This window comes from Natrix helvetica, assembly GCF_964273705.1.
Source record: "Natrix helvetica genome assembly, chromosome: 3".
In the NCBI taxonomy this organism is placed as follows: domain Eukaryota; kingdom Metazoa; phylum Chordata; class Lepidosauria; order Squamata; family Natricidae; genus Natrix; species Natrix helvetica.
In genome coordinates, this window is record NC_138549.1 from 163,301,214 (window position 1) to 163,445,392 (window position 144,179).

The 144,179-nt window shown below is 41.3% G+C and overlaps 1 protein-coding gene across 3 annotated transcripts; it reads left to right on the forward strand.

Moving 5' to 3' along the window:
- Positions 1–8,109: 8,109 nt before the first annotated feature.
- EDN3 (endothelin 3) lies at positions 8,110–74,169 on the forward strand. 3 transcript variants are annotated; one of them, XR_014175030.1, is made up of 6 exons: positions 8,110–8,908; positions 10,645–10,918; positions 50,447–50,617; positions 52,594–52,702; positions 56,098–56,252; positions 70,631–74,169. XR_014175030.1 is itself a non-coding variant. In XM_081948892.1 (5 exons), exons 1-4 carry the CDS (start codon positions 8,857–8,859, stop codon positions 52,667–52,669), a joined length of 573 nt encoding a protein of 190 aa, XP_081805018.1. In that variant the 5' UTR covers positions 8,110–8,856; the 3' UTR covers positions 52,670–52,702; positions 56,098–59,885. The 3 variants fall into 3 exon arrangements, 2 of the variants coding, with proteins under 2 accessions (XP_081805018.1, XP_081805017.1); XM_081948892.1 differs by lacking the exon at positions 70,631–74,169 and having other exon boundaries at positions 56,098–59,885; XM_081948891.1 differs by lacking the exons at positions 56,098–56,252; positions 70,631–74,169 and adding an exon at positions 54,488–55,749 and having other exon boundaries at positions 8,112–8,908.
- Positions 74,170–144,179: the final 70,010 nt, after the last annotated feature.

Sequence of the window (144,179 nt, forward strand, 5' to 3'; positions counted from 1 at the left end):
GGCATTTGAAGCACGCAAGTCTTAAAGCTGTCAAGTTACAAGATCCTTGCATCCCTAACCCTTTAGAAAAAAAAAACCCAGGGGTCTTCAAACCTGACAGCTTTAAGACTTGTGGAGTTCAACTCCCAGAATTCCTCCTCCAGTCATGTTGGCTCAGGAACTCTGGCACTGAAGCATGCAAGTCTTAAAGCTGTCAAGTTACAAGATCCTTGCATCCCTAACCCTTTAGAAAAAACAAAACCCAGGGTCTTCAAACCTGACAGCTTGAAAACTTGTGGACTTCAACTCCCAGAATTCCTCCTCCAGTCATGTTGGCTCAGGAACTCTGGCATTGAAGCATGCAAGTCTTAAAGCTGTCAAGTTGCAAGACCCTTGCACCCCTAACCCTTTAGAAAAAAGAAAAAACCCAGGGTCTTCAAACCTGACAGCTTGAAGACTTGTGGACTTCAACTCCCAGAATTTCTCCTCCAGTCATGTTGCGGCGATGTCATCTGCGTGGATCCATCTTCGGCTTTTTTCACAGGGGGCAGGGCTGCTGCTGAAGATGTCGACGACGAGCCCCTGCCGCCACCAGAACAACAGCTGCCTCCTCCTCCAACAGCACCACTACATTTGGAGTGAAGCCGCCAAAGCTCCCGCTGGCGCCCCCCTCCACTCGGAGCACCGCGTTACCCCTGCTGCCTTCTCCACCACTGCCATGCTTTTGAGAAGCCATGAGGCCTTTTTTCCCTGCTCCTGCCCCCCCCCCGCCGCCTTCCTACTGGCTCCCACGGCCTCATGGCTCCTCAAAAGCACAGCAGAGGAGGAGGGGGCAGGGTAACGCAGGGCCCAACTCAGGTGCTCCGAACGGAGGGGGAGGCGCCGCTGCCATAGGCGGGGGCACCGGCGGGAGCTTTGGCGGCTTCACCTCAGCCACAGCGTCGGGTGCTGTTAGAGGAGGAGGAGGCAGCAGCAGATATTCCGGTAGCAGCAGGGGTTTTATTTTAGCTGCAGCGCCGGGTGCAAGCAGCTAGGATTGGCCGCTCAAAAGGCAACCGACAAAAGCCACTTTCCCAGAGGGGGGGGCTGTTGGAAGAGGGAAGTTGCTGCCGTTCCCCGCTTGCCGCTTTCGGAGTCGTTTTGAGGCTGAAAGGGAGCAACTAACACGTGTCCTTGCCACAAAGTGACATTGAAATGCAATATCTTCTGTGTCTTCTCCCCCCCCCCATACCGAGGGCGATTTAAACAGATTAAGGCCGAAGGAGATAAAGCGAAAGTACAGTTTGTTAGCGAGTCACTTCCCCCCCATGTCTTCCTCCTTAAAACCTGTAGCGGCAGGGGCTTTACTTTAGCTGCAGCACCGGGCGCAAGCAGCTAGGATTGGCCACCCACAAAGGACCTCCTCCCCGGGCTTGCTTTCCTGGCGTCAGTCGCCCCGCGCTCACCAAAACAAGTCCGGGGAGGTCCTTTGCGGGCGGCCAGTTCTAGCAGCCGCGCACCTTAGAGGGAACTGGGAGGGAGGGGAGCGGGCGCCCGGCACACAGAAGAGCCGCATTAAAATGTGTAAAGAGCCGCATGTGGCTCGCGAGCCGCGGCTTGCCGACCACTGATTTAGTAGATTTCTTTTAGTAGCAAAACATGCAAGGAGTACTGCAAGCAGGCAAAATCCCTAGGTAATTATGTATACTGTTCTTGTATATTTATATGTAAAGATCTTTACCTAAGTGATATAGGATCTAGTTATATGCTGGTCTAATCAGAGACTTGAGAATTCAGAAGCAGATAAGGTGAAAAAAGGGCAGGAAGTTTGGTTCATCTCATAAGTAGTAGGTCCTCCAATGAATTTTGTGGATTATCTTCAAGAATATGTAGTACTAGATGATTTGAGGAGAGCAAATATTGTCCCAGTCTTTCAAAATAGAAATACAGAGGACCAGTGTAACTATAGTCATGTTAGTCTAACATCATTACTTGATAATATTCTAGAACGGGGGTGTCAAACTCGTTTTCATTGAGGGCTGCATCAGGGTTGTGTTTGACCTCCTGGGGCCGGGATAGCTGTAGCCAGCTCGACATCACTTGTGTCAGGGGCACCTTTGGTGGCCTGAGCACTCTGCCAGTGAAAATGGGTTCCTGAGCTCCGTTTTCAGCTGTAATGACCTCTTAAAACCCTCTGCCAGGGCCGCACGCAGCCCTCCCAAGCTCCATTTTTGGCTGGCAGAGGCACTGTGAACCGGGCCTTCACTGTTTCCAGGGCAGCCCCACAGGTCAGATCTTAGCACCCTCTGGGCCGGATCAGGCCCCCAGCCCTTCAGTTTGATACCTGTGTTCTAGAACAAACAAAATGATTGATTTGTAAGTATCAATGGAACAATTTAGTGATTATAAGATTTCAGCACCGATTTATCAAGAACAAATCTTGTCATAACTATCACAAGTATTTCATTTTTTGATACTTTATTAAATTATTTCATTTTATTTTCCTAGTAAATAGTATATATACATTTATATTTTGACTTTAAGAAAATATTTAATAAAATACCTCCTGAACACTATTTAAGAAGCTATTAAATCAGTTGGATAGCATGTCACATACATGTTTGGTGGAACCATCATTAATTTGAAAACTATCCTCAAATAAGAGTTCCTTATTAAATTGGAATGGGTATGAATTGAATTTGATCATGAATCTAGTATTATTACCATGCCATGATTTGCAAATGGCACAAAACTAGGTAGGGTGGTAGAAGAAAAAGCTCTCAGTAAGATAAAAATAGATTGAAATAAAATAATTAACTTTAGGAGAGGAAAATGTAAAATTATTCCCTTACAGAGGAAAAATATCAAGTCCATGAGGATAGGATGGAGGGTACTTGGATTGGTAATAGTACATATTAAAAAAATCTTGAAACTGGAACTATTCATAAGTTGAGTTTGAATCAGCCATTTTAGCAACACTATTGTCAAAAATACAAAGGGAGCTTGTGGTTGTGCTGTTTAAAAAACCCCAAACCAATGTGGGGCAAGAAGCAAGAACAGTCACCTCAAAAATGAAACCCATGTTTCAGGAATTATGCAAGCAAATAATATTTTTCATTAATAAGATTTTGTTCTATTTCTAATGAAAATGTTTCATTTGATAAAGCTGTAAGATTCTATCATTATTTAATTCTATAGATTAAAAGATTTATTAAAAGTGAAAAAAATACAAAGGGAGATTTTGGTTGTATCAACAGGAATATTGTTTCCATATCCCTAGAATTAATTGTTCTCCATCATCCCAGATGTAGAAATGGAGTGATTATCTTAAGTTACAGAAAGATTTGGAATGGTGGGAAAACATTGCTCACCATAAGAACAGTTCAATGGTATACCTAGGGAATTGACTCTTGTTCCCTGCAAATTTCAGGTTATGTCTGAATGGCTTGTTGGAAATGATTTAGTTTGGATTCTGAATTGAAGTAGGATTGAAGTAAATGACAACAACTTTCTCATTTTTTAAAAAAAAAATGCAGACTTGTGTAATGATGCCTTATCCAAATGCATCAAATCATTTTGACTGAATTTAAAATGTCATAGTCTTAGGTAAAATGTATATATTTAGGAAGAGATACACACTTGCATATTTAATTCAGATCTCTTTACAGATGCCTGTTCTGTTTGCTGATATTGTTTGTATAACTAGCAAAATCTGGAAGTCTTTGCAATCATAACACAGTGCTTGAAAAATGGGAGATGTTGCTGTCAACCGATATAGGATCCTATAGTTTTCTCACTCAAGGATTAAGTGATATTGTTTAAAACACTGTATTTTTATTCTGCTCTTTGATCCAAATGGATCAACAAAAAGGTTTATAAAAATGGAAAATTTACACGGAGGATATGGAAAAAGCAGAGTATGCTGTTGTCATAACAGAAAAAAGGACCTGTTCTGTTGTTATCTTCCCTGGTATAAATAAAGAAACATCTAATCCATGAACACATGGGGTTTGAGGCTGATCATTCCTGAGGATTATTATTGTACCACTTCAGTTATTGGCAACAACTGTAACAATAAAATTAAACAAATCTTCCACTTGCATATGAGAAACACTTACCTCGTAATTAACACGATAGAAAACTGGCTGGTTTTATGAAATATATTTTCTTTAGAAATGTCTGCTAGGAGACAAAACTAATTGAATCCAGGTGCAGCAGCCCACTGACTTTTTATGTGTGTGAGCCTTTAAAAATATATATATTAGAAAGTACCAGACTTGTGCATTAATTAGGATGGATGAGGATGAGATTTAATAATAAAATGCCAGATTTTTTCCAAGCTATTACTCTTCAGAGATTTTTGGATGTCAACTTTCATAATCCTTAAACCTTCTGAAAGGTATAGTCCAAAATCTTTTGAAAAGATGAAACCAAAAAAGACTGATATTTACTCTCTGATTTCTCTTAGCTAAATTAATGAAAAAAACTGTTTGCGACCATCAAAATTCCCAGGCAGCTATATTTTGTTCAGTAGTTGTATGACAAAGAGTTTTTCAAGCAGGATTCTACATTGCCTATATGGATATCTATGCTTCAGTTGTGTTATCAGAGTGACATTCTGAAGGTACAGGGCATGTCACTAGTGCTTGCTGTTTTTTTTACTTTTGGGAATACCTCAATTCGGCTAGCGTAACATTGCTTTTACGAGAGATGTGAGTTGAATTCCTAAGTAAACACTAGTGACCCCAGGGTCTCACTGCTTTCATCAGAATAATGAAAGCAGTATCTCTGTTTCAATGGAGAAGACTACTAATGCCTTTTAATTCCTAAATAAGGACCATTGGTAATTCTTGACTTCATTGCAGCTTCAAAATGCTTATCTGGGCTAATGTATGCCTACTTATTTATATTAAATTTATATACTATTCATTTTACTATCAAATGACACTGGGCAGCTTACATCATGATAAAATAAGAAAACAATTAGAACATTAAAACAAAGTCCTTAAATTTTCTTCAGGTTTGTTATTTACTCAATTTAAAGAAGAGCACCATGTCATCTTTCATGTGATTTTTACTTGGTACCAAGGTAACCCAGAGATTGACATCTTTTTTGGCTTGTGTCCCCTGGTTTGTGCCCCCTCAACCTCATTTGTCTCTGTGACTCACAATCTTTTTGGATATATATATATAAATAATAGGAAAGTAGAAAATTCAACGCTTGATGTACTAGTATTCCATGTTTGCCCAGTGGCAAAGTTCTGCCACTACCCAGCATTTCATCATTACCTGATCATTTTTTGGCTTGCGTCCCCTTTGTCAACCTCATTTGTCTCTGTGAATCACTTCCATGGCCACTCTTAAGATATACATCATAAACTATAGCAGTTTTCAATATTTATGCTGCTGAAATTAGCACAGAGAATGAGATGTGAGGATAATGACAAAATGATTATATGCTTGGATGGCCCCTCAGAAACTTACTATGACTCCCCACAAATATGGCATGTTCCCTGGGGGGGGGCTCATGGCCCATGTTTGGGAATCACTTATATAATTCCACTAAATTTGCTGATTTTCAGGGCCTGGTCATACATAAAGATTAAAGCCATTCTTGTTTTAGGAAGCAAATGTAAACACGGGCATTTTGTTCTTCTCAGGTTGCAGGTAATATCTTTCCCTTCCATCAAAATAATCACACTGAAAGGAACATTTGATTGGAAGCATTTTAGACTTTGAGAATTTAAGATAACTTTATTTACTTATTTTGACTTATTTTTCTGCAATGAAGTTTCAGTCAAATCCTTTGCATTATATTCTAAAGAATGTAATTGGATCCAAGCCCAGAATTGGGGTGTTTTATTTCTGAACTTTTATTGCACTTAAAGAAAGTGTTTGGTTACTTCTAAAGCTGACTTTGCTCTTGGGGCAAAGACCAAAGCACTCCTTCTTTTCTAAGGGTCTGATGAAATATAAAGGGAACATACTGTACCATATTTATGTTTTCTTCTTTAAGAAAACCCTTCCCTGCCTGTATAGAATCCAGACCATTGTACAAAATTGCTCATTACATTTCTTTAATACATAACAATTAGATAGAAAATTCTGTAAATGTTCACACCATGATTAAAACAATCATAAAAATCAGACAAGCTTTTTCGATATATACAGAATAGGAAAGTAGAAAATTCAACATGATATGTTAGTATTCCATGTTAGCAATAATTTTAGTTGCAAAATTCTGACACTCCCAGCATTTCATCATTATCTGATCATTTCAATAAGTGCTGTTTTTAAAGCTGTCAGAAAAAAACTTTATATTACTATTGAGCACTTCCAGTAAATTTGGAGCACCACTTGAATACATTGACAAAATCACCATCAGTCAATTACAAAAGGCATCTTTACTTGGAACAGCTTATTTAGAACTTATTTAGAACAATTATTTAGAACAATTTAGGACTTTGCCATCTTCGATCGGAACTAAGCGTAGTACATAAAATTATCTGCTACAATGTCCTACCTGTCAATAAATACTTCAGCTTCAACCACAACAAAACAGCTCCAAACTTGATTGCAGTAAATGCACTACCTGATACTGTGGTTTCTTCCCCAAACCTCCAAAACTTTAACCTTAGACTGTCTACTGTCGACCTCACCTCATTCCTAAGAGGTCTTTAAGGAGAGGGCATAAGCACACTGATGTGCCTACCGTCCCTATCCTAATATTTCTTTGTATTTGTATCCATTTCATGTATTCATAATCATGTCTATACTTATATCTATTATCCAATTCATACTTGATGAAACAAACAACAAACAAATAAATATCCTGCAATGATACTTTTAACTCCACCAAACAATATTTGCCAGGTCCTTGGGAAGGATTTGATAGAGGGATAAAAACACCAAATCCAGTCTAAACATCTGACTCACTTTGCAAGCAACTATTAAATATATTTCTCAAATGGTGCTTTTTATATGTGCTGTGCTTACATGTTCCTGACCTTCAATTTTATTGTACTTTTGAACCAAATGGTTCCTTAACAAACATTGAGAAGTTGGGCTCTTGTGCTTCAGCACAAGATCTAGGCAGTGTAAATTATTTACCAGTGACAGAGAGTTGTGTGGTGTATTATGGCAGTGGCTCTTCTGTAAATGAGGCATAGTTGCTTTTGGCAGGGGCATTTAGCCACACTTAGGAACTGCAGATTTTTAGAAGGAACTTTTCAAGAGCTTTGTATATTGCATTATTCCTGCTAAATGTGATCTGGCATTAGCTTAGATTTATTTATTTATTGTATATATGATGTACAGTGACAATAAAGGCTATACTGCTTCCTCTGTACTTACATGATATATAGATATATAAAGGCCATGACATTAATAAATCAATGGACTCTTTCCCGTGAGCACCTGGCTAGCCAGTTTTGAAAGCAAATCCTACTGGAAGTTCAATAAACATCACTTGATACCCCCTTTTCAGCCTTACTGATAAGGAAGAGGAAGACTAAATTCACACAAGTGTACCATCCTATGGTTGGTCGCTTTGGCTTAGCATTTTGTGTGAATTGAGATAATTGTGTTGATTTGAGTTTATGCAGATCCTTGTTTAACATGTGTGTGAACCAAACCATGGAGAAAGTGAGTTTTTTCAGCAGGATGGGGGTGGGAAAACACAGAGATATCCTGGATGCATATCCTTAATTAAGCCTACCTATATCAGAGATGCTGCATTGAAACAAAGCTTTATTTGGCTTATTTTAGCTATAGCTTAAATAATAATAGCTTGATTGAGCCATAATAACTAAATTCATGCAATGCACATCTGGTTTAATTTTGGTTTATGTGGTTTGTGAGCTATCCTTTAAGAAAGGAGTGGGCAATCTTTTGCATGGGTTAGGTGGCAGAGGACTACATATTTCTATGTAGTTTACAATTTTGCTAGTTTTGTGAACTCAGCCATTCGTTCTTGAGTTCACAAAACCATGGCTTGGCTTGGCCCTGCAATAATCAAACCAAACGATGGCCCTGTTCGATGTTGTAAACGCACCTATATTTGCTTATAGTTGAGCCGGGCAGCTCCGATGTTTTCACGGAAGTCTTTGGACAAATCCTTTTACAGAAACTCATTCTAGTCTTTTGCATGGGTACCCCTTGAGTCCTCGCCAAGGGATTCTCTCAGCGTCGACGGACCTCAGCACGTAAAGTCGGCATAAGGCATAACCAACCAGCTCCAGGACCTCTGGGGGAGCCGCGCCCCATCTTCTCCCGGGGTTCCCCGCCCCGCCCACAGCAAAGTGAAGCGCTCCCTTGAAGTGTGGCATTGCGCTCGCCGCGCAGACTCTTGCTTTCGACTGCAGTTGGCTGGTCCGGCGGTCTCGGCGTGGGAGCAACGCGTGCCGGCTGGTCTTGCCTCGGCGTCTCGCCGGAGGAAGCACAATGCAACAGCCTGGACAGACGAAGCGATAACAGGCAGGCGATCGCTCTTGGAAACGGCTCTTTGCTCGACGGCGTCTAATGTGCTCTTTATTTTATTTGCCTGGAAAAACAAGAGTCCAGTTTAGGATCGGATTGAACGCTGCCGAGGAAGAGGGAAAGGAGCGAGAAAAGAGCAGGCAAGCTATGGAGCGCGAGTTGGCTTTGTCCCGTTTGCCTCTTTGGGACTAGCTTACAAAACGGGGAAGGTGGAAAGGAAGGATCCCCCGGCGTTTCGAGACTCCAGGCACTGAGAAGACCTGGGCGCGCGTGGCAACGGCCAGCCAGCCAGGAGAAATTTGACGCGTTGCAAATATTAACTGGATTTGGATTTGTGATTTATTTATTTAATTTTTTTTGACAGCGTTTCTCTCGCTCCCGGAATTTGCTGCAAGTTGAGAAGCTTGCAATCTGGATTTCATGGAGCGGGGATTCTTGATACTGGTTGGACTTACATTTCTCTCGAGCGCAGGTAAAATACAAGGAAAAATAACTAACGAAATAAATAAAAGGTTGCAAGAGATTTCGCCTGATCATTCTTGACAGCGGTTTTCAGTTAGCCGCGTGAAAGAAAGGTTGCTTTTCCACCGCGGGCCTAGGCAAGTTGGCTTGGAATTTGGTTGCCCGAAATACGGGCTCGCTGTTACTGCCTGGAAAATGGGCATCACGAATTCCTTCGTAAATAAAGTTGTTTCGGGCCTCGGAGAAATCGAGGCATCCCGAATAAATTAAGAAAGCAGTACACTTCTTTAAAAAACAATTACATAATTATAACAATTTTAATGTTTTTGAAGCATATAAAAAAGCAAGATGCTGCATCGGACAGAGAGCTCCTAACTTCCGAAATCACACTTCTAAAGCCATCGTTTAAATTTTTGAAAGCTTTTTAGTCGCCAACTTTTTTAAGGTTATCTTTTATCCCCAATCGTTAAAGCTAGTCCATAGGAAATATGCAGAAATATTTTTTTTCGTTCTGCACGTCAAGGGAAAATATATTTTGCTCTTGATGTATAGAATGAAACAAAACGTTTTCTGCCCTGAGCAAGGGAGTTGGACTAGAAGACCTCCAAGATCCCTTCCAGCCCTATAATTCTATAATACTTTTTTCTATCAGGGGAAAGAGAGATCCTTTCTTTGTAAGGTGTTATGTTGCTGATAATATATGTGGTGGCCAAATCGTGTGTGTTCGGTTCTGAAGAAAAGAGAATCCAATTTCTTTTGCTAGGAATTGTGATGGTGGAGAGGCAGACTGTGAAACTGGCACCTGAGAATCCTAAAATAAGAACTAGCCAACAGCCCAGAGATGATAAAAACAGTCTTGGGTGGAATTTGGAGGTGAGAGCCCTGGCAGGCCTTGCAGGCTTGTTGTGACAGTATCTATCTAGAGTGCTTTGAAGATGGAAAAACATAATACTAACATTTCTAGCTGGGTTTGTTTGAATGAAACAATTGCTTCCAGGATTCTGGGTTGGAGTTCTGAAGAGCCTGTTGAATTGTGTCCAGAAACCTCTTGGATGCTTTTTGAAACATAGGATTATGCTGTTGTGGAACCAGGCTGGATTTGATCTCATTTGAATTCCACCTTTTTAAAAGATGCTTAAAATGGGGGGGTTTCAAGATGTTTTCTCATCAGTTAACTCTTTGAGCTTCATTACTATAGTTGAAGCAGCCTTTACATAAATCTTTGCAAATTGCAAATGGCTCTTCAAATTACAGACCACCTGTCTGACAGTAACAAACATATTTGATGCCGTCCTTCTCTAGTGTGTTAATTGTACAAACTAGGATTTCTGTCCTCTTACTAAATCTGAATTTTCTTATATATGCTAACAGTTTTGGGAAAAACAAGTTTTGTTAAATTTGTCCCAATAGTACTGTTGTATTAGCCATGCTAATATTTTTTTTATTGCTGCATTATAATTAATTTTCTGTTTTGCATTTCTCTTTCTTGATCTCTTCCCCAGCTTTCATTCATTACTGTGAACTCGAGGTGGGGGGGCATCTGAGTGGTTTCTGTTTAAATGTTGCCTGGTGATTTGTCACAGTTGTAATTCTAGAAGTTGAGAATCCAAACCTGACACCACTTACTTTCAAGATGTGACACTAGGAGTTTTGTTGCAGGACTCAACTGCTTTGCTAGGAACAGCTTCTATCTAATTTGGCCTCTTTTCCCCCACCCACACTTCCCCCCTCCTCCACAATTTGCAGGTTTCTCACTACCCACCTCTCATCCCCTGTTGCTTCCCAGTGTGGGCAGGAGTAACAGCACAGAGCTGAGATTTCTGGGGCTCTCAGAGAAAGTCAGCAAAGAAACCAGCACAGAACCCGGAAGGCTGAATTCAGCTACCAGCTACAAACTGGACAACGTTGCTGACCTGGGGGAGGTCCACCACAGAGCCAAACGATGTACTTGCTACACCTACAAAGATAAAGAGTGTGTTTACTACTGCCACCTGGATATCATCTGGATCAACACCCCAGAGTGAGTGGGGGTATAGTTCCTCTGTAGGGAGCTGGGGCAAAGGGATAGGTTGGCATTTCAAGTGGGAAAAGGATCTGGGGTGCTTTCTTTTCCTCAGATAGAAGTTAATTCTATCTTATTTCAACATGTGAAGTGTTGTGTCTAAGAGGATGAGACCACTTATGTAAGTTTCTGTTTCAGCAGAAGTATACTCTTAAATTCCATTTGCTGGAAGAGAAATACTTTCTGGAGAAGTGGAATTGGTTAATATTGTATGAAAAAGAGTGGCTTAATAGAAGCTTATTGCTATTTATTGGGTTTATGCTCTATAGAAGTTCAGGGAGGCATTTATATAAATATGACCCAAAAATATTGATGAAATGTGGTAATCAAATGAGTCCAGTGATCCAAGTCCAGTGATGGTGGACCTTTGGGGCTTGGTATATCTAACTTGGCTTTGCTAACTTGATGGCACCCCCATACCCCAAATGAAAAGGAAACAACCCCATTTGATAGATGCCTAGAATATTCTTTACAATATCCCTACAGAACTCCCCTGCTCTATTTAGGGCTGTTGGCTGGCTATTGGAGGAGATGATAGAATAGTAAAATACATGTTGCTGCCTTTATCCCCATGTGGAAAATATCAATAAAAATTTTGACCCATGTTCATGGGTCTATAGTCTTTGTTCTCCAGTAGCATTTCTGATGTTTCCTCTCTGAGTTCCTCGGAGAACCAAAGAGGCTCCCTAGGATCCAGACCCAGAGAGCAGTACATAGAAGCTCCACAGAGTGGTACACCATCATTGGACTCTCATTTCAGGCAGCAGAAAATAATCATTTGTTCTGTGACTGTTCAAAGTTAGAATGGTGCTAAAAAAGTGGACATATGACCGGTCCTCTCACTTACCACTATTGCATTATCTCCAGGGTCACATGATCAAAAATTGTGTGCTTAGCAATCTGGACATTTATGACAAAGTATCTTAATGATCTCCCTCTCTCATCTTTGTTGTTTTGGCCATCCTGCACAGAAGGTGGTGGTGAAGAGGCCTCTGACCTTAATAGATCTTCCTTGTACTTCTTTGTCCTCATCATCCTGGGGGGAAAGGTGGCACCAGGAGCTCTGTTGTTGCTGGACTTGTCCCAGATTCTTACCTCAACTATGAGAGGACAAATAAAGTAGGAGGAAGGTCTGCTGTATTATTTACTAGATTATTTAGGATGGTCTGTGTAGTTGATTTAATGTTTTTAGCTATTTTATGTTCTTTCCAGTTCTCTGTGCCCAGATTCCACTAGAACTGGGCAGCCAATACATTTAAGTAAATAAGTAATAAATAAAATATATTAATACAGTCTGCTTTCTCTTTAAATGACTAGTCTATTTGTAAGACATTTTAACAAACTGCATTTTAGCATCTACTAAAAAATGTAACAATGCCAGCAATTTGCAAATGTGAGTCTTGTGTAAGTCTTATGTAAGGCAGGACTGACTGCAGCATCACCCACGGCTACTTTGCATAACATGTGGTACTGAATTCCCAATGGCAATACATTCTTTACTCATTGGTTAGGAATATACAACATGCTTAATGAAAGCAGTTAGCCAAATAGCAGTAATATTTGCCTGAAGTGCTAAATTCATTAGTGTTAATTCTTAGGTGTGGAGTTTTTTTGTAAAAAAGATATAGCTTAGGGTGTTCTGCAAATTCAGTCATTTGCTTAGTTTGTTTCAAAGGTGTAGGCAGCGATGGCGAACCTTTTTTGGCTCGCGTGCCACAAGTGGGGGGAGCGCAGGGTGGGCGTGTGCGGGCGTGCCACACATATAATGCAATGTGCAATCCCCCCAGTGCACATGCACGCACAACAGGTGTGACCCCCCCCCATTTTTACATGCTTTTTTCACCCTACCCTGGCTCCAGAGGCTTTATAGGAGCCTGGGGAGGGCGAAAAGAGCCTCCCCCCCCGGAGGCCGTCCGGAGGATTCAGTGAGCGAACGCTTAAAATGACCCTCCGAGCAAACCGGAAGTTCCGGTTTGCTCGGAGGGTCGTTTTAAGCATTCCCAAGGCTTCAGGGACCATCCGGAGGCTTCTCTGACGCCTTCGGAGCGTTTAAAACGACCCTCCGAGCAAACTGGAAGTGACTTCCGGTTTGCTCGGAGGGTCGTTTTAAGCACTCCGAAGGCTTCAGGGACTGTCCGGAGACTTCCCTGACACCTTCGGAGTGCTCAAAATGACCCTACGAGGTCCGAAGGCTTCAGGGACCGTCCACTCTTTTCGCCCTCCCCAGGCTCCTATAAAGCCTCTGGAGCCTGGGGAGGGCGAAAAAATGGCTTTTAAAAACAGTGAACTCAGCTCGCGTGCCCTGACAAATGGCTCCGCGTGCCACCTGTGGCACGCGTGCCATAGGTTCGCCATCACTGGTGTAGGCAAACTGAGATAATGGGTTTACTTTATTAACCAGGTTAACCACTCATGAATCCAGCTGTTGAAGGTGCATTCTAAGATGCATTAGGGAATAAGAGCCAGGGTATAATTTCTGCACTACAGTTATGTTATGCACATATTCTTCAGAGTTTGATGGCATTTGATGAACATGCCTCAAAATCCCGAGAAGCTGTGCAGTTTAACCCATAATTTAGGAGAGCTATTTGGCCCCAGCTTAAATTTACTTTACTTATTTATATCCTGCCTTTATTATTTTTATAAATAGCTCAAGGCAGTGAATATATCTAATACTCCTTCCTCTTCCTATTTCCCCCACAACAACCTTGTAAAGTGAGAGAGTGTGATTGGCCCAAGGACACCTAGGTGATTTTATACCTAAGGCTCAAGGTCTTATGGTTTCTAGCCCGATGCCTTAACCATCAGATTAAACTGGCACCCCATCAATACAGATTAGATAAATTGAATCATGCCAGTGAGGATTGAGAAATCAGGCTGAAATCAATCAGAAGCTGTTCCAATGTGTCCTTTGAGGCTCAGTTACCTGCTGTAGTAGCCACCCTACAATTCTGCATGTTTATATATGGGGCAGTTGGGAAAATGAGGTAATTCCCCAGTTCAGATTTCTCCTCTGCTAGAGTCTCTTAGTACACCTTGCCATTTACTTCGCAGAGTGGTAAGGGCAGGGGTAGGGAATGTGTACAAAGCATTTTAAAGTGTTTAAAATGCAGAATAACAGGGAAATTGACTTCTGCTGTCTTTGAGGTGAGTTGAACTTCAGTTCCCATAATTTCCAGGCACTGCATCCTGTTCGTATATACTTTATAATCCAAGGAATGCTAGGGACAAGAGATTGGGGGTGGTTCTGTAAAGTGATGTTGCTGATATTATTCCTAGTAGGACCAGCTGCAGCTGATAGCTTCAAGGCAGTTATTATTCACTGTAGACAGTGAGGCTGCAGGTAATTGTATTACTGCTGAAAGCCACATGAAAATAATAATAAAGGATGCCTATAAGGCTAACAAGCTAATATTCCCATTGTAGGCTAGATTCTTCAAAGGGTTTTTTAAGACCTCAAAAGTATTCTTTCTGCCTTCTTTTACAAAACTTTCCAGAAGTTTTTTGAGATCTCATAGCTTTTGTGATTTATGAGACATAACCTGTCTTTTGTTCAGAAACACAAAGAAACATACAAAAGCCTTCTGCAACAAACCTGTGAAGTAGGTTGACTTAGAAGAAGTAACTTCCCCAAAGTCACCCAAGAATCTTATAGGATTGAGAAGAGAGTAGATGTTGGACTCCCCCCATACCTTCACCCCTATAATAGAGAGAGAGGGAGGGAGGGAGAGAGGGAGGGAGAGATATGGTGGCCACTGAGCACCCCTTTCTTTTATTCCCCACCACCACTATCAGAAAAACAGCCCTATGAGCCAAGTTGGGTAGAAAAAGAGTGGCTGACTTAAAAGTCTTCATCCATGGCTGAGGTGGGGTTTGAACCTGTGTTTCGTTACCCAGATATCATATAACATTGGCCACTTGACTTTGCCTGGAGCTGTGCAACAGCTTGCCAAGGATTGGGACTGAGGTGCACCACAATTTAGGACTCAAAGCCTGCTACAGGATTTGCACCCTCTTATGTTCATGTTAGCTTCCACCTATTCTTTTTGCCCTGGTTCAGTATTTCCCTAAATATCTCCTATTATTCCTAGTTGAATATCATCTATTCATCATGCATTCTTTGATAATGTGACAAAATTAGTGGACCAGAAGAATGCCGTTGATATAGTTTACTTGGACTTCAGTAAGGCTTTTGATAAGGTAGACCATAACTTACTACTAGATAAAGTAGAAGAATGTGGGTTAGACAGCATCACCACCAGATGGATTTGTAACTGGCTGACCAACCGCACTCAATGTGTAGTCCTCAATGGAACTGCATCTACATGGAGGGAAGTATGCAGTGGAGTACCCCAAGGCTCTATTTTAGGCCCAGTACTCTTCAACATCTTCATTAATGATTTGGATGAGGGAATAAATGGGGAACTCATCAAATTTGCAGATGACACCAAGCTGGCAGGAATAGCCAACACTCCAGAAGACAGATACAGAAGGATCTTGACAAACTTGAACATTGGGCACTATCTAATAAAATGAAATTCAATGGTGAAAAGAGTAAGGTTCTACATTTAGGCAACAAAAATGGAATGCACAGGTACAGTATAGGTGATACCTTGCTCAGTAGTAGTAACTCTGAAAGGGATCTTGGAGTCCTAGTGGACAACCATTTAAATATGAGCCAGCAGTGTGCAGCAGCTGCCCAAAAAGCCAACACAGTTCTAGGCTGCATCAACAGAGGGATAGAATCAAGATCACGTGAAGTGTTAATACCACTTTATAATGCCTTGGTAAGGCCACACTTGGAATACTGCATTCAGTTCTGGTCGCCACAATGTAAAAAAGATGTGGAGACTCTAGAAAGAGTGCAGAGAAGAGCAACAAAGATGATTAGGGGACTGGAGACTAAAACATATGAAGAACGGTTGCAGGAACTAGGTATGTCTAGCTTAAGAGAAAGAAGGACTAGGGGAGACATGATAGCAGTGTTCCAATATCTCAGGGGTTGCCACAAAGAAGAGGGAGTCAAGCTATTCTCCAAGGCACCTGAGGACAGAACAAGAAGCAATGGGTGGAAACTAATCAAGGAGAGAAGCAACTTAGAACTGAAGAGAAATTTCCTGACAGTTAGAACAATTAATCAGTGGAACAGCTTGCCTCCAGAAGTTGTGAATGCCCCAACACTGGAAGTCTTTCAGAAGATGTTGGATAGCCATTTGTCTGGAACGGTATAGGGTTTCCTGCCTAGGCAGGGGGTTGGACTAGAAGACCTCCAAGGTCCCTTCCAACTCTACTATTGTATTGTATTATTGTATCTATCTCCATTTTCCCTGAAAATACTGAAGATATGTAGCCAAAAATACTGTATTTAGGAGGTACCAGGCTCATAAATAGGAATGTTTCACAGCATTTAATACAAAGTGTTCTTTACTATGCTAGACCTTGTTAGATCTCATTTGTTGTTTACAGGGCTAGATGCTCTGCTTTGGGAAAGGTAGAATGCAAGTCTTTCGGTTGCAAAGTTACAAACCATAAGGACAAAGTCTTGTTTAGCAGTTGTCACTCGGGTCAACAGTTTGATTAACATTGTGTACAATGTCTCTTTCCAATAATTTGGAGTAGGTCTGCACTTCTCTTGTTAGGTTCTAACAGATACTGGAAGTAATTGCTTAATTTTCTCATTTCTTTATTTTCCTAAGAGATCTATTAATATTTGAGTGACTTAATGAATTATATTGTTTAAAATATGTAACCTCCTCTGAAGAATGCAGTAAATAACTGAAACCTGCTGATCAATTTAAATCACTAAATTCAAATTGAAAATTGGGATTTTATTTTCCAAAATCTGGTGACAATTTTAGGATTTCCTAGGGTCTTTGGAGGCCTTCTAATCTAACCCCCTGCTCAACCAGGAAATCCTATAACATTTCAGACAAATGGTTATCAAAACTCCTAAAAATCTCCAGTGTTCAAGTACCCTCAATTTCTAGAGGCGAATTGTTCTACTGATTAATTGTTCTATCAGGAAATGTTTCCTTAGTTCTCAGTTGCTTCTCTCCTTGATTAGTTTTCATCCATTGCTTCTTGTTCTGACTTCGGGTGCTTTGGTTTTCCCCTCCTCTTCTTTGTGGCAGCCCCTCAGATATTGGAACACTGCTACTCAGATATTGGAACGCTGCTATCGTGTCTCCCCTAGTCCTTCTTTTCATTAAACTAGACATACAGAATTCCTATAACCATTCTTCAGATGTTTTAGTGTCCATCTCCCTAATCATCTCTGTTGCTTTTTCTGCACTCTTTCTAGAGCAGAGGTCTTCAAACTTGGCAACTTTAAGAATTGGTGACTTTAACTCCCAGAATTCTCCAGCCAGCTAAAGAATTCTGGGAGTTGAAGCCCACAAGTCTTAAAGTTGCCAAGTTTGGGGACCCCTGTTCTAGAGTCTCAAAATCTTTTTAAAGTTGTGTTGACCATAACTGGATGCAATATTCCACATTTTCCTATCTTATCAAGTAGTAGATTGTGGTCTACTTTATCAAATGCCTTACTGAAGTCCAAGTAAATTATATCTACAGCATTTCTCTCATCTAGTAATTTTGTCATAGTGTCAAAAAATGCAGTAAGATTCATCTGGCATGATCTGTTTTTGACAAACAGATGTTGGCTTCTGATTACAACTTCATTTGCCTTCATGTATTGATGTCAGGCTGATAGGTCTGTAGTTTCCTGGATCCATTTTTCCTCCTTTTTTGAAGATGGGAACCATATCAGCCCCCTTCCAGTCCTCTGGTAGCTCCCCAGTACTCCAGGATTTTTGAAAGATATAGTTCAGTAGTTCTGAGATCATGTATGTATGTCTCCCAGTTCCTTCAGAACCTTGGGGTATAATCCATCTGGTCCTGGTGATTTGAATTCATCTAGAGTGGATAAGGTATTTTCTTACTATTTTCCTGCTTATTTTGACTTGCTTTCCTAGTCTTTATTTTATAGTATTTTTTGATAGATTGGACTGTTTTTTCCTTTTGTGTAAAGACAAATGCAAAAAATGAGTTAAGCATTCTTCCTGCTGCAGTGATCATCTCCTTCTTGCCATTTTCTTCTATTTGTGGGCCAATTGTTTTCTTGACTTTTTTCTTGGTTTTTTACATATTGGAAGAAGCTTCTCTTTTTTGTTATTTTTCACTTTTATCACAAGCCCTAGTTCATTATTTTGAATTAAGTGCAAAATGGTTGTGCCATTTAAGGTATGCTGTTCTTGCCTGCATTTTACGCCCTGACATTATGTGTTGGTCAGTTTCTGAGGCTTCTCTGCATAGGGTCCACTGTGGGTCCTACCTAATAGCACATAACTTCATAAGATAAATCCAGATATTTGTCTTTTTTTGGAAGCAATCTTATTCTTTGCACCTGATATGCAAACCATATGTCTCTAGGAATAACCTCTTAGGAGTAACATCAAACCTCAACAGTTGTGGCTTGAATTCTATTTTTGCCAGAAGGTGAAATATTTTTCTGGGTCAGAGACCAGGAATCTTTTTAGGTCTCAGTTGTAGCCAAAGTTTTGTGTAGCCAAAGTTGTAGCCAAAGTTTTGTGAAATTTGTGAGATAACCAAGCCCTTGTGAGATTTTGATTATATATAGACATATGGAGATAAATTACATTTACACACTATAAAAAGAGACAAAAAAACTAAGTAGGAAAAAATATACTAGAGCACCTCTTCTCCTAATAAGTAGAAATTAATACCAGACAATCAGTCAAGCAGAAAACAATATCCTAACCAAGGAACTACCAAGGAGAAAGCTACACCTCACCAAAATTATCAGGACTAGCTATTGTATATAATCAGGCTGCAAACACTGAACTTACTAGCACTGATGATGTTACTTAGTTGAGTAATGAAAGACCTGCAAGTAACCAATGAAGCTCAGATAACACTCCCTTTATATATAACTCACAGTTTTTCCCTTCAGAGCATGATAATTTACTGTGATTTGAGGGGGGTTTTAAAGGGAAAAATACTGATTTTGGCAATGCATGGCTTTCATGCCCTATAAGATAAGTATATATTTTATGTTTGGGAAATTATTTCTGATAATTGGGCTTTTCCTCATTAAGAAGATATTCACCAGTCCTTGAGCTGCTAAAAACTATGCTATCATAAAATTTGCTCCCAACTAGTGATCTCTATCAGGCTGTAGGTATGTTGCTATCAAACTATGTTATTTATGGTATATATGACCAGTATCATAGATTCTTTCCTTCCAGCTAAATGTGGTCCGCCATCAAGAAAAAACTGCACCTTGCATTCTCTTCATGTGGGCTGGAAGAGGTGATCTTTGACAGGGGAAGTGACTGATGGGTTTCTCTTATAGATCAAAATTTGCTCTAGTTTAGCACAAGTGTGTTTGATCAGTTGTATTTGAAGGGAGCCTGAGTATCAATTGATATCTTTAACAGCCCTAAATCTATCATCCCCAAAAGCAGTATTATTCCAGAATAATATTAAGCCCACATGACAAAACAGCCTAAACAATAGCTGAAATCTGAGCTGATGTCCAGGGAGAATTGGACTATAAGGCAGCAATATTTCAACATGCAAATCCCTTCCCCCAAATAGCTTCCCCTGGATAGTTGTGGACAGGTTTATCCAGGTCTTCAAACTGGAGAATGGCTCAGAGTCCTGGTGATACAGGTAGAGACGGTGGTTTGAAAGAATGGACTTGGAAAGTAATGTTTGATAGTTGGAGAAAAGAGGACATGGCATTGCTAGCATAATCTCAAACGATTTAAGTGCTAGAGCTCACTGTAACAGCATTGCCAAAAAGGCATTAAGTGTTGTTAAACTAATATTATGAAGGTTTCCCTCCGGTAATATCATATTGCTAACTAGGGCATGCAAAACCTTTGGCAGACCAATTCTCGAATACAGCTCATCTGTCTGAAATCCACCCTGTATATGACACATTAATACAATTGAGCGAGTCCAGAAGTATTTCATGAGAAGAGTACTATACTCCTCTGCTTGCAACAAAATATCCTATACCACTAGGCTTGAAAATTTGGGCTTGGACAACCTAGAACTATGCTGCCTATGGTTGGATTTAAGCATAGTACACAAAAGTATCCGCTACAATGTCTTACCGGTCAATGACTACTTCAGCTTCAATCACAATAATACATGAGCAAACAATAGATGCAAACTCAATGTAAACTGCTCCAAACTTGATTGCAGAAAATACGACTTCAGCAGCAGAGTGGTCAATGCCTGGAATGCACTACCTGACTCTGTTGTTACATCTTCAAATCTTTAACCTTAAACTGTCTACTATTGACCTCATCCCATTCCTAAGAGGTCTGTAAGGAGCGTTGTTAGGTAAGTTCCCCATTAGGAGAGTGAGTGTGCAGAGAAGTGTAATGAGAGTGGTGTGGAAGAACACGCACAAGCCAGCATACAGGGACACCGAATAGTAAAAGTAGTAGTATTTTACTTATGTAGAAAATAGAGGTATTCAGAGTTCAATTTACACACGGTTCAGTCGGTCAGTTATCCATCGAACACAGTCCAGTATCATATAATCAATTCAGCACACAGTCACTAACAGTAGCAAAACTCACAGTAACTTACGATACATCTACAAGCAGTATCCACCGATCAGCATCTAAAAAACAGAGAGCTAACAGTCATTCTGGCTCCATCTTATGGCTGCTTGAGGTAACAGCAACCAATCCCATTACAGCAGTACTTAAAGAAACAGTACTACTCTCATGGCTTATATATTGCTGACCCAACCGTTAGCTTACATTCCTAACATTCTCCCCTTTGGGTAAGCAATATATATACCCTTACAGTCTGAGTCCGTATTCATCACAACAATGTTTGCATTTTACAGTACTTTGGACTTTGGTAAAATGATCTGCAATATTATCTTCCGACATACAATACTCTAGTGTAATCATGTTACTACTAACACTTTGCCGTACATTTAGATATCTTAGGTCAGTATGCCTTGTCCTTGTCTTTACAGCAAGATTGGATGCCATCTCAATCACTGCTTGGTTGTCTTCATAAACAACAATAGGTTCCCGTATAACAATCCCCATATCCAGTAGGAGTTGCTTGTAACAAACCAAATTCGTACATAACAAAGACAAACATGAGAATTCAGCGCCATTGTTGATAAACTTAAATGTTTTTGACGAATAGACTGCCATCCAATTACTGCTTTTCCTAAGAATATTGTGATACCTGATGTGGATTTACGTGTAGACACATCTGTAGCAAAATTTGCATCAGCGTATGCAGTTAATCTCAGTTCATCCTTAGGCTCTAAATATAAGGCATAGTGTATTGTCTGTTTGAGATATCTCAATACACGTTTAACAGCTTGCCAGTGCCTTTCAGTAGGTTCAGCATTAAACCTGGCTAATCAGTTAACACTATATACTATATCTGGTCTTGATCAATTGCTAAGATAAGATAAGCTACCAATTAGGGATTGATAAATACCTTTATCAAATACAGGGCTTTTTACATCATCATGTCTAAATTCTAGACCCATTGGAGTTTTAGCCGGTTTACACAGTTCCATCCAAGTCCTGAGTAACTGGTTAATCTTCTCAGTTTGTGATATTTTATATCCTCCCCTAGTTTTATCTATCTTTAAACCAAGATATTGCTTAATTTCACCAAGGTATTTTATTTTAAACCGTGTTTGTAATAGTATAATAATCTCAATAGCCTTTTGCTCGGTTTTAGTAATTAATGCTATGTCATCAGTGAACAATAGCAACAATGAAATCATACCATTGTTTTCTTTCTTAAATAAACAAGGATCAGCCATTCCAGCTTTGGAACCTATCTTTGCTAATTCCTTCACTATGCATTGATTCCATTCATAGCCTGATTGCTTTAAACCATAAAGACTCTTTTTTAACTTCCAGCAATCAGTGCTATTATCAGTGTTTAACCCTAAAGGTTTCTTTAAATATATAGTATGTTGCAACGGTGTGCTCAAATGAGCAGTCTCGACATCTAAATGATTCACTACATATCCATGCTTAGCTGCCCAAACTAATGATGAACGTAAAGTTGTAGCCCTTAAACTAGGTGCAAATACCTCATCATAGTCATTGGCTGACTGATCAAAACCTTGTGCTACTAATCTGGCTTTATGGGTAACAGTCCCATTTACACTTGTTTTAATCTTGTAAATCCATTTACATCCTATGGCATGTTTATCTGGGGGTAACTTTACATTTTCATATACCTCCAACTCTTGTAAGGATTTCAGTTCCCTGTTCATTGCTGTTTTCCAAACTATCTGCTCCTCTTTAGGATATGTGGATAGTTCATGATACATAGCAGGAACTTTATCTACTTGACACGCCATACTAGCTTGATATCTGTCAGGTGGTCCTGTTACACGGGTTGAACATCTAGGCAACTCAGGGCTGAGCAGTGGACTCTCCTGTTGCTTCTGCTCCCATTCTTCTAACTCCTCCTGACTCTGCACTTCCTCTTTAATTGCTATAGCTGGTTTTTCTATTTCATCATTAGGGAATACCTGGGTGTCAATAACTACATCATTATTATATTCCAATTTATCCCACCCAATGGATTCAATAAATCGAGCATTAGCGCTACAGTATACTTTAGTCGTGCCTTTTCCCCAAAACCTAAACAAACTATGGTTGGCCTCATAACCTACAAAAAATAACTGTCGAGCTCTATGTTGTCCCTTCAGTATTACTTGTGAGGGAATATGCACCCGTGCCAGAGCTCCAAATGTGTGAAGATAGCTTAAATCAGGTTTTTTGCCATGCCAACGAGTGAATGGCAATTCACCACTTGTTGTATTTACCACATTATTTAAAACATGGTTACTACACATCATAGCTTCACCCCACAGTGTTTCAGGCAATCCTGAATCAACTAGCATAGTTCGAGCCATGGCTTGTAATGTTTGCCCCCTTCGCTTTATAAACGAGTTATGTTGTGGCCTATAAGGAGCAGAACATTTATGCTCAGTACCAGCTGATCTCAACATTGTTTGAAATTTACAGTTTGTAAACTCAGTTCCGTAATCGGTTACAACAGTAATCACCTTAGATTTAATTTTTCTTTCAGCAAATCTTAGCCAATTAAAGAAATGTTGAAACATTTCTGTTTTGTTTTTCAGTAAATAGCAGAAACCGTATCTTGAATAATCCATGATACTCAAAACATAACAGGCACCTCCCAAACTGGGTTTCATAGGTCCAATTAGATCAGCAAAAACAACTTCCAGAGGTTCCTTTGTTTTAAAACCATTCCGTCTGTTTGCTGGAGTAACCTTGCTTTTCTCCTGACTACACACATTACAATTTAAGTATTTACTGCAAGGTTTTAATTTTACTCCTTCTGACAATTTAACAGTTTGTTGCAGCATCTTGAAATTAATGTGCCCCATACGCCTATGTAGTAAATGTATGCATTCATCATGTCGTTTCACATTATCATACACTGAGTTAGCTGTCTGGGCATCAGATATAACATATAAACCATTTGTTAATTTGGCAGTAACCCTATTACCTTCCTTTTCAATGATACAGTTATCTCCCCTTAAGGTTACTATATAGCCAATATTAACTAGAGCCCTTACTGATAATAAATTAAATTTCAGTTTAGGTACATACAGCATGGATAAATGCTCATTTACAAATGAACAATATGCCATACCTTCACCAGATGCTTTCACCTTCTATCCATTTGCCAAAGATACATGTTGCTTGCTGGCGAACAGTTTTACAAAACAGTTTCTATTTCTAGTAATGCACTGTGATGCTCCACTATCAACAACCCATGAATCATGGTTTATGGGTGCATTGCTAGAGATAGTCAAAGTAGACATAGCTAAGTAGACATTAGCATTTTTCTTAGCCTTTCTAGTATTCTGTTGTTTTGCATTTTTACAGAATCTAGCTATATGCCCCTTAGCCCCACAAGAAAAACATTTTCTAACAGTATAGGCAGTCGAAGGTGACTCCTCATGTTGTGGTGGTTTCTGTCTCAGTTGTTCTCTTTCCAATCTTCTTCTTGACTCTTCCAACAGGCATGCAGTTATGTCAGTCAATGTTAGTTCATTTCAGGTTAGAACCTCAAGGGAAGATACGAAATCATCATAACTCTCATCCACTGAGGACAGAATGATGTAGACTTGATGTAACTCTGAGAAAAAAAGTTCTTTTTCATGTAGCTCCTGGATGTGCACCATCCTGCCTACCGTCCCTGTCCAACTGTCCCCAGTTATTTGTACCCATTTCATTCATACTCATGTTTATTCTTATACCTTGTATCTTGTAAACAATTGACAAATCAAATAAATAAGTTAGCTTTGGCCTGTGCCCTGGCAGACTCCCCCCAAGCCTGTCTGAGCCATCCGAATCAATCCCCCCCTGCCCCCCTTAAAATTTGATTTAAAAACCCATGTAAAAAACCCCTAAGAAATCTCTTCTTTGCATGCCACCTCTCGGGATCCCAAGATCCGTCATTAAGGAAGCGTCTTGATAGGCAAGAAGGCCATCCCCGGGAAAGGGGGAGTTCCTGGAGGGAGTAAAGTTCGGTCGCAGTATAACATAGAGGAGAGTGTGGCATCAACCAAAGGGGATGACATCATGGGGAGATGGAACGAGGAGATGACATGTCCATGGTGGGGGGGCAGCCAACAGTATTCAAGGGTGTAGCGGGAAGCTTGTGTCCATCATAGAAATGGCCGGTGTTAAGGACAGTATGTAAGAGTAATGGCCAGCTGTCAAAATCACAGCAGATGATAAATTGCAAGGTGGTGAAGTGGCCAGTGATGGCGGCAATGAGGACAGCGGCAGCAGTGGTGGCTGCTCCAACTTCAACGGCTCCAACAGCCAAGCTCCGCCCACTCCAGCCGCGCTCATATCCGTCGCCAGGGCCGCACTCCTTTGACTCAGTCCATAGTGTCACAGGAGGAGGGGCCAAATGGCCAAATGGCACAGTATGGTGGCCCAGGCAACGTCGGTGATACCGGAGGGGGCCACAATGAAGGACCCCCCCACTCCAACTGCGCCCACGCCAACTACCAAAGCCATCTTCCGCTGGCATCAATATCCATGCCAGCTGCCTCAGCCACTCCCCGCTGATCCAATCTATCATGTCCATAAGCAAGGTGGAGGGGGTGGAGCAACCAGAATAACACCACAGCGTGGGTATGATCAAAGCAAGAAAATACTGGGTCAGTGGAATATGTTCCCACAAAATGTATGGTGGCTAACAAATCGGAAACATCAAAAGAAGATTATACAGATTTTGGGATGTTGTGTGCATTAGTGGTCAGTAGTCCTGATCGCTAAATGCTAGTTCCAACTACAGAAGCATCGTGCTTGAGAAGATGCTATTGTGCTTCTGTCACGCGATTGATCCTTCTGATGAATCTTATGTTCTGCTTTCCCCAAACTAGTAGTCTCCAGTTGTGTTGGACAATAAGTCTTGTTTTCAAAGCCAGCGAGACATATTGGCTAAGGGTAATATAAATTGCGGCCAAAGTCCAACATATCTGGAGAATTTCAGATTGGGGAAGTGTTAGATACTTATCCCAACTACAGTGGTTTCCACCAAGGTCCTCTGTTCCAGCAGGAACAGAAGTTTAATCCTATTGGTCGAAGGGTCTGACAGCTCCCTATAAAAGGGCTGCTGTCAGACTCAACCTTTGCTGGATTGTTCTCACTTGTTGTGTTATAATAAAGAGCTGCTGTTACCGTTAAGCCTGTGTGTTGCCTATCCATTACCCAATCTAACACTGGCGACGAAGGTGGTATTGGAAGGCAATTAGGCGAACCAAAAAGAGCATAGCGATCCAGCAAGTACATTCAGCCCGGAGCTCAGTGTGGCTTCGAGGAGCCATTTTTGAGTGGCAAACTCAAAACGCCCTCAGAACACAAAATGGCCATGCACACCCCACCATATGACTCAGCCACCGAGCACTGGGACTCATACATGCTATGATTTGACTGCTTCCTTGAGGCAAATGACCTCATGGGCCTTTCTGAAGGCCGCAAGAAGAACATGTTCCTCGGGTACTGTGGCTGGGAAGTGTTTGAGATGGCAAAAGACCTCTCCGAGCCGACACCCCTCCTATCAGTTGCCTGGTCTTTGCTCCAGCAGATGCTTAGGACTCATTACGCGCCTAAGCCGTCCAAGCACGTTCGCCGGCATGAATTCAATATCAGGAATCAGAAGGAGGGCGAGTTGATTAACAAGTAGGTTGCTGCGTGCCGTAAGGCTGCAGCGTACTGCGAATTCAGAGACTTAGACAAGCTGATTCTGGACCGCGTAATATGCGGCATACGGGACATTAATTTACAGAGGAGGTTGCTCGTAAAATCAAACTTCATTCTGCAGATTGCCTTGGATGAAGCCAGGGTGTCAGAATCAGCCATCAAATTGACTGAAACTCTGCAGCGCCAAAGTGCGCCCCAAGAAACATGGAAAAGCACACACGTTCATCGCGAGGCCACAGAGCCCGAGAGTTCTGAAGGAGAAGATGACAGCTGCCGCATGTGCAGTAGCCACGCCCAGGCGGCACGCACATTCAAACAGCGTCTCCCACCTTGCGCTAGCTGTGGAGGAGACCATGTCACATCGGTTTGCCGTTTCCGCGATGCAACCTGCCAGCGCTGCGAGCAAAAGAGGCACTTCGCAAAGGTGTGCTGGAGCGAATTTCCTGCCATTGCCTGGCAGCCGAGAGGCGCACCAAGCCGCCAACCGAGGCCCAGCCAAGGGGCCTGGAAGAAGCCACCACGGTGCTCAGAGGGCAACGACAGAGTCACCCACCACACATCAATCGGACAAGTCAGCACCAGGTGGCCCAAAAAGCTGAAGGTCACAGTTCTCATTGAGGACTCTCCATGTGAGATGGAGATTGACACCGGGTCATCACTGACCATCATACCATGGTGTACCCTGAAACAGGCTATCCCTAGCCTCAAGAAGCAACACCTTCGCACCCCTGACATCTGCCTACGTGATTACCAGGGAAACCGGGTCTCCATCGTGGGCCAAGGCACCTTCCAGATGAACTTCAAACAGTTCAGCGGGAAACTCCCAGTGACAGTGGTCAGCGGCAACTTGCAGAGCCACCTAGGGCAGTGATGGTGAACCTTTTTTGGCTCGCGTGCCATAAGTGGGGGAGAGCAGGGGGGTTGTGTGCAGGCGTGCTGCACCCATAATGCAATGCGCGACCCCCCAGTGCGCATGCGCACACTACAGGTGTGACCTCCCATTTTTTGCATGCTTCTTTCACCCTTCCCAGGCTCCAGAGGCTGAAGCCATCTTTAAGTAGTTCGAGGACATCTTCGGCACTGGTCTGGGTAAGTATGTGGAGACCCCAATTTCATTTAATTTGCACCCTAACATAGCCCCATAAGGTTAAAACCCAGGAGAGTGCCTTTTGCTCTCCGCCCCAAAATTGACAGGGAACTTGACAAGCTCGTAGGCCAGGGAATTTTAAAGCCGGTCGATCATGCACACTATAGTGACACCGGGTCAGTCTGCATCTGCACAGACTACAAATGCACAATTAATAAAGCGCTACAATAAAGCGCATACTCTGTACCAATTGTACAGCACCTCCTCCATTCATTAGGTCCTGGAAAAAAATTCACTAAATTGGATATGGCGCAGGCATACCAACAATACCCTGTAGATGGTGCTATGGCGGAGGCCCAAACCATTGTGACACACGGGTGAATTCAAATGTCACCACCTGCAATTCAGTGTTAGTATTGCCCCTGGACTGTTCCAAAGCGTCATGGAACAGCTTTTGCAGGGGATTCCAGAGTCGTCCCCTATTTCGACGACATCTTGGTATTGGCTGCAAATGAAGCACAACTTTTAAAACGAGTACAAGCAGTTTTGGCTAGAATTAGAGACAAGGGTCTCTGTCTCAAAAAAGAGAAATGCCAAATTAACATGCCAAGGGTTGAATTCTTAGGGTACCTGATCGATGGCTCTGGAATTCACCCGACCACACAAAAAATCAAAGCAATTCAGGACGCCCCCACACCTCGCAATCAAACCAAGCTGCAGGCGTTTCTCCGGCTCCTTAATTTCTACAGTGTCTTTCTTAAACAGAAAGCACCGTTGCTGAGCCCCTACATCGTCTCCTGGCCAAAAAAGCGAAGTGGTCCTGGGGAAAAGCCGAGGCTGCCACATTTGTCGCAGTAAATGGACTCCTGTCAGCGGATTCTTTTCTCATCCAGTACAGCCAGACCCTGCCGTTGGTGCTGACCTGCAACGCTTCACCGTTCGGCGTCTGCGCCATCCTCAGCCACCATATGCCCAACGGAATGAAAGCTTCTATTGCATTTTACTCCCGGACTCTATCCGCCGCAGAGTGGAACTACAGCCAGATGGACCGTGAGGCTTTGGCTGCTGTGGCAGGAGTAAAAAGGTTCCACGAGTACCTTTATAGATGGGACTTCGAACTGATTACAGACCACAAGCTGTTGTTGGGTCTACTGGCTGGGGACCGTTCTACCCCAGTGTCTTTATCACTCGGCATGACCAGATGGACTATTTTCCTGGCTGCCTACTCCTACCGCCTTAGCCACCGACCTGGTTCCACTTTGGGGCATGCTGATGCTCTCAGCTGCTGCCCACTGCCTGAACTTCTTGTTGACCCTACCCCTGAGACGCCAGTCCTCCTCATTGACTGCCTGGAGACTGGGCCTGTCTCGTCCACTGACGTTGCCCGTCGGTCTGCGAAGGACTCTACCATCAAGCAAATTTTGAACTGGGTGTGGAGGTGATGGCCCAAGGGGCCTGTTGGGGCTGGTTTTAAAATGTACTTTTTCTAAATGCGATGATAAACGGCTGTCTACTGTGGGGGGACCGGGTTGTTATTCCACCCAAACTGTGCATTGCAGTATCAGAGGCTTTACATGTAGGACATCCTGGAATAGTCAGGAAGAAGTCTTTGGCTAGGAGTTACGTATGGTGGCCTAACATGGACAGGGAGATCAAAGAATGGGTGGCTAACTGCACACCGTGCCAGGAGTCCAGACCAGTTCCCCAGAGGTGCCTGCTAAGGAGTGGGAGCGACCTCAAGCACCGTGGTGTAGGGTGCACATTGATTTTGCTGGCCCAGTTCATGGCCAGACATTCTTAGTAGTTTTGGACGCCTACTCGAAGTGGTTAGAGGTAGCCCTGATGACCTCCACAATGGCAGAAGCGGTCATCAAGGTGCTACAGAGACTTCTCCACACGTGGCCTGCCTGACGTCTTGGTCTCTGACAACAGGCCCCAATTCATGGCCATGCAATTTGAGATCTTCCTAGCAGCTCAGGGAATCAGGCATTCCCTGGTCACGCCATTCCATCCGACCTCCAATGGTCATGTGGAGAGAATGGTGAGATCTGCAAAAGAGGCCCTCTCTAGGATGGGCCCGGGAGATTGGCAAACACGGGTTGACCATTACTTACTAATTCAGCACATCACGCCCAGTGCCACTACTGGGAGAAGCCCCTTCGAGCTTCTCATGGGTCGCCAGCTAAGGTCCCACTTAGACCGGCTACACCCCAATTATTCTGCCTTATCGCCCCAGACTCCACAAGCAAGATTTGGACTTTTAGCATAGGGGATTCGGTATACGCCCACAACTACGCCGGGGGAACTCTGTGGATTCCTGCCACAGTAATAGGCATCACCAGCCCTCGCTCTTGCCTCTTGCCTCTTAGAGCTCGAGGATGGTAGGAATTGGAGAAGGCACATTGACCAACTCCGTGGCCGCCTCTCCAACTCCACAACCAGAGGTAACTCCTGCATGAGTTAGCCAAAGCCCTACCCAAACGCAGCAAACGCTCACTCCTTCCACAGTCAGCTCAAGCCCGAGGGTACCGGGAAACTTATCTGGTTTTGTTGCAGGTCCGCAGTGAGCTTCGAGCGAACCGGCTCCAGAAGTTCCAGCCGCGGCCTGTGAAAGGTTCCACTAAGTGGAGCTGTGGAGCAAACAGGTCTGTCCGACCTGTCCAAGGAAACCCCTCCTACTGAACTGCGCAGGTCAGGCAGAGCTACCCAAAAGCCCGCCTACCTGCATGACTACGTTACCAGTAGGATTATTCCATCTAAGAGGGGAGGGGTGTTAGATACTTATACCAATTACAGTGGTTTCCACCAAGGTCCTCTGTTCCGGCGGGAACAGAGTTTTAATCCTATTGGTGGAAGGGTCTGACAGCTCCCTATAAAAGGGCTGCCGTCAGACTCAACCTTTGCTGGATTGTTCTTACTTATTGTGTTATAATAAAGAGCTGTTACCGTTAAGCCTGTGTGTGCCTATCCATTATCCAATCTAACAGGAAGAATCTTCCAAATACGTGCAACAGCAGTGGAATGTTCCAGGTGCAGACTAATGTGTTAGGTGGACGATACCATGGTGAAAACATAATATTGTGACAGATGGATGGATGGATGGGGAGAGAGAAAAAGAGGGAGTGAGGGTGTGTGTGTGTGTGTGTGTGTGTGTGTGAGAGAGAGAGAGAGAGAGAGAGTGAATTGACAACTATGGTAACTATACCGATCCATGCATTTTTGATCAACATTTAATTCAATTTCCAAAGAACTTCGCAAATCTGGTTAATAGAAACACTTATGAGAAATATAAGTGTATTTTTCTATTGGAAAATGTATTTCCCTGACTGATGATTTTTTTTATTTTCAACTTTCTATAATGAACACTTTGTTTGTTGACAGCTTTGATAGGGAACAATATTGTAAAATCTGGAGAATTGCATTCTTGGAAATATAGTACTGCTGATTTTCAAACAGTCTCTGTTTCTGAAATACAGTTATTAGCACAATTTATTATAAAATATGGACCCAAAATTGTTTCCTGTCCTTAGTGGAACTATGGTATATGATATTTTCATCCTGTTGACAACTAACCCTCCCAACCCCAACAGATACTATTTAATGGAAGATTATTTTAAAATTAGGATCTAGGATCTCTTGGTTAAGCTGTGTTTATTCTTAAGGAAGCAAAAGAGCTCTGTACTGTCTCACATTCCTCTTCTCAATATTTATATTTACAGCCCCCACAACTTCTCTTTGTTATTTGTAGAGGCTCTCTAAATTTGCTTTATGAAACTCACTGAGGCAGAAATTAATTTCTTATGCCTTGTATTTGATCCAGGTATTTTGGGTCCAAGATTGTAGGAGAGGAGAGAACAGAACATTTAATTACTTCTTCCCCTTGTATATTTTAAGGGGGGTGAAGAAGAAACAGTAACTTGGAATGGAGATGTTTTGTACTATTTCTGTAGGAGTTCAACTGTCTTGGAAAGTGTTCAGTTATTCCAGTTTACACATAGTCAAATATCAATGGAAACATTACATTACAATCTTTCCAACATAAATTGCACTTCACTTTCTTTGTGAACTTGTAGTCTGTTTTTTCCATATATTTAAAAAAACAATAAAGAGAAAGTCAATACATTAGAAGCAAGAGAACCCCCACCTAATGTTTTAAGCATTAGCTTTTGCAAATTATAATGCATTGAAGCAAAGGTTTACCTTTTTTCCCCTCATAGAATAAAAATAGAATATAATTCAGTCAGTTTTGTCCATATTACTTACTTACTTTATTCATATTTCTAGACCGCCCCCTCTCCCCAAAGGGACTCGGGGCGGTGTACAGTCAATGGAATACATAAAAAAGAATACATAAATACACAAATACTTAAATATTTAAATACTTAAATACTTAAATGCTTAGATGAAGGAGGTTATAAAAACTGTACATTCAAGTAAAGCATTTAAAATACAATATTTAAAAAACGACCCCTAAAAAATTACCCCAGAAATTCCCAATTAAAAATATCTGCCAGGAGGTAAAATAAAACTATGAGTGGGCCAAGCCGGCTAATCGAAACAGATGAGTCTTTAGTTTTTGTCGGAAGGAGCGGAAGTCGGTGGTAGTTCTGATGTCGGAGGGGAGGTCATTCCAGAGGATTGGGCCCATCACAGAGAAGGCTCTACTCCTAGGCGCCGCCCGTTGGCATTGCTTGGTGGACGGCACCAGGAGAAGTCCCTCCCTGTGAGAGCGAATTGGTCGCAGGGATGTGTGCGGCAGGATGCGATCCCGCAGGTAGCTAGGTCCTATGCTTCCTATCCTACTTAGTTATTTCAACAGTTATGTTATGTGTAACTCACAGATGAAGCCATATTGCTTTTCAGGCTATAACTAATTTTTATGTGTTTGACAGTTAGAAATCCTTGGAGAAGAAACTAGATTTTTTTTCATAACATGACAATTTCAAAAATTATCCCTGAAGAAAGATTCTTTGAAAATGTGTAATATTTTTTATTTTTCAAGTGAATTTCTGGATAAACTACCACATATCATCTTATCATATATATGCACATAAAAACCCATCTGCAAAGACCCATCTGAGATTAAAATTTTTAACAAAAATATCTTTAAAAATGCAACTGACCCTCAAAAGTTTTGTATCTTTTAATTTTCATAATTGACTTATCCATGGGTGGCATTTTATTCATGGTATTTGGGCTAAAAATCTGAAGGTCTCCTTATCCATGTATGGGCTTATGTTCAAATATATAGGGCATCCAAGTAGTTTTTAAAAAGTGAATACTTTTAAAAGTATAAGCCCATCCACAGATAAACAGAACCCAATTTTTGGAGCCTCTTTTGACATCTAAAATTCAACAAGAATATATGATATCTTTCTTTGCTATATTTATTTCCTGCTTTTAATTCAGAAGCTCAAAATGGCCTACATAGAATTCCTTTCTCCCTTTTGTTTCCCACACCAATCATTTGGTAAGACAGGTTGAACCTTGGTCTCTGGCAACTTTCCAGTGCCACTTCAACCAAATTCAACCACTAGACCAGTGATTCTCATTCTTTCCAATGCCGCGACCCTTTAATACAGTTCCTCATGTTGTGGTGACCCCCAACCATAAAATTGGTGTCTCGGTTCCTAAGACCATCGAAAATATGTGTTTTCCGATGTTCTTAGGCGACCCCTGTGAAAGGGTCGTTTGACCCCCAAAGGGGTCCCGACCCACAGATTGAGAACCACTGCGCTAGACAATGCTGTCTTTTAGTCTGAGAAAGCTATCTGGCCCAGAGTCACTCAAGGAGTTTCTGTGCCTGTGAGTCAACTTGAATCTCAGTCTTTCAGGTGCCATTTTAACACCTTAATCACAACACCCACTTTGTCTGGAGCTCTACAGCAGTTTGCCTGGAGTCTCTTGGGTTTTGTAGAGCTGAGGTACAATCATCAGCCAGGAATTAAGGGCTGGCTACAGAATTTGCCCTTCCCTTCTTTAACCCCCCCGCGCAAATTTGCGTTTCCTTCTGTTCTTTTTGCCATGATTCTGTACTACTGCAGGCTTCACAATTCCTACCAAATGCAGTCTATTCTATATTTACTTGCCAATGAGAGCAGAGGCCACGCAGCCTCAATATCCTGGACCTATAGCCCAACACTTATCGAGGGCAACAGGCTTATAATGGAATGCCTCATCACTTATATTGAACAAAATGTTCTCTGGATCCTGTCTTGTGAAGGGTAGATTTAATCCTGGGTTTTCCCCGTATAGTACCATTTCAACACTGTAACAACCACTACATTGTATTTGCTCTGTATAATTTCTGTGCTTGTAAGTGTTGTTATATTCAAGGCAGTCCAAAAGAGGTAACTTCCTTCCTCTTCTACATAGAAACTACTAATCTGTTGAGAATGTGAACTTTCTCTGATTGGAAAGACAGAACATGGAAGGATCTTGGAGATTGTATTGGATCATGGATGACAATAATATTTGAATAGATGCGAGTTCTACATTTCACAGAGAAAAATAAAATACGTTATTTGGAAAAAGCAAATGACTTGCAGATACATGTAGATTTTGTTGCTAAATAGCATAGATACTTTGAAGATTAGGCATTGTTTGGAGTGGACTGCTTCCCTGGTGTATTTTACATTTCGTAACATGTAGTCAGCTACTCTCTCTATCTCCTCCCTCTCCCTCCCCCTGCCTCCCTCACCATATCTCCATCCAGGTTTGTTCTCTTTTCTCTTCTTATGTAGCTACCCTTTTACTTATCTTTCTTACCCACCACCATCCATTTTTAAACCTCTCTTTTACCATTTGGCAAGGAGAAGACAATGTGTGTACATGCTTGGGTATTTCTGTGATTTATTCTTATGAATGAAGCGAATATACATGTCCCAGGATAATGTTGCAGAATGCAATCTGGGTTGGTCAGCGGGGCCAGAGGTTTTATCTTCCGAGCTTTCAGCCTCGTGCTGAAGCCCATCTTCAGGGAACTTCTCTCTAGGCATCTTCTCTCTGGCTAGAAAGAAGAAGATTGGATCCAGCACGAATCCAAAAGCTCAGAAGACCTCTGGTCCTGGTGACTGATCCAGATTGGATCCTTGGTTTATTCTTACTTGAGAGAATGTTAGTACATGCATGTAGAGGATCAGCTGGCTTTATAAACAGGGCACCTTATTTTTCATGAAATTTTAATTAATTACTTTAGCTAATATTAATTCATATTTTTGTCTTGGACACCACAGAAATATGAATTAACATTAGCTAAAGTAATTAATTAAAATTAATTAAAATTGTCTGTAGCTTCTGGCAGATATACAGTAAATATATATGCACACAAATATACAAACATATAAATATGTGTATACCTTTAATGAGGAAAATTGGCACTTCTGAGTTGGGTTGACAAAATTGGGAAAATAGGGATTGCCCAAAATGTTTATAATACTTTTTGGTTTAGTCTTCCATTCTGGGAGGGGGAATTATCTTATATTTAGGTCTTTCTTTCCTTTGCCTAAATTCAGTAACTCTCAGCATTTTAGCACTGCCAGAAAGGTACTGCCTTTTGTCAATTGTAGCTATAGGTTTCTGCCCTTTAGCAACTTTGCTGCATTGCTTTTAGGAAAGAACACAGGGAGCATCATTTGTTGCCATTGCAGGAATAATCAAGTTAATTAGTCTTTTAAAATTTGTTCATAGGTTTCCGTTCTGTGATTATTTTTGTGATCTTCACCTTTGGGGTGAAGTAACATAGATATCATGTTTCTCCAATTAGTTGCAATGATATAAAATATAGTACATTTCAGAGTGTCTATACAGTAAAAAACCAAGCAGAGACTCATATTATTATTGCCACCATCTTGACTTTTTAATTGTACTGTACTGTACTGTACTGTACTGTACTGTACTCTACTCTACTCTACTCTACTCTACTCTACTCTACTAAGAGCAACACTGCTTTTGTGTGTGTCTATGAGTGCATGCACGCACACACATACACACTCTTTCATACTGTAAAGACACTTAGCAACAGGGATTAGGCAAAATATTTCCTTGGAAAAATATCAGGTGAATCTTCACAATAGAATATAATGCCTGCATAATTGCAAGTCAATTTTGTGGTGAATTAAGGGTAAGATTAAAAGAAAACAGTGTTAAGTTTATATTGTGCATTTAGCTCAGGAATTTATTGCAACAACATGATTAATAGTTGTTAGTTTCTTTTTTTAAAAAAAAGTCAAGAAGTCAAAATGTGAATTAAAAATATTGGTAGCCAAAACAAAAGGAACATCTGTTGTGGAAAAAAAAAGAAATTTCTATTGTCTAATTGGGAAATTTAACTTTCCTAATAATATCCAGGAAGTTCTTGACCTCTGTAGGATGTTATTATAACAAATTATTCCTAGATCCTCTTGTGTTTCTGTTGAGGGTTTTTCTTCTTCAGGCAAGCCATATCATGCTGAGGTGTCCATTAGAAGCCATGCGATACTTATGATGCTATTAGACAGATAACATAATTCATATCAGCCTTTAATGACATTACAAAGGTCTTGACATTATAACCCACCTCATTTCTATTGTTGCCTGTGTTGTAAAGGGTAACTGTAAGTGTAGTACATTGGCAACCAAATATCAGAAAGGGAATCTAAATAACAGCTGCCCAGCTGGCTTCTGGCCAGATTCACAGAAGCTGTAATACTCATTTTAAGTCATTGGGAAGAAATATGGCTCACCCGCTTTCCTCTGAGTGTCTTTAACGAGCTGAATCATAGACTGCAAATATTTTTAATGCCAAGATCCCACTGAGACAGGTGAAAAGTGAAAAATGCCTGGTCTATTTCCTTAGCCTAGTGCCTAAAAAGTCTTTGGCAGAAGAATTTGTGAGTTGAAAGAGTTTCACCTTACTCCCATTTGCATGATTTCAAACTGCATTCCTTTATGGGTGTGGGCACATGCGTGCGTGCTGTTGCACACACATGCGTGCTTTTGGCACGCGTGTCAGCGTTCCAAATATCATGCAGAATTAAATCAGAGTCCAAGGCAGAGCTATCCTTAAAGTTCCAATTTAATAAGACAGACATGTTGACACAAACTGTGGAATCCTGAATCTAAAAGCTTCCTGGGATTCCACTCAGTTGAAAGTTCATGATCTTATCCCCACACCTATAAATCCATCACATGGTCCCCTCTTCTTCGGCCACGCTGGCATCTCCACCCAGCTGGTTCCGGTCAAGTGCAGAGGTGTGGAGACAAAAGATGATCTTGGGCTTCTAAAAAGGAATGACAACAACACATTCCTCAATTCTACTCCTTTCTATTCCCCCTCCCAATTACTACACTAATGAAATAGCATAATGAAATAATAGAGAGTGTGGCAGGCCAAAGATCCTAAAAAGGAATATGCCTGCAGGCCTGAGAGCTAGGTGGGCAGGAGCTGGGGCAGATAAATTTCCATTTTTTAAATTATATTATAATTTGCTGTTTTATAATATATAATTTGTTATTATATAATTGCTTTGGCTGTGACCATAAAAAAACATGGCTACTAATTGTAAAATGGGTTGGAAAAGCCTAAATACCTATCTTCAAAAGCATTATTCTATCCATCCAGAAACCTGATTTTTTTTCTAGAATAATTAGTAGCTTGATGGACTAATTGTTAGTGATATGTTTCAGAATTGGCCAACTCCTGGATTCTAAGGTAGAGGGGATTAATTCAGAATCAAGTTTCGTGTACCTGAAATGAAAGAAGTGGGGTTAAATCTATTGTATTCCAGTTCTGGTTTTCCATAAAGCTCTAGCTCCAGCTTTGTTCCATTTCTCTGGCATCCTAGCGGTGTTTGTCAACTTTGTCAACTTTAAGATGTATGGAATTCAACTCCCAAAATTCCCTAGTCATGTCTTTGTATACCAAAGACTAAATCCTTTTTTGAAAATGAGCTCTAGGGGTTAATAATTGTACAAGAATTTTAAATATTTATTAAGGTAAAAGGTAAAGGTTTCCCCTGTCCAGTAGTGTTAGAATTTAAGCAGCAGTACTCACTTCTGTTTCTTAGCCAAGGGAGTCCAGATTGTCCGAAGATATTTCTGTGGACATGTGGCCAATATGACTATCCGCTTAGGCTCACAGAATGCTCTTACCTTCCCACTGGTACCTATTTATCTAGTACTAGTACTAGCACTTAGACTTATATGCTGCTTTACAGTGCTTTACAGCCCTCTCTAAGCAGTTTACGGAGTCTGCATTTTGCCTCCATATTCAATCTGCATATTGAAGGCTGAGTCAACCTTGAGCCTGGTGAGATTTGAACTGCCAAATTGCAGTCAGCTGGCAGACAGCAGAAGTAGCCTTCAGTACTGCACTCTAACCACTGCGCCACCTTACTCCCATTTGCATGATTTTGAACTGCTAGGTGGGCAGGAGCTGGGGAACATAATGGGAGCTCACCTTGTTGGGCGGTGCTTAGGTCTCGAACACAGACTGTCAGCTTTCCAGCTGACAAGTTCAGCATTTTTAATCACTGAACCATTGCGCCCCCAAATATTTATTACCTACAGCAATACACTGCCCCGAGTCCCCCCGGGGAGAGGGGGCGGTCTAGAAATTTAATAAATTATTATTATTATTAATAAAAGAGAAAGTTAGAAGAAAAAAGTGGTGGGGGATGGAACAATTAATTTCTGAAGAATTGTGAATATCAGCTGCTACTTCCAGCCCAAAATCTCATACCTGAATTTATTCTCACAGCCCAAATCCCATTCCATAAAGTAAAGCTCCAGTACATGGGGGCACTGGCCTTACTGACCCTAGGTTGCTGTTCAAATTACTAGCTCCAGTTCTTTTATTGAAGGTTGTGATTCTGTGAGCCTAGGCAGATAGTCATATTTGCTATATGTCCTTTGGAAGGCTTTGTTCTTACTTGGTTTCCAATCACCTCTGCAGAAGAAGACTGCCCACCCATCTCCTGACTGACTAGCTTCTGAGATTCTGATTCACTCTGACCGTTACCTGGACAGATAGCTCAGCTGCTTTTATTTCAATCATGGAAATATTTGGGTTTCTTAATCTGGAATTTCCATAAATTCTGTACAGCAGCACTTTTCAACTTGGTCCCCACCAGATCTCTTGAGTCAACTTCCATATAATTTCGAGCCATCATAGGTCCATATATTTAGAAATAAATTCAGAAATAACACTTGGATGGGAAACCCAAGGAAGTCTGCAGGCTAACCTGGAATGTTTCCATCCCCTTTCACCCCAATCTTCCCTCACATCCCCCCCCCCAATCAGAAGAAGGCAATGTCAAATCATACCCATATTCTTGCCAAGAGAGTAATCAACAGGAGTCAAGCTCAACTTCAGGGAGATTTTTAAAAATAAGAAAACTCTTCCATGTATGGACAATTATACATTTTATGGACAGATTGTATCTTTATTGATAATGTGGGTATTTATTAGTTTATAGAAACTGATAGTTAAAGTATAACTTTTCTTTGGGTTATAGTATACCTGATGTCTGTGGAGATTCTCAGTCATCCAGATCATATTATCTCAAAGGTGCTTTTTAAAAAGGCAACTAGACTGTTTTTTTCCTTGAAGAAGAAAAAAAGAGCAATTCAGTTGCCTTTGAAAAAAACACCTTTGAGATATCTGAAGGCATTTTTATGCTGAACACTGTATATTATCTCCCCATAGTGTTGTGTATTTCTAAATTTCTCATTGTTTTAGATTAGTCTCAAACAATATGTGGCCCCAGGTCATATGTAGCCTACCAAGCAGCCTTAGAGGGCCCACCAGCTATTTATTTCTTTAAACAACCAATTTGCTGCTGCCAAAAGATGACACTGCTAAGAAGGCTCTGCCTTTCACAGACTTTTCTGTCTTGAAGGATCCTGCCAAGTGTCTTCAATGTCTCCAGGTCTCACTGGCATCATCATCATCGATAACGCACCACTAACTGCCAAATAGCCAATAGGCGCACAAGCTGTTCCTTTGTGACCACCAAGTATTTTTAAGGTGTTAATTAGTCCCTTTCCCCTCTGTGAATTGTGCAGGCCTGTTCTAGATTTCCATTCTGATGGAAAGAAAGCAAGACCAAGGTTGACTTACTTTACTTTATTTCAAACTTTTATACCGCCCCCTCTCCCAAAAGGGACTCGGGGCGGTGTACAGTCAGATTAAAACACATAAATACATGGGAATAAATACAAACATAAATAAATACTAAATACTTAAAAGAGGAGGCTGTAAAAAAAACTGTACCTAAAGCAAAGCAATTAAAACAATGTTTAAAATAACCCCTAAAAATACCCAATTAAAAATATCTGCCAGGAGGTAAGATAAGACTATAAATGGGCCAAGCCGGCTAAACGAAACAGGTGAGTCTTCAGTTTTTGTCGGAAGGAGCGGAAGTCGGTGGTGGTTCTGATATCGGGGGGGAGGTCATTCCAGAGGGTTGGGCCCATCACAGAGAAGGCTCTACTCCTAGGCGCCGCCCGTTGGCATTGCTTAGTGGACGGCACCAGGAGGAGTCCCTCCCTGTGAGAGCGAATTGGTCGCAGGGAAGTATGCGGTAGGATGCGATCCCGCAAGTAGCTAGGTCCTGTGCCATGGAGCGCTTTAAAGATGGTAATTAACACCTTGAAACGCACCCGAAAGACCACAGGCAGCCAGTGCAGCTCACGCAGGAAAGGTGTTACGTGGGAGTACCTGGTACTCCCCATGATAGCCCGCGCGGCTGCGTTCTGGACTAGCTGCAGTCTTCGGGCGCATCCCAAGGGAAGCCCCATGTAGAGGGCGTTGCAGTAGTCCAGCCGAGACGTCACCAGTGCATGAGTGACCGTGCGTAGGGCATCCCGGTCCAGTAGGGGGCACAGTTGGCGCACCAGGCGAACCTGGTGGAACGCCCCCCTTGCCACGGCTGCCACATGGTCGTCCATTGACAGCCGGGCATCTAGGAGGACGCCCAAATTGCGCGCCCGTTCCACAGGAGGCAATTGCTCGCCCCCTATGGCCAGTGATGGTGTCAACTGGCTGAACCGAGGTTCCGGTAGCCATAGCCACTCAGTCTTGGAGGGGTTGAGCTTGAGTCTGTTGTCCCCCATCCAGACCCCGACGGCTTCCAAACACTGGGTCATCACCTCGACAGCCTCGTTGGGGTGGTTTGGGGTGGAAATGTACAGCTGAGTATCATCAGCGTACAGATGATACTCCACCCCAAAACCACGGATGATCTCCCCCAGCGGCTTCACATAGGCGTTGAACAGAAGGGGCGAGAGGACCGACCCCTGCGGCACCCCACAAGTGAGTGGCCTCAGGGTCAACCTCTGCCCCCCTGCCAACACACATTGCGTCCGGTCGGAGAGGTAGGAGCCGAACCACCGCAGGACGGTGCCTCCAACTCCTATCCCCTCCAGCCGGCGCAATAGGATACCATGGTTGATGGTATCAAAAGCCGCTGACAGATCTAATAGGACCAGGATAGAGGAACAACCCCTATCTCTGGCCCTCCAGAGATCATCTACCAACGCGACCAAGGCCGTCTCCGTGCTGTGTCCGGGTCGGAAGGCGTGGGTCTAGATATTCGGATTCCTCAAGGTGTCATGGGAATTGCTGTGCCACCACATTCTCTACAACCTTCGCTAAAAAGGGAAGGTTGGAGACTGGACGGTAATTAGCTAGCTCCATCAGGTCAAGGGAAGGCCTCTTGAGTAGGGGTCTCACCACCGCCTCTTTCAAGGCGGTAGGTAAGGACCCCTCGCCCAATGAGGCGTTCACCAAGCCCAGTAGCCAGCCTCGTGTCACTTCCCAGGATGCCAGTACCAGCCAGGAGGGACATGGGTCCATTAAACATGTGGTGGGTCGCAGCCGTGCGACACTTCAACTTCATCCATAAAATAGTTTATAAGAACATTTAGTCCTTTTCTTACAACATACTTCACAATTCTTTTCTGGTACATTAATGGTCTTCCCTTGTGCACAATTTGTGGATGAAATTATGAGTTTACATACTCCAATTCACTTGAAATGTTTTCAGTATCGCCAAAAACTGAAATTGCACTTAGCACATTTGGAACATTTCAAGAAAATTAAATAAAGGAATGTTTACATCTTCGGGTAGCAATATTTAGTTGCAGGGCTTGTGCTGATACTGCATGATGATATGGAAGCGCTCTACAATCTGAATGTTTGTGGCTCTCATCAGTCAAGGAAAGAAAAGCTTATGCGACAAATGTATAAATGAATAATTGTTTCTTTGTAAGCATTTCAAATGTCAAAAGGTTTTCATAATGTTTCTTCATAATCTTTGTCATTTTGACTGCCAATGATGTGAATGCAACAGCACAGGTCCAAGCCTTTTTAAGGTTTCTTGATATTTGACATTTATTCCTTTCAGTCCTTATCACATTTTATGTAAATTATCTCAGTAATTCTGACAGCATTCCTGAACCGACTACAGCACTGTCCAACATTGAAGTATCTTGGCATGATACTCAACAGGATGCTCACTTTTAAACATTGCCTGAACACTAAGACTAAAGTCAGCTTGAGGAACAATATCATCAGGAGATCAATATCATCGGGAGCTCAACCATCTACATTACGCAGATCAGCTTTGGTCTTGAGCATCTCTGCAGCAAAGTATGCTGCTCTATTGTGGGACGCATCTGCACATGCAAAAAAAGTTGCTATCTCCGTCAGTGAAGCAGTACTCAATTCACCAATTGAGAAAATATATCCTCTAGCTGACATTGCCCCATCTAAGATCAGGAGATAAGTAGCAGCAGATGCCAAGAGAACTAAGCAAGAGAATGATCCTCAACAACCTCTGAGTGGACATATACCTCAAGCCCGCCACTCAGATCTAGGAATAGCTTTATGGCAATAATAAATATTATTGAGCATACACAAGAACAAAATTGAATTAAAAGATGGAGAAAGGACACCATTATGCAAGTAATAACATATGCTGATTCTGTAAACGGCTTAGAGAGGGCTATAAAGCACTGTAAAGCGGTATATAAGTCTTAGGTGCTATTGTTATTAAAGGAAAATATAGCTGAAGGATCTGACCTTACTTATACTACTTGGAGAACTCTGAATAGGTTAAGAGTTGGAATGCCTAAATGTAAAACTGAAAACAAACTGACAAACTGAAAGACAAAAAAGGTAAGTATAAAAAGTGGAAGGAGGGGGACAGAAGGCAGAATATCAGCAAATAGCCCGTGCTTGTAAAGATGAAGTGAGGAAAGCTAAGGCTCACAATGAAGAAAGGCTTGCCACAAAAGTAAAAATTAACAAAAAAAGCTTCTTCCAACATGTTAAAAACAAGACAAAAATTAAGGAAACAATTGGTCCATTGCTAGGAGAAAGTGGCAAGAAGGTGACAAGCAACAGGGAGAAAGCAGAACTATTTAACTCATGTTTTGCATCTGTCTTTACACAAAGGGATAAAACAGTCCAACCTATCAAAAGCAGCACCACAAAAACCAGATTAGGAACACAAATTGAAATAGGGAAGAAAATGGTAAGTGAGTACCTGTCTACTCTAGACGAGTTCAAATCACCAGGACCGGATGGATTACACCCCAGGGTTCTGAAGGAACTAGCAGATGAGATCTCAGAACCACTGAATTATATCTTTCAGAGATCCTGGAACACCGGGGAACTACCAGAGGACTGGAAAAGAGGTGATGTGGTTCCCATCTTCAAAAAAGGGAAAAAATTAGATCCAGGAAACTACAGACCTATCAGCCTGACCTCAATACCAGGAAAGATTCTGGAAAAAATAATCAAACAACGAATTTGCGAACACCTAGAAGCAAACAAAGTAATAGCCAAAAGCCAACATGGATTTGTCAAAAACAGATCATGGCAGACTAATCTTATTGCATTATTTGATAATGTGACAGAAATTAGTGGACCAGAGGAATGCCGTCGATATAGTTTACTTGGACTTCAGTAAGGCTTTTGATAAGGTAGACCATAACCTACTACTAGATAAAGTAGAAGAATGTGGGTTAGACAGCATCACCACCAGATGGATTCATAACTGGCTGACCAACCGCACTCAACGTGTAGTCCTCAATGGAACTACATCTACATGGAGGGAAGTATGCAGTGGAGTACCCCAAGGCTCTGTTTTAAGCCCAGTACTCTTCAACATCTTCATCAATGATTTGGATGAGGGAATAAATGGGGAACTCATCAAATTTGCAGATGACACCAAGCTGGCAGGAATAGCCAACACTCCAGAAGATAGGCTAAAGATGCAGGAGGATCTTGACAAACTTGAACATTGGGCACTATCTAATAAAATGAAATTCAATGGTGAAAAGAGTAAGGTTCTACATTTAGGCAACAAAAATGGAATGCACAGGTACAGTATAGGTGGTACCTTGCTCAGTAGTAGTAACTGTGAAAGGGATCTTGGAATCCTAGTGGACAACCATTTAAATATGAGCCAGCAGTGTGCAGCAGCTGCCAAAAAAGCCAACACAGTTCTAGGCTGCATCAACAGAGGGATAGAATCAATATCATGTGAAGTGTTAATACCACTTTATAATGCCTTGGTAAGGCCACACTTGGAATACTGCATTCAGTTCTGGTCGCCACGATGTAAAATAGATGTGGAGACTCTAGAAAGAGTGCAGAGAAGAGCAACAAAGATGATTAGGGGACTGGAGACTAAAACATATGAAGAACGGTTGCAGGAACTGGGTATGTCTAGTTTAATAGAAAGAAGGACTAGGGGAGACACGATAGCAGTCTTCCAATATCTCAGGGGTTGCCACAAAGAAGAGGGAGTCAAACTATTCTCCAAGGCACCTGAGGGTAGAACAAGAAGCAATGGGTGGAAACTAATCAAGGAGAGAAGCAACTTAGAACTGAGGAGAAATTTCCTGACAGTTAGAACAATTAATCAGTGGAACAGCTTGCCTCCAGAAGTTGTGAATGCCCCAACACTGGAAGTCTTTAAGAAGATGTTGGATAGCTATTTGTCTGAAATGGTATAAGGTTTCCTGCCTAGGCAGGGGGTTGGACTAGAAGACCTCCAAGGTCCCTTCCAACTCTACTATTGTATTGTATTGTATTGTAAAACCAATATGCTTAAGTGGAGTCGCTTACCAGATATCAACCCCCTATGTGAAGAGCGCAGCTCATCTGCTGGTATGTTGGCTACTACCAGAGACATGTACTGATAATGACTTACTTTTGGCTAATGACAAAGCCAAGAAGGTGGATTAATTCTGGCAGTTTAAAATTTGATCTAGACACAGTAGTAGTAGAAGAAGAAACATTAGTATTACTAATCTCAGAATGCAGAAACAAGGGCTGAATCTTGGAAATTTACTGAAGTCAGATGGAACTGGAATAGTTTGGTAAAAAGGTATTAAAAAAAATTAGCAAAACAGATTTACAAATACATGAATCAGCCTAAGAGGCAATAGTGCAAGACTGTTTTGGGAGAATGTTTTTATCATTCTAGTTGAACCAAATAATTATTATTCAATTCTCCAGAGAAACCAAAACATCAAAAGTCATAATAGATTTCTTGGTGATGTCTACTGAAAATGTCACAGACTATTACAAGAGCAGTTCATGTATTGGATGGTTTTCTTGAATACAAACACTTTCATATTATGTTAATCTCATAGGAGTACTCTGGTTGCAAAAGGTGTTCCAAACTTAAAGTATTTAATTCCAGTTAAAATGGAAACTCTTTTATGTATTCTTCCTTTCCTGAAACCTAAAAGGGTTTGATCTCCTCAAAAGTATTATTGACATTGTTTTGGTTTGATTCCTTTCCAAAATATTGGCAGAATTACATTTAATTAAATCTCTTTGTAACTAAATGGGGAGGGATATGCATATTTGCTTGCCTTTTTAAACCACTAATTAATGTAACATTTTATTTTTTCATATAATTTCCATACAGACATGGAGATTGAATTCAGACAATGTCTTGCTAATTATTACTAAGAGAAGAAGAAGCATAACTTTGGCTAAACAAAATATGAGCAGCATGTTATTTACCAGACAGGACTTGTGTGTATGGTCCTGATTCTAATTTATCATTGAGCTTTGGAATTTAATATTCTTTTTAGGTGTTACAAAATAAATGATAGATCTGTTCAATTTACATTGCTGGTTGAAATCATAGTTTGTAACCAATATTGCAGAATTTTTTTTACCAGATGGTGGTCTGATACCCAACCATGATGCCCCCAAAATGGGTATCTGATGCCCAAAAATGTTTTACGGTAATTTAAAGATTAATGAATTTGTTGCAGCCTAAACATTGTGGATTGTAATTGCTTGTGTAAAATATATTAAATTTTTATCTTAATTAGGGAATAATACTTCCCATTGAAATGGAAATAGGGATATAAGCAGTGTGGTCCCACAAAAAAGAAACATAGGAGGTGCAGACAATCATTTTTTAATATTGATTATTTATGGAGTTGGGTTTGACTCAGGCATTCTTATAAGGATGAGATGATTAAAGCTTGTAGTAAGAGCCTTTGTTTAACTCACACTAATAGAAATGAACTGTTTGATAAATTCCTCCTTATGTTTACACTATAAAATGGACCTTTGTGTTTGTTTTATTCAGAAACTAAGCACCCCTTTCTATCACATCATGTCACAGGGAGTGCAACATTCCTTCACTTTGTTTTGGTATTACCATTTCTAATGTCAATTTTATTCTTTTCTTATTTTATGTTGTTATTATTTTATTTCAAACATGGCCACATTGTTTGGTGTATAGTACTGATAATTCAATGCATCATGTCCTGCTTATTCCTAAAGTGGCAGGCATCCTTTTTTTTAAAACCTGAAGCCCTGAAAGTGAGTTGTGCCAGCTGCTATAATTTCCAATGGTGATAGTCACTATGGTTGGGGCATTAAAGGACACCAGATTCAAGAAGGTGACCACATAGCATTGTGTTCTGAAGTTCTTAAATTCAGCCTCCCTATTCTCTTGTTAAATATATAGCATAATTGATACAAATTAAAATTTGATTTTATCAGGAAAGATTAGATGGGGCTAGATACGCTTTGGCATAAGGCAGTGTTTGCTAAATTAAATGTTAAATAGGCCAATGACTGCACAATTTAAGATTTTGTATAATTTCCACATGTTACTTCGTTAGCTGTTTTTAATGGTTGTGTTTGCTGTTCATTTGATAAGCTCTTGAGATTAATAGCTGGCAAATATATCTCGATTACAAAACAAAAGCCAAAATCCCAAACTCTCAAAGTTATATCTTGGGTAGTTCAGTTTTTCCTGAAATGAATATGTCTCATATTGTTGTAATTATATGTCAAACATATCCCCTTACACTCATATTCATATGTAGTTTGTTGCATAATATGTTTTAATTTTTTTGCCATGCTTATTCTTTTCTCCTTTAATAAAAACATATTTTAATAAATCATAGAGAGAAAAGAGTTGAATACGTGTAGACCAGTGTTTCTCAAACTTTTTTTAACCATCGCCCCCTTAAGACACAATTTGATTTGCCACCGCCCCCTAAAGATTATTTAATTGTATAATATACAAAATGTATTAAATTGCAAAATGTATTACATGTAAATAAATTTTTCACCGGTAGATCTATGAACATGATGTCATAGAAGTATTAGGAAATTCCATTGATAACTCTATGGCTTTTTCTTCATTCTCATCGATGAATCATAGAAAGGTGACTTTGCAAGCGCCTCCAGCTGCATGCAAATTTGCGAACGGCTTTGCAAGCGGATTGGAGGTTTATGTTACATTGCCAAAAGCAAGTGGTTGCATTTTTTACGTTTGCGTGTGGCTATGCAAGCAGTTGCAAGAAAAGACGTTTTATGTTACAGGAATGTTTGCAAGTGCTTGCTATATCCTAGTTTGCAAGCAGCTTAGCTTTTATGTTACGAGCCCCAGAAACAATAGGCCAGCTTGATGACTGAACTCTATTAATTTATAACAAGATATTGAAGCACGGATGTTGTAATCTTGTACATTGACTTATACGAAATATTTATTTAAATTCTATATCAATAACAATAGTTCTAATGGTTAGAACGACCATAGAGGTGGTCAAACACTCACCTTATCTTAGGATGGCTGATAGTACAATTAATTTGAAAATCCGTCGATTAACAACATCATCATCCCGGTGGAAAAAGCCATAGAGTTATCAATAGAATTTTACAATATTTCTATGGAAATCTATTCATAACTCTATGACTTTTTTCCACCGGGTATATGACTCAAATTTCTGAAAAATCCCAGTAAAAAAATATTCATAGAAATATCAATAGAATACCACAGAAATTTGATGAAATTCTATTCATAACTCTATGGTAGTAATTACTGGGCATCTCCGACGTCTGACACACAAATGACAATCTGTAACGTGATTGGCTGTTCAGACAGAAGGGAAGGACGTATCTGAAACTGGCATTTTCGCTCGTCAGATGTGCCAAGGACGCCTAAACTCTAAGGAAGAAGACCCAGCAACCCCAACAGCACAGCCATAGAAATTTAAATAGAATACCATAGAAATTTGATCACCTTTCTATGAGATTCTATTGAAATTTCTATTCCTTGTGCTACTGGGGAAGCCTCCATTCCTGGCGCAGTGAAAGGAGGCTGACTCACACTGCGCGCGGCAAACACTAGACCCCCAGTAGCACAGCCATAGAAATTTGAATAGGATATCATAGAAATTTGATCAGCATTCTATGGGATTTTATTGAATTTTCTATTCCTTGCGCTACTGGGGACGCAATGTTAGACCCAAGACTGACTAAGGAAGTGCACATTTGCTCGTATGAAAGCCATGTTTCCAACAGCAACGATCGGTGTTGCAGGTTTGCCCACGTGCCGCGCGCAATGACTGCTGTGTGAGTCCGGCAGAACAAGTAATAAATAGAATTTGTTCAACGCCCCCTTCTGTACGTTCAACGCCCCCATGTAAGGCGGAACTTCCTACCACCCCCTTGCACTTCTTTAACGCCCCCCAAGGGGGCGGTACGGACCACTTTGAGAAACACTGGTGTAGACTCTTAACTATACACAGCAAAATTTGATCCTAGTTTATTTGGATTTAATCCACTGCAATGCTTAATTACTTAGATAGCCTTAATTTCTCCCAATGGTGAATATTATCCCATTTCTAGAGTAATTTAATCCATGTGGTATGTAGGAAGCTGAGTACTCTGGAACTAAATCACTGCATGCATCTAAAACACAGTGATTACAAGATTTCACACAGTTTTTGAATTAATTAAGGACTAAACTGGCTTTAAAAACAAATTCTGTCCTTCTAAAGAACTATGGAATGCACATATTGATAGTTGAAGTTCTTGATAAATGCTTTCTCTTTTCCTCTGTTCCCATTGTAAATATTGGGAGTGCCTGTGGATTTTACTCCACTAGTCGTTGCTGACTATAGGGGGTGATGCTCATCTCTGTTTCAGGACCATTGAGCCAGCATTGTCTGAAGACATTTCCGTGGTCATGTGGCAAGCATGACATCATGGAGCTTTGTTACCTTCCCACCAAAGTATTACCTATTTATCGGGTTGCATTTATATGCTTTCGAACTGCTAGGTTGACAGGAGCTAGGATGAGCTAGGATAAGCAACTTAGAACTGAGCCATGCCCTTTTCATCGTCTGCCCTCTCTCTTCCATCTGAGACCAAATGCAAGCCAGTAGTTTGGACACAAGGATGGATAGGGCATTAAAGAACTGTAAATAATCAAGGAGAGAAGCAACCTAGAACTAAGGAGAAATTTCCTGACAGTTAGAACAATTAATCAGTGGAACAGCTTGCCTCCAGAAGTTGTGAATGCCCCAACACTGGAAGTCTTTAAGAAGATGTTGGATAACCATTTGTCTGGAACGGTATAGGGTTTCCTGCCTAGGCAGGGGGTTGGAGTAGAAGATCTCCAAGGTCCCTTCCAGCTCTGCTATTGTATTGTATTGTATTGTATTGTATTGTATTGTATTGTATTGTATTGTATTGTATTGAGGATGGGAGCTATTCCATCATGTGGAGCTCAGGTCAACCAACAAGCCTAGCATCTTAACCGCTGAGCCACCACAGTGCCTTTAGTCCCATAAAGGCACTACTATAATTCAATAGAAATTGGTCATGTTTTTGCTTGCTGAAAATAGTTTGATGATTTGGGAGGGGGGACCGATATGTTTCCTGAAAAACATTACCAGAAACAAGCTACTATCAATTTATTTATTCCTTCCGATTCCTGTTCACTGTATTCTAAATGTGTCAGGTAGTCAATTTTGTTCTTTGTGAGATCTAGAATAAACTAGGTTATATTCTACTGTAAAGTACTTAGTCCTTCCTCAATAATTAAAGTTTGAAGTTTTGTTGCTGTTACTTGATGCATCTGAAATTCCATGAAAATTTTAGGTGATTCAATTTCTTAAATTCTACAAGGAATAAAATAAAATCATGTTGAAAATTTTAAATTCTGTATGAGCAGAAAATAACATTGAATAAGAGAAATTTCTGCTTTTTGGAAAACAAAGAAAAGAAAGAGGTTTATCATCTTTTTCAAAATTAAACTCCACTACATTTTCAGATGGTTGGTTTGGATCACATAAATTAGAAGTGACTTGTTGCAGCTAAGTGAATGTAATGGGAGAAGGCATCTTCCAGACTTTATATGTGATCTTTCCCCCCTCCCCCTGAACGCCCCACTTGAAAACTGATAAGACTGCACATGTGCTTGAGGTCTGGAATGTCTATTGCCTAAGATGACAGGTTGGCAATTAGTAAGTAACCTATATCTCTCTGTTTTCCAGCATATCTGGCATAGAAATTCTGCCATGAGACATGCTGAACTTGGGTTCAAGTAGAAATCTTAGGGCCTCCTGGTAAAGGTTCCTTTCCCTTCTCTTTAGATGTCAAAATAAAGGTGAACATTATTAAGCTTCTTACTCATTTTCGCGATGGATTTTAATTTGGTTTGGAGAAGAATTTCCATATTTTTCTACTGCTGTTCCCAGCAGAGCTCCTATCCCTCATTCACTTACTCATAGGAGGAATTATAAGAATAATTTTGAAATGTGATGATATTTCTGCATCTCTTGTTACAGGAAAACTGTTCCATATGGGTTGGCTAATTACAGGGGAAATTTCCGGGTCAAAAGGTCCACAGAGCAGTTCCACAAGAGCTTGCATTCATCAGAAAAATCTCCACCACGCTGCTCTTGCATAGATCGACATGACAAGTTGTGCATGCAGTTTTGCACATGGAGTGTCCAATGGTAAGATACCTTGATATTTCAAAGAACTAACACATGGCTTGGGAGAATGAAAAGAGATTTCCACCTCTTGCCCCTTAATATTAGAAACCTGATTTATTAAAGGAAAGTAATTAAGAAACGAATGGATGTTTCAAAAACGACATTAGAGATTGAAGCTTTTTATTTCATCATTTTTATATTGAGAGAGATATAACAGTGATATACAGAACTAAATAATTTAAAAGAAGTTATTAAAATTCATTTTTATTTATTAAACAGATTTATATAGTCATCCAACTTGCTGACTCCACTGTGGCAAAAATGCCACCCAAACATATCTGCATCTGTTAAAAATTGGAAAACATGGAAAGGTATACCAGAGGTGGGTTTCTGCCGGTTCGCCCCGGATTGGGCGAACTGGTAGTGGCGACAGTGGGATGCTCCGCCCAGACGCTTCTGCCTGTGTGCGTGAATGAGCGAATCGGTAGTAAAATAAATTGAAACCCACTACTGGTATATACCCTTTCCCTTTAAATCACAGGTCTTTTATTCCTACAGATCCAGTTACATCAGAAATATCTTTCTGGTGCAGAAATTATTCACTGGTAATGTTCGTCTGAATACAGTACCTTTCCATCTATTTAGGATGGGAAAACACTAGTTGTGCTAGGGAACACAGATGATTGGCACAGCTTGTGTGTTCATGAAAATTCCCATACATGCTACAGCTGCATGGCACAGCATCATGGAAGGTGCTCCCACATGGATGAATGCCCACATAAGAAGGGCTTAGATTTTAAATGCTGTGACAGCTTTGTGGACACTTGTCTATTGATGTGTGTGTTTTCTTTGGAAGCTGAAGTTGGAAGACTCAGTTTAAATAATGATATTAATTTAATTTGAAAATGCAATACAACAGAAACATGTATATTCTTATGTAAAAGTCCACTTTTCAAATTGATTGGAAGATCAATTGTCTGAAAAGCTGCTTCAAGGAAATCAAAGTTTTGAATTGAAGTTTCATTCATCCCTAATGCTTATTGCCTTTGAGAGTTATTTGGAACCTTTTTTTTGTTGAGAAGAAACTGAGTAAATAGTAAAGTTGAAGGTATAGAGTGAGCTTTTCAAAGCATCTGGCTGGTACTGTTGAAAGTGGACAGAGGAAGTAGCTCACCTTGATCTGATTTAATGTAGACACTTTGATATTCTTAAAGGTTTTGTCATTAGTGAAAGTTTTGGCATTGTTGGATAGCTCTGATCAATTTAACCCATGTAGATTCTACTTTATCCTCCTGTTTGGATCTTTCTTTCTTTCTTTTTTTTTAAACTTGTGTTTAAGAGCAACATAGAGATTCTTAAAATTATTTAGGTTTGTACAGAAAATTGTTAGAACCTTGAGATTTTTGTTTCTATTACAAGTTGCCCTGAGCAGTGTATATTAAAAAGGCTGAATATCCACGTTTCAGCTAAGATCAGGCAAGCCTAGCAGATTATCATAGCTAATTTATTGAATATAGAAAAATTAAAAGAACATAGTAATATCTATGTAAAGAATATCTTGTTGGCTTCTTTGATGCAATAAGAATGAGTGATAAGCATTGTTCAATATGAAATGCATTTGGTTCATGTTTCTGGTTCAGACCATTTCCCTTTGTTCAACAATGATCAGGTGGGAAAAGGAAGAAAGGAAAGGAGAGAGCTGGAAAATGAGAAAATGGGCTGGTGGTAAGAGAGAGCTGAAGGACAAGAAGAGAGAAAGTGTTATCTATCCTTTGGTTAGACAACATTTGCTTAATCCAGCACCCTTGAAAAAAAGAACATATAAGACAGTAGCTGGGTTTCAATCTTCTGTTTGGAATTGGTCAGATTTGATTCATTTATTTTTCTGCCTCCCTTCTTATGTTTATCTCACCCTTCAAGACATTTTCTACATACGCTACAGTACCTTCCAGTGGATAAAAGCATATATTTTTTTTAAAAAAACTTCTCATCCCCAGCAATCATCTGAAGCAAATGAATCACCCAGCAGGAAGAGCTCTTCTTCAAGAAGAAAAGCGTGCTCTTACCCAGTAACTTAGAAAAATTCCCCTGGTTTGAACTGGAGAGGTATGATCTATGTTAATTATGAGAATGTGTGGTAGTATGAGGAATCAGGAGATGAAATTATGAATCATGGTTTAATGATGCTTTGCTCCCTTTTTGAAGTACCCTTCTGAGAGATTTGTTCAGCTCTGCGATAGTATTTGTTCAGATCTACATCCAGCCAGCATTGTGTACTAAAAGAGCAGTATCTCCATTTTGAGGAATAAAATGACTGCTATCTTGTGCATAGATATCTGGGAGTAAGCTATATTGTGGGATTTTTCTTCTGAACACTAAAATCTTTTGTGATACTGAAACCTTCTTGGAGAACTCTGAACTATCTTTCAAGATCTCAAATGATTTTGAGATTTTTCTTTAGAAGAGGAAAGAGGACCTAGGAGGGAACAAGAGAACAAAAAGGTTACCCTTTGTGGAAGGCTCCATAATCTCATTCTCTTGTTATGTTCTGCTTTACTTTTCAGAATCAATGTTTGAATGTTTTAAAGGAGGCAGTAGAATATCTTCTGTTGGACTTGAATGTGTATCCCTGTACTGATTTTTTAAAAACTTATCTCATACATTTGATTCTTGCAGAAACATTCCTAATATCCCTAATATTCTAAAGTTTTGTGCTTAATAATAAATAATCTCAAGCCAGTTTCCTACAGTACTACACAACATTTCTTTCAGTTATAGGGCATGACCAAAGGAAAAATGGAGATAGATTCATATCAGAAATTTCTTCTGCTACTGTCCTGTAAGACTTTGGAGAGTCCAAACAGAGAAGTTCATATTAATCCCTAGGGCAGGAATGTACAACTGTGTTCATTCTGAGAGTGTACTCAGTTATTGTCTAAGGGGTTGGATCTGCACTCCAGGACTTGGATGAGTCAGGACAAAAAATGGGTAGAACCAGGAGTAGAAACATACAGTAATTGTAACTAAGAGCAAACAAAATGAATTAAATACAGTTAAGCTGATGCTGTCCTATGCATTTCATCATTTACTGAATTATTTACATTCAGTATTTTAAATTACTGTGCAGTAATAGAAATCACTGTTCAGTTGCAGCATTTGGAAAGGGTCCAGGGGTAGCCTTTAGACCTCTAGAGGCTTTTAAGGTTTTAGGCTCTGCACCTCTTCTCTAGGAGGTATAAATTTTCTTCACACCAGACAGGACACTTTTGTAAGGCAGGGGTAGTTGGGAAAAAAAGCAATGAAAATTTAAAATGGATTTTTTGCAAGTCCTATTTTGATATTTTAGATTTGTTGGTTGATCCAATTACCCCTTTTCCCAGTCTCAAATCATGTCATTAACACACAAACAAACACAGATACACATTCCAGAATTTATAGTCTTATTGTTTACCCAAGCATCTGGAGCAGCAGTCTCAAGATGGATCCTCATGTCACAAACAATGAATTACATATTGCATCATTACCCCCAAGATATATCCAAATCACTTTCTTGGGTGCAACTACTCCCAGTTTAAGAACTTAGAGCAGTATTTCTTTGGCAACTCAAAGGTATGTTGACTTCAACTTCAGAAGCCATTCAGAAGAAGAATGCTGGGAGTTGAAGTCCATACCTCTTCAAGTTGTTAAAGTTGAGAAACAGTTGACCTAGAGTCTGCATAGTAATCACACAAGGTAGTGTGGACTCAGGATCTGTTTATTATTTTTCAAGCCACCTTTGGCCATGATAATTGTCATGCTTTTGTAATGTGGAATATGCTCAACAAATATATGTCCAAATGAGGCTGTTTTTTTTCCTTAACTATTGATAGACACATGTGTTTTCTTCCCAAGGTAAGACATTGAGAACACTACCTAAGATATGGAAGAAAAAACCCTCCTCACAAAAAGTCAACATTGTGCCCAGATATTCAGATGGATTTTCCAACAGTATATGTTTCCTTTTCTTGAATGGTGGTTTTTTTTTCAAATGACTTTGCGTGCTTGAAAAACCTTGCACTGACCATCATCTCTAACATGGTTATAGTTCCATGGGGAAAGATGACAATGATGAATGATAATGATGTTAAGATTCAGAGGACAGCTCCTGCCACTATATCAGAAATGCTGATGTATAACGAGGAAAAATACCACTTTCACTTGCTTGTTGTATATGTGTATACAAGTGCCGTATTTCCTGCAGGCTGATGCCATGAAAGAAATTGGTACAGTTTAGAAGAGTACCTATATATGATGTCATCTCTTGTATGCTAGAAAAAAAACAATTTTCCTAATCTTAAACCTGTTTTTTTGTAATTTCAGTGGCATTTAAAAAAAAATGACAATATCTATGCAGATGAAATAAGAATGGCTATTACTATTATAATATATAGCAAGCTAACAGAATTACGTATTTCTTAGATTATTGGATCCAAGAACTGATCCCTGCAATAAAATTGAATTTTAAAACAAATCTACAGGATAAATTTTGAGATAAGGATTCATATACTACAGTTATCTAACCAAGGCTACAGCGCTCCAGAGCCCTTCATTTGGTCTAAACTCTGAAAGATTAAAAATACATTTTGCTAATGACAGGGATGTAATCCTTAATTTTAATTTCTAGAAGGGTTGAGTAAACAGTTATTTGGAGTTCTGACATTACTCCTTGAAGTTGTGATATTTCAACACAGCTGAAGAAAGGGCTCAGAATAGACCCTGTGACTGGAATTGATTGCATGTTGATTTAAAGAAGATGTCAGGAGGATATTGATTTGGCATTTGTTATTCAAAGAGGAGAAACGAGTGCACTGGCAACAGTTGGAACCCTTTTGAAGGACACTTGATTAAAACTGGGATTTCCCCACATATATAGTGCTATAGTTTATTAGAAGACAACTATTACAACTCTGAGCTGAATGCATTAACTCTTGGACCTACTGCAGAACAAAAAAGTCAGGAAAATAAAGCTAACTCCCAAAGTGGCTGCATAATATTTGCAAAGTGATACTGAACGTTTTGTTTTGTTTTGCAAAAGAAGAAAATATCTTGTATTAAAAAATATATATATTATATATAAATGTGCATATGAGTATATTACATAAATAAATTATTCTAATTACAAAAGTAAGATATTTTTCTCATGTCATATTTCAATTAGTTTTCTATTTTTTGGCACACTTTTATAATTTCCAGTTGGAATTATGTATTATTTATTGTACTGAAAAATATCTCCTTGAGTATTGTGCATTTCTTTAAATAAGGTGATTCTCAACACATATTACAAACTGCTGTTAACTTTTCAAACTTGTGTAACACATTTATGTGACATGGATATATGACAAGCTGACTTTCCCATCTAAAACAAAGTTATAATCCATCTGAAATTTTACTTAAATTCTTATTTTCATTCCCCTAATTTTGAGAAACTGTTTACATTTGTCCTGTGTATGTTCTTGTTGCAGTTGATCTCAAAACCCTGGAAACCTCACAGGAATTATGGACAGTTCCCGAATTGAAAGGGTAGAACATGGTACCAGCCAGTGACTTAAGCCCCCTGCCTTCTCTGAAGAAGGGGATCTGGAAGCTAAACTCTGGGATGACGGATTGAGGGAACTAGGTATGTCTAGTCTAATAAAGAGAAGGACTAGGGGTGATATGGTGGCAGTGTTCCAATACTTGAGGGGCTGTCACAAAAAGAGGGGGGGCATCCTATTCTCCAAAGTCCAGATGCAGGACAAGAAGTAATGGAGGGGGGAGATAATTAAAAGAGAGATCCAAATCTAGAAATAAGGATAAATTTCTTGACATTGAGAATGATTAATCAGTGGAATGGCTTACCTCTGGAAATTGTGGGTGCTTCATCACTAGAGGCTTTCAAGAAGAAACTGGACAGCAATGGGTATGTCTAGTTTAATGAAAAGAAGGACTAGGGGAGACGTGATAGCAGTGTTCCAATATCTCAGGGGCTGCCACAAAGAGAGGGAGTCAAACTACTCTCCAAAGCACCTGAGGGTAGAACAAGAAGCAATGGGTGGAAACTAATCAAGAAGAGAAGCACCTTAGAACTAAGGAGAAATTTCCTGACAGTTAGAACAATTAATCAGTGGAACAACTTGCCTCCAGAAGTTGTGAATGCCCCAACACTGGAAGTCTTTAAGAAGATATTGGATAGCCATTTGTCTGAAGCGGTGTAGGGTTTCTTGCCTAAGCAGGGGGTTGGACTAGAAGATCTCCAAGGTCCCTTCCAACTCTGTTATTCTATTCTATTCTATTCTATTCTATTCTATTCTATTCTATTCTATTCTATTCTATTCTATTCTATTCTATTCTACTCTACTCTACTCTACTCTACTCTACTCTACTCTACTCTACTCTACTCTATTCATTTGTAATGGTATGGATTTCTTGCCTAAGCAGGGGGTTGGACTAAATCAACCCCTGCTCAAACCCTCCAAGAACCCTCCCAACCCTTCTGTGTTCCATGTTCTAAAAACCATCAAGGTGTGATGTATGAAAAGCCTTCACGATTCCATCCTTCTGCACAGTGTGAAAGACCAGGGCTTGAAAGCTGGTGAAATGCTGTTTCCAATCATGGGGTGAGACCCAGGAAACAGGAATTGTTGTCATGGGAAAATGAACAATCCTAAGTATAACATCAGAAGAGTAGTGATTTATGGTGTTTGGCAGCTCATTTGGGAGGAAAAAGAATCCATCTGCTAACAAAATCAGCAGAATGGAATCACAGAAGTATGGAGCAAATTAAAGAAGTGCAGAAATGCTGCCTTTGGGGTGGACTTGTTTCACTGATAAAGGTAAAAAGCAATGTGTCTCTTGGGTGAATGTCATACATATTTAAAGTTTAAATATTATCCTCTAGACATTCTTGAAAAAAAAGGCAAAACGTCTGCTGCTATAATCTAATTCTTCATGGCAGGCATCTTTTACTTTATTCAGTACTAGATCAGAAGTGAACAGGATGCTACCCTGTCCCAGGCTTCCTGTCTGATCTCACTTTTAATATTTTTAAAATATTGTTTAAATGAAAAGGAATTTGAATTCAGTTCCTGATTTTGTCTCAATCAAGCATGCATGTTTGAAGGATGCAATAAAATTTTGCTATATTACATTGCTGTATAAATAGCATGTGATCTGCATTAGTATAAATCTTCAGAAAGACTTTTAAGAATGAATTTGCCCCAGTTCTGTTATTCTTATCAAACTATTAAATAAAAGGAAACCAAAATGACTCTCCCCAGCAATACCATTTTATATTTTTTCTTGCTTGGCTAGCCATAAAACCAGGAAATTCTTTTTTACAGCGGAAAGAATTCTTAATGCAGGTGTGAATCTGTAATTTAATTTTTAATAATATAAATCCCTTTTAATATGTTAATTTTAAGGACTATTTGTCTAGATAATAGAACTGGTGGCCTTCATACAGTAAGTCAGTTTAGAACTTTTAGTTTTCATCAGTTGGACAAGATACATAATTTTATGCATCACTTATGCCATGAATGCAGAATATATAGAACGAACTCTTTTAATATAACTAAAGGACAACAAGCATTTTGAGGTATAAAGAAATCATTTTTGTGTTGTAGCACTCTTTCCTTTAAGCAGTGCTAGTTGTTCAAGAAGAGTTGCATATGGAGATGTTCTCAAAAGTTTCTCTTCCTTCAGTTTTTCATTAGCAGGCCAAGTGACATAATTAGTACAGTAGGGAGTGGAGTTTACTGCCTGTTTATATATAGCAGCTTGTCCTACCATTGTTGATTGGATCATTGTTTTTTTTCTTTGGTTGCCTTTTGGGAAGATGTTGACTGTTTCATTTTTTTAAAAACCCATCTCCTCACCATATGAGCCAAAGTGGGTATTTGCAGCCCACCCCACCTTTCAGTAAACATATGCCCCTAAACACAGATGCAACATGCAGAGCAGAAACACATAGACAGAACACATTTGTAATAGAGCCGCTTTCAGGGTGAGATGGGTAGTATATACATTAAAATAAATAAATAAATAAATAGGAATAAATTATGGAAGCCACAGAATAGCAGCATTTCCCTGCATTCGTACTTTAGGAAATGACATAAAGGGGATTTTACTATGTGTTTGTCAGCAAATATAAAACTTAATAAAGTGGGAACAAATCAACTGTTAGAAAAAAGACTGCCCCTTTGTCTGAAAAATAGGGTTGGAGCTAACTGGGTGGCATATGAAACAAAATGCTCCAATATGTCCTGGGAGACTTTTGGTTTTGGTTACAGTTCACAATGTTGCCTACATTTCCATTGTAAGCCTCCCTCCCCCTTTGCTTCAGGTTGTATGAGCAACAGCAGAAATAATGTTTAAAGGACTAAAAGAATTCCAAATTTTCCTGTTATTTAAATCAATAGTGCTCACAAGTGAACATCCAAACAGGGTCACAGTGGCTCTTGATTTTGGATCCAGGGAAGCAGGAAATATTCATTTGAAAATAGATTATATTGTCTTGAACAAATTAATCTAATTTCTAGGTTTTTAAAGAAAGGTTTCCAGGTAGGAGATCCAGGCATGACCCCAAACTGCAATCTCTTACATGAGGGATCGTTTCAGATGGGTTTGACTTGTGTATGTTTAAAATATTTGTAATGTAGCTCTGAATGTAGCCTTGAAAACATGCTGCCTAATAAACTAAGAGAAGAAAGCTGATGCACACATCATTCACATCAAAAGGAATTATTCACCACCCACAAGGATTTAAGGCTTTTGAATGCATTTGTTGGAAGCTGCTAGGACAGCAGTAGGAGCACAAGGAACAAGATGGATTTCTGAAAGAAAATAAGTGACATACTTCTAATCTCTGCATGGAAAGGTTTATAATATAGCAAAATCTTCCAGGATTAAATGGTTTACAATATATCAGGCAAGTTAAACAAAAACCATCTAAATTCTCTGTTTATGTTATCTTGGTATTTGGCTGAGCTGTATTTCGAAGAAAGCACTTCCTTTCCTAATACTTTTTAACTTGCTTGATGTATGTACTGTGCATACAAGTGGGTTTGCCAGGAGGTAGGGGTTCATATCTAAAGCTTTTTGAGTCATAGCCTTGATTCAGACCTCTGGGATGTCCCTTTGTAAAGCTTCAGACTCTTGCATGGTTTGGGTCACCAGGAAAAGAAATACTATAATTTAAAAAAAAATATTTTTTTAAGAATAGGTATCAGTAGTGGGCACTGTGGTGGTATTAAGCTCCTGTTATTTTTCCAAGACTGCCTTTTTTGATTGTAATAGTACTGATCTACGAAGGTTCTGAACAGAGCTAGCTCTAGTGTTAAGCACAGTGTAGCTATTTCCTCTCTGATGACATTATTAACTGACCCTTTGCTGCTGATTTTTTAAAGTCTCAAATAGTTGCCAAATTGGAATTAGGAAAATAAAACAAATACTTGCCAAATACACATTTGGTTCACTCTTTCCTACATTTGTTATTACCTCCGGTTGAAATTCCTCCCTCATTACTCTTTACCTTTTACTTTACCTTCAACTAAATATTAAGTTCATATACAGAAGGAAAAAGCTGTTGCAAGGTATTTCAGAACATTGCCAAACTTGAGTTCCAATAGGAAATTGATCCAATGGATTAAATTTAGTAAATCAAAGGATATTAAGAGCTATTCATCTTTGAAAACATAAAAAAATATGCTGAAACAAACAAGCCTGGAAACAATGCTTCCCCCAAGCCAGCTTGCAAATTTCTTTGCAATTCCTATTCTTTGCAAAAGATATAACAAAACTTTTCTTTGCAAAAGATGCTTTATTCTGAGGAGTTTTAGTAATTTAAAAACATATTTTGAAGAGAGAAGGACCCGATTTTTGAATTTACCTTATCACTGAGAATTTAGTGCTCTATATTAAATTGCTTCGGGGAGCCATTCTTATTCCTCTCTCCTTTTATTCTTACCCAAATACTTTGAGCAGGATTTCCATGCTTTAATTCCTGTGCAAGTAGATATTTTCCTTTAAGTGTAATGCAACATAGTTTCCACCATCTTCATTGGATTCCTTCCTTTTGAATAAAATCTTCCACCTTTTTCTGTCAATTGTAAGCATCATCTCCCCTCCAAATCAATGATACCTATTTGCCTTCCTGAATCAGGATCTATATTCTCCCTGTTTATTTTACAAACTTGATGCAATGGAGTAGAAACATGAGAAGTTTTGAATAGCACAAGCTGTTGCATCCCTCATGTAGTGTCCTGGGAAACTGCAAGTGCCACCTGGTTTCATGCTTCTATCTTTATGCCCACTTCTTGAACCCAGTCTTTGACTGCAGAGTCAGTTCTGGACTTTTGCCACCTCTTCCCCTTTTGTTCCAGTTTAACAGCTTCCTAATGAAAGTGGTGCAGCCGCCGCCAAATGTGTCCTTCCCAGTTTTTGTAGGATGTACCCAGTCCCTTTGCAGGACTCCTTTATGAAAGAAGCTGGGAGATTTGCTTCTATTGTTTATATCTCTGGCAAACCCCAATCCTGCTGATGAGAGTGTGAGATCCAGAGTAACTTCTTAAAGTGGTGCTCAGAGGAACTTCTGTGGAACTTAAGCTCAAATAAAAGCCAAAGTTTGCTGCAGTGTAAACAGCCCACTGGATAACAATAGGGTTTTAAGGAAGGGGCATTGCAACTATGGGTTGGTGGACCTTGTGCCTGGAAAAAAAAATCTGAACCCAGCAAACCCAGTTGAACTAGAAAAATGCTACCAGTCAGCTAAGAAAGCAAAATCAGGAAGACTTACACTTCTGAGTAATTACAATTGTTTGAGCTAAAAAGGAATAAAATGTTTTTTTTTCTGAATTTTTTAAAATCACATTAAGTATTTAATTAATTAAATAGCTTAGGATGCTTGTCCTTGTGTTTTGTATTTGCAAACTTGTGGATAATAAAAAGAATTGGTAAGTAGAAACTTTTACTCAACATAAAACTTTATTTGTGCACATGCACAGAGGTTGTTAATAACCATGAGATGGGGAATACTAATATGGCCTTGAAGTTTCTCTGATTGGTTTTTCTCCTTACAGTTACACGCACAAAAACATCTTCTAAAAGATGAAACTTTTTTTGGGTGGGGGGGGGGGAAGCCCCTGCAAAATGTAATCAAGGTAAAAGTCTCCAAATGCATAGAATTTAGCATTATCTCACTTTTTAAAAGTCTTATCTACTTCATGTCAAAACTGCAGTATTGATGAATTGAGTACTGGTATTCTAATAAGATGACGTTCCTGACGAATGGGATCATCTGGGCAAAAGTTACAGAGCAGTTTTGTGCAAGAAAGGGATACGGAGACTTGAGTAATGAGGTTACCTCTTGATTTGGCTGGGTGAGTAAGGTTTTCTCCCAATGGGGAAAGATCAATTTCAGACATGGGAGGGCAACATTTGAACAGTTTCTAGACTCATCTGGATTTTTAACAACATGAAATGGGGACTCCACCTGGTTTCCATGAGGGGCATTTATGTGCACAAAACACTTATTCTCTATTTTATTAAGAGAAAACTGGTGAGCTGGTATCCCTGCAACTTCTCATCTTCTTCTTTGGACTTAGTTTTTCTTTTTATTCTGCCCAGATTTCCATATTTTCAAAAACAGATTTATGCTGGATCATTTTATTTTCTAATGATTGCTCTGAACTCTAAGCTAGGTCCTGAGGCAGTTTTAGAAATATGGAAGCTGGAACAATGCTCTTTGCAGAAGGCCACCTTCCAGTTTAATTTATTCTTTTAATGAACAGAATGTAGGGGAAAAAATTAACCCAGTGAGGTATGAAGTGCCAGAAATCAAGAGATGCACTTGTTACATCACATAGCCTCTCCCTGATTCAGGGCAAAACAGAAATGCAGGCAGTAAAAAGAACAGATCAAATCTCCATTCTATCTTTTTTTTAAAAGGTTGCATTGGAGATGTGTAGAAATTGGAGTTTTAGCTTTCCTCTTCCTTCTATTTTCTTGCCATAATTGGCAACTAAACAGGATTACAGGTGAACTTGGCTTTTCTCATCCCCTCATAAATTATTAATTTAGAAGCAGAAAATAGTAAGTTCACTGTAGATGTCAGCACTGAATAAAAATATGTGAGAGATTCATATTTTAATGTTTATTTCAAGGGGACTCTGGTGGAAACCTAGGCTACCTATACATTTTTGCAGGACTATCCATGCCTTTTTAATTTGTATTTTTTGCTCCAGTTCACCCATCACTCTAAGGAAATGTGCTAACTTCAGAGGAATGAAGTTAAAATTTAACACCTTCTGGTGTCAATTTATCAAGTCATGGGTTAACTGAAGGTCAAGCTGGTTAGCGGTTGAAAGGTGAATCAAGCTAACCCATCAAGCTAATTTTTTCCCAATTGCGCAAACCTTTCCCCCAAATATTCTGATTTCTATCTAACTCGGAGCACAGATTACTAAAACCGAGATACAAATTCCCGGCCCTAAACAAGCTTATATCATGCTTTTCAAGACTGGGTCAGATTGATCTAAGATGGAAATCGTTCCACTTCAGCTTGCTGGCTTTCTTGAAATAGAAACCAAAGCCCAAAATGGTCTGAGGGCTTCCTGTAATCTGAGCTCCTGTTCAGAGCCTGAAAGAATGAAGCAAACAAGGAATGTGGTCTTGAAATCAGTTAAGAGAGAATGCCTGGATTTAAGACGATGCTGGTTCCCAGGGAGCCTTAGAACATCAACTTTTCAAAGACAGCTTTACAGTCAATGGTCTTTTCCCCAAAGATTTCTCCAGTCTGTAACTGCAAGATGAAATGATAATGCAAATGATAAGCAGCATCGATGTTCATGATTCTGGCAGTACCTTTCCCCAGGATGGGTAGGTTTATGAATTTATTGATTTGATTTAATAAGCCTGCAGGATTCTTTCACTTCGGTTTAAAACAGCAAATAATGGGGCCAGGAACCAGGAACACAATACAGGTAGTCCTTGACTTACAACCACAATTGAGACTAGAATTTATGTTACTAAGTGAGAAATTTGTTAAGTGAGTTTTGCCCTATTTAACGATTTTTCTTGCCACACTTGTTAAATGAATCACTGCAGTTGTTTAATTAGTAACACGGTTGTTAAGTAAATCTGGATTCCCCATTGACTCTATCAGAAGTTCACATGACTCGGAGACATTGGAAATGTCATAAATATGAACCAGTTGCCAAGCATCCGAATTTAAATCATGTAACCATGGGGATGGTACAACGGTCATCAGTGTGAAAAATGTTCATAAGTCACTTATTTCAGTGCCATTGTAACTTCAGATGGTGACTAAACAAACTGTTGTAAATCGAGTACTACCTGTACTAAGCAACAATAATAGTGCTGAGCTGAAAAAAGATGCACACTACATTTATGCTTAATCACCTGGTACAAACTGCTGTGACCAGAAAATGATGAAACATGAATTGTGATGGCGAGATAAGCCCTGGTCTTTTGTGTTTGCCTCCCAATATAGGAAACAAAACTGAAAGCTACATGGTTTGCATTGAGATATCAAAAATGGATTTTATTGGGTAATTTGCCTAATTTCCTTGCTTCCCAGCCATGTCCTAACATCTCTATCATTTCTTGGCAAGATTACTGACATGATTTGCCACTGCCTTCCTTCAGGATTTTGTTTTTCACCTCCTCAATCTATGGTAGCTTTCAGGTCTGGAATTTCCAAGTGATCTCCATCCCAGTGGGATAAGCCTGCTGTGCTTTGTATCTGAAATAAAATCAAAATCACATTCTGTTGCCTGCTTTGAATTACAGGCAGAGCAGCTAAAACCAACTGATGCAAAGAAGATGTCATTATGTTTTCCAGAGTCTTGTTTATAATAAATCAGTTAATGTAGCAATACAAACATAATTTATTTGCTTATGCTACACCACCATTTTGAGCCCAGAATTATGGCCGTATGTTATGCTGATCATTCAGTAGTTCACCATATGGCCCCACATGATTTTATAACCCTTTTTTTCCCCAATGGTCATTTTAGCCAATGGGTGGATTTTTTTTCAGAAACTGGCAGTTTCTGGCAAAGAACCTTGTAAATCAGGGATGTGGAACTATGGCCATTTTATGAATTGTTGACTTCCACTCCCAAGTGGAAGCTATGCTGGCCCAGGAATTCTGGGAGTTGAAGTCCACAAATCATAAAGGGGCCATAGTTCCCCCCTGTTAGATACTTGTTCTAACTACAGTGGTTTCCACCAAGGTCCTCTGTTCTAGCGGGAACAGAGGTTTAATCCTATCAGTCGAAGGGTCTGACAGCTCCCTATAAAAGGGCTGCTGTCAGACTCAACCTTCGCTGGATTGTTCTCACTTGTACTTAATAAAGAGCTGTTGTTACCGTTAGTCTGTGTGTGCCTATCCATTACCCGATCCAACACCCACCTCTTGTAAATCATGGTTAACATTGGCGACGAAGGTGGGATTGGAAGGTAACTAGGCGAACCAAAAAGAGCGTAGAAATCCAGCAAGTACATCCAGCCCAGAGCTCAGCGTGGCTTTGAGCAGCCATTTTTGAGCGGCAAACTCAAAACGCCCTCAGGATACAACCTGCAGGGCCTCCTGGGGCTTGACTGGTTCGAAGCCCTGGGCCTAGAAGTGACCGGTGTCAATGCCTTGAAAGACGACGGCGCCAAAACCATTTTTAAGGAGTTCGAGGACGTCCGGCACCGGTCTGGGTAAGTATGTGGGGACTCCAATCTCATTTAATTTGGACCCCAATATAGCCCCATAAGGCTAAAACCCAGGAGAGTACCTTTGCTCTCCGCCCAAAATTGACAGGGAAATTGACAAGCTCGTAAGCCAGGGAATTCTAGAGCCGGTTGATCACGCACGCTGGGAGACCTCTATTGTGACACCTGTCAAATCTGACGGGTCTGTCTGTATCTGTGCAGACTACAAGTGCACAATCAATAAAGCGCTACCACAAAGCGCTTACCATGTACCATTAAACAGCATCTACTACATTCGTTAGGCCCCGGAAAAATATTAGCAAAATTGGACATGACGCAGGAAACCAACAATTGCCTGTAGATGGTGCTACGGCGGAGGCCCAAACTATTGTGACACACAGGGGTGCATTCAAATGTCACCGCCTGCAATTCGGCATTAGTATCGCCTCTGGACTGTTCCAAAGCATCATGGAACGGCTTTTGCGGGGGATTCCAGGAGTCGTCCCCTATTTCAACGACATCTTGGTATTGACTGCAAATGAGGCGAACTTTTCAAATGTGTACAAACTGTTTTGGCTCGAATTAGAGACAAAGGCCTCCATTTCAAGAAGGAAAAATGCCAAATTAACGTGCCACAGGTTGAATTCTTAGGGTACCTAATCAACAGCTCTGGGATTCACCCGACCACACAAAAAATTCAAGCAATCCAGGACGCCTCCACACCTCACAATCAAACTGAGCTGCAGGCGTTCCTTGGGCTCCTTAATTTCTACAGTGTCTTTCTTAAACAGAAAGCCACTCTTGCTGAGCCCTTACACCGTCTCCTGGCTAAGAACGTGAAGTGATCCTGGGGCAGAGCCAAGACTGCCGCATTTGCTGCAGTAAAACGACTCCTGTCAGCAGACTGCTTTCTGGTACAGTACAGCCAGACCCAGCCGTTGGTGCTGCCTGCGACGCTTCTCCATTCAACGTCGGCGCCATCCTCAGCCACCGCATGCCCAATGGAACCGAGGCCCCCATTGCTTTTTACTCCAGGACCTTGTCTGCTGCAGAGCGGAATTACAGCCAGCTGGACCGCGAGGCTTTGGCTGCAGTGGCCGGAGTAAAGAGGTTCCATGAGTACCTATATGGCTGAGACTTCGAACTAATTATGGACCACAAGCCATTATTGGGCTTACTGGCTGGGGACCGACCTACCCCAGTGTCATTATCACTGCGGATGACCAGATGGACCATCTTCCTAGCCGCCTACTCCTACTGTCTCATCCACTGACCAGGCTCCACTTTGGGGGACACTGACGCTTTAAACTGCTGCCCGCTGCCTGAACTTCTCAGTGACTCTATCCCCATTGACTGCCTTGAGACTGGGCCTGTCTCGTCCAGTGACATTGCCCGTCACTCTGTGAAGGACTCCACCATCAAACAAATTTTTAACTGGGTATGGAGGGGGTGGCCCAAGGGGCCTGTTGGGGCTGATTTCAAAATGTATTTTACCAAACGCGATGAGTAAACACAGCTGTTTACTGTGAGGGGACTGGGTCATTGTTCCACCCAAACTGCGCATTGCAGTATTAGAGGCTTTACACATAGGGCATCCTGAAATTGTCAGGATGAAGTCCTTGGCTAGGAGTTATGTGTGGTGGCCTAACACGGACAGGGAGATCGAAGAATGGGTAGCTACCTGCACACCATGCCAGGAGTCCAGACCAGCTCCCCCAGAGGTGCCCACTAACGAGTGGGAGTGACCTCAAGCACCGTGGTCTAGGGTGCACATTGATTTTGCTGGTCCAGTTCATGGCCAGACATTCATCATAGTTGTGGACACTTACTCGAACTGGCTAGAGGTAGTCCTGATGACCTCCACTATGGCAGAAGCTGTCATCAAGGTGTACAGAGACTTTTCTCCACTCATGGCCTGCCCGATGTCCTGGTCTCTGACAACGGGCCCCAATTCACGGCCATGCAATTTGAGACCTTCCTAGCAGCTCAGGGAATCAGACATGCTCTGGTCGCGCCATTCCATCTGGCCTCCAATGGTCAGGCAGAGAGAATGGTGAGATCTGCAAATGAGGCCCTATCCAGGATGGGCCTGGGAGATTGGCAAACACGGGTTGACCACTATTTGCTAATTCAGCACATCACACCCAGTGCCACTACAGGGAGAAGCCCCTCAGAGCTTCTCGTGTCGCTCGCTAAGGTCCCATTTAGACCGGCTACACCCAAACTATTCTGTCTCATTGCCCCCTGACTCCACAAGCAAGATTCAGAATTTTAGCATATGGGACTCGGTATATGCCCACAACTACACTGGAGGAACTCTGTGGATTTCTGCCACAGTGATAGGCATCACCGTGCCTCGTTCTTACCTCTTAGAGCTCAAGGATGGTCGGAATTGGAGAAGGCACATTGACCAACTCCGTGGCCGCCTCTTCAACTCCACTGTTAGATAACCAGAGGTAACTCCTGCACGAGTTAGCCAAAACCCTACCCAAATGGAGCAAACACTCACTCCTTCCACAGCCAGCTCAAGCCCGAGGGTACTGGGGAACTTATCTGGTTATGTTGCAGGCCTGCAGCGAGCTCCAAGTGAACTGGATCTAGAAGCTCCAGCCGCGGCCTGTGAAAAGTTCCAGGAGCTTCCACCAAGCGGAGCTCCGGAGCAAACAGGTCCGTCTGACCTGTCCAACGAACACCCTCCTACTGAACTGAGCAGGTCTGGCAGAGCTACCCCAAAGCCCACCTACATGCGTGACTATGTAACAAGTAGGATTATTCCATCCAAGAGGGGAGGGGTGTTAAATAGTTGTTCTAACTACAGTGGTTTCCACCAATGTCCCCTGTTCCGGTGGGAACAGAGGTTTAATCCTATCAGTCAAAGGGTCTGACAGCTCCCTATAAAAGGGCTGCTGTCAGACTCAACCTTCGCTGGATTGTTCTCACTTGTTGTACTTAATAAAGAGCTGTTGTTACCGTTAACACCCACCTCTTGTAAATCATGGTTATGTAATTGCAGGATGCTGGAAATGGCTATAATTGCAGACCAGTCCCGGATCACCCCAGTTGCAATCATTTGACCACAGGGGGACAATTGTTGGAACTTTGAATCCAGGTTCTACAGAGCCCTAGGGAGGTCCATCAATTCTGAGCAGTCAGAAGTGACGGGTCATAAGTTGAACACTACCGTAAAATAAATACACTACTGTATTTGCAGTAATGATTGATACTCAAAACCAATTTTCCCACTTGGTGCCCAGAGATATCCTGGATTTAGAATCTTCAATCAATATATTTTAAAGGCAGCATTTTGAGGAAGGTCGTTCAAGAAAAGAATGGGCATGTTCAACTTGGAGCCATAGGAAAAATAAAGGAGAAATCACCTAGAGGAGACATTGTGCAAGAAGTGGGTAGGCTGTAAATTACTGGAATGACAACAGCACTTAGGATCAAAAGTGTGGCAGCTGAGACATTAGAGATCCATTCAATGGCCTTGAAATAAACTTGATTGTGCCTTCCCGAGCAACATTGCTACGGTCTGCTTAACCCTGATAGAGAAGATGTAGACAGGCAGTATTTGCCTCTGAGATTTATTTAATGTGTGTCTGCTAAGGAATTTCATGCATTGTTCATTTAACTCTTTCTGACAAAATGCAAAAACACAGAGATAGATACCATTAAATTAAATGACACATCTGTCCAACTCTCCAGGCCTATTTGCCAAAAATGTCCAGGGTCGGGCGAATAAAAAACAAATCTCTCTTCTGTTCTGTACATCTAAAGAGAGATGAAGAGTGCCATATGGACTCCAGGACCCTTTGACCACAGAGTATGGTGAACAGCTGTCCAAAATTCCCAATTGAAGGAGTTCCTCCCCCACTTTCTTCTCAGATGCCACCCAGAAGACCAACTCATGTGACAGTTACCTAAACGCATGTCTCTGACACAGGTCACCAGGAAGCTTTTCTCGGGGGAAATGTATGATTGAGGACCTGGCTCAATGTGATTTTGCCCTCCTGTCTCAGAGGTTAACAGCCCAAGTGCCCTCAAGTGTTTGCCTAAGCTGACACATTTGCTGACATAAGCCAACTTTGATGGCAGCATGTGCTCTTACGGAGAATCTTGTTCCCAGAGAGGTAGCTGATACACAATGGGATTCTTTCCCTTCTTCAAAAGGATTCATCTATGGATTAAATGTTAATTTCTCCATCATGAATCTAATCTACTGCAATTCAATCCAAACTACTTACTTATTGCTTCTCTCTCTCTCTCTCTCTCTCCCCTCCCCCCCCCACTCCTAAAAAGAGCCATGATGGTGCAGTGTTTAGAATGCAGTATTGCAGGCTAATTCTGCTCAGAAGTTTGATCCTTACCGGGCTTGAAGTTAACTCAGCCTTCCATCCTTCTGAGGTCACTAAAATGAAGACCCAGATTGTTAGGGGCAATATACTGACTTTGTAAACCGCTTAGAGAGGGCTGTAAAGCACCGTGAAGCGGTATATAAGCCTAAGTGCTATTTGCTATCTCTATGTTTATCATCTATCTACCAATCTACCTGCCTGCCTGCCTGCCTCTCCCTCCCTCCGTCCCTCCCTCTCCAGCTATCACGTTACCTAGCTACCTAGCGCTCTCTCTCTCTCTCTCCCCTCCTGCCCTCCCCACATTTATCATTTATTTGAGAAGCAAGCCAGCATATAGCATTTTTCATCTGACTACTCATTAGTGCTAAAATTAAGGCAAGTCAGAGGTTTCCTAGTCTCATGTTTGTTTATTTATATATATATATATATATATATATATATATATATATATATATATATATATATATATATATATATATATATATATATATATATATATATATATATATATATATATATATATATATATATATATATATATATATATATATATATATATATATATATATATATATATATATATAATAAATTCTCCTATTGAGAAAATGGGAGGAGGTAAGTGTGTTGGAGATGTTCACCTCCTTGAGCTATTTGTAAAAATAATAAAGATGGGATTCAAATAAATAAAAAAAATAGAGACTGAGAGACTGAGTTCATACAACGTTTAACCAGGACAGATAAATATCTTCGTGATGACACAAACATAGCACCCTGAAGCTTGGTTAGTTTTAACTTTGATTTGTTGTGGGATTTGCCCTGTTAGCTGGTGGCTGTATGGTGCATGATTTGTTTTGGCAATCACGTGACACATTCGATGCTAACTTAGCCACAATATTATCCTGGGATGTAAATTGAGTGTTTGTTTTTAATTCTACAACCGCAGACTACACTCTTTTCAGCTTTGGTAGGAGAAGTGGAGAAAGGAACAGCAAAAACAAGCAAGACATTCCTGGTCATCTTACGCAACAAACAAGTATTTAGAGAAATTCTAAAATGTTTTGAGAATGATTATTCATCAAAACACAGAGACATCTGCAGGAGACCAACACTGCGTCAAAATGATGCCAAATGTGGCAATGTTACAGTGCAAACTCCCATCTTTTCATACTCATGTGTCCCAGTGAGTATTTTAAGTCCTGGTTTTGGCCTCACGATTTCATGATTCATTTGGTAACTTGAACTCATCTTCCTTGCCTTCCTGTTTATGACACCTTGGAGGGAAATACATTTTCTTGTGCGTGAAACAGAAATTCCCTCAAGCCTATTTGTTATGTGAAAGAGGACACTCTCAATGCATAAGACAGGCCATTGGAAACGAGTTTGCACCTACAACATGAATTACAATGTGTGGAGAACTAGCCATGCAAATGAGGGTTATAGAAAAGATCTTGGAAAGTCATCTCTATATCTAGTTTCCTGGCTGGAACCTCAGCTGTGAAAGAAGACCAATCAAGTTTATGATTCTTTATGCTGCTTCTTTGCATTATTCTGTTCCTTGATTAATTACAGCATGATAAGAACAAACTAGCAAAGGACGTTCATGTAACAGTGCTTGGCAGTCATTCTTGATGGGAAAACAATTTTCTCTCTTGTCATCTCTGCAATGTTGGCAGGCAGGGATGACTTGTTTTCAGGTGGTTTAACTGAAGGGAAGGACAGCAAATGGAGAAACAGAGGAGTTGTGGGTGGTGGGAAAGGAATGAACATTCTTGGGACTTTTAATCCTTGAAACATAAACTATATACACGACCCCTTTTTCCTTTCAAACAGCTGCTTCCAGATTGCAGCGTTTGCTAACACTTGGGTGAAGAAGGCGGGGAGGGGAGAAATTGTTCCTTGTCTTCTACCATCAATCCAACTTGTGACTGCTGGTTTGAAGGAGTTTTTAGTTACTCTGTGCATCTCATGAGGTGAGCTGAAATCCACAACAGCTTATGCTTTTGAATAAAATGTGTTAGTTGGAAAAGGCGTTTACCCCAATCCTTTTGGCTACTGCAGACAAACATGATTCTCCTACAAGGTCAACAAGAAAGAGGGGGAAAGTTCTTATCCTCAAGAATTTCAAAGCAACCATGTCTCAACTTTGCAAGCGGATCCATTCTTGTGAAACAGATTTCACCATGTGTGAATGGAGGCTTGCATCTATACAAGGCCTATCTCTGCAACTTTTGAGGGAATTTATAAATGCATTGGAAGCTATTGTTTGGATAACCTTTATTCACATCAATTATTTTCCTTTGCTAAAAGTCTGATTGTTTATGATGAAGTAATGTGAGAATAGCTGGGCAGAGATCTTTCTTGCACCAAACACCCGTTGGTAGATTTGGGGTCTGGTTTTCTCTCATCTATCATACGCTTTTGTGGGTACAGCCATCAAAGCCAGCTAAAGATTGAAGGCAACTTGCAAAGGTCAAGAGTTCACTTATCTGAGTTCACTTTTCACTGAATGCTGTATTTTCCTTCACGCTGCAAGAGGCAAAACTACTGAAAAAAAGGTTCAGATTAGGTATCCTTAGTTTTGAAAAAGAGATTAACTGCTGGGACACAAATAGAAGCTTTTAAAAAATGTACAGCAAAATTTAAACCATGTGTTTCTTTTTCATGTTTGCTTCATGCTTTCCCTCCATGGAGCTCAGGTTTTCCTCCTTTTTTTCTCTTATAACTGAGAAAAAGGGATGCGGTGTCTCAGTGGCTAAGATGCTGAGCTTGTCAATCAGAAAGGCCAGCAGTTCGGTGGTTCAGATCCCTAGTGTTGCATAATGGAGTGAGCTCCCGTTACTTGTCCCAGCTTCTGCCAACTTAGCAGTTTGAAAGTATGTATAATCTTTATTGTCATTGTACATAAACACAACGGAATTGGTTGCATATAAAAGCATACAAAAATGCAAGTAGAAAAATACTTTGGTGGCAAAGTAACAGCGTTCTGTGCCCTTTCTGCATTTATTCATGACCACGGGGACGTTGGCTTCAGACAATGCTGGCTCTTAGGCTTTGAAACGCAGATGAGCACCACCCCCTAGAGTCAGCAACGACTAGCAGGTATGTGCAAGGGGAACCTTTACCTTTATCTTACAACTGAGAAGCGTAAGAGCTTTGCTGATTCATGTAAACACCTAACATGTCCTGCATTCTGCATACCCCCCTGCTCAACTAAAACACAACAGGAAGCATTCATACAGACATAAGGAAGAAGCTGAAAGAAATTTTTCACTGTGTCTCTACAGCCATCAAGTTGAGGAGCAATAGCAGGGTTACCAGCTCTATCACTCTGGGGCCCTCTTGAAATATCAAGGTACAAATAGATGTAGTGGCAATGCAGAAAACCATTCTTATTCCAAGGAGTTTAGTGGTATTTTGCTTTCTCCTTCATATAAAGAAAAGTCTAAAGGTTTAGAAGCCATTCTGCTTGTCTTTTATTCTTGTTTACTGACTAAAAGAGAAGGGGAAAATCTTCACACAGCAGAAAAGCTTTTCTTACTGTGAAAGTCTCTGATTTTTGATTCCCATCACAATTGAATCTGTCATCTACACCTCTATAACTGTCTGGTTTGGTTCTGCAACCCAACAAGACGGACACAAACTTCAGAGGATAATCAGAACTGCAGAAAAAGCAATTACTGCCAACCTGCCTTCCATTGAGGAGCTGTACACTGCAGGAGTCAAAAAGAGGTCTGTGAAAATATCTACAGACTCCTCACATCCCGGACATAAATTGTTTCAACTCCTACCCTCAAAACAACGCTATAGGGCACTGCACACCAAGACAACTGGACACAAGAACAGTTCTCCCCCCCCCAACGCTAAACAAATAATTCCCTCAACACTGTCAAACTATTTACGAAGTCTGCACTACAATTAATATTCTCTTCGTTCCTATCACCCATCTCCTCCCATTTATGACTGTATGACTGTAACTTTGCTGCTTGTATCCTTACGATTTATATTGATTGTTTCCTAATATGATTTGATTCCTTATTTGCACCCTATGGTTATAATTAAGTGTTGTACCTTATGATTCTTGACGAATGTATCTTGTCTTTTTATGTACACTGAGAGCACATGCACCAAAGACAAATTCCTTGTGTGTCCAATCACACTTGGCCAATAAAGAATTCTATTCTATTCTATGTCGTGTGCCACCTAGTCAAGGCCACAGCCTATTCCGAGTGGGCTGAAGTGCAGGGGTTGGTGACTCCCTGATCTATGGGACCAGCTGTCGGGGGCGGGGGGGGAGTTTCAAAAAAATCAGGGGAGCAGTCACAACCATAAAACTCCTAAGTAAATGTATGGATCATTCACACACATCCAAAAAGGGCGGGTTTTTTTCAAATAGGCATAATTCCCATTTTGTCTTTTTTAAATTTCCCCCCCTCTTCTGCTGACACCTCTGGATCCCAAAAAGCAAGGTTGGATCTGTACCCAAAGACTCCATTTCAACCATTTGAAGCACATACACTAGTTATTTCAGTTCATGGATTTTCCACTTCATCTATTGATCGCATAAAATTTCAAGACAGGTCATCAAAATGAAGCATTGCAAACTAAACATTATTTCAAAATTGCAGTTCAGGAAAGGATCCTGACCGTACACTTTAATAGATGCAAGTCTATATAATCCACACAATTTAAAACTGTCCTAAAGTTTCAAACAATATGCTAATTTTGGGATCATAATAAAAGTTAATGTCAAGAAAGTACATTTGCAATTAAATAATTCCATAGTTGGGATACAGCAATAGAAAAGAAAGGAAGCCCTTCCTTTTAACTGTCCTAAATATATTTGGTGACAACTTGGCTGGAAGGAAAAAAATATGGCCAGCTTTAAAAGATGGCATCTTTCTTTAATGTTATTGGAATAAAAACTCAGGACCTTTTATATACATGTTCTATTCTCTGCTACTGTAATACAACTTTTTCTAATTAACTGGACTAAAGCGGTAGAAGAACCATTTATATAGATTGGGATGTGAACATTTAAAAGATTAAAAATAATGAACATAGCCTGGAGAATCTGTAATGTGTAACGTTTTTCTGCTTTTAATATATGATCAAAGAGAAGCACTTCTCTTGCAATCACTTCCAATTTCCTTCTTTGCACCCCCTCCCCCCTATGTAACCTCCAGAATTCCTAGGTTGATCGGCTGCCACCAAGATAGCGGGAGTGGTGTTGAGTGGAGGACAGGGAACACCCAAGTTAAACAAGACAAAACACTCGCAAGGACGTGCAGTTCTCACAATTGTTCTCCAGCTGCACTTCTCACTGGGACTTCATGTGTAATATTATCAGCCAAATCAGCAATACTAAGCACCACCCTGGCTGAATGGCTCCCCCTCCAAAAGTATTTCCATCAAGGCATTAACGTTTATTTAATTAGGGTAGCATATCTCACAAATCAAGTGGCTGCAATATTTGAGGCACTTCACAAGCCATCAAGCTCCTTTAAGCACATTCCCAAAGAGTTCTACAGTTCATTTCTTCATTCTGTTACAAATAATGAACTGTAGAATGGGACCCTGCATTAGTATTCCTTTTCAAAAGTAGCAAGAAAAATAAATGCTGATAAAAAAATCACAGTTTGGAAACATTGCACATATCTGTGGTCAGGTCTTGTTCCCAGTAATATAAAAAAGAATTATTTTCAAATCTCTGTTTTGAAACTCTATTCAAACTGGCAAACAGGAGGTGAGCAGCCACAGCTTTCCAAGGCTGAGGACCAATTTTGGTATCACAACAGACCTAGCCCACCTTCGTAGATGACCAATGTCAGAAGCATCAGGGTTCTTCTGGATTTCAGTACAGTCCTTTCAAGACTCTTGTTCTATAGAAGATCTTGGAGATGCTTCTGGTTCCAGTTCTTGAAAGATTATTTCTCAGCTTTTTGGGATTTTAGGAATGTAGGTGGAGAGTCCGTTTCATTCTTCATTGCTCTCAACATTATGGAGCCACAGAAAATGATTGTTCAGAATTGTGTGGTTAATTCTCATTATGCAAGCAAAACTCATTTGAGCAATATTATGCTTGTCTGTACACAATTAACTCCCACTAAGTTCAATAGAAAGGGGGAGCTTGGTGTAGTGGTTAAAAGCATCAGGTTAAAAACTGGGATATTTTGACTTTTAGTTCTACTTAGTTATGGAAGCCAGTGGGGTGACTTTGAGCCAGTCACTCCCTCTCAGCCCTGAGAAAACAGCACTGGCAAATCACTTCTGAAAATGTCGCCAAGAAAATTGGAGGGATTTGTCCATGTAGTTGATAGGAGCCAAGACTGACTTAGAGGCATTCAAATAAAATGTCAAATAAAAAAACTCCACTAGAACTTCCTCCCAAGTAAGCATGCATTCATTTCTAGCCTAAAACAAGAAACTGATTTAAAAATGAATGCTTCACCTATGGCAGAAATTGCAGGGAAGCTCTCAAGTCAAGGCATTAAATAGACTGGACTCGGTCACGGAAGAAGCCTGATCAATCACAATTTTGCAGCACAGAGGAAAGAAGATGATTTTAACAGCTGTATGCCGATAAAGGATGATCCTTCCAGTGTTCTGCTTCCAAACTGTAGAGAGCAAAACCTAGGACTGTCTGGAGGTCTCTCAGTTCCAACTTCTACCAGCTTTGACCAACAGTACAATGGAGACGAATTGTGGAAAATTAGAATCCATTCCAAAAATTTCTGGAGGCCAGGATAGAAGCTAGGCTCATGGTCTAAAACTAAAACTAGTTCCACACCAGTGGTGGGATTCAAAATTGTTTTCTACCAGTTCTGCAAGTATGGCTTGGTGGGCATGGCAGGGGAAGGAAACTGCAAAATTCCCATTCCCTCCCCAGCCCCTAACCTGCTTTCCAGCTCCGTTCTCCCGTGTAAGGGCAACAGAAGAAGACCCAGCCGATCAGCTGGGACTCAGGAGGCAGTGAATAGATGGTGGTATTTGCCAGCTCTCTGAACCACTCAAAATTTCCACTACTGGTTCACCAGAACTGGTTAGAACTGGCTAAATGCCACCTCTGTTCCACACATGGTTCTCATCTCATCTCTACAACAAAATTTACTGATAAGAACCTTGAGTTCTAATCTTGTCTTGAAGCCAGGTGGATTATCTTAGGCTGGTCACTTTCTCTCAGCCTTAGGAAGGAGACAATGGCAAACCACTTATGAAAAATCTTGCTAAGAAAACTGCAGGGTCTTGTCCAGGCAACTTCCAAGAATCACACATAATTGAACAGAAGGAGGAAAAAAAAACCCATATGCATAACTTTGTTGTCCTTTACAGGTGACAAGAAATGGTTACAGAATAGCTACCTTTTGATTATCCAAACCTTTCATTATGCAAATAATGGTATCTAATCAAATCTGTTTAGGTAGGTACCTACCAGTGACGTGCAGTCAGGTGAGGCAAGTGAGGCACAGCCTCACCGCTCTCATCATGAAAAGAAAAAGAAATGTAAAAGGAAAAAGCTGAGCTAGTTCTGCCTCACTGTGGATGACTCTGATTGTTTAAAAAAGCCTCTAAAAAGCACCCTCTACTATGAGGCAGGAGAACTGCCTGCCTCCTCTAGTCTAACTTTAGGCGTTTTATGATCACTCAAGCAGAGTTAAGCAAGGGTTAAAAGCCTAAAAATTCCTGACGTAGGTGAGGCACACAGTTCTCCTGCCTCATAGTAGAGGGTACTTTTTTAGAGGCTTTTTTTAACAGTTAAGCAGAGTCATCCATGGAAGCGAGGCAAAGAGCCATGCTGTAGCACACATACTTTCTCCCAGCCTCTTTCTTTTGGAAGGCTCGGATCGGCTGCCCTCCGGCTTCTCTGCCTCTCCTCTCACCCCAGCCTGCCAGCAGGAGGTTAGTGGGTGGGCTTTATTGCGTTCCAGGCATTTCCTACCCAGACAGCAGGCTGCATTTGCAATGGTGGAGGTGTTTGGGGAAGGCAGCAGAGGAATGGGGGGTGGCGGTGACAGAGGAGCTGCTTTCAAGCCACTGGAAAAAATATCCAATCCAACTTTTGTGTGTGTTTGTTTGAGAGTGAGTGAGAGAGGGAAGGGGATAGGAGAGATAGTCCAATCCAACTTCTGTGTGTGTGTGTGTGTGTTTGAGAGAGGTGGAGGAAGGGAGAGAGGGACGAAGGAGGGGAAGGGAGAAGAAAAAGAAAATGAAAAAAGGAAACTTATTTCGCGAAGGAGAAAAACAAATGCTGTCTTTTTAAATCGGCACTGAGCATGCCTGGCTGTGGAATTCTGGGAGTTGAAGTCCACAAGTTTAAAAATATTTGAAACCCACCACTGTGTCAGTGCCTCACCAGCCATAAACCTCACCGCACGTCACTGGTATCTACTCTATGTACCTTTCCAAACAGTGCCAATCAGTGGCGGGATTCAGCCAGTTCACAGCTATTCGGGAGAACCAGTTGTTAACTTTCCAAGCAGTCCGGAGAACCGGTTGTTGGAAAAAATCTCATTTTGGTTTGTTTCCCACTTCACAGGGCTAATCCTGTAAGGAAGGCAGGAAGGAAACATTCTGGTGTTGTTTCTAGCCTAATCTCTATTGCCCTGCTTACAGAAACTGCCTCTCCGGTTAACCCTTATTACATTGTAACAGCTAAGGTGAAGTGCCCATTGATGTGAGTGATGTTGAGTTGGTCACACCCACCCAGTCACATGACCACTGAGCCCACTGAACTGGGTACACCTACCCAGCTGGTCATTAGGGCAGAGAACTGGTTGTTAAATTATTTGAATCCTACCACTGGTTCCAATCTAATGATTCCAGGGAAGATTCAGAGACTTAGAAGTTTGGATGGAAGATCTCCAAGGTCCCTTCCAGTCCTTTGATTCTATGTTTATGGTACTGGCTTTATCTTTGTATATTTTATATTGCATCTTGATTGCATTCACACCTTTGTTATTTCTTTGCATATTGTTGTTATTGTTGCTGCTGCTGCTGTTATTCAGTGTCAGATAAGCCAGAAGTAAAATGTTCATTCTGTTTCAGGTGATATGTTTGGTCTTTAAAAGCTTTATAACATATAGCGCGCAATAGCAACACATTTGTTCATAGAGATGAACTGGACTGGCAAAGCAAGGCCTGTTTCTGCAAATCATAGAGGTCTTGTCATTGAAAAATAAAAGTGACAACCTTTAGCTAGTGATGCTGCATGCACACAACCCCCTTAGCTACAAATCTAATGTCTGCACTCATTCAACAGGCTAACTTCTATCCTTTTAGTTTTCTTTTCTTCTATGATTTAGCTTGCTATGCAAATCCAATTTTCTGGTTAACAAAAACAGTTTGTTATTTGTCTTGCCAATTGTAATTCTTTGAAGATTGACTCCAGTTTTCATCCTAAAATTAACAACATTAATTTTAGCATTAATTAATAACATTGTTTTTTGCATTTTTATACTCTGTATTTTTGTGGCTGTAAGCAAACTTGTGTGTTGAAATAAATAGGAAGGACGTGTTATAAATTCAATAATAAATACTACTTACCATTCAAGCCCCTAAAATGGATAAATTCAGTAAATCCTATAAACATATTCCATAAAAAGTTACATTGTTATTCAAAGAAAACTGGTCTATTATTTATTTTGCAATATTTACATCATATCACAATCCAATGTGGTATGTTATAATGCACAATACCTACATAAATTATACATTCATTATTAGCTTGTCCCAAACATTGGATAGTGCTTAGAGAGAAAGAGATAATAAATAAAATAGGATTTTAAAAAAATCTTTTAGATATTTTTATTACATAAACATGAAGAATAAATTGAAATTATTCTATAATTTTTGGAGACTCAGATATTGCCTATGTATAAAACACAAAGCTGGATAATTTTCTCAAGATGTCCAAGCTGGTATTTTATGTACCTTTTTATTATTGTATTTTCTAATCAGCTTGTGTTACTACAATGCTTTTAGCATTTAACCCTAACCCTAACCCTAGCCCGGTTTAATTTTTTTTTAAAAAAAAGATGCAGATGTAAAGAACCTGTTTACTTAACCTAGTCCTAGGCTATGGAGAAAATAATATAAGCCAAGCAAATATCTGATGCACCTTTTATGAATAACTTGATTAATTCTATATTCTGAACTCCTGAGTTTAAGAAATGAAAAGTCAAATTCAATTATTTTCTGAGGGCTGTTGATCACAGCAACTGTATTTGTTTACTCAAAAATAAGCTGAATTGAACGAAAGAATAAATGAATGTGTGTTTGTGTGTGTAAAGCTTTCTTGGCAGCAACAGAGATGTGGCTTGTCATTGTTTTTTTCTGGAATGTTTTTTAATTACTTCCCAATTTATCTTATAAACCTGGATTTTCCCGCTGGTCTTTCATTCCAGTGCTTAAATAAGCTGGATTCTTTTTAGCTTTTTAAGATCAACCAAGCCTGTTAAGTGCTGGCAAAATATTAATAGAGAAGCACAAAGATGACCTCAGAGAAGTAGTTAGCAAACATGGATTACGGAAGGAAAAGGAAGAAAGCATTAGAAAAAAAGGTTAAAGTGACCACCTCACCCCCTCTCTTTGGGTATAAGAGGAAGAGAAGAGATACACAACTGGTATTCAAGGTTCAAGAAATGATTGATTGATTATGTGCCATCCGAGTGTTTTCAACTCCTATCAACCACATAGATAGATTTTCCCCATGAGGGAAATTGATATACCCTGATCAGGTATACCAATTAAAGAGAATATTTGTACCTCAAGGTTAAAATCAGGGGTCCTTGGTGCTCTCTGAGTTGGTTGTTTTCTTGCAGACATTTCATTACCCAAACTAAGTAACATCATTAGTGCTAGTTGTCTATCTCTAGCACTGATGATGTTACCTAGTTGTCTATCTCTAGCACTGATGATGTTACCTAGTTTGAATAAAACAATTACTACAACCTACCTTCCATTGAGGACCTGTATACTGCACGAGTCAAAAAGAGGGCCATGAAAATATCTACAGACCCCTCACATCCTGGACATAAATTGTTTCAACTCCTACCCTCAAAACGATGCTATAGAGCACTGCACACCAAGACAACTAGACACAAGGACAGTTTTTCCCCCCATACACCATCACTCTGCTAAACAAATAATTCCCTCAACGCTGTCAAACCATCCACTAAGGCTGCATTTCTATTACTATTATTCTTCTCATTGTTCCTATCAACCATCTCCTCCCACTTATGACTGCATGACTGCAACTTGCTGCTTGTATCCTTACAATTTATATTGATATTGATAGCTTCCTGATTTCTTATTTTTGTACCCTATGACTATCATTAAGTGTTGTACATTATGATTCTTGACGAATGTATCTTGTCTTTTTATGTACACAGAAAGGATATGCACCAAAGACAAATTCCTTGTGTGTCCAATCACACTTGGCTAATAAAGAATTCTATTCTATTCTATTCTATTCTATTCTATTCTATTCTATTCTATTCTATTCTATTCTATTCTATTCTATTCTATTCTATTCTATTCTATTCTATTCTATTCTATTCTATTCTATTCTATTGAAACATCTGCAAGAAAATAACCAAGCTCAGAAGGCACCAAGAACCCCCATAATCAGGTACCTCAGGTTTTCCACTAGTGCCCACATAGACCATTATAACTGAATCCTTCCATCCTGTTGGTTGTCTTCTTCTTTTTCCTTCCATCTTTCAAAGAGGTTGTGCCTTTTCCAGAGAGCTAGGTCTTTGCGTAAAGTGTCTAAAATTGGATAATTTGAGCCTGCTCATTTGTGCCTCAACTTAGAACTCTGGATTGATTTGATCAATGATCTCTTTGCTTTCCTGGTTGTCCATGGCATTTGCAGGACTCTTCTCCCAACAGAATCTATATACCATATAGCTGTGATGGCGAACCTATAGCATGCAGGCAACAGGTGGCACACGGAGCCATATTTGGTGGCATGCCAGCTGCCAGCTCCAGCACGCATGCCAGCTGATTTTTCACCCTTCTAGAGAGCCATTTTTGCCCTCCCCAGGTTTCAGGAAAGCCTCCGGAGGCTGGGGAGGGTGAAAACAACCTCCCATGGCCCTCTGGAGGCCCTCTGGAATCCGGAAACATCATTTCTGAACTTCTGGTTGGCCCGTTGTGGCTGTTTTTTGCCCTCCCCAGTCTCCAGAGGCTTTCCTGAAACCTGGGGAGGGCGAAAAATGCCCACAATGGGCCAACCGGAAGTTCAAAAACGATTCATTTCCTGCTTCCGGAGGGACTCCCGGGGGCCGGGGGAGAGGTCGTGCATGCATGCACATGGTGTGTATGTGTGTGTGTGTGTGTGTGCCACTCACACATGCACTGGTGGGCAAAGGAGGATTCAGTGGGTGCGCATGTGCAATTTTGGCATGCCGTAAGAAAAAGGTTTGCCATTGCTGCTATATAGAGTTACAGTATTACTTGTGAAATGTGTTTTCCTTTCCAGGCCCACCATGAAGGAGTGACAACATTGCACCCTTGATTTATTTATACTTTTATAAGTTGCAGCATAACTGAAGTTATTACATGAGAAGTGCATTAAATCAGTGGTTAAATTGTGCCGTCTCTGAATTTACACTGGAAATGCTGTGCATGAATATAGGTCAAAATGAAGTTTTCCAGTTGTATAAAGTGTTGCCACAAGAGGCACCATCCATAGAAAACAAAGAGGGATTAGCAAACGTGAAAGTATCTCAAGCTAAGTGGAAACGAACAAAAACATGAATTAAAACTTTCTAGTAGGGAGGAAGAGCTTAATATGTTCCAGGGCTTAGTGACAAAATTAAAATGAAACAGGAGTACCCTGAGAAGGAAGTCAAAGAAGCCAAGGTAGAGGCCATGGCCATTCAATCAAAGTCATACACTCTTTTATGCAACACACATAAAAAGAAGCAAGGTTTTGATTGTGCGATGGCAGCCGCCATCTTGAATTTTTGACTCCCTCCGTTACAGATGTCCCCTGCAGATGGATAAGAATCAAACGTGTTTGTTTGCTCTCCGGAATTCTGAATGGAAGGATTTCACTCTACAATATTTACGCCTCCTGATTTTTTTTTTTAAATTACATTATATTTTCTCATAACCAACTTGGGGAAAACACCAAATATTAATAACATAAAAATTGGAAAAAAATCAAGAAGACAGCCATCTTCCATGGTATGTTTTGTTGCCACTCTGAAAGATGTGGCCTTAATGAATTTGCTAATTGCATTTGTTTGAAATAGTTTAGCTTCTGGTTTCTATAGTTAGCGGCTAGGATCGCCAAGTCAAATTACCCGAAGATAAGTGTGTCAACATGGGTTAAAAAAAAAGATGGCAGGACATCTGGGGAAGAAATGGTGAATTGAAGACAGCCCGGCCAAAAGTGCAGCTGGCAACTATGGTGGACTGAAGAGACAACAAGTAGACTAGCTCTTTGTAATTCCTCTCCAACAAGGAGAGGAGTTGAGATTGCCCACAAGTTCTCCATCCAGTTATTCCTTGTTAGGAGACCCCAAGAATGTGGTCCAATCAGTTTAGAGCCCTGGGAGATAAAGGAATAATCATCTCACTCAAACTACAGTTGATACCTTTAAGGACACTGGGTTTGCATCCTTCCTTTTCTAATCACTTTGGGAAATTGCTTTTAAGCCATTGGGAGCCTTTGGAACCCCACGTTTTATAGAACTGGATGAGGTGTCTTCTTAGTCTTTATAACATGTTATAAAGACTAATTTTATGGAATAAACAGCAAAGGGTTGAATAAAACTTTGATTTTAGAAAATTACAAATGGATTAGAGGTCAAGATATATTTAAAATAAGATTTGGGAATTCATTATAAAAAACCTTCCCATGCAAATATTTTAATAAAGTTACATTTTTTTATTTAAAAAGTCAAAATGGCAACCACAACTCTGTGATTAAAACTTTATATTCTTTTGTGATTTAAATTTATGAACTAACATTTTGGGAATGTAGTATCTGGAATAACCTTCTTTTCTTAAAAAAATGAAAGCAGTAATATAGCTCCACTTTCTCTGTGAAATCTCTGCAGTTTTTGCCAATTTACTCCAATTTGCATCAATATTTATTTAAAAATGTTTTCTATTTCCAATTACAACAATCCTGTGGGAGTTCTCACATTGTTTTGCCTATAGCTACAAACTGCCCTGCCAGTAAATTAAACTTTGCTTAATGGAGTCTCCTGCCTTTTAAAACTGCTAGATAAAAACTGAGCAAATAAATGTAGGTTGCTATCATGTTATAGCTTTCAGAATCATGGTATAAAAGTGCTAGAAGAGACTTTGGAGATCAGTTAGTTGTACCCTGTTTCCCTGAAAATAAGACCTCCTGGATAATAAGCCCAATCGGGCTTTTAAGCGCATGCGTTGAAATTAGTCCTCCCCTGAAAATAAGCCCACCCTGAAAATATTGCAACAGAGCAGCAGCCATGAGGTGACCACACTCACTGCCTCCTGCACCTCAAAAATAATAAGACCTCCCTGAAAATAAGGCCAATTGCTTATTTCGGGGGTCAAATAAAATAAGACCCTGTCTTATTTTTAGCGAAACATGGTACCATCTGCCAAGTCCAGGAACCCAATAGAATAGAATAGAATAAAACAGAATAACAGAGTTGGAAGGGACCTTGGAGGTTTTCTAGTCCAACCCCCTGCTTAGGCAGGAAACCCTACACCACTTCAGACAAATGATTATCCAACATCTTCTTAAAAATTTCCATGGTTGGAGCATTTACAACATCTGGAGGCAAGTTGTTCCACTGATTAATTGTTCTCACTGTCAGGAAATTCTTCCTTAATTCTAAGTTGCTTCTCTCCTTGATTAGTTTCCACCCATTGCTTCTTGTTCTACCCTCAAGTGCTTTGGAGAATAGCTTGACTCCCTCTTCTTTATGGCAACTCATGAGATATTGGAAGACTGCTATCATGTCTCCCCTTGTCGTTCCCCCGCATTAAACTAGACATACCCAGTTACTGCAACAGTTCTTCATATGTTTTGGCCTCCAGTCCCCTAATCATCTTTATTGCTCTTCTCTGCACTCTCTCCAGAGTCTCCACATCTTTTTTACATTGCAATGACCGAAATGAGTGCAGTATTCAAGTGTGGCCTTACCAAAGCATTATAAAGTGGTATTAATATTTCACATAATCTTGATTCTATCCCTCTGCATTACACACTCATCCAACCTCCATTTAAAAACCTGAGCAAATAAAAGTTAACCACCAGCTCTTACCATTAGAACATTTTAACTGGAATCTGTTTCCTTGTAATGAAGCAATTTCTGCTATCATCTGTTTCTCTTTCAGGAGAGGATGATACACCTCATCACTGTTTTTACCTCTTAGAAGTAAGACTTTTAATGAAATTTAGATTTCATTAAAAGTTGCTGCTTTCAGTTAAAATGCAACCATGTAGTTATAATCCTCCTCAAATTCTGCAGTCCCATGAAGAAATCTTCAAAGCCTAGCATGGTTTCTTTCACCTTTCATCTGACAAACAAAGATTCAAAGGTAAAAGCAATTATTTACTGTGGATTTTTTAAAATTCAGGTTTTCCTTCCTTAAGGCTATAAATAGTTGTACAACAGGGGAACATCCTTCCAACAGCCCAGCATGAGAATAAGACCCAAGAAATATCTCTGTTTTCCTAGACCAGTTGGTTAAAATAGACCCAATATTACACTTCCTAAAGTCCTGTTTTACTCTGCAGTCCAAGTCAATCAAAGCTGTCATCATCCATCAGACAGGCCCTGGAGAAGCAGGTCTCTTAATTAAGATATCATCAAGAAAGGTTTTCAATCTTGCAGGAGAATAACGTGGGAAGACTTGAGCGAAAGATATTCAGATATTATTTGGATGAAGTAACTCATCTCATAAGCTGCGTGTAATCAATTCTGAATACCATCATCCATGGCTAAAAATAATAATACATTTTACTGTTTAGTTTGGAATGATATCTGGTGTTATTCAGCACTTTTAACCTTTTGGGGTTGCTTCTTGGCAATCTTTACCAGTGATGAATCATAATCTGAGCACATTATTTATGTTTCAGAACTACAGGAACTGATACAGAGATGAGGGGCTTCCCCTATCTATCACAATCCTCTCAATTTTTCAACCCCCCCTCCCAAAGTCTAGCTTAACCAGGAGAGTTTGTAAAATGAAGTTTAGGGTTGGTACATTTCTAGATTGGCACAATTCTCAGTGTCAAATTATTTGCATTTTTAAAAAGAATGCTGATGAGTTATGGATGTATAAATGGTGTGGTTCTCCTACTCCCATTTTGAAAAATAGTAATGAACCAGGGGTGAAATTCGGCAGGTTCGGACAGGTTCTGAAGAACTGGTAGTGGAAATTTTGAGTAGTTCAGAGAACCGGCAAATACCACCTCTGGCTGGCTCCAGAGTGGGATGGGAATGGAGATTTTGCAATTTCCTTTCCCTGCCATGCACACCAACCCATGCCACCAAGCCACAACCACATAACAGGTAGTAAAAAAAAAATTGAATTTCACCATGGTAATGAACTCGTTGTTGTCCAGTTGCTAAATTGTGTCCAACTTTTTGTGATCTTTGAGACCCCCATCCTTCAGTGTCTCCCAGAGTTTGCCCAAATTCATGTTCATTATGTCAATGACACTATGCAGCCATCTCATCCTCTGCTGTCCCTTCTCCTTTTGCCTTCCATTTTTCCCAACATCAGGGTCTTTTCCATGAGTCCTCTCTTCTCATTTGCTGGCTAAAGTATTCGAGCTTCAGCTTCAGTATCTGTCCTTCCAAAGAACAGAGTTGATTACCTTTATGATAGACTGATTGGATCTGCTTACAGCTAACAGTCTTCTTCAAAACTAGAATTCGAGAGCAAATGAACCTGTTAGCTTTGATAAAATATTTCACACACCTAGTCTTGTGTGCATTGCTTGCATCGTGTGGTAATTCAGTCCTTGAAACTACATGCTTCTCTTACTTCTTATATTCAGAAGACTGAGTATGGTTTACTTAAAAGGCCTTCCACCCAGAAGATAGATTTGGTTTGAATAGTACTGGAACGTTTGCTATTGTTTTGACCAAGGCTTCCCCCAAAAACACAAAGCAGATTCCTGGTCCCGACAAAACCCCCTTTATTAAACAAATGTGAATTCCTCTCATTCACATTCAGCAAAGGCCTGTAAAAAGCCTTTCAAAGGTGCAGCTATGACCACAGACCTTACCTATTTGGAAAGTGCCATGTAAATATTTTCCAAACACAGTGCTGTGCAAGGAAAGACTTGGCACAGAGTCTCTGAGATTTACGAACAGATCTTCACACTCCTCAAATAAACTAACAAACAAACGAATGAATGGTTTCCTGCAAAATCCCATCCCCCTTTCACTCCTCTTTTATTTCCTATGGAAATGACAGGAGGGGCCATTCACCATCCAGCTGTGGCTTTATTCCCAAGTCGAGCCTGATTTCTCAGCTGTTCTTTTCTTCTGGTAGCTTTGCCTGCGTGCACACTGGGAACAGGCTCCAACTGTTCCTCTACCTCACTACTTCTAGTTCCGAAGGCAGCTGAGAACTGCCAGATGACCTTGGCCCCACTTCTGCCTCTGACACAGAGCCCTTGCCTGAGCCTTCCCCAGCCCCCAGGACTGGGCCATGTTCCTCCCCAACCTCTATAGGTTATAACATGAAGAACGCTTGCAGGAACTGGGTATGTCTAGTTTAATGAAAAGGAGGACTAGGGGAGACATGATAGCAGTGTTCCAATAACTCTGGGGCTGCCATAAAGAAGAGGGAGTCAAGCTATTCTCCAAAGCACCTGAAGTCAGGACTAGAAGCAATGGGTGGAAACTAATCAAGGAGAGAATCAATTTAGAACTAAGGAGAAATTTATTGACAGTGAGAACATTTAATCAGTGGAACAACTTGCCTCCAGAAGTTGTGAATGCTTCAACACTGGAAGATTTTAAGAAGAGATTGGATAACCATTTGTCTGAAGTGGTGTAGGTTTCCAGTCCAAGCAGGGGGTTGGACTAAAAGACCTCCAAGGACTCTTCCAACTCTGTTTATTCTATTCTATTCTATTCTATTCTATTCTATTCTATTCTATTCTATTCTATTCTATTCTATTCTATTCTATTCTATAAGGTTCATTCATTATAGATCCCATTGAATTATTCTCTGAGAAATGGTCCTGGGATTGATTCCTTCTTCTCTTGCCTGTGAACCTTATTTCTTGCCATGCTTACCTGACAGCTTTTTTAAAACACAAGCCAGGCAGATGTAAGTGATACACAGCCTGGGGGTGAATGTCAAGTACTCTCAAATTGAAGCTTGAGGATTGTGTTTAGTGAGAAAGGATCTTGCGGTGTTTATACCGTACCTGCCCGAGTCAGTCTGCTTCCAGTTAAAGCAATGAATAAGAATCCTTTTTGTAAACCAAGACATTCCTAGAAATGCCAACTGGTGTCGTGACTTTGGACAGCCTCCGCAGCTGGAGAAGCAGAAGGCAGCAAAAAGGGAGAAAAATGGAGATCCCGACTTTAAAAAGCATAATAACAGTCCAATAGTCCATGGAAAAGAATCCACATTTTCATTATTGGATAATACTTTGATTGGGAGCAGCCAATATGTTACAAAAGTGTCCAGCATTTCTTCCTTTGTTTTCCAGAAGCCTTCATTAAATGTGGAGTTGCAAAAAAAATCAGGGGAAACTAATTAAATACTCCCTCAGATCAGGGTTGAAATCCAGCAGGTTCTGGAGTAGTGGAAATTTTGAGTACAATACAATACAATACAATAGTAGAGTTGGAAGGGACCTTGGAGGTTTTCTAGTCCAACCCCCTGCCTTGGCAGGAAACCCTATACCATTCCAGACAAATGGCTATCCAACATCTTCTTAAAGACTTCCAGTGTTGGGGCATTCACAACTTCTAGAGGCAAGCTGTTCCACTGATTAATTGTTCTAACTGTCAGGAAGTTTCTCCTCAGTTCTAAGTTGCTTCTCTCCTTGATTAGTTTCCACCCATTACTTCTTGTTCTACCCTCAGGTGCCTTGGAGAATAGATTGACTCCCTCTTCTTTGTGGCAACCCCTGAGATATTAGAACACTGCTATCATGTCTCCCCTAGTCCTTCTTTCTCTTAAGCTAGACATACTTAGTTCCTGCAACCGTTCTTCATATGTTTTAGTCTCCAGTCCCCTAATCATCTTTGTTGCTCTTCTCTGCACTCTTTCTAGAGTCTCCACATCTTTTTTACATTGTGGCGACCAGAACTGAATGCAGTATTCCAAGTGTGGCCTTACCAAGGCATTATAAAGTGGTATTAACACTTTACGTGATCTTGATTCTATCCTTCTTTTGATGCAGCCTAGAACTGTGTTGGCTTTTTTGGCAGCTGCTGCACACTGCTGGCTCATATTTAAATGGCTGTCCACTAGAACTCCAAGATCCCTTTCACACTTACTACTATTGAGCACGGTACCACCTATACTGTACCTGTGCATTCCGTTTTTGTTGCCTAAATGTAGAACCTTACTCTTTTCACCATTGAATTTCATTTTATTAGATAGTGCCCAATGTTCAAGTTTGTCAAGATCCTTCTGTATCTTAAGCCTGTCTTCTGGAGCGTTGGCTATTCCTGCCAGCTTGGTGTCATCTGCAAATTTGATGAGTTCCCCATTTATTCCCTCATCCAAATCATTGATGAAGATGTTGAAGAGTACTGGGCCTAAAACAGAGCCTTGGGGTACTCCACTGCATACCTCCCTCCATGTAGATGCAGTTCCATTGAGAACTACACGTTGAGTACGGTTGGTCAGCCAGTTACGAATCCATCTGGTGGTGATGCTGTCTAACCCACATTCTTCTACTTTATTTAGTAGTAGGTTATGTTCTACCTTATCAAAAGCCTTACTGAAGTCCAAGTAAACTATATCAACGGCATTCCTCTGGGCCACTAATTTTGTCACATTATCAAAGAATGCAATAAGATTAGTCTGACATGATCTGTTTTTGACAAATCCATGTTGACTTTTGGCTATTACTTTGTTTCCTTCTAGGTGTTCGCAAATTCGTTGCTTGATTATTTTTTCCAGAATCTTTCCTGGTATTGAGGTCAGGCTGATAGGTCTGTAGTTTCCTGGATCTATTTTTTTCCCTTTTTTGAAGATGGGAACCACATCAGCTCTTTTCCAGTCATCTGGTAGTTCCCCGGTGTTCCAGGATCTCTGAAAGATGTAATTCAGTGGTTCTGAGATCTCGTCTGCTAGTTCCTTCAGAACCCTGGGGTGTAATCCATCCGGTACTGGTGATTTGAACTCATCTAGGGTAGACAGGTGCTCACTTACCATTTTCTTCCCTATTTCATTTGTGTTCCAAATCTGATTTTTGTGGTGCCGCTTTTGATAGGTTGGACTGTTTTATCCCTTTGTGTAAAGACAGATGCAAAACATGAGTTAAATAGTTCTGCTTTCTCCCTGTTGCTTGTCACCTTCTTGCCACTTTCTCCTAGCAATGGACCAATTGTTTCCTTAACTTTTTTCTTGTTTTTAACATGTTGGAAGAAGCTTTTTTTGTTAATTTTTACTTTTGTGGCAAGCCTTTCTTCATTGTGAGCCTTAGCTTTCCTCACTTCATCTTTACAGGCTCGGGCTGTTTGCTGATATTCTGCCTTAGTTATGTCCCCCTCCTTCCACTTTTTATACTTACCTTTTTTGTCTTTCAGTTTGTCAGATAGTTCTTTATGCAGCCATGCTGGTTTCTTTTGGGAGCTGTTATTTTTCTTCTTCATTGGTATTGTGCTAGACTGGGCTTTTGTAATCTCATTTTTCAAAATTTCCCAAGCTTCTTGAGTTGTTTTCCCCTTGAGGATTCTTATCCATGGAATTTTTCCCAAGCTCTCTCTAAGTTTATTGAAATTAGCTTTCTTAAAGTCCAAGACTCTAGTTTGGCTTTGTTCTACTACTTGTGTTTGGATAATGTTGAATTCCAATATTTCATGGTCACTTGCCCCCAGGGTTCCTATGGCTTCAACACCTTCTATCATTTCCTCTCTGTTAGTGAGGATTAAGTCCAATATGGCTGATCCCCTTGTTCCCTTCTCTACTTTTTGGAAAACAAAGTTGTCTGCTAGGTTTGTTAGGAACCTGTTGGATCTTCCACTTGGTGCAGAGTTTGTTTCCCAGTTGATGTCAGGGTAGTTAAAATCTCCCATTACTATTGTGGTGTGCTTCCTGCATACCTTAGTTAGCTGACTAGCAAAAAGTTCATCTACTTCCTCTGCTTGGTTGGGTGGCCTGTAGTATAGACCTATGGCAATGTCATTTCCCACACAACCTTTAATATTGACCCAAATGCATTCAAGATAGTTCTCATCATTGTTGTGTTCTATTTCTGTAGAGATGTAGTTATTTCTTATATATAGTGCAACTCCACCTCCTCTTTTATTTGGTCTATTTCTTTTAAATAATTTAAATCCTTCTAGCTGTATGTTCCATTTGTCGGTTTCATCCCACCAAGTTTCTGTAATGGCAATAATATCATATCTGCCCTCTTTTACTTGAATTTCTAATTCGCCCTGTTTATTCCTCATACTCTGTGCATTGGTGTATAGACATTTGAGTCCATTTTGATTGACCTTGTGTTTACTGTCTACATAACCTGTGTTTTGCCTGACTGCCCCTATTTTCTTGCCACTTGTTTGATTCATGCACATGGTATGGCAATCACTATTAAGTAGTAGAGTAGTTTGGAGAACCTGCAAATGCCACCTCTGGCTAGCCCCAGAGTGGGGTGGGAATGGAGATTTTGCAGTATCCTTTCCCCTTGAGTAGGGTGGGAATGGAGATTTTGCAATACCCTTCCCCTGCCACGCCCACCAAGCCACGCCCGCCACGCCAAGCCCACCAAGCCATGCCCATCAAGCCACTCCACCCCAACCAAGCCCACCCACAGAACCAGTAGTAAAACAATTTGAATTTCACCACTGCCTCAGATTATGCTGGATTCTTGGAAACTGGATGGATAAATCCCTGCAATTTTTTTTTTGTGGTGGTGGTGGTGAAATAATTTGACATTGGCTCACTATCCTCTTCTCCAAGATGTCTAGTAGCCTAGTCTACAGTCCATGGATTTCCTAATAGTCTCCTGTCCAAATATTAACTGTTTAAGCAAACGCCAAAAAATTAAGACCTATTTCAGCCTTGGATCTGCAGTTGCAAGGCAGTCTGAAAAAGAAACTGGAAATTGAATGTTGTAATTAGCGGAAGGTGTTATCCAGGTCAGATTACTCCTGTCATGCTGGAAAGAAAGAAAACATTGCTGGGCATTCCCAGCTCCGAAGAGACAAAAGACTTTTGTTCCTACTCTGTCTCCAACCATAAGCAAATCTGTAGTTCACAGGAAGAATTAAATTTCTCGTGGACATTGGGAGCATAAGACCACAACGAGCTTTTGCTGATGCTAATCAAGATTCCTTGTACTCTTTTATTTTTTGAACTTTTTTTTTAAAAAAAGAATGAAGTCATAATTCTTTAGGAATCTCCTCATAGCTGCTTTATTTCCTAATATTTGCTTTTTATTTAAAAAAAATGTTGGGCAAGGAAGTATTTAAAGGATTGTGATCTGGGTATGTGTGTGTGTGTGTGTGTGTGTGTGTGTGTGTGTTGTATTTGTGCTGATAAATAAATAAAGCCGAAGGATAGAAAAGGGGGAGTAGTGAGCTCTCTCCCATATTTGGGCATACCAGGGGTTGTAACACAAATACACACACACACACTCACACATATATGTAAAGAGTATTGTGTTTATTGTGAAAGTAGCTGAGTTCATAGAACCAGATAAAATTGTCAGCTGAGTTAGAAATATTAAAGATTCAGGAAAAAGCACAGAAGAAAGTGGATCTTCTAGGATGTTATTGTTCATGTTATATCCAAGTTCATTTTTTTAAAATCAAGATTATGAAAAAGAAACAAAGAAGCAAACCTTGGCTCACGTTAGGAAGTTTCAAAGAAACTTAACAGAATAACAATAACAGAGTTGGAAGGGACCTTGTAGGACATTTAGTCCAACCCCCTGCTCAAGCAGGAGACTCTATACAATTTCTGACAGATGGCAGTCCAGTCTCTTCTTGAAAGTCTCCAGTGATGAAGCTCCGACAACTTCAGCAGGCAAGCTGTTTCATTGGTTGATTGTTCTCACTGTCAGAAAATTTCTTCTTATTTCTAGGTTGAATCTCTCCTTGATCACTTTCCATCCATTATTCCTTGTCTGGCCTTCAGGTGCTTTGGAAAGCAAGTTGACCCCCTTCCTCTCTGTGGTAGCCCCTCAAATATTGGAACACTGCTATCATGTCTCCCCTGGTCCTTCTCTTCACTAGACTAGCCATGCCCAGTTCCTGTAACTGCACCAGTCCCATCATCTTTTAAAAGCCCTCTGAAACTTTCAAAAATGTTTTAAAAGCCCTCTGAATTAGGAATTGTAAATTTTATTAACAGTACATTATCACAGGGAATATGTTACTTATGCTTTGAAAATCTAAAAATCGAATCAACCTTATCAGTTATGGAAACAGAAATACCAACATTTCCCAGAACGCAATGGAAACACAACTGTTGTATTTCTAAATATCCTGCAAGATTAGTTCAAAGTCAATTCTATATTGAGTTTTCACAGTGGCCATCCAGATGGTCATGCAGGCCAATCTGGACCAATCTCACAAACAAGGGACTGAATTGATCCATCTCCCAACATGTTTCCTTAACGGTAGTATTTGGAGGTCTGCTGCTCTCAACTGGAAGGCAACATTGACTCTCAAAACTAGTTACCATCTATAGGGCCCATCTCCAGGCAAACACCAAGTACCCAAACCGGAACGTGCATGCATGTGTGCATGCCAGAGCACCGGAAATCCGAAGAGCAACTTGTCGGTGTGCCCATGCCTGTCTTTTGGCTGGTTTTTGGCCTGAAAAACGCCCCAAAATCACCCTGAAAAACAGCCTGCTTTTTGGCCCGTTTTGTGGGCTGTTTTCAGGCCGTTTTGGGGCCCCTTTGCAGGCTATTTTACGGTCCATTTTCAGGCCATTTTTTGGACCAAAATGGCTCAGAAAATGGCCTGAAAACGGCCCCCAAAATGAGCTGTTTGAGGGCCTTTTTTGGCTACTTTTCAGGCCGTTTTCTGCCACCCCACCGCCTCAAAGAAACCTTTGCAATGAGGGCAGGGAAAAAATTAAAGCAAAACCAAATTGCACAATAACATCTGAAATAATTATAGATCAAGATTTTGAAAAGTACAAGGAATATAGAACGGGTTTGTTTAACCTAGGTTTAAAAACAACATTTTTTATTATTATTATAAATTTTTATTTTTGAATAAACGCAAACAGACAAAACACAACAAACACCCCAAAAATATCTTCCATTACAAATTGTAAAGAATGTGTCAATTGGTTACAAAGAGCTTTCGTGCATCCCTTCCACAGTCATCACCTACAATTCATATCAAGTTATATATTATAAATCATATATATATATATATATATATATATATATATATATATATATATATATATACACACACACACACGCATACACACACACACACACACACACACACACACACACACACACACACACATATATATATATATATATATATATATATATATATATATATATATATATGTATTACTATCATCATACCTCAATCATCATATGACTATAATTGTTTTTACGTCCCTTTATATAAAATATTCCAAAATTTAAAGCAAAACCACATGGTGGCATTCCGTTATCTATTTTCAATATCACCCAGCAACATTACATCTTTATAACAGTTTCTAAATAAAAATTAATTATGTTTAATAACAAAGTTTCTAGACCTCCTTTCTTAATTACTGTTTACAATTTATATCCAATTTCCCTTTTATCATGTCAATACAAATATTACATTATTATCATTATCAATCATTTATTTAACAATATCTGTCATCATTTCATTTATTTTTTGGTCTTAATTTAACTAAATTTGACTTACTCTTTTAAAAAAAATATTATAAGCTTTCATACATAAGAGTTTCTTAACTTCCTTTCATAATCACCATTTAGAATTTATACCAAATTTCCTCTTATCAAACCAATACATATGTGTATTGTTATCATTATCAATTATTTATCTAACTATATCCATTATCACTTCATTTTTAACATAATGCTCTAATTTTAAGTAAATTTGACTAATATTTTGTTATTAGTTTTCATATCTCAACCTGTGTCTTTCCAGTAATAGTGCAAACAAGACACATTTTTATAAAGCTCTGGTTACCCTTTAAGCATATTCTGCTGATACCAGAACTGAAAAGTTGATGATTTATGGATCTGCAACTAGATTAAAAAATGGATTATGGATAGAAAAGGTATTTATTTATAACTCTATAGGGGCGAATAGCTATCATGTTTGTTTTCACATGTTGGGATCAAGATCGGAAGTCACATTTTTACATATTTTCTTCATCATCTTCCTTCTTTCCTCCTTCTGGAAGGTAAGCAGCTGAGCTTCTAAATGCTCCATTTTCAGCGCTGCACGCAAGCACTTTAACCATGTGCAAGCCCCAAGTGTGCGTGTGCGCGCTAAGCATGCACTAACTAAACCAGTTGTTAAACTGGCAGCATCCCACCACTGACCCAAAGTATCCATCATATTTCAGAGGCAGACACTGTTTTGTTTTCAACCCTTCCTGAATGATCTGTAGCACTAGCCCCCTAAGCTGAAACCATTATTACACATTTACCATCATTGCAAGTAATTACTGACAGTTCAGATCACAAAACTGTACGGCTCATGTAAAACCTGAGTGTTCTAGCCCAGTGTGCAATGGTCTATCTCCTTGAACAATGCTTGCCATCTGGTTGACCATCACATATTTAGTTTGGTTTTTAACCAAAAATTTAACCCTGATAGCCCTTCTGGGTAGACTCCCCAATGGAAGTCTATTGATACCAGTGACGTGCGGTGAGCTTTACGGCTGGTGAGGCTGGTGACGTCATCAGCGTGAGCCGCGGTCCCCTTCATGTTGACTCAGGAGTCAGGAAGGAGGGGAATTCCCCTCCTTCCTGACTCCTGAGTCAACATGAAGGGGACGCTCCGCGGGACCGCGGCTCACGCTGCGCGATCCCTCCTCCGCGATCCCTCCAGCCTCCCTCCTGCGCACATCCCATTTCCCGCCTTCCTAAGTCAACATGAAGGGGACCACGGAGTGCGCTCCACGGGACCGCGGCTCACGCTCCACGGTTCCCTTCATGTTGACTTAGGAAGGTGGGGAATGGGATGTCCGCAGGAGGGAGGCTGAGGCTAGAGGAGCCTCCTGCACACGTGGTCCCATTCCCCTCCTTCCTGACTCCTGAGTCAACATGCCTCCCCTGCCTCCCCTGACCGCACGTCCCTGATTGATACAGGCTATAATAACAGAGACACAAAAGCCTGGCTATGTTTTTCCCTTGCTCTCATTAATAACCCAGGACATTAAGGCAGAGCCAGTCTGAGTTTCTTTCTAATTTTTTGTTTCATTTCCTAGGCTTAAAATATGTTTTTGTAGCTCTTGCCACATAGTTCCTCCAAGGTCACTCTCTAGCTCCCTACTCTTTCTAATCGATTTGCTGTCATCCACAGACTTGGAGAGGTCATTTTTTTACCCTAGAATGAACGTCATTTATGAACATGTTTAAAAAGCTAACAATGGAGAACATAAAAGCAGGATGTTGCAGAGAACAGAAACCCTAGAAAGAGTGCAGAGAAGAGCAACAAAGATGACCAGGGGACTGGAGGCTAAAACATATAAAGAACAGTTGCTGGGTTTGGGTATGTCAAGTTTAACGAAAAGAAGGACGGAGGGGTGACTTGATAGCAGTGTTCCAATATCTCAGGGCAGTGGTAAAATTCAATTTTTTTTACTACTGGTTCTGTGCGTGTGGCTTGGTGGGTGTGGCAGGGGAAGGATACTGCAAAATCCCATTCCCTCCCCACTCCTGGAGGAAGGATATTGCAAAATCTCCATTCCCTCCCCACTCTGGGGCCAGCCAGAGGTGGTATTTGCCGGTTTTCCGAACTACTTAAAATTTCCGCTACCGGTTCTCCAGAACCTGTCAGAACCTGCTGAATTTTACCCCTGTTTCAGGGGCTGCCACAAAGAAGAGGGAGTCAAGCTATTCTCCAAAGCCCCTGAAGGCAGGACAAGAAGCAATGGGTGGAAACCTATCAAGGAGAGAAGCAACCTAAAACTAAGGAGAAATTTCTAACAGTCAGCGGAACAACTTGCCTCCAGAAGTTGTGAATACTTCAACACTGGAATTTTTAAAGAAGAAATTGGACAACCATTTGTCTGAAATGGTATAAGGTTTCCTGCCTGAGCAGGGTATTGGACTAGAAGACCTCCAAGGTCCCTTCCAACTCTGTTATTCTGTTAGAACAGAATGCATGTCTTACAGATTTGTGCTTAGTACAATGAACTCTTGGCTCTCAGGAAATAAAACAAATTCTTTGTAACCATGGTGACTGAGCTGGAGATGATCACAAAGCCAGAGACATAGGTAGATAAGACCTTTCACACTCGGATAGTTTACCTCATTTAAAAAATATATCACTTGTGTCAGGGAGAATGAGAGTCGCAAGGAAGAAATCTGTTTTGATATTGTTTCTATGTTATTTTAAACTATAAGCTTGCTTTAATATTCACGACCTGGAACCGTCACTCGGCTGAAGTCTGTTCTAAACTTCAAGACATAAAAATGGCAGACTTAGTGTTCAGAGGTTGGGCGGGAAAGCAAGAGCTCTGATACAAACCATTTGCACCCACTTAAATTTGTTTAAGAACAACATAATGCAGAGTCAGACACATGCTTTTCCCTATAAATAAAACTTAATGCAAGTCACCTGCTCTGGCCCCTCAATGTATAGTCTGCAAAATGCCAGTTAAGGAAAACGTCGTTTTGTTGAAGAAAAGCTTTCACAAGTATCAAAAATGTAATTGCTGAGGAAGAATCCCTCTTGAAAAGTTTTTCACAGGAACGAGGCATACAAAGTAAACGAATAATGCGTCTTGCTGTGTGTGTTATTTCCAACTTGACTGTGAGATATGTTTGCCAAACCTGAACTATAATGACAAAGAAAAAAAAAAAAGATTTGCTTGAGAATTCTTTCCCTTGATAATAAATTTTACAGGGCACCATGGAATTTCCCTAACAAGATGTGAAGAGGGGCTGTTGTGTTGTGGTATAATAAATACGTTTCCTTTGGCACGTAAATTACCTGCAAAAATAATTTGTAGTAAGAAACTGTGTGAGGCAACCTCTCCCCCCCCCAAAAAAAAACCTCACATAATTTTCTAGGTAGAAAATTAGGACTGTACTGCACAAAAATGTTTCCTTCAGCACATAAATAGCTGCAAAAATAATTTGTTCTAAGAAACGATGTAAGGCCATCCCCTCCCAGGTAGGTAGAAAATGATGTGAGGTAGATTTTTTGAGGGGAGGATTGACTTACCATTTCCAATATGTAATTTGGTGTAAGAAATGGTGTGAGGCAACCCCCTCCCAAATCTGCACGCCATTTCCTGGGTATTAGGATACCTAGGATTAGGATTAGGACTGTACTGCACAAAAATGTTTCCTTCGTCACATAAATAGCTGCAAAAATAATTTGTGGTAAGAAATGGTGTAAGGCAACCCCCTCCCAGGTAGATAGAAAATGATGTTATTATGGAATATAGGAACTGACACAGAATTCCGGGATCAAACAGAAAAGGTTTATTTGCGCAAAGTTCCAGTCGCAACACAAGGAAGCACCGACTGGACAATGTTTAATTTGTTTTCCAAACTATTATAGCTCTTACAGCCCCCCCCCCATACTCCCCACACCCCCTCCCTTTTCCGTCTCTCAAAGCTAAAATGAAATGTGGTTTTTCTGATAAGTCTTCAAAAATTGCGGTTAGGCTAGGTGTGATTTAAGCTTCCTCTTGCAAACTAAACTTCCTGTTGCAAATTCTTAACCTTCAAAGTAAAGCTTTCCTATAACAGAACTCTTAACATGCTCCATTAGAAAGACAGTTACATATATTTAAGATTCCTATTATCCCATATTATACTATCCCATATTATACCCCCCTTTGGAAGAGTTTTCCATGCAAAAACTTCCACAGCTTCTTATCTGTCTGTTTCTGTTCAGTATAATGTTTGACAGTGCATGGGTAGATCCAGCAATTTGGTTCAAGCTTTTTTGAATTCCTGTGACAATTATTGAAACTGTATTACAGAGTTTGTCACACACCCACGTTCATGGAAAAGACATGAACCCAGTGGTTCTTTTCATAAGTCCAGAACCCCAAAGTCCCTGCCACTTGCATGCCAGTCAGTGGCTGTAATGGGACCTCTTGTGAAGGGTTCTTTTTGGAGACGGCTTTTCTCCCAGTCTTTTGAATGCATTATAAAAGTCTTTCTGCAATTTGGATGCTACTGTTTTGGTACGCCATCTAATATTTTTCTCAAGGACTATTTTGGCTTTGGTTCTCTCCCAGAGATCTGACTCAACTGGAATAGCATTATAAGATGAAGGACCAGCAGACAAACATAACCAGCATTTTTGAGCTAGGGCAGGGTCAGATTGATTAACAATGCTCTGTCCTAATTCCAGTATCCTCAACATGTAGTTCCCTTTTTTCCAATTGATTTAGAGGCCCGTTATCCCTTTTTCTTACTCCTCCTTTTACAGGGATTGTTAGATGCTTGTCCTCAGACCTTGGGGTTGGTCTAGGTCCCGGGTCTCGACCCCACCTATCGATGACACGTTGTTGTCGAGAACGGACCTGACCCAGAGTAGCCCCACTCTGTGACTTGTTCTTGTCCAGTTCCATGGGGTTCCCCACCTCCCCAGATCCCTCAAGGACAAGGGGGATTTCTCGGGCATTCTTACAACACTGGGAACTAACACTCAGGATGTTATCGCTTAATAGACCCTTTGTCAACACCACCCAAAACAACAGAAAGATCATCATAGCCTCTTCCCTACACACAGGCCCTTATTCAATTTCAATGCCCTTAGTCTACAGACTCACCACGTCAGGAAGGGGTTTGGGTGTATATATGACTTGTTGGGGAATATCAGTGTTAGGTGTTCCACAGAACCAGTCCTTATTTGTTAAATATAATGTCCACAATCCTAGGAGTAGAACAGCAGCACAGAGTCCCCACTCCCAGGTTTCCTCAAACATAAGTATCTGCAGGAGTTTCGTACTTGTCTCTAGCACCGACAATGGCTTTTAACTCAACCTCAGTCCCTTTGGATTGGGGCCGATTCCAAAAGAATTAGTGTCCTACACAACAAATCACAATCAAGGCAATCAAACTTACTACAGCCAGACCTATTCCACTTATGGCTATGTATGAACTGTTTTCCATTCCCTGACAAATGGCTAGGTTTCTAATTCATTTTACATCCTAACAAATGTAATACTGTTTCTCCTCCAATCCCTTCTTCAGCCGTGCGCCGGGAAACCAGCTTCCAAGGAGTGGTTTCAGCAAGGCTTGATGTCTCAGACTGTGCGTAGAGAATCCATGGCCAGTAGGATTCGGCAGAGTCTATTTTCGCATCGTACGTTGAGAACCCTTTTTTTCCTGGTCAGGTTCAGTAGGATGCCTTTTTAGAGAATTTCAGTACTAGGGGTTTATCAGTCTTTTGCACTCGATATTGTACTGGGTCAGAGTCTCTTGCTGCCTTGAGTCTGGTCCAATGGATCCAACTCTTCCCTTCTAAGGTTTTAACTGCTAATGGATAACACATGACAACAGTATATGGCCCTTTCCACCTAGGTGTTAGTGGGTCCTCTTTCCAATGTTTAACCCACACCCTATCTCCTGGTTTGAACAATTGTGTTGGTGTTTCTGTTGGTGGTGGGACTTGTTCTAGTACAGAATTTCTCAATTTATTTACCTGATCATTGTGTAATTGCAATTGTTGGACTAATTTTTTGTACTTCTATTCCCCCTTTATTTCTCAAGTCTGGATATCCCTGTATAGGTGTAAATAACACAGGGGGTCTTCCATATAGCAGTTCAAATGGTGAGAGTTTAAGAGAGGTTCGAGGCATAGTACGCATAGCATATAAGGCCATAGGTAATACTTCTATCCAATTCAAATGTGTTTCTAGACAAAATTTAGTAATGATGGATTTGATGGTCTTGTGAGCACGTTCAGCCTTAGCAGTGGACTGTGGCCGAAATGCACAATGATGGCGCCATTTCACACCTAAAGCTTCAGCCAAATGTTTGTTTATCTGATGTACAAATTCTGGTCCATTGTCTGAGGATATTCTGGTTGGGCAGCCAAATCTTGGAATGATTTCTTTAAGTAATGAACGAGCCACCTGAATAGCCTTTTTATTTATGGTAGGGAATGCCTCCACCCACCCAGAGTAAGTATCAATGAAAACCAATAGTGCACAATACTAGTTGCGTCTAGGCATATCAGTAAAATCAACCACTAAATAGTCCATAGGTAGATATGAAATGGGTTGGGTTCCTGGAGGTAGTTGTTTCCCTTGTAAACTGAGCTGGATTCAAACAAAAATATTACTCACTCTCTCTAACTACAGATTGTAATTTCTAAGTCATCTCTGTAAGAATTCCTAAGGGGGCAGCAACCAACGCTGCCAACAGACAAACAAACAAATAAACAAACAAACAAACGTGCCATCTGTTAAGTATGCAAAGTGCACGCAAACATAAAAACATAAAAGAGTAAAAAAAAAAAAACAGCTTCCAAAAATAAACCAAACAATCTACACAAGGTAATTTGAGTCAATACTCTGAAATATAAATGGGGTGTGAGAATATCAAAAAATTTCCAGAAGGCAAAATTGCATTCCTAAGCCAAGATAGTAAACTGCAAATGCAGACATCAGATATCACCCTTTACCCAGCCTTTCTTTCTTTCTCAGGCTTGTATGGCAGGGAGAGAAAAAAAAATGGTGAAAAGAACACAGCCCCCCCTTCTCCTGCCTTCTCACCAGAAAAAAAAGAGGGGGGTGAGAGGAAAGGAAAAAAATTGTTTTTCATTCATCCAAAACACCTCTTAGCAAAACAACACTCTCCATTTCAAGCATCCAATACTGACTACATACGCACTCATTCACATCTGTATTTACATTTCTTTTGCAATAATTCAGTCATTAAATTTATTTCAATGAACTAGCTTACCCCCAAAGCAGCGAAAACCCAGGCAGTAGTTTCAATCACAAAAGTGACATAGAGCTCTTAACGACTGCATGTGTTTTCCAGGTTCAAAGCGAAAGCCCATTCATTTTTCTGGCCAGCAACCAATTAATTAAATCACATTAATATTACACATTATCATTATAGTATGCAAGGCATGGGAGGTTTGGATTTCAACCAGAGCATTGAAAGTTAGTTTGTTAGTTTCCTTCAAAAGTATAGTGTTTTGAGACATTGTGGCCAACCCTGGGCTGGTACATCCAGTTGTTTAGACAGATAGGCTACCGGTCTTTTCCATTTTCCACTGTCTTGAGTTAAGAGTCCAACTGCAATTTCCTTCCGGACATCTACATACAATTTAAATGACTTGGTGACATCTGGCAAGCCTAATGCTGAAGCCTTCATGAGTTCATCTTTCAGTGTTTGGAATGCCTTTCTTTGCTCTCCTTCCCAGAGGGGAGGTTCATTTTCTGGTCCTTTTATACTTTGGTACAAGGGTGAAGCTCGATAAGTTTCTTGTGTTTTGAAAACAACTTCCTTCATTTTCCCCCGTAATTAGGACATCATCAACATACTGCAAACAGCAGTCACCTGGCTGAGTTAATTGCAGTCCTTGCAAATCAGATGCTAAAGCTTCTCCAAAACATGTTGGGGAGTTCTTGAATCCTTGGGGTAAGCGAGTCCAGGTGTATTGACTCCTGACTCGATTCACAGAATTTGTCCATTCAAAGGCAAATAGGTCTTGACTTGGCTTGGCAAGGGGGATGGTAAAAAAAGCATCCTTCAAATCCACCACAGAGAACCATGCTGCAGAAGACGGCACTGTGCTCAATAGAACATATGGATTTGGTACTAAAGCGTGAAGGGTCACTACTTGTCTGTTCAAGGGCCTTAGATCTTGTGCTGGCCTCCATTGTCCATTTGGCTTTCGGACTGGCAAAATTGCGGTGTTCCATGGAGACCTGGTCTTTGTTAAAATGCCAGCCTTTAAATACGTCTCTATCAATTCTTGTATGGCTTGTAAAGCTTCTACTGAATAGTATCTTTGAGGGACATTTATTGGGTAAGAATTTGGTTTTAATTGAACTTCAACAGGGATTGCATTTTTAGCAAAACCTGGGGGATTATCTTCAGCCCAAAGTTTAGCTACATTTAATAACTTCCAGTCTGCCCCTTGTTCAACATTTCTTCAACTGGATGCTGAACAGTTAGTTTTTGACCTTCCTGATCAAATGAGATCGTAGCTTTTAGTTTATTTAAGAGATCTCGTCCCAGGAGAGGCACCGGACACTCTGGTATGTATACAAATTGGTGAGTGACCGTTCCCCTTCCAATCTGACATTTAAGGGGTTTCAAGATAGGCTTTAAACTCAAATTTCCTGATACTCCTTGTATTGTTATTGATTTTTTTTTTGATGGGGGGTCCAATCATTTGATTTAACATGGATACAATTATTTCTCTAAGAGGGGCAATATTTACACCCCTGGACTTTGTTTTACTTCTAGTATGGTTTGACACAGAATCTTCAGAACCCGCTGGAGACCATGAGGCACTTCTCTTTATTTTCTTCTTTGACTTAAGTTCCTTAGGTTTTGTCTGATTCTCTGTTTCTGGCTGTACAGGAACCGGTTCAGTTTTTGTTGCAGGGGGAGTTACTGGTTTTACTTGGGTAGAATAAGGAGGGGGTCGTTGGAATTCCTCCCTATCAGTCTGACTTAGAATCTTTGGCACTAAGGTTTTCTTTCTCTCCCTGCTCCTTTTTCTGACTTCATCAAACAGACTCTAACTGTCTGACACTTGCTTAGCCAATGGGGTCTCTCATTTATGTTAATTTGCCACTGATCAATATAGGGAAATTGGTCCCAGTGTCCATCACCCGTCACTATTTGATGAACTCTTGACACGAGTTCTGGGTTCGCCGACCCTGTTTTGGCCATCCTACGCCGAAGGTGAGCCATTCTGATTCACAGAATTTTTTTAGTTCAAACGGGGTAGCCACTGGGTCTCCATAGTCCCTAGAAAAACCAGCTTTGAAGTTATCGAACATACGTTGAAGGGGTGTCTGTGAGACACCTCCCTTGCTACTTCTTCCACCCATGTTCTAATACACTGCCACTGACACACGAAGCCGGAAAACTCACGGTCATCAATGGGAACTGCAATGGCTTAACCACCCACACAATCCTGACAATGGAGAATTAAGGACGCCACCTTATCTCCGGAGACTTTAGGACGCCACCTTGTCTCCTAGGGGGTGATCAGTCCCCTCTTCCACTCCAAACGGGAGTAGGTACAGTTCCTGTACTGATACTTGCCTGCAGGCGTCTTCAATTGTCCGCGGACTACAGGACCAATTCTGTTTGTCCCTTGTGGATCCTTGACTGGAGTGCTTCGCTGGCGGGCATGTCCTCTATCCCCTCGACGAAGTCTCCCCGTAGACAAGGGCTACGGAGCCGGCTTGGAGCTTCAAACGCTGGGACAGGGGTTGCCCACCAGGGCAGTCCGTCTGGAAGGTCAATGGCCTCTTCCTGTCAGTCCCATCTGGGCCGTGCCATTTATTATGGAATATAGGAACTGACACAGAATTCCGGGATCAAACAGAAAAGGTTTATTTGCGCAAAGTTCCAGTCGCAACACAAGGAAGCACCGACTGGACAATGTTTAATTTGTTTTCCAAACTATTATAGCTCTTACAGGCCCCCCCCCATACTCCCCACACCCCCTCCCTTTTCCGTCTCTCAAAGCTAAAATGAAATGTGGTTTTTCTGATAAGTCTTCAAAAATTGCGGTTAGGCTAGGTGTGATTTAAGCTTCCTCTTGCAAACTAAACTTCCTGTTGCAAATTCTTAACCTTCAAACTAAAGCTTTCCTATTACAGAACTCTTAACATGCTCCATTATAAAGACAGTTACATATATTTAAGATTCCTATTATCCCATATTATACTATCCCATATTAATGTGAGATGTTTTTTTTGGCGGGTGGAGGGTGAGGTGAGGATTGACTTACCATTTCCAATATGTAATTTGGTGTAATAAATGGTGTGAGGCAACCCCCCCCCAAATCTGCACACCATTTCCTGGGTATTAGGATACCTAGGACTAGGATTAGGACTGTACTGCACAAAAATGTTTCCTTTGGCACATAAATAGCTGCAAAAATAATTTGTAGTAAGAAACGGTGTGAGGCAAACACACCCACCCAAAAAAAACCAAAGAAAAAAACCCTCACATCATTTTCTGGGTAGCTTCACATCATTTTCTACCTACCTGGGAGGGGGTTGCTTTACACTGTTTCTTACTACAAATTAATTTTGCAGGTATTTATGTGCCGAAGGAAACATTTTTGTACAATACAGTCCTAATCCTAAACTCACACACTCATACATTTTATTAATTTAGACATCTTTTTTTTAAAAAAGTGATGCTAATTACATATCTCTAACTGCTGCTTAAAAACTAACACAGAGGTGAAGATTGATTGATTAATTAAGTGCTATTTAAGGGGAAAAAACTGGAAACATAAATAACTTTTGGTTGTAGGCCATAAATATATTAATATTCAAATGTGTCAAGTTTTTCAAGAGTAAACATCCATTTAGCTAATGAGTACTGGAGACTTAAATGTGGAACATACATTAAATATAATTAAACAAAATATAAACAAAATATTAATACTTTAAAAGAACTCAGAATTTTGACAGATCAGTACATTTGAGGGAAGATCTCTTGTTAGAGAGTTGTGTTTGTTTTTGGGTTAACAGCCAAGTTTCTGTTTCCTGTTTTATAACTATTTTACCAGAACTGTGAGTCAATTGGAAGAGGGTTAGTTATGTTTTCTGATGTAATATAAGCATTTTTATATCTTCCAGCTGCATATTTCAGTTCAAAGGACCAATGCGACAGACAGGCTTCTGTTTAATAAATTACATTTTACCTGAGGGAACAACTTGGCTAGAGAATATTATTGGCAAGCTATTAAAAGAATGAATTAGGGAAATGACGATTTAGATAGGATTAGTTGAAAGGGGAAATTTTTACTTTTAAACAACAGAGATTTAAGTCAAACTCTATGCAGAAGTAAGAGGTCTTTTTAAAAAATTAAATAAGAACTAAAGAGAAAAATTAAACAAGAACAGAAATGCCCCTCAAAAAGGAGAAAACCATTATTTGAAAAAATTAAAATAATATTTGATTTGTGTACAAGAAAGACGTATTAGAGAAAAAGATACAAAATGTTTAAGTCACAAAACTCTGGGAGAGAAATTTATTTTAGCAGGACTGAAAAAATGATGTAATTTTGCATATACATCTCCAATTACACCCTGATTTACATACTGATTTATGATTATGGCAGATATTGTTAATCTACAGGGTGCTAACATTTTGATATTGAGAATTTATGCCCCAAACCAAGATAAAACAGCATTTTATAGAGGACTTGTGGATAAACTGTTAGATTTTTACTTGATGTCTCCTGTGAGATTGGAATGGAAGATTTCTCCAGAAAAAAATAGAATTTCTGGAAAAAATATTAAACAACACAGGGTAAATTATCATATTTTTATTGTTATTTTGTAGGTAGTTTGGAGATTGTTGATCAATGGGGACATAAAAATGGTGATTCAAAAGAATATACTTATTTTTGAAAGTTCATCAATCTTTCCAACAATAGATAGGTTTTGGATTTCTAAGATTTTGGCTAATAATGTCTATAAAGGGGAGAAACTGTCAAGGACATTTTCATTTTAAATATGGCCATGTTGCTGAGCACCCAAAGAAAGAGCAGAGTTCTCCTTTTTCTTTCAATTCTGAAAAAGGATCCTATTTTAAATATTTCTACTATTTCCTAGAAAATAAGCAATACAAGTCTTATGAAAGCCTCTTGACTTTTTGTTACATCAGGATTAATGTTCCCCTTTAATAAAACACGAAGGAACTAAAGTAGATTATAACCATAAATCATCTAATAATTTTCTCATTTATATTATTGTTAACATTTTAACAGTGACGTGCGGTGAAGTTTATGGCTGGTGAGGCACTATTTAATTCGGAATGGAGGAAGAGGAGGAGAGATGAAAGGCAAGGGGTGGGGAGGAATTGCTATTCTTTCCCCCAATGTATCCCTCAGCAGCAGTATGCTTAAAGCCCTCAATGGCAGGTAGGGGTGGGTAGAAATTAGAAAACAATGAAGAATAAACATGTTCCTCCTGGAGTTTGGGGGGAGGAGGGAGCAGCCATCCCCATCTGTTACCAATGGAACCTCAGGTGGTTAAAAGGGAATAAGTGTGGCCTTAGCTCAGGAGAAATGACTGGATTCTATTATTAGCCCACCTCGGATAATAAAAAGCGCTATTGCCAATTTGCATCCATGCTCCAGCAAGCGGGGGGGACGGACGGACAACTTCCAACAAAGTGCAGCAACCGTAGAAAAGCAGCGAGGGGTGAGGAGGCTCGTCGGGGAGAGCCACGTGCTGTTTTCGACTTAGATTCCTCCCCTCTCCTCTGCGGCCGCACCTTTTCTCCTGGACTCTCTCCTGGCAACCTCACCAGCTGCTTCTTTTGCCATGATGTTTCCCGGCATGCCAAAAGACTTTTTTTCCCTTCGCTTTCCAGCCCACCAAGAAGCACCAGATCATTTGCAGCTTGTCCTGGACCACGGGGGAAAGCTCGCTAGGGGAAAGCACTTTCTTTCGCTGGCGGCAGAGCTCAGGCATTCTCTCCTCTCCCCCGACACCCCACTGACTAACCCGCCTATTTGTAGGAAGCTTTGGTAGGCTCGCATCCCCCCCCAATCTTCCTCCCTTTGCAATTCATGCAAGGTTAACTCAACAGAGAAGACTCAATCCAAATGGCAACTGGCATTGCATTTATTAAAGAAAAAAGAAAAAAAGGAAATTTGAAGGAAAAGAGGGAGCGTGGGGTGGGGGTGGGGGGAATCAGAAATGGAGAAAGAGAGGAGGAAGAGCAAGTGCGACGCTGCAGCTTTAAACAGAATGACAGCATTAAAGCCTCTAAAAAAAGCATTCTCTACTATGAGGCAGGAGAACTGCGTGCCTCAACTACCTCAGGATTTTTTAGGCTTTTAAACCCTTGCTTAACTCTGCTCGAGCGATCATAAAATGGCTAAAAAGTCAGACTAGATGAGGCATGCAGTTCTCCTGCCTCATAGTAGAGGGCGCTTTTTTAGAGGCTTTTTTAAACAGTTAGGTAGTCATTCACGGTGAGGCAGCAACTAACTAGCCTCGCCTCAGCACTCACCTTTTCCCGTTTACATTTTTTTCCCTTTTCATGATGACAGTGGTGAGGCTGTGCCTCCCCTGCCTCCCCTGACTACACGTCACTGTATTTTAGTTTGACATTCCAAATGGTTGCTATGTGTTAAGACACCAAAACAAGTGCCAAGATATTAATTTTATTTAATTTAGATGGCGAAATAGTGTTCTTATGATCTATTTAACAAAAGGTCATATTCAAAGAACAGGTTAGGTTTTAAATTAATCTGAAGAATATATTGACTCTGCAGCATAAAGGATTATTAACACCAAAAGGGAATTTTACATTTAAATTTTAGAAAAATGTTAAACTTTATAATGACGGTCTCCTTTGGAAAAATGATGGCTTAGAACAACTGTGATCAAAGAGGGAAATTCAGACAAAAGATCCTGTTTATTTTTGTGTGTGATGGAAGATGAAAACTGGTGTGCAATCACACAAATGTGTTGGACAAGCATCATTAGGTTCCAACTTTTAAAAGAAAAAGAGCAGAGAACTATAGAAAAGTAAGCTTATTTATAAGAATCTTGAATTGTGGATCAGGAATTTCTTGGACTTTGATTTGGTGTCTGGATTTTAGAATCATAAAAGGAAAAATGGATACATTTTGTCTATCTTGGGTGAAGTGTTTTATTGCTAAAAAAAAAAGCACACACATTTTTAGAAGTACCAGCAGTGCCTGAAACGGTTATTGTGTCATTGTTAATGAAGAGAGGAACATCGATGGGATTAAACTCATGTCTCCAATTTACACAGAACATCTGTATGTTTTTCTGATTTATCCTCTTGCATTTGCCTTAGACAATTACTTGGGCCTGGATTGCTGCTGCCTTGAATCAATTTATTCTGCTTTTCTTAGGAAGCAAGAAATAAGCTGAGGCTTATTTCTTGCTTCCTAAGGAGTAGATTTGCAGGCTTTGTTTTGGGAAGAAAAGAGTTCCTTTGGAGATGCTGCGTTGGGGAACTGGAACTGGCCTCTGTCATATCCACTGGAGCTCAAGGAGTTGTCATAAGAATATTTTCTCTTTCTCTTTCAACCCTAACACTTGATCTGCCTGTTTGAGGTTGGAGAACAATAGGAGTGCCCCAAAATTCAAGATGGTAGCTGCAGTGTATATTTAAAAAAGGGGTGGGTCTACCATTGGGTGGTCTTGGCTGCCATTTTGATTCTTCTGCAGCTGTCCCTAGGGAGCAAATATTCTTTGAAGTTTTTCTACCCTTAAGCCACAAGAACATGCCTGGAGCTGGTTTTCTTTTCTATTTATTATACATTCACACTGTGGAAAGTTCCTAGGAAATATTGAAAAGGCAGAATATTACATTTCCCTGGATGTGAAAAGGAAGAAACATGTTTTAAATTGAGAATAGCTCCCTGTAGTTTCCTGCCTCCACCCACTTTGTCAATGGGCCATTAAGGTGGCCAAGCCAGTCCCTTTACATAATAAAGAGTTCTCCCCTTCAGCTCCAGGGGGGGGGGTCATTACCCAACTCACCACATGGCATCTGAGAACTCAACCAAATCTGGATTCAAAATGCAGCCTAGGGAGTTGCCCTACATGGCCCCATGGGAGTCTGACAACCAATCAGAAGACAAGCTCAAGATCAAAGGGCAGAGAGGGCATAAAACCAGAGTCTCAGCATCTCAGCCCTTCCTTCTCTTCTTTTCCACCAACATTGAAGCATGGGATCACCTTTTCTGTTCAGGACTCAAGCCATGTGGTCCTATCCACCATTAAAACCATATTTCCAAGCAGCCTCCATGTCTCCAGTGTCTTTTTCGCTACTTGGAGCTGAACCCAGAAGGACATTTCTTTCAACAACACAAACTGCGTAATTTGGTTAACGAAGTAATGCGGTTACAGAAGCAACTCATTTTCTGGGTTTACCAGAATTATAATACCATTATAAACTAATAAAAGCAAATTTATATTGTAAGACACATTAAGCCTGAAAAATTAATCCAAATTAAAATTAAGTAAACCTAACATGTTTTGAGCAAACTGAGAAGCCAGAACATTAGTATCTGTGCTAGATAAGCGTATTGTTTGAACTCAGACACATATTTTTTTGTCCCTTTATGTATTTTGGGTATATACAATCCTCTCTGATTTGTTGGAACCTGTAGATTATTGCTACCAACCCATGAAATCAATCTATTATGCTTACCTTGTGTACTAAGAAGACATTATATTGTTACGTATTTATTTTCTGACCACACCTAGGATCTTGTTCCTCTGCATAGGGGGGAGAAGGAACAAGTTATTCCAACAGAGGGTTGTTTTATTACAACGGTCGCGGGGAGGGGGGATGCGAGGACAAGAGAAGATCACAAGGTCGGTTGGGAGACCGTGGCTGCTGGCTACGCCCGGTCGTTTGTACCAACCCCCGCAATCTAGGTGGCCAGGAACTACAGAGCCAGGGCCTGCGGCTGATGCTTTGCAATGCAAGGTCCGTGACCAACAAGGCCCCCCTCATTAATGAGTTGATCTCTGAGGGGGAGCTGGACCTTGCAGGGATAACGGAGACCTGGTTGGGCCACGAGGGTGGTTTACCCCTCGTGGAAATGTGCCCACCGGGTTTCCGTGCATTCCATCAGCCTCGGGCCCTGGGTAAGGGTGGTGGGGTGGCGGTAGTTATACGGGAATGTTTAGAGCCGAGGGAGTTCACTGTTCCTCAGATACCCGGGTGTGAGTCCCTTGGTGTGAAATGGGGCCCAGGGAGGCAGTGGGGCCTGCTGATTGTATACTTGGCTCCTCGCTATACATCAGCGGCCCTGCCTGAGCTCCTCGAGCTGATCTCAGAGACGGCAGTTGAGATCCCCAAGCTTTTGGTCATGGGGGATTTCAACCTGCTGTCAACGGGAGCAGCATCTGAGGTGGCTCGGGAGTTCATGGCTTCCATGACAGCCATGGACCTGACCCAATTAATTCAGGGCCCCACACACGAAGGGGGCCACACACTGGACCTTATTTTTGTATCTGAGCAGTGGACGAGTGATCTGGGAATAGGGGATTTAGTTGTGACTCCCCTGTCATGGTCAGAACACTCATGTCTCCGGCTGGACTTCCCTGGCGCTACCCCCCACCACGAGGAGGCGGAGCCAGACTGCCCAAGCTGGTACCGCCCCAAGCACCTGATGGAACCGGATAGGTTCCAGACGGAGCTTGGGCCATTACCTGTAGCCCTGACCCGCGCTTGGTCGGAGGACCTAGTGGCCGCCTGGAATAGGGCGGCGGCTGGGGCCTTAGACCGGGTTGCGCCTTTGCGACCTCTCCTGCGGCAGCGACCCACCCGAGCTCCTTGGTATACCGAGGAGTTGAGGGTGATGAAGCGCCATAGGAGACGTCTAGAGAGCAGGTGGAGGTCCTCACGCTCCGAATCTGATCGAACACAGGTAAGAGCCTATTTACGGACCTACCTTGTGGCATTGAGAGCGGCCAAACGTAGACACTGTGCCCCTCTTATTGCGTCCGCTGATAACCGCCCTGCCGCCCTGTTTAGGGTGACCCGCTCCCTCTTATCGCAGAGGACGCGGGGGGCGCCCTTGCAGGGCAGAGCAGAGGAGTTTGGGGAATATCTGCAGGACAAAGTCGCTCAGATCCAGAGCAGATGGGCCCTCTCCAGTGGACCGGACGAGCCGTCAACAGTGAGTCTTGTGAGACCATTCTGGGAGGAGTTTGACTCTGTTGCCCCCGAGGATTTAGACAGGTTGCGTGGACGGCTGCGACCCACCACATGTTCAATGGACCCGTGTCCCTCCTGGCTGGTACTGGCAACCTGGGAGGTGACACGAGGCTGGCTTCTGGGCCTGGTGAACGCCTCACTGGGTGAGGGATCCTTACCAACTGCCTTGAAAGAGGCGGTGGTGAGGCCCTTACTTAAGAGGCCTTCACTCGACCCAACGGAGCTAGCTAATTATCGTCCAGTCTCCAACCTTCCCTTTCTAGCGAAGGTTGTTGAGAATGTGGTGGCGCAGCAATTCCCACGACACCTTGATGAATCCGAATATCTAGACCCACGCCAGTCTGGCTTCCGACCCGGGCACAGCACGGAGACAGCCTTGGTCGCGTTGGTGGATGATCTCTGGAGGGCCAGAGATAGAGGTTGTTCCTCTATCCTGGTCCTATTAGACTTCTCGGCGGCTTTTGATTCCATCGACCATGGTATCCTATTGCGCCGGCTGGAGGGGATGGGAGTCGGAGGCACCGTTTTGAGGTGGTTCGGCTCCTACCTCTCCGACCGGACGCAATGTGTGTTGACAGGGGGGCAGAGGTCTACCCTGAGGCCACTCACTTGTGGGGTGCCACAAGGGTCGGTCCTCTCGCCTCTCCTGTTCAACACATATGTGAAGCCACTGGGGGAGATCATCCGTGGTTTTGGGGTTGAGTATCATCTGTACGCTGATGATACCCAGCTGTACATTTCAACCCCAAACCACCCCAACGAGGCTGTCGAAGTGATGTCCCGGTGTTTGGAAGCCGTCGGGGTCTGGATGGGGGACAACAGACTCAAACTCAACCCCTCCAAGACTGAGTGGCTGTGGCTACCGGCACCTCGGTTCAGCCAGCTGATTCCATCGCTGGCCATAGGGGGCGAACAATTGCCCCCTGTGGAACGGGCGCGCAATTTGGGCGTCCTCCTAGATGCCCGGCTGTCAATGGATGACCATGTGGCAGCCGTGGCAAGGGGGGGGCGTTCCACCAGGTTCACCTGGTGCGCCAATTGCGCCCCCTACTGGACCGGGATGCCCTGCGCACGGTCACTCATGCACTGGTGACGTCTCGTCTGGACTACTGCAACACTCTCTACATGGGGCTGCCCTTGGGACGCGCCCGAAGACTGCAGCTAGTCCACAACGCAGCCGCACGGGCTGTCATGGGGAGTACCAGGTACTCCCACGTAACACCTCTCCTGCGCGAGCTGCACTGGCTGCCTGTGGTCTTTCGGGTGCGTTTCAAGGTTTTGATTACCATCTTTAAAGCGCTCCATGGCACAGGACCTAGCTACTTGCGAGATCGCATCCTCCCACACACATCCCTGCGGCCAATTCGCTCTCACAGGGAGGGGCTTCTCCTGGTGCCGTCCACTAGGCAATGCCAACGGGCGATGCCAAGGAGTAGGGCCTTCTCTGTGATGGGCCCAACCCTCTGGAATGACCTTCCCCCCGACATCAGAACCACCACTGACCTCCGCTCCTTCCGACAAAAATTGAAGACTCACCTGTTCCGATTAGCAGGCCTGGCATAATTATAACTGTTACCTCGTGGCAGACATATTTTTAACTGGTTATTTTAGGGGAATTGCTTTTAAATTTAATTTATGTGATATTTTTAGGGGTTTTAAAATTATATTTATATATACTTTACTCAGCTGTACAGTTCTTTTTAACTTTCTTTTTAACCTCCTCCATATTTACCTATTTACCTATCTACCTATTTAACAATTTTAATTGTTCAGTTATTTAATTATATTATGATGTATTTCTTGTATGGACTGTACACTGCCCCGAGTCCCTTTTGGGAGAGGGGGCGGTCTAGAAGCGCAGTAAATAAATAAATAAATAAATAAATAGTAGAAGGCTTTTAACCCCATCTATGAGCAAATCATGTAAGAAACATGATTTAGTTTTTAAAAATGTCCTCTTTATTGTGAGATGGAAGAATATTCTGAATAATTTCAGGGCAACCTGTAAATGCCTGCATGAATGAAATCCTCAAATCGGGAAAATATTTTCAGTCTTTAAATTGTTGCAGTTATTCAAAATTGATTAATACGTAACACTTCACAATGTGAGCACGGGGGAAAATATCATTAGGGCTTCATGAGGAGAATGATGTAGGTTTTAACGCCTGGATTTTCCCACATCTTAAAACTGTAGACAACTATTCATTCTTAATGTTTCTTTTCTCAGCCTTATATTTTGCTAACCTTTAAAATCTAGCAGTCTCGGGAGTGTAGCCATTAAGGCACTTTTGTTCCTCTGACTTAATTTCTACTGACAAGGATTACATTTAAATAAAATACACAACCCAGACATTCTTCAAAATATGGCCTGAAAGCCATATTGCTGTGCATTGCTGAAAAGAAGGATCCAATTAAAACATGCCACTGTTCTCTGAATAGGAAAAGTACAGCAGTTAAGCTTAGATCATTATGGATAAATATTTATCCCCCAATAATTTTTCACTTCTGTACTGAAAATGGATCTTCTCTTCTGCTATTCTTGACTGCCAGCGTATATGTTTCTATGAAGATGGCAGTTTGAATTGGAAGTAAAAAATTTACATAACGCCTTCTCCGCTAAAGAGCTAAATGGGTGGTCTAGAGAAATATAACTTTCAGCCTTTTTTTACTTCTTGACATGGAGACATCATGACTCATTAATACAATACAATAGCAGAGTTGGAAGGGACCTTGGAGGTCTTCTAGTCCAACCCCCTGCCTTGGCAGGAAACCCTATACCGTTCCAGACAAATGGCTATCCAACATCTTCTTAAAGACTTCCAGTGTTGGGGCATTCACAACTTCTGGAGGAAAGCTGTTCCACTGATTAATTGTTCTGTCAGGAAATTTCTCCTCAGTTCTAAGTTGCTTCTCTCCTTGATTAGTTTCCACCCATTGCTTCTTGTTCTACCCTCAGGTACCTTGGAGAATAGTTTGACTCCCTTTTCTTTGTGGCAACTCCTGAGATATTGGAACACTGCTATCATGTCTCCCCTAGTCCTTCTTTTCATTAAACTAGACATACCCAGTTCCTGCAACCGTTCTTCATATGTTTTAGTCTCCAGTCCCCTAATCAGCTTTGTTGCTCTTCTCTGCACTCTTTCTAGAGTCTCCACATCTTTTCTACATCACGGTGACCAAAACTGAATGCAGTGTTCCAAGTGTGGCCTTACCAAGGCATTATAAAGTGGTATTAACACTTCATATGATCTTGATTCTATCCCTCTGTTTATGCAGCCTAGAACTGTGTTGGCTTTTTTGGCAGCTGCTGCATGCTGCTGGCTCATATTTAAATTGTTGCCCACTAGGACTCCAAGATCCCTCTCATAGTTACTACTATTGAGCAAGGTGCCACCTATACTGTACATTTCGTTTTTCTTGCCTAAATGTAGAACCTTACTCTTTTCATCATTGAATTTCATTTTATTAGATAGTGCCCAATGTTCAAGTTTGTCAACATCCTTCTGTATCTTAAGCCTGTCTTCTGGAGTGTTGGCTATTCCTGCCAGCTTGATGTCATCTGCAATTTGATGAGTTCCTCATTTATTCCCTCATCCAAATCATTGATGAAGATGTTGAAGAGCCCTGGGGTACTCCACTGTATACTTCCCTCCATGTAGATGTATTTCCATTGAGGACTACACGTTGAGTGCGGTTGGTCAGCCAGTTACAAATCCATCTGGTGGTGATTCTGTCTAACCCACATTCTTCTACTTTATCTAGTAGTAGGTTCTGGTCTACCTTATTAAATGCCTTACTGAAGTCCAAGTAAACTATATCAATGGCATTCCTCTGGTCCACTAATTTTGTTCACTTTGTCAAAGAATGCAATAAGATTAGTCTGGCATGATCTGTTTTTGACAAACCCATGTTGGCTTTTGGCTATTACTTTGTTTACTTCTAGGTGTTCGCTAATTCGTTGCTTGATTATCTTTTCCAGAATCTTTCCTGGTATTGAGGTCAGGCTGATAGGTCTGTAGTTTCCTGGATCTATTTTTTTCCTTTTTTGAAGATGGGAACCACATCAGCTCTTTTCCAGTCCTCTGGTAGTTCCCTGGTGCTCCAGGTTCTCTGAAAGATATAGTTCAGTGGTTCTGAGATCTCGTCTGCCAGTTCCTTCAGAACCCTGGGGTGTAATCCATCTGGTCCTGGTGATTTGAACTCGTCTAGGGTAGACAGGTGCTCACTTACCATTTTCTTCCCTATTTCAACTTGTGTTCCTAATCTGATTTTTGTGGTGCTGCTTTTGATAGATTGGACTGTTTTATTCCTTTGGGTAAAGACAGATGCAAAAAAATGAGTTAAATAGTTCTGCTTTCTCCCTGTTGCTTGTCATTGTGGCCAATTATTTTGGAAGACAGACTAAAACCTACAGTAGTGTTTCTCATCCTTGACAGCATGGCTGGCTGGGAAATTTTATGAATCAAAGTCCACACATCTTAAAGTGGCCAAGGTTGAGAAACACTGGTCTAGAAAGTTAGTGTTGATCCCATGGGTATTCCTCTGATTGGTTGGTATTTCTGTTCATTGAACTGAAAGTAGGTGGTCAAGCAAAGGTTGATGAGGTCCATATTCTTAGCATATGTTCTTAGTGTATTTGGGTAGATCAGGTGTGTTGTGTAACATTGCTGCCTTGGTTTATGTTATTACTTCTGGATCAATGGATGTAAAGAGTGCTGTGATATTAAATGAAACCATATTTTCACCTTCTTCTATTTTTAGGTCTTTAAGTTGAGTCATGTTTACATGACTTTTCTGCTTAGTGACTGTGGTACTTAGTGATGGAATTGCCATTGTGGTTGCTCAGTGAGGACCAGCAATACTTTATGCAAGCATTTGCAATTCAGCCAGTGATAATTCCTCTGGCTATCAATCATCCCTTTAAGTTTACAGGATGTGGCACATAGTAGAGATTTGTATGAGAAAAGTCTAATTTATCAAATTAAATTTACTTCAGCTAAGTATACATCCTCCAAAGTCAAAGTCCTGATTTATCTTTTTTAGAGGCCTTCCACTAAAGCTTATCATAGATGGTAAACCTGAAGCCACAACTGAAGCACTTCTTTCAATCATTTTTGAAGCCCAAACACTCCTCTTAAAGCTTTCACATGACTATGGACAAGGATGCTGAGCAACAAGGCCCTCCCTATTCACCAAGACCAGGGATGGGATTCAGCTGGTTCGGACCTGTTTGGGTGAACCAGATGTTAATTTTGTATCCGGTTCACTGAACTGGTAGTTCCAAGGACTGGCTGGCCTCACCCATCTCATTCTGGTCCTCCCAGGAGTCTTACGCGGCCTGTTTTGGATGCCTTCAGAGCATCTTCTGGAGGCTGGGGAGGGCAAAATTCCCCCCCCCCATGCAGGAAGCTGAGTAGGCCACACCAACCATGGCCACCCAACACGAGGCAGAGAACCGGTTGCTAACATTTTTTTCAATCCCACCCAAGACAATGCACAGTCCATCACAAGATTGAAATCCCATAAGGCAGCACTCTCTTAACATCCTCCCAGTTTAATCCTGAGAATTCCTGGAGAGAGTAATAGTCCATGTTATCTTCTTACGGCCTGATCTTTAGTGATATCCTCTACCAAACTACCTGGTTTTAATTTCCCTCACTCTATGTGCATGAAATTGAACAGAATGAGATGTGACACTGCAAGAAGTGCTTCTGCCCTGTATCAACAGGGCTGGGAAGATTATCCTTGTTGCAACTGTGGTGCTAATACACAAACTATTAAATATATTGTGCAAGACTGCCCATGACGTGCATTCTGTGGTTCCTTAGAAGAACTGCATGATGCAATGCCAGAGGTGATCGTCTGGATAGCTGAATGGACATCCAGTTATGAGGCCACGCCATACCCACAAATATGTTTTTGTATTTAATTATGTGGATTGTGTATATATGTTTACTTGTCTTTGTCATTTCCCCATATACTATATACTTCCATCATATACTAAATAAATAATAATAACTCCTCTTATAGACACGTAGACCCAGAAAAGTGGTTAATTCAACTGCTAGGTTTTAGTATGTGGCTCAGATGTAGGAATGTTTTGCAGGAAAAAGATAATCTGGTAGCTTTACACATTTTGGGCTGTGATTCAACACTTTCTGTATTCAGAATAGAATAGAATAGAATAACAGAATTGGAAAGAACCTTGGAGGTCTTCTAGTCCAACCCCCTGCTTAGGCAGGAAACCCTATACCACTTCAGACAAATGGTTATCCAACATCTTCTTAAACACTTCCAGTGATGGAGCATTAACAACTTCTGGAGGAAAGTTGTTCCACTGATTCATTGTTCTGTCAGGAAATTTCTCCTTAGTTCTAAGTTGCTTCTCTCCTTGATTAGTTTCCATCCATTGCTTCTTGTTCTACCGTCAGGAGCTTTGGAGAATAGTTTGACTCCCTCTTCTTTGTGGCAACCTCTGAGATATTGGAACAATGCTATCATGTCTCCCCTAGTCCTTCTTTCTATTAAACTAGACATACCCAGTTCCTGCAACCGTTCTTCATGTGTTTTAGTCTCCAGTCCCCTAATCATCTTTGTTGCTCTTCTCTGCACTCTTTCTAGAGTCTCAACAAAACTTTTATCTAATTATCTATTTATCTAATATCCTTTTATTGGATAAATTGGACTGACAAAGAAGCACTGGCAGGAACGAGGAGTGCAAAGCCCAGTGTCCAGGCCTCCCAGTCACAAGTGGTGCAGTGGCGAAGATGTTGGACTTCGGGGACTGGTTCCAGAGCATCCTGCTTATTACCTGCTACTGGTTTTCAGCTTTCATCGTAGTGCCCCTCTTCGTCAAGCTAATCCTGATTAGCCCTGTTTACCTCTTCCTGTGGCCCGACACTTTCATCAACACTTTCAGATCTGGAGGCCAATAACTGCCACATTTTATTTCCCTGTTGGCCCAGGGACAGGCTTTCTATATTAGCTGAATCTCTATTTTTTGTATCAGTATTCACCATGTCTGAAGACAGGTGCTTTCGATGGAAGGCCTACTTTACTAACTTTCCTGGATGGCTTTTTAAATTTTATATTGGGGTTTTAAACGGGTTTTAAAATTGTTTTTTAATTATTTAAATTGGTTTTGGGGTTTTATATACAGACAGTGTGTGTGTGTTGTTTCTGCTCTATGTCTTATGTTATTTTCTGTTGTTTTGATTATGAATGGTCTGTACACCGCCCCGAGTCCCTACGGGGAGAGGGGGCGGTCTATAAATTAAATAAACTAAACTAAAATAAACTACTGACTACATGCTGCTTTTTAACTGGATTTGCGTAGTTATTACTGGCTTAGCAATGAATATGCAATTGCCGATCCTCCTCCTGATCATGTCGGTACTTTGCATTTGGGCCCAGCTGAGCAGAGGCATGACTGTGTCATTTGGGTTTAGGTTTGGATAAATTTGGCCCTCGGATTATTTAAGTACACCACCTAAGTTTGCTTAGGAAAAAAAACCAAGTTGATCATTGCTTAAATAGGATTTAGATGTACCGTATTTTCTGGCGTATAAGACAACTTTTTAACACCCCCCAATTATTTCAAAAATTGGGGGTCATCTTATACACCGGGTATACCAAAAAAAAAAGAAAAGAAAGAAAAAGCAATGCCGCCAAGCAAAAAGCCGCACCGCCACCAGAGCAGATGCCGGCCTTTCAATCGATAACCTTGGCGCTGCTCGCCTGGGCATGTGGATGGATGAGCGCTGGGATAGCTTAGGAAGGTCTGACTGGAGGTCTGGAGGAGGAAGGCGCTGAGCTCAAACTACAAAAGCCCGGCAGCGCCTTCAGTCGGCTCGCGGGTGCCTGAAAGTAGTGGGTCATCTTATACGCCCAGTCACCTTATATGGCGGAATATATGGTAACAAAATTCGGAACCTCTCAAATAAGCTTTTTTAATGGGGACTGGTTGTTTTCCATAATTGTTCCTCTGAAACAACACGGCTAGGAAAGTTCTCTTTGGAAATCAGATGAATTCTCTTATGCAAACTATTTTAGGATATCAAGGCCAGGAGCTTGCAAAATATGAGATGAGCTAAATCCAGCACTCAAGTCAGATAGCATCATGGATTAAGTCAGACCAGAGTCAGGTTGTCTGAATTAATTTAAAAAACGACAAGTCAGGTCACAAAAATAGCAACATTGGTCAGTTCAGGTCAAAGTAAGTCACTGGCATAATCTTGGCAGACTTTGTAGCGCATCAAATGTACAAGTACAGATTAGGCGAGACCTGGCTCAAAAACAGTAACTGTGAGAGGGATCTTGGGAGTCCTAACAGACAATCACTTAAATATGAGCCCGCACTGTGTGTGGCAGCAGCCAAAAAAGCTAACACAATCCTTGGTTGTATAAACAGAGGCATAGAATCAAAATCACACAAAGTAGTAATGCCATTTTATAAATCCTTAGTAAGACCACACCTGGAATACTGCAACCAATTTTGGTCACCACGTTACAAAAAAGATGTTGAGAGTTTGGAAAAAGTGCAAAGAAGAGCAACTAAGATGACTAAAGGCCCGGAGACAAAAACATATGAAGAACAGTTGCAGGAACTGGGTATGAGAAAAGAAGGATTAGGAGTGACATGATAGCAGTATTGCAGTATTGGTGGGGCTGCCACAAAGAAGAGGTGATAAACATTTGAATTTGAATTTGAATTTTATTGAATTTATAGACCGCCCCCTCTCCCCGAAGGGACTCGGGGCGGTGTACAGACAGCAGTTAAAAGACCATACACAAAATAGAAAATCTTAAATACCCCTAAAAACAGATTAAATATAAAGCTGTACAATATTAATAAAAATTAAAAAGCAACCTAAGAAGCCTATGTTTTCCAAAGCACCAGAAGACAAGACAAGAAACAATGGATGGAAACTAATTAAGGAAAGAAGCAACTTGGAATTAAGGAAAAACTTCCTAACAGTGAGAACAATTAATTGGTGGAACAGCTTGCCTTCAGAAGTTGTAGATGTTTCATCACTGGAGGCTTTTAAGAAAAGACAGGACAGCCATTTGTCTGAAATGGTATAAATTATCCTGCTTGAGCAGGGGGTTGGACTAGAACAGTGGTCACCAACCAGTGGTTCGTGGATGACGCAGCTGGAACCAATCGTATTGGCTCTGCCATTCCATTGGACTATTTCAGCGACATGGAGAGGGGGGGATCTGCTGGTGATCCATCCACTGGTGGTCCGTGAGAAAATTTTGGTGGTCCGCAGAAAAATTATTTGCATTTTTTATATTGTGCTAAATACTATTTATCTTTTTTTAAAAAATCATATTAATGGTCCACAAGATTTAAAATTATGAATTTAGTGGTCCCTGAAATCTGAAAGGTTGGTGACCCCTAGACTAGAAGACCCCCAAGTTCCCTTCCAGCTGTATTCTGATTCATCATCAGGACCTTGGATAGCTCCTGAGGCACATTACTAGTTGCATTGTGTAGAAAGAGGTTGCTTCACAATGAACTGGGGTCAGTTGCCACTTCTAAAACTGCTGGCAGGAATCTCAAAAATCCCTTCCCCCAGTCAGTCTAACCACAATTAGATGTCTAAAATCTTTCAAGGGACTAATTTATGATTCTGCATGCTCATTCATTCTCTTGAACAGTTGTTCTTTAAGTGTAGAGTTAATATGAATACTCATTGGCATCCATCAGTCTCAAAAGACTTTGGTATCGTGCCCTGGAAAGAGGTAAAGCTGGCGTGTCCCCTCAGGAGCAGGAGGCCTTGTTCAGATGGCTGATGCCTGAAGGTATGCTAGTATTCTGGGAGGACACAAGAGTTAGAATTAATACACCCATAGAGGCACAGGCCTTTATGCACAAAAAAAAAGCACTCTTAGAAAAACCAGATGACCCTACACCAGATACACAGGACACGGGAGGGGCCGGAGCTCTGCCAGTGGGGGGAGATGGGGCGACACCGAGAAAAACCAGATCACAAAAATGAATAAGAAAACTTGCTTGACATAAGTTGACCAAACTTATTAATTGAACTTATATGCTGACTATATGTAACTATTTAGTAATGAATTTTTTTGCAAATGTATACTTTGAGTATGGAGGGAGGGGACACCTACCACACATTGCAACCGTCAAAATTTGTACCTATCCACTACCTTTTTCCTTGTAAAATTTAAAAAAAAACCAATAAAACGTTTTTTTTTAAAAAAAGGAGCAGGAGGCCTAGGTAGATTAATATGGAGGATAGACTGTTACCCAAGCAGAAGATCCCCCCTTCTCCACGTTGTTGAAATAGTCCAATGGAATGGCAAAGCCGATACAATTGGTTTCAGCTGCGTCGCAGGAGTTATGTGGTTGTACACAGTCACGAACGGCTTTCGGGACTCTGGCTCCGGATTTTGCCTCAACCTTGACTCCTGAAGCCTTTTCCAGTAGTGGATGTAGCCACAAGGCAGTGGAGGTTTGTAATCAGAGTTTCCCTTCCCCTAGAAGATGTTTCTGCCACTTTATCTGCTGTTGGAGCGTAAAGCCCTCTTCCACCTCAAAACTGTTGACCGTCTTCTCCTGTAACCCTGGAAAGGGGCCCTTACGAGATGCTACCAGCTGGACTAAGATTTTTTAAGGAGGTGTTACTCCTCCATCACTCACCCTTTGTCCTGGCTTGTGACAGGCAGAGCCTGGCTTCCCAAATGTAGGGTCCAGGATGGCAATTTTATAAGAATACTATTATATGCAAATCAGTGGTGGGTTGCAGGTGGTATGTCCCGTTACAGGCATACCGGTGCCTGCCAGGAGCATAGGTACCATTCTGGTACAGTGCCCGGAAGGCCCACCCACCTGCCGTCCTTACCTGTATTTGAGCTTTTTGGGGCTTCTGCACACATGCACGGAGCATACGGTGCCTGTGCGATGCTCCGCCGAGCAGCTGGAGCATTGTGGAGGCGTCGCAGGAGGTAAGGATGCACGCAGGTGCTGCACATGTGTGCGCATGTGGTGGATCCTGGGCTCCGTTGCACCATACCAGTTGCAACGGGATCAGGAACCCACCACTGATGCAAATAAAGAATATTATTATTATTACTATTATGTACATGTAAAATGACCCAGACTGTTTAGTAAAGACGTATATATGCTAAAGAAAAAAGTATAAATAAATAAAAAAAGGAAACTCATATAAGACAGAAGATAATCTTGAAGATTTTAACTCCTTGAATTAAAACTCCTAGACTAGAACTCCGGGAGTTCTAGTCGGACATCTCAATTTAATCTATTCCCCAGCACCCACCCCAGAATCTGGATGCAGAGACAATGCAGTAACTGGGATCCTACAAATGTTTAGCTATAAGCTTGGATGAAGAAAATGTTATATCTACATAGTACACTATGATCTCAAAAAAAAAGTCACATTATGATTTAGTCTGATGTTCTACTTTATATAATATACAACTGGCTGAGTTTCTTATTACATCCTGAAACATAAGCTATCTGGTCCTTTTGTAAGAACCAGGACAATCGTGGCTTAGCTAGATTGAGAGCAATTTCTGGGCTAGAAGTAATTACAAATAGTCCTTGACTTATGACCTCACTTGGGACCAGTATTTTTATTGCTAAGCAAGGCATTTGTTAAGTTGGAGGTCTTCAAACGTGGCAACGTTAAGACTTGTGGACTTCAACTCCCAGAATTTTCCAGCCAGCTGGTTGGAGAATTCTGGGAGTTGAAGTCCACAAGTCTTAACGTTGCCAAGTTTGGGGACCCCTGTGTTAAGTGAATCACACCCAATTTTAATTTTTTGATATGTGAAATCACTGAAGCTGTTAAGCGAATAAAGAAGGTAGTAAGAAAATCTGGCTTCCTTCATTGTCTTTGCTTGTCAAAAGCCAGCTGGGAAGGTTGCCAATGATGATCACACTGCAACTGTGGTAAACACACACTGGTTGCCAAGTGCCCAAATTTTGATCACATGACTGTGGTGATGCTGCAATGCTCATAAGTGCAGGGAGTGGTCATAAGTCACCTTTTTCAGTGCCATTGTAACATCACGTAATTGTTAAACACGGGGCTGTAGGTTAAGTACTACTTGTAAGCACTAATGCCACTTGATGATTCTAAATCAGGGGTGTCAAACTCGCACTGTCATGTTGTTGTCATGTGACGTATCACAACTTCCCCCCCCCTTCGCTAAACCAGGTGTGGGTGTGGCCAGTGTGTGATGCATCTAGCCAACGGGCCGCGAGTTTGACACCCTCTGTTCTAAACCTTAAAAGATGATGTGTGTATACTGTATTTCTGCAGTAATATCATGGACCAAATATTTTTTTAATTGTTGCAACATCTGAATGTGATAAAAGGAGAAGTATAAGCAACTCACCTTTTTCCATTAGAACCCAAAGCTATAATATAAATGATTATCCCACTTAGTTGCACTCAGGGAGAAGGGTCCTGAGAATAGCTAAGAAAATAAACCAATGGATTTTTGTTTTGCTCTACTGACCTCAAATGGAACAAGATTTTTTTTATTCCCTATGCCTTCTTTTACCTGTATTTCAGGAAGTGATGCTAGAATATGCTCTGTAAATTCTGAATATTACAATCCTATGACAAACAAGATTGGGAAAGAGTACTTCACAATATACCAAGATAAAATTTATCTATTAATTAAATTTATATGTCACCCCTCTCACTGTTGAAATAACTCTGGGTGGCTCATTGAAGTAGTTTAGTTATATTTGTTTGTTTACTTCAATTTGTATGTGCATCAGTTTGTGCATGACCCTATATTTATATCATTAATATATTGGTAATTTGGCTAAAGTGAGCTTTTAAATAGCTTATCTAGAAAACTATGTCTTATTAGTCTCCTGTTGATTTTGAAACTTATTACTATACCAGTTCTCTCTGTCTCTCTACCCCCCTCCTCATAGAGCAGGGTTATTTTAAAAAAAAATAGGATAGCTAATTCAAGACTTCCAAAGACTTTATTTTCATTAGAGTTATATATGACTGTGACTTGACTAAAGAGGTCAAGATTCAGCCTAAGGCTAATATTTTTTTAGTAGAGTGTATAGCCTTCAGCATTCAGGTGAGAAGCGTTCATGATAATAAACAACAGTGCTAATCCTTGCTTACCCAGACTAAAATTTATCACTGTACTCATCTTTTATACATGCTAAATCTCAATAAGCTGCATATCTTCTAATATGTTGATTTTCAAGGTAACCTCAAGATTAGAGGTCCTGTCTGAAGAGTATTAGCATGGGTATGGATGTGGTAAAACTGGACTTTGGTGTCCTTGTGGTATACTGGTCAAAATATGTCAAAATTATTAGTATTTATATTACCATTACCAATATGGGATGCAGTGGCTCAGTAGCTAAGACACTGAACTTGTCAATCAGAAAGGTCGGCAGCTTGACGGTTCAAATCTCTAGCGCCGCATAATTTAGTGAGCTCCCGTTACTTGTCCCAGCTTCTGCCAACCTAGCAGTTCAAAAGCACTTAAAATGCAAGTAGAAAAATAGGAACTATCTTTGATGGGAAGGTAACAACGTTCCGTGCGCCTCTGGCATTTAGTCATGCCAGCCACATGACCACGGAGACATCTTTGGATAGCGCTTATTATTATTATTATTATTATTATTATTATTATTATTATTATTATTATTATTAATTAAATTTGTTAGCCGCTCCCTCTCCACAAAGGGACTCGGGGCAGCGTACAATAAATAAAAACACATATTATAAAATTACACATTGTACGGAGGAGGTATAAAACACAATACAATCATTATAATAACATAGAAATATTAAAATAAGTTAAAATTAAAACCCCAATGGAGATTACAAGTTTAAAAATTGCCAGGAGGAATAAAATGGAGCGCTGGCTCTTCGGCTTTGAAACAGAGATGAACACTGCCCCCTAGAGTCAGGAACGACTAGCACATATGTGCAAGGGGAACCTTTACCTTTACCATTACCAAGAAATGATGCACATTGCTTGGTTATTGCAAAACCCGGTAACCTGGTTTGTGCCTTCTCTTTTTCACTAAAAAATGTTAGCAGTAAGCCTCAATTGTCCAAATTCATGATAGGAAACAGAGACCAGGGACTGTGAGCCGATTAGGTGACAATCATGGCAAAGGAAGGATTTGATTTAGAAAATAAACAGAGTTAAAGGTGCCATGGATCAGGACTCAGATTCTGACCCTGAAGGAGCTGCTCCAGCTGAACTTGTGGAGGGTCAGTTTTAGGAGATATTTATGGCTTTTGCAGGTCTGTAAAGCAAAGGAAAGATGCAGTAAGACTGTCAGTACAGTAGAGGCTTCACTTAGTAATTGCTTTGCTTCCCTGTCGCAATTGTGTGGTCATTAAATGAGGATTATCTGTAAAAGATAGATAAATCTCCCACCAACATGGAATATGAGAATAAGGACAGCGTTCATGCAAGATGTTTGGAACAAATTAAAGGAACAATGGGAAGCATGAAAAGGCTGCTTGGCGGAATGAGGGAGAAAGAGGCTACAGATGAGAAAGCATTGCATTAATGGAAATGGCTAGTGTAAAGATGAAAATGAGAGAAATATATGGCATTCATAGAAAAAAAATAAAATTGTTTCAAAATTGCAATTAAAGGAACAATTAAGAGTAAATTAAGACTTTTGGTGGCTCAGTGGTTAGGTTGCAGTATTGCAGGCTAATTCTGCTAACTGCTGGCTGCCAGCAGCTGGATTTTCACCGGCTCAAGGTTGATTCAATCTTCCATCCTTCCAAGGTCAGTAAAATGAGGACCCAGATGGTTGAGGGCAATGTGCTGACTCTAAACCACTTGAAAGGGTTGTAAAGTACTGTGAAGTGGTATATAAGTCTAAGTGCTATTAAAAGCTGCAGAGGACATGCAGGGTAATTTTGTTAGAAATTAAAATATAAAATCTGGATGTGAGTGTGTGTAAACAACAAGGCTTTCATGAAGGGAACAGAACCAACAATAAACATGATGAAATATTTGATGTGAAGACACTTGATCATTTTTGTCCTAGCATCATGTCCTTCTGCAGATGTGTTCGTCTGCAACCTTCTTATGAAATTAATTGCAATGAAGCAGTGTTCCGATATCTCAGGGGTTGCCACAAAGAAGAGGGAGTCAAGCTATTCTCCAAGGCACCTGAGGGTAGAACAAGAAGCAATGGGTGGAAACTAATCAAGGAGAGAAGCAACTTAGAACCGAGGAGAAATTTCCTGACAGTTAGAACAATTAATCAGTGGAACAGCTTGCCTCCAGAAGTTGTGAATGCCCCAACACTGGAAGTCTTTAAGAAGATGTTGGATAGCCATTTGTCTGAAACGGTATAGGGCTTCCTGCCTAGGCAGAGGGTTGGACTAGAAGACCTCCAAGGTCCCTTCCAACTCTGCTATTGTATTCTATTGTTTTGAAGGGCTGCAGTGAATGGCACAATAAGATATAAGGAATCCCAGCATATTTAAAAAGTACCAGGATCTTTCTAAAGAGGCTAATGTTCTTTCATGGTCATCCCACCAAGTGCTGGAGAACAGCAATATAACCTCTGTACTCACTGCAGTATAGTCTTTGCACTGGGCTTTAACGAAGCTGGGAGAGATTTTTGGAACACCTGCATATCAAGTTTTACTACTAGATTCCTGATTTGGGCTGGGTGATTCGACATTTCCTTTCCAAACATTACATCCTATGCTTGCCTCTGATCGGGTCTGGCAAATCTTCTATGGATTTTTTTGGGGTGTGTGTGTGTGTGAGAGAGAGAGAGATGAGGTCCTTAAGGAAAAAAGATGAAATGAAAAACTGCTCTATAAAATGAAGTGGGCTTCTGCATGTTCTTAGGTAGAAGGAGAATATTAAGATTTCTGAAAATGAACCAATCTCAGCTGAAACACATAAATCACACCTTCTTTTTATTATCTCTTATCAGCAATGATAAATGGAAAGGAAATAAGAAACAGGTATAAGCTTGTTGTTGAATGAAGCTTGGACATGACTAAGTCAAACCTGAAGCTGATATTTCATCTAAAGGTGCCTGGGGGTTTCCAGCAAGCATCCTCTTATCACCAGGTTCATACTGCTGGAGCAGGCTACATCAGTTGTGGCATGTTGAAATATCTGCACACTAAAAATAGCTACTGCTGAGGATGTAACCCCAGAGCATCTTATGACAGCCTTGAAATTAGGCCTGGCATACCAATGCTGGAACTAGGCATGGAAATGTGGGAGCATTAAGGGGTAACCCAGAGAATGGCATGTGATTTAAACAAACTTGCTGGATGATCTGTAGTTGCAGAATTTCCACCTTGAGAACCAGCGTTAGTTGCCAGTAGGCTTCTGGACACGAATCAAGGTGCTGGCTATCATTTTGAATGACTTCTGCCTTGCAGCATTAGGATTAGTGGTGTGTTAAAATATTCATGAGTGGGAGAGACATGGGAACAAGATCAGCCAATGAATAGGCATAGCAACTAGGTCAGCCAATGGGAGCTTAAAAAGATCTGACTGTGCAAAGAAATGGAACAGAAACTTAAGCAGTCTGCTGCTCTGAGAAGTAAACTAGCAGTCTGTCTGAGCTTCTCTGCTGATATAATGAAACACACTATTTGCCTGTAGCTCTCCTACTTTGTGTTTACTTGGAAGAACCACCTGTTGGTATTGTACATTTATTCATCTATTATTATTATTATATATAAAGAAGTTAATGAATCCAGCTGAATCAGTTATCTGTGTGTGCTTCTGGATTTGAATTTATGCAACAAACTTTGACTTGGTGGGATTCAGCCGGTTTGCACAATTGCACAAACCAATTGTGAGTTTTTCCCCAGCCCCCATCCAGGGACGTGCCTCACCTCTCCTCATGAAATAATAGTATATAATATTATATACTATATATATGTATAATATTATAATATTTGTTTTTTGAGGTTTTCGCAGGTGTTTATATGTAAGTCTTTGGTTGTTCGGGTTTTTTTCCCGTGGGATAAAACCCGAACAACCAAAGACTTAAATATTATAATATTATATACATCTGTCCGGGCGCGCCTGGGCGCTGAGGAGGCAGAAATGTTGTCGGCGCTGCCGGATGACGAAGGCACGAAAGCGACTTTCGTGCCTTTGTCATCCGGCAGCGCCGACAACATTTCTGCCTCTGCCCTCCGCAGCTCCCGGGCGCACCCGGACGGAGGTAGCCAGAATGGTGCCGAGGCAGTCCGGTGGGCAAGCTAGCGCTCGCTCGCCCGCCGGACTGCCTCGGCGTCATTCTGGCTACCTCCGTCCGGGTGCGCCCGGGAGCTGCGGAGGGCGGAGGCAGAAATGTCGCTGCTGCCAGATGAGAAAGGCACGAAAGCGCAGCCGCCTGAATGGGAAAGCAACGAAAGGGGCTGCGCTTTCACCCCACTCAAGCCTTGCCACCTGCATGGGAAGCCGCCTGAATGGGAAATGGGAATGGGAAGCGCAGCCGCCTGAATGGGAAAGCAACGAAAGGGGCAGCAAGGGTGGGTGGGAAAGCAACGAAAGGGGCTGCGAGGGCGGGCGGTGTCTGCAGGCAGCAAGGCTTGAGCAGGGTGAAAGCGCAGCCCCTTTCGTTGCTTTCCCATTCACCCCGCTCAAGCCTTGCCCGAGGGAGCTGGGGATCGGGCTTTGGGTTGGTGGGAGACCTTGAAGGAGTGGGTGGGGACTGGCGCTGGTGGAGGAAGCAATGCTACGCAGATCAGTGCACTCCACGGTCCCCTTAATGTTCACTCAGGAAGGCGGAGAATGGGACCACGTGTGCTGGAGGCTGAGGCTGCCTCAGCCTCTTGCACACGTGGTCCCATTCCTCGCCTTCCTGATGACGTCATCAGCCTCACCAGCCATAACCCTCACCGCACGTCACTGCCCCCATCTGATACTAACACTGAAGGAAAGCCTCCTATGCATTCTCCTTCTCCACAAAAGATCAAGAACTCTAGTTGAAAGGATAGGACCTCTTGGTAGCAGCTCACACATTATGCAATAGGCATACAATTAGAGCCGTGGTGCAGCGGTTAGAATGCAGTATTGCAAGCTAACTCTGGCCATTGCCAGGAGTTCGATCTTGATTGGCTCAGGGTTGACTCAGCCTTCCAGTCTTCCGAAGTTGCTAAAATGAGGACCCAGATTATTGGGAGCAATGTGCTGACTCTGTAAACCACTTAGAGAGCGTTGCAAAGCACTATGAAGCTGTACAGAAGTCTAAGTACTATTGCTATTGCTATATGATTATCCTCCATTCACTTTTCATTCGGGAAGGCTCTTTAAACTGTTTTGTTTCAATGGGAACTTCAGACCCTAGGAAGATTAGGGAGAGATAGTCAAAATTATTGCTTATTGTATTGTTTTAATTACTGATGTATTGTTTCCAATTTGCTCTTGTATTGTACATTGCCCAGAGTTGATAAATCTTATAGTATAAAGAGAGGAAAGGAAAGGCAGGAAGGAAGAGGAAGGAAAATGAGAATGATCAGCTACAGAACTGATACAAGGGTTCCTGAAACTCTGTGGCTGTTGAGAAGAACTTCAAAGACATTTTAAAGTTTAAAACTTTAAAGGTATGTGTTTATAGGGGTTTGTGAGGTTTCAGAATCCCATAATAAGCTTTGGTTCCTTGATGTCACTTGTAAGAGATCCAGTAACATATCCTCCTCATAAGCTCCAGGTGTTCTGACCCAAGCTTCCCCAGAGCATGAAGCAGACTCCTTGTCCTGACAAAAAAAAAACCTTTTATTAATTTCCTGTGAATTCTGCTCATTCACATCCATCTAAGTCTTTCAAGGGAGGATTTACAGTCACAGACCTTCTCTGGATTGGAGAGCTGACAGGCCAATATCTGCAGAACCTGGCAAGGAGTCTCAGAGAGTCACGAACCAATTAAGCAATCTAATTGTCTCCTGCAAACTCCACTCCCCTTTCGCTCCTCTTTTATTTCCTCTGGGAGGGGCCATTCATCATCCACCTGTGGCCTTACTCCCAACTCGACCTCTGTCCTTTAGCTGTTCCCTTCGTCTGGCAACTCTGTGCATACGCACACTGGGAACAGGCTCCAGCTGTTTGTCTGTCTCACTGATGTCTGATTCTGAAGGCAGCTGATAACTGGCATATGGCTCTGGCCCCCTCTCTGCCTCCGACACAGAGCTCTCATCAGAGCCTTCCCCAGACTCCAGGACTGGTTCATGTTCCTCCCCAGCCTTCTCACTGTCCGAATCTGCTACCAGCTCCACTGGCCACTGGTAGGCCACAACACCAGGGTTTCCCATAACCTTGTGGAAAATGAACTACTGCCATCACAAACTGGATCTGGGAGCAAGTCGAGCTTTCTTACTTCACCATACTTATGTTGGATGCCATAGAGCAGAATATATAATTTTTAAACGATTTGTGAGAATTCAGGTTACTTTAACTTGACTGAAGTTCTGCAAAGCCAGGAAATTAAAAGATTAGCTGATGCCTTCATAGATATGAAATATCCCCTCATGATTGTTATGCCTTAAGTAAAGGGGTAGTATTATTATTCTCTTTAATTTAGAGGAATACACACAACACAAAGACACACATCCAAATTCTTTCCGTTGAAATTTAAGCTGCATTTTTAAAAGTGATATTTAATGTCCCAAATGAAAACAATCTGGAGGTTTTTCTGGTCAGTTTCAAAAAGTAGGGTAGAACTGCTTGTAGCCACTAAAGAGCTAACCTGTATTAAATATATATTTTGATGAATCATCCCTACTGCTTAGATCTACACCCAGGATCAACCCTGAACAAAGATGACTGATGTTGATGCAATCAGATACTTGCCATTTGCAATCCTTCAGACAACAGATTTGGCCGTGAGAGAACCTGTCATAATTAGTTATGCATTTTTTTGGGATTACTGTAACAAGCTGTATGTCTGTCTTCGAATCTATTTAGAAATTCAAACAGCTTCTGAATTAGAGGTACATGACTTGACACATTTTCATTCACTCTCATCTATCAGGGCAAGAAATAAGGAGACGGGATAGATTTCAAAGTATACAGCAAGTTCATTTCACTTTACCCATGCACAATAATCTGATCTACTAATGGCCCAGGCAAATTGGTGCCAGATAAGAGTCAACAGAATTCACTGGGGGGCTGGACTTAGGTCTCTTCTGGAAGCATAGTGACTGCAAACTGATGTTGTATTTGACTCTACCCTTGTTTGGCTCAGCCTGGCCATCTCCTACATAGCCTCTTTCTGAGAACAACCACAAGTCCAGGTTATGACGTACAAAAGCTTCTTTCCCATGTTCCCCAAATTCCCCAGCTGCCATGGTCACTGATGAGAATTCTAGGAATTAAGACCATGGATCTGGAGAGTGCCCAAATAAGCAAAAGTTGTTCTTCATAATTTGAGATCAGGCCAGAGGTGAGTTCCTACTGGTTGGGCCCAGTTCGTCCGAGTAGGTAGTAACTCAGCCGCGCACGCTTCCGAACTGTTCTATTGGCAGTGGTGTAGGTGCTGCCATCTTGTTTTTTGCTTCTGCACAGGTGCAGAAGCAATTTTTTTCACTACTTTGTATGTGCACATCAAGTGCCCTCAAAGCATGCGCACACCCAAAGCGCGTCCATGAGCAGACCAGCAGTAAAAGAATCCGGAACCCACCCGTGGATCAGGCCATTTAAATCACAGCTTGCTCTGTTATTGTTCCCACTGGAAGGCAAAAACTATCTTTATTTAACCCGGGGTAGCCTTTGAAGCTAACTTGTCTATCTCAGAATATTTTGATGTGCTGGCTGATTCCGTTTTTGTTTTAAGTCTGTTTGCTGTATTGTAGGGGATGCATTAGGTTTTAATTATATTTAATTAAAATAAATTATAGCTTAAGTTTTAATTATAACTATAAGCACCGTTAGTGGAAAGGTCGAGTATAAAAAAAAATTCCAGAAACAATATCTTTCTCATGCAGAAAAAAAATCTAATCTGATTGTCAATGAAAAATTCTCAGTCATCCAGATAAAGTTGTCTGAAGGTTGAGTCATGGCAATTGGACTTATTTTGTCTTGTTAGTTTGAAATGTTTCACTGCTCATCCAAGCAGCTTCATCAGTCAGAGTAAGTTAGTTAGTTACTTAGGCACCAACTTCAAGGTTTTCTTCCCAAAAGTGAGTTCCAATATGTCCCACAAAAAAGCATTTTGTTCTCCTTCCTTTGTGTTTGTTTAGAGGGCAGACAGAGTGATTTTAAAGCATGGGAAGAAGAGACGCTACTAAGAAAATGGTCAGATAAAAGAGGATTGAGTCTAGGCCAGAAATGTAACATGAGTAAACTTAGATATGGCTCTCCCTATTCTTGTGACTAGGAACGCAGAGGCTCAGTGGCTCAGACACTGAGCTTGTAGATCAGAAGGTCAGCAGTTCAGCGGTTCGACTCCCTGGTGCCACATAACTGGGTGAGCTCCCGTTACTTCTCCCAGCTTCTGCCAACCTAGCAGTTCGAAAGCACGTAAAAATGCAAGTAGAAAAATAGGAACCACCTTTGGTGGGAAGGTAACAGGGTTCCGTGCGCCTTCGGTGTTTAGTCATGCCAGCCACATGACCACGGAGACGTCTTCGGACAGCGCTGGCTCTTCGGCTTAGATATGGAGATGAACACCGCCCCCTAAAGCCAACTAGCACGCATGTGTGGGGGAACCTTTACCTTTACCTTATTCTTGTGAAGATAAAGGGAGGGAGGGAGGAGGAAATTTCATTAGAATTTCAAAATTCTGTTGCAACTACCATACAATAAATGTAGTTCTGACGTACATGACATTGGATCTCTAGTTTCATCTACCTTGAAGGACTGGCATACTATAGGAAATGTACTCAACGAATAAAGGAAGTATTGCTGATCTTTTGAGTCTGACCCCATATTCCAGTATGACTTCATATTTGCAGAAGTTAGATTCCTGTTTTATTTTCTTTTTTTCTTAAATCTGCTTTCCCAATCTCTCTCTCTCCCTCCTTCCTTCTCTCAAATGTGCTTATATGCTGCTTCACTCTGAAGCAAAACCTGTTTTAATGCATACAAAAATTCCTAGCATACATTTTCAACTCACTTGGATAAGCTTAGGTTTTTTAAAGTTCAAAGGGGCCCGATTCATCTAGCTACCAGGCATGTGCATTTACAAGACCAAGAAGGGAAACCTATGAGCTGATCATCTGGAGCTACATTCCCAGGGGTGGGATTCTACCGGTTCGGAATGGTTCAGGCCAGGGGTGGGTTCCGTCTTCTTCTACTGCCGGTTCGCTCAGGAATGAGCTTTGGGCGCACAGTGCTTGATGCGCGCATGCGCAGTAGGTAAAAATGTTTCTGCACATGCTCAGAAGCAAACAACAAGATGGTAATGCCTACGGCACTGCCGATAGAACCAGTTTGGGGGCGTGGCCAGCTGAGTTACTATCTACTTGGCCAAACTGGTCCGTACCGGTAGGAACCCACCTCTGGCTCAGGCGAATCTGTAGGTCTGATGATCAGCTGGGAGTCAACCAGTTTGCTCCGAAGATCAAATGGGTCTGCCCCCCTGCCCCCCCTGCACTTTACTGACCTTTATCTTCTCAGGTGAGTCGTGCGGCAGAATGGATTGACACGCCTCAGCTGTTTTCCTCTCCAGCAGTAATGCGGAAGGTTAGTATTCTCAAAACTGTGCACACATGTGCAGCATGCATCTGGCGCATGAACATGTGAAGCAAGCCCACACGCGTGAAGTAAGCCTGCACATGTGAAGCACGCACTCACCAAACCCTTTGTTAAACCGGTAGGATCCCACCACTGAGCGTTCTCTAACCTTTCTGGCACATGATCACACACACACGCTCCAGTACCCAGTATTGGGTCACAGCCTGGGGCTTGGAGACTTCTGGCCTGGAGTATTACAAGCTTAAATGAAAAAACCCATTTAAGTTCTCATATGAATTAGAAAACATGGGATCTCAGAACTGATCAAGTGTGTATATATGACATCTAGATAAATGACCCATTTTGGCCCATCTAGCATTATCATATGCTTTTTATGGTTGCTTTTACTGTATGGTAACCAAAATAGATAAAGGACATGGTGGCTCAGTGGCTAAGATGCTGAGTTTGTCAATCAGAAAGGTCGGCAGTTCAGTGGTTCGAATCCCTAGCACTGCATAACGGAGTGAGCTCCTGTTACTTGTCCCAGCTTCTGCCAACCTAGCAGCTCGAAAGCACATAAAAATGCAAGTAGAAAAATATGGACCACTTTGGTAGGAAGGTAACAGCATTCCATGCCCCTTTGGCATTGAGTCATGCCAGCCACATGACCCCAGAGATATCTTTAGACAGCGCTGGCTCTTTGGTTTAGAAACGGAGATGAGCACCGCCCCCTAGAGTCAGGGACGATTAGCACATATGTGCAAGGGGAACCTTTACCTTTAACCAAAACCGATGCAAAATAGTTTTTTGGAAAGAAGCTGAAAATCCCAGAATTAAAAACATCTGACCTCTACTCAATCTGATTGAGGAAGGATCTCCACAAAAGAAGATTCTTAGCATAGGTGTGAAAGCGATGACTATGAAATGGTTAAATATATCTGAATTGACCAATGTGTATTCAGAGAAAGACTGGTGCCATTGCATCTCTGAGACAATAAGATAATGCCACATGCTTTGCTTATTTGTCATTGGATCAGCAGCCAAGTGGTTCGAGCTCCAGTTTAGCTTGATCTTGTAATTTCTCCCTTTGGAAAAGTATCAACGGCTTTAATAAAATGGTGAAGATGTCCAGGCATGTTCTGTGCTAGATGCACATTTGAAGTTCTCATCTCAGGTGTTCTTCTACCTCAATCATCCTGCAGGGCTCCCACATTCTGCCCCACCTTTTCGTGCCATGCTAGGTCAGCCTTCCAAACCATCTGGAGAAGAAAAAGAACATGCAGGATCAGGTGGTTTACTCTTTAGAAAAATGCCAGGGATGTTAATGAGGTCCTGCCTTACCAGCCATTCAGAGACCAAATCATAAGTGTCCACCTTCTTTCCACTTTGAGTTGCCAATGAAGTAATCTGCATCTCCTTGCCCTGCGGACAATTCCTAGAAATAGCCTAAGTGGAAAGAAGGAGTAGTTGTTCACATATAATTGGATGAGTCAACCTACATTTTTCAAACGCAAATTAAATCTTTATAACTAATTGGATATCTCCCATTAAGTCAATTAACAAGCCTCTTATGTATTAGCGGGCCTTTCTATTCTGTTTTATTGTTGAGATTCTTTCTCCACTGCACTTACTTGGCAAATAAGGTGGCTGTTTCTCGAAGGGAGCCACTCAATAACTGAAATAGATGCTATCTTGAGATCAATTTCAGCTCAAGGCTAGGGTGCGTGGCATGGTTAATACTCATCACACCTTTAATATCTATAACGAATGATTCCCGGGATGATTTTGGAAAATAATTAATTCTCTTGCACTGAAATCAAAGGGTATTTAAATGCATCTCTGAGACTAGAACATTGTTCCACTTTTAGTTTTTTTTTTGTTTTTAATATAAGTTCTTAAATAACCTAACCTTGCTTTCTTTCACAAATATGTCAGCTATTTGCCCAATCCAGTTTCTGAAGTTAATGTCAAATGGCCTTGAAGAAGTATTGTATGTCTAAGAAGGGCAGTTTTCACCAGACTGTGAGTTGTTTTGAAAAGTAAAATAGGAACATTACACTTCTCAGAGGTTTGTTACACCTTCGTCTTCCCTTCTCTGTCCCATCCATCTTTTCTAATGGATTTGGTTTCCAGTTTCCTAATAATCTTTCTCATCTTCTTAGGACCTATTCCAGCTTGTCTCTAGTCCATTCTTGTCCTTGAATCTGGAATAGCATACTTCCCAAAGACTTGCATAATCTAAGAAACATAGAGCTGGAAGGGACCTTGGAGATCTTCTAGTCCTACCCCCTAAAATCCTCCAGTGTTGGAGCCCCCACAACTTCTGGAGGCAAGCTGTTCCACTGATTAATTGTTCTAACTCTCTGGAAATTTCTCCTTAGATCTAGGTTGCTTCTCTCTTCAATTAGTTTCCCTCCATTGCTTCTTGTCCTTCAGGTGCTTTGACTCACTCTTCTTTGTGGCAGCTCCTTAGATATTAGAAACATTCTTCATTTGTTTTAGCCTTCAGTCTTTGGTGCTCTTCTCTGCACTCTTTTCTAGAGTCTTGACATTGTTTTTTATATTGTGGTGTCCAAAACTGGATACAATATTCCAAGTGTGGTCTTACAAAGGCATTACAAAATTGTACTGACCCTTCACATGATCTTGATTCAATACCTCTGTTATTACAGCCTAGGATTGTGTTGGTTTTTTGGCAGCTGCATCACATGGCTAGGGTTATATTTAAGTGATTGTTCACTAAGACTCCAAAATCCGTCATACACTTACTACTATTGAGCCAGGAACAGCTCATTCTATACCTATGCGTTTGTTTTTTTCTTGCCCAAATGTAGAACCTTATATTTCTTACCATTGAATTTCATTTTGTTAGATAGGGCCCAGTGTTCCATTCTGTTGAGGTCTTTCTGTAACTTGAGCCTATCTTCTGGAGTGTGTATGGAGATTCTCAGTCATCCAGGACATGGTTGTCCCTAAGGTGTTTTTTCAAGAGGCAACTGGACTTTCTGATTTTTCTTTGAAAAACTTCTTGGATGAGAAGCAAAATGTCTTCAAAGAAAAACCAGAAAGTCCAGTTGCCTCTTGAAAAAGCACCTTTGGGATATCTTCTGGAGTGTTGGCTATTCCTGCCAGTTTGGTTTTGTCTGCAAATCTGATGAGTCTTGGAATTGGTTTATCTTTAATATGCTAGGGACTAATATTTTCAGAAGGAGTGGATAATAAAGTGATTTATGGTGAGTGGTTGAATTGCTCTGAATGAAATGATTGAGTTGACCTTTTTGCTCTCTTATTTCTAGAGTGGTCAGGACTTACACAAATATAGTTAATAGGATAAAGCTTTTGAGGCAAAGCCACATGGCCTGAATAAGAAATTCCAATAACGTCATGAACATTTCTGTGTAATTTTACTTGCTTGTTTGCTTTATTGTTAATTTCCACTATTAATATGTCCCCAAAAGATTTGAGCAGATGCCAATACTACAACAGTAAATTATTTAAAAAATGATAAGAAGGGGGGCAGGAACCCTTAACTACCTAACTCAATGTCAACTATTTACTATTGATGGACATGCTGAAAGAACCACCAAGTCCTACACAGAGGGAACATGTCATAACAACAGTATTCAAAGGCTTTTTGGGAATAACCATATCTTTCTTGGCATTCTTGGCAACAAAATGGAACTGGGTTGCCATTGCCTTCTTGCTGTCTTTGGTTTTGAAGTTGTTGGGACCTTGGTCCAGGCAAGAGCATTGATGAGCTCCTATCCAATATAAGAGTGTTTGTACCCTGGAACAAGGGACGTGGTGGCTCAGTAGCTAAAACACTGAGCTTGTTGATCAGAAAGGTTCGCAGTTTGGTTGTTTGAATCCCTAGTGCTGTGTAACAGAGTGAGCTCCTGTTATTTGTCTCAACTTCTGCCAACCTAGCAGTTTGAAAACATATTAAAAATGCAAGTAGAAAAATAGAAACCATCTTTGGTGGGAAGGGAACAGTGTTCCGTGCACCTTCAGCATTTAGTGATGCCGGCCACATGACCACGGACACGTCTTTGGACAGCGCTGACTCTTCGGCTTTGAAATGGAGATGAGCACCGCCCCCTAGAGTTGGGAACAACTAGCACATATGTGCGAGGGGAACCTTTACTTTTACCCTGGAACAGCTCCATTGAAGGAATGAATTTTATTAGTTTGTTGAAATATAAAATACAAAGAAAAATGAAAATAATGGAAAAGTAGGGAAGGAAAAGAGAAGAGGAAAAAGTAGCATAAAGGGAGAAAGAAAGAAAAAGAAAAGCATTGACTTCCGACTCTTTAGCACACATAGAAATTGGTAATAACACACATTTTTTTTTGAATTTATTAGCGCTTATAGACCGCCCCCTCTCCCGAGAGGGACTCGGGGCGGTGTACAGTCCATGTCAAAGAACAAAATTAAAACAATTAAGATTACTAAATGGACAATATATATATACAAATATAAATAGATGGATAAGAGGAGGATAAAAGATGTGCAGGACTGTATTGCTAATAAATAATTAAAATAAACAGACATTAAAATCCCAATACCCAATAAAATTAAGTCTACAGAATAATCCCCTTAAAAACCAGTAAAAATATAAATGCCAGGAGATAGGCGTTGAAATTATGCCAGGCCAGCCAGTCGGAACAGGTGAGTCTTTAATTTCTGCCGGAAGGAGCGGAAGTCGGTGATGGTTCTAATGTCGGGGGGGAGGTCCTTCCAGAGGGTTGGGCCCATCACAGAGAAGGCCCTACTCCTTGGCGTCGCCCGCTGGCATTGCCTAGCGGACGGCACCAGGAGAAGCCCCTCCCTGTGAGAGCGAATTGGCTGCTGGGATGTATGTGGGAGGACGCGATCCCGCAGGTAACTGGGCCCTATGCCATGGAGCGCTTTAAAGATGGTGGTCAAAACCTTGAAACGCACCCGAAAGACCACAGGCAGCCAGTGCAGCTCGCGCAGGAGCGGTGTTACATGGGAGTACCTGGTACTCCCCATGACTGCCCGCGCGGCTGCATTCTGGACTAGCTGCAGTCTTCGGGCGCGTCCCAAGGGAAGCCCCATGTAGAGAGCATTACAGTAGTCCAGGCGAGACGTCACCAGTGCATGAGTGACCGTGCGTAGGGCATCCCGGTCCAGGAGGGGGCGCAATTGGCGCACCAGGCGAACCTGGTGGAATGCCCCCCTTGCCACGGCTGCCACATGGTCATCCATTGACAGCCGGGCATCTAGGAGGACGCCCAAATTGCGCGCCCGTTCCACAGGGGGCAGCTGTTCGCCCCCTATGGCCAGCGCTGGAATCAGCTGACTGAACCGAGGTGCCGGTAGCCACAGCCACTCAGTCTTGGAGGGGTTGAGTTTGAGTCTGTTGTCCCCCATCCAGACCCCGACGGCTTCCAAACACCGGGACATCACTTCGACAGCCTCACTGGGGTGGTTTGGGGTTGAAACGTACAGCTGAGTATCATCAGCGTACAGATGGTATTCAACCCCAAAACCACGGATGATCTCCCCCAGCGGCTTCACATATGCGTTGAACAGGAGGGGCGAAAGGACCGATCCCTGCGGCACCCCACAAGTGAGTGACCTTAGGGTCGACCTCTACCCCCCCCCGTCAACACACATTGCGACCGGTCGGAGAGGTAGGAGCCGAACCACCGTAAAACGGTCCCTCCGACTCCCATCCCCTCCAGCCGGCGCAATAGGATACCATGGTCGATGGTATCAAAAGCCGCTGAGAGATCTAATAGGACCAGGATAGAGGAGCAACCTCTATCTCTGGCCCTCCAGAGATCATCCACCAGCGCGACCAAGGCTGTCTCTGTGCTGTGTCCGGGTCGGAAGCCGGACTGGCGTGGGTCTAGATATTCGGATTCGTCAAGGTGTCGTGGAAATTGCTGCGCCACCACATTCTCAACAACCTTCGCTAAAAAAGGAAGGTTGGAGACTGGACGATAATTAGCCAGCTCCATTGGGTCCAGTGAAGGCCTCTTGAGTAAGGGCCTCATCACCGCCTCTTTCAAGGCAGTTGGTAAGGATCCCTCACCCAATGAAGCGTTCACCAGGCCCAGAAGCCAGCCTTGTGTCACCTCCCAGGATGCCAGTACCAGCCAGGAGGGACACGGGTCCATTAAACATGTGGTGGGCCGCAGCCGTCCACGCAACCTGTCCAAATCCTCGGGGGCAACAGAGTCAAACTCCTCCCAGAGTGGTCTTACAAGACTCACTGTTGACGGCTCGTCCAGGCCACTGGAGGGGGCCCATCCGCTCCGGATCTGAGCGACTTTGTCCTGCAGATATTCCCCAAACTCCTCTGCTCTACCCTGCAAGGGCGCCACCCGCGCCCCCTGCGATAGGAGGGAGCGGGTCACCCTAAACAGGGCGGCAGGGCGGTTATCCGCGGACACAATAAGAGCGGCACAATGTCTACGTTTGGCCGCTCTCAATGCCACAAGGTAGGTCCGTAAATAGGATCTTACCTGTGTTCGATCAGACTCGGAGCGTGAGGACCTCCACCTGCTCTCTAGACGTCTCCTATGGCGCTTCATCGCCCTCAGCTCCTCGGTGTACCAAGGGGCTCGGGCGGATCGCTGCCGCAGGAGAGGTCGCAAAGGCGCAACCCAGTCCAAGGCCCCAGCCATCGCCATATTCCAGGCGGCCACTAGGTCCTCCGACCGAGCACAGGTCAGGGCTACAGGTAGCGGCCCAAGCTCCGTCTGGAACCTCTCTGGTTCCATCAGGTGCTTGGGGCGGTACCAGCTTGGACGAGCTGGCTCCGCCTCCTCGCGGTGAGGGGTAGCGACAGGGAAGTCGAGCCGGAGACATGAGTGATCTGACCATGACAGGGGAGTAATAACTAGGTCCCCTATTCCCAGATCACTCGTCCACTGTTCAGATACAAAAATAAGGTCCAGTGTGTGACCACCCTCGTGTGTGGGGCCCTGAATTAGTTGGGTCAGGCCCATGGCTGTCATGGAAGCCATGAACTCCCGAGCCACCTCAGATGCTGATCCCGTCGACGGCAGGTTGAAGTCCCCCATGACCATAAGCCTGGGGATCTCAACCGCCGTCTCTGAGATCAGCTCGAGGAGCTCGGGCAGGGCCGCTGATGTATAGCGAGGAGCCAAGTATACAATCAGCAGGCCCAACTGCCTCCCTGGGCCCCATTTAACACCTAGGGACTCACAACCGGGTATCTGAGAACCAGTGAACTCTCTCGGTTCTAGACTCTCCCGAATAACTACCGCCACCCCGCCACCCTTACCCAGGGCCCGGGGCTGATGGAATGCACGGAAACCCGGTGGGCACATTTCCACGAGGAGTAAGCCACCCTCGTGGCCCAACCAGGTCTCCGTTATCCCTGCAAGGTCCAGCTCCCCCTCTGAGATCAACTCACTAATGAGGGGGGCCTTGTTGGTTACGGACCTTGCATTGCACAGCATCAGCCGCATGCCCTGGCCCTGTAGTTCCTGACCACCCAGTCTGCGGGGGTTGGTACAAACGACCGGGCGTAGCCAACAGCCACGGTCTCCCAACCGACCTCGTGATTTTCTCCTGTCCTCGCATCCCCCCCTCCCCACGACCGATGTAATAAAGCAACCCTCTACTGGAATGGCTTGTTCCCTCTTTTTACTTTTACATAGTAGCCATTTCTATAACAACAAACCTATCCAATCAGCAAAACCCACAATCAAAGTTTCACTTTTTTTTTTCACCTCAAGCACAAAGTCCAGAAGTGGTTTCCACGCAGAAACAAAAGTAGTTCTATTCTTTTCTTTAAAGCAGTCAATTTAGCCATCTCTGCTAATTCCACCTGCTTTTGCAGCCAGTCATCCATTGTGGGAATTAAAGCCATTTAATTAACTTTCCATTTTTATGCATAGAGCATTCTGACTGCTGTCAACATATGTAACATTGAGCAGCTGCTTTGAGAGGTGTGACTGAACAGCAGAAAGAGGTTAGCAGAGATTCTCCCGCCTGGTGACACCCCCCACCCCACCCCCGCACGAGCATTGCTGAGAATTTTGAGAACTGAAGGGAGAAGCTAGCTGAAGTTTTTCTTAACACTTCTGTCTTCTAATTCTCCTTTATGACATTTCCACTGGGGGAACTCAAATACGACAAAGCATTACCGATCCTGCTTCCTTTTCAGTCCTTAGGAGGCTGTGGCTTTATTCTGTTGGAAGAAATGCCCATCTGGGTTCAGTTCCAAGTGGGGGAAAAGACACTGGAAACATGAAGGCTGCTTGGAAAGATGGTTTAATGGTGGACAGGATCACATGGTTTGAGTTCCTGAACAGAAAAGGGGGATCACATGCTTCCAGATGTTGGGTGAAGAAGAAAAAGAGAGCGAGATGCTTAAAGTTCTTGGTTTTATGCTCTCTCTGGCCTTTGATCTTGAGCTTGTATTCTGATTGGTTGTCAGACTCCCATGGGGCCATGCAAGGGCAACTCTGTAGGCTGTGAATCCACGTTTGGTTGAGCATTGCTTCTTCCCAGGTGCCCTGTGGTGAGATGGATAAAGGCCAAAGACTATCATGCCATCACCCTGGAGCTGAAGGGGGAAAGATCTTTGTTATGTAGAATAGACTGGCCCAGGCTTGGCTCATTGACAAAGATGGAGGCTATTAAGAATGAGTCTGCTTCCTGACTAAAAATATGTTTCTCCATTTCTGATCCGGGGAAAATATAATATTCTGCCTTTTCAATATTTCCCAGGATTTTCCATTTTTCTAGGAGAGGGGTGGGTTTTAATTTCCTACAATTCAACGTTGTTGAATCCTGTAGAAAATTTTTAGATCCCCCCCCCCAATTTTAAGAGAAAAGATGCCAAGCAATTTTGGGGCATTAGCAAGTTTACTTCCTAACTTCAGAAAAGTTTGAAAAAAATTAAAACCCTAAGTGCAGACACACATCTGTATGTTTTCCATATGATCTCAGCACAGTGATCAACCTCGAGAAAAAATAGGATGAAGGAAAAAGAATGCATGTTGAACAGGTTTTGTGGCAGCTCACGAAACTGAATTGGGATCCGGACAAGAAGAAAAAAGCAGGGATGTACCTGTAATTAACTTTACTCATTATCTTTTATTAAGTAAGCAATATTTGCAGCTTCACTCCCATTATAGGGTGGAACTACATTCCTGAAAGCGTGAAAGCAACATTTCCCCCCAGAGAATAAACACATTTGGCATATGCAAGTTGCCAAGTGAAAACTAAATCTTGGCTGTGAAATTACAAGGCCTGTCATCAATAAAATGTATTGCTCTCAGGTTCAGGCAATTAATTATCTTCCACCCTCTCATAGCCCTGAGGGATTTTACTGTGTTACGAGCTTTTCTCACTTTTGTTTCATCTGTATGAGTTATACAATAGATTGCTTTTCCAGCAGCTTCAGGGCTACTGATGATTTGCAAATTCCTATCGGCATCTCAGAATCGGTATATTGAACATAGCATTTGTGTGAGAACGTAATCAGGATGCAAAGATCAAAACAGCAGGCCAGGGTCCATCACAAGTTCCAGATGGATCGCAACAGACTTGAACCCTGGGCCCCATAGGTCAAAATGAAATTCA

Excerpts from the sequence above, each read along its gene's own strand:
- EDN3 (XM_081948892.1), top strand. The coding sequence starts at position 8,857 with ATGGAGCGGGGATTCTTGATACTGGTTGGACTTACATTTCTCTCGAGC. Across the intron at positions 10,919-50,446 it reads ATCTGGATCAACACCCCAGA|GAAAACTGTTCCATATGGGT; the intron begins GTGAGTGGGGGT and ends CTCTTGTTACAG. Across the intron at positions 50,618-52,593 it reads TGCACATGGAGTGTCCAATG|CAATCATCTGAAGCAAATGA; the intron begins GTAAGATACCTT and ends TCTCATCCCCAG.